Genomic DNA, 144,179 nt, shown 5'->3' with positions numbered 1-144,179 from the left:
CCAAAAGCCAAGCAGTAGTCAAATGGCGGCAGAGGGTAAAATATAACCTATGACATCCCAAATCCTGTTAAGAGAAGAATAAGAAAAACAGGAGGAGGAAAGAAAATTTTAACAGTGTTGGAAAAGATAGGGTGCCACCAGTGAATCAGTGGACCAGAAATGCTCAGTAATTCTTAAGTGATACAAAGCAGAGAAAACAGATCCTCATATATAAACAAATAACAACCAAAAGAGGAAATCAGTGCTCAGAATATGTCCGGAAGGAGCCTTCTGCAGGCAAAGAAGCAGTTGTAAGAGCCTATGAGGCCAGAACTAATTGTCACAAGAAGCCGAAGAAGAATGTGAGTTGTGCAACAGGGTGCTCGCTTTTGCAGTTACATATGAGCGATTTTCCTGCCTCCTCTATACTAATCAGAAAGTAGCAGTGATAAAAGTGTCAGGGACAGAAAAACAGCAAAGTGCCCCAAAACACAGTAGCCCTAGAAGACACAGGAAACTCCTGTTTCCTAAACACAAGCCACCAGTCCCCCTCCTCCCCATCAGTAGAAGTTGTTCACCATAAACAGAAACAGCATTCTTAGAAAAATACAACTCAGGGACACCCATGAACATACAATCAGTCATTCCCAAACATTTTCAGAAAACAAGTACAAGACAGGCAACAAACTCAACCCATGCAACTATCATCCGAGAAAATGGATTTAGGTGAGAAAACAGAAGACTCAAATATTTAGAAAATTTTCTGTTACTCATGTATTTGGAAGAGTCAGGAAGCTACTACATCCATGCTAATAATCAAATACAGTTCTTGGAAATTAATATTTAGCTCATAAATATTTGTGTAATCACTAAAAATTGGAGAAACAACAAAAGGCATGAAGCTGATGTGAAAAAAATTATATGTGAGATCAAGCAAGTGATTAAGAATAAAAGATTTAAAAATGAAAGTATTATTAAAAAATTAAGAAACACGGAACATAAATCTAGAAGTTCTAGTGTCTAATTTAATTTTAGTCTAAAGAATGAGAAAGCAAAGAAAACTTATTTAAATATTGTTAACATTTATTATTTTTACTAATTTAAGAAATGACACAGCAACACTACTGAGATATATGGAGATTTTTTATGATATTCTCTCCTCTTTTTTATGTTTGAAAATATCTATATTTAAATTAAGAAAAAAGACAACTAAGTCCTTGAGTAAAAATTTTTAAATGCCTACAATTATAGCTATCAGAGTGAAACTTCAGAACACAGAAGATGAAGGAGAAATGTTCCTGCCAAGGAAGAGAATCAAGCAGACACAGGTTTCTTATGCCAGATGATTGGGGTGTAAAAATGAGGCATAACAAGACGAGGCAATTTTAGATAGCATAAAAGAAAGCCATGCAACTTTGGGCAAATAAAGTTTTAAAATTCTAAACAAATTACTCATTTCTTGGAAACATGTAATATACAAAAACTGGCTAAAGAAAGCATTTGACTAAATAGATCAATACTATTTATGAAATTTAAAAGTTTTCAAAGACATATTCCTAAATAACCCTCCAAATTCAAATCATTTTATTAGCAAGTTCTGCCACATTTTCAAGGAAACAATAATTCCTATGTTACATAAATGCTTACTGCATATTTTGAAAAAATGAAGTTCCCCTGACTCCTTCTACAAACTTAGAATTGTCCTGACATCAGAGTAGAACATCAATAGGGCACATGCTGAAAAAGACAGTGAATCAAGATAATATATAAACACAGATGCAAAAATTACAGGGAAAATATTGGTATTAAATTCAGCATGAGAATAACAATACATAATGACTTGTCAGGCTTTGTCCGAAGAAAGAAAGTATTAGCCAACTTCAAGAAATATAAGAATAAAATTCATTACCTTAATAGATCAAAAGATAAATATCATCTAATTTTATCATCCACTCAGCAATATTTATTGAATGACTACTAGGTTCCAGGCACTGTTTAAGAGATTGGAGGCTGGGCATGGTGGCTCATGCTTGTAATCCCAGCACTTTGGGAGGCCGAGGTGGGCGGATCACAAGGTCAATAGATTGAGACCATCCTGGCCAACATGGTGACACCCCATCTCTACTAAAAATATAAAATATTAGCTGGGCTTGGTGGCACATGCCTGTAGTCCCAGCTGCTAGGGAGGCTGAGGAAGGAGGATCGCTTGAACCTGTGAAGCAGAGGTTGTAGTGAGCTGAGATTGCACTACTGTACCACTCCAGCCTGGTGACAGAGCAAGATTCCATCTCAAAAAAAGGGAGAGAGAGACTGGAGATACATCAGTACATCAGTTAACAAAGTACTAAAGATCCTGAATGTCCTATTCCAGCAGACCAAAAAAGCTATAGATTAGGTAGATACATAGATAACAACCAAGTAAACTGTACAGTGTGTTAGAAGGTGATAAGGATCTTGGAGAAAAAACAGAACAGAATAGGAGCGATTGGAATTATCAGGGGGAGAACTTTGCAATTTGAAATAGGATGATTAATAGAGATCTACCAAAACTGACTCAAGAAAAAATAGAAAATAAGAGTAGACCTACAACAGGTAAAGAGATTGAATCAACAACGTAAAAAACAAAATGCTCGTAAAGAAAACTCCAGGCCCAGATGGCTTCACTGGTGAATTCTGCCAAACATTTACAGAAAAATTAATCAAATTCTCCACAAACATTTCCAAAAAATTGAAGTGGAAAAAACACTTTCCAGCTCACTCTAAGAAGTCAATATTATGCTAATACTAAAGCCAGACAAAGACATTACAAGAAAATAAAACTGCAGATCAATATCCCTATGAATATAAATACAAAAATTCTCAACAAACCAAATCCAATAATATAAAAAAAAATTATTGTACACCATGACCACGTCCCCTTCCTAGGAACAGGCATGCAAGGTTGGTCTAACATCTAAATATCAATCAATGTATTGCATAATGTAATACAATATGCAATGTATTGTATTGCATATCAATACAATAAAAGCAAAAAACACATGTTGAAAGATGCAAAAAAAATCATTTTATAAAATCCAATGTCCTTTTATGTAATAATACCTAACTCACTAGAAATAGGTGGAAGCTTCCTCAACCAGATAAAGGCTATCTACGAAAAAAACAACAGCTAGTGTTATACCTCATGGTGAAACACTGGATGCCTTCCCCCTAAAATCAGAAGAAGACAAGGAATTCCTCTCTCACCATTTCTATTCAACATTGTACTGGAGGTTCTAGTCAGGGCAGCTGTGCAAGAAAATGAAATAAAAGCATCCAAACTGGAAAAAGGAAGTAAACTTTCTATATGCAGACAACATGTTCTTATAATAGAAAATCCTAAGAAATCAACTGACCTAATAGCTTCAGAAAGGTTGTAGGATACAAGTTTATTATACAAAAATCAACTGCATTTCTACATACTTGCAATTAACATACCAAAAATGAAATTAAGAAAGCAATTTCACTGAAAATAACATCAAAAAGAACAAAATATTTAGAAATATATTTAACAAAAGAAGTATAAATTTTATGTTTTAAAAACTACAAAACATTATTGAAAGAAATTTCAAGATCTATATAAAAAAAAAGTGTGTGTTCATAAATTGCAGACTTAATATTATTAGAATGACAGTACTCCCCAAAGTGATCTACAGGTTTAATGCAATTCCTTTCAGAATTTCAGCTGATATCTTTGCAGAAATTGACAAGGTCATTCTAATTTTATATGGAAACTCAAAGGATCCAGAGCAGTCAAAACAATCTTGAAAAAGATGGGCAAATTTGGAGAACTCACAATTCCAATTTTTAAAACAAAGCAATCACAATCAAGACATCATAGACCAGCATAAGAATGGACATATAAATCAATGGAGTAAAAGAGAAACTCTGGAAATAAACTCATATCTGTGGTCAATTGATTTTTTTTTTTTTTTTTTGAGATGGAGTCTCACTCTGTTGCCCAGGGTGGAGTGCAGCGGCACAATCTCAGCTCACTGCAACCTCCGCCTCATGGGTTTGTGTGATTTTTCTGCCCCGGTCTCCTGAGTAGCTGGGATTACAGGCACACACCACCATGCCCGGCTAATTTTTGTATTTTTAGTAGAGACAGGGTTTCATCATGTTGGCCAGGCTGGTCTCAAACTGCTGACCTCAAGTGATCAGCCTGTCTCAGCCTCCCAAAGTGCTGGGATTACAGGCGTGAGCCACCACACCTGGCAGTCAATTGATTTTTGACAAGAGCACAAGACATTCAATGGAGAATGAATATTACCTTCAACAAAAGGTGCTAGAACATATTAAGATGCAAAATAATAAAGTTGAACCTCTTCCTCACAGTATACACAAAAGGTACCAAATAGATCTAAAACTAAATATGAGAACTAAAACTATAAAACTCACAGAAACAAACTGCTTTGGTCTGAATATGTCCCTCAAATTGATGTGTTGCAAGTTTAATCCCCAATGCAATAATATTGTATAAGGGGTGCCTAATGGGAGGCATTCAGATCATGGAGGCTCCACTCTCATGAATGGGTTAATGCTTTTGTAAAAAGGGCTTGCAGGAGTGGGTCTGCTCTCTTTCACTCTTTCCCATATGAGGACACCATGCTTGTCCCCGCGTGCTCTTCTTCCTTCTGCCATGTGAAATCGCAGCAAGAAGTACTTTGCCAGATCAAATGCTGATACCTTGATTTCAGACTACCCAGCCTCCAGAACTGTGAGAAAATGTGTTTCTCTTCTTTACAAATCACTCCATCTGTGGCATTCTGTTACAGCAGCACAAAATGTAATAAGACACAAACATATAGATAAATCTTTGTGACCTTGAATTTGGCAATGGTCTTTTCAATATGACATTAAACACAAGAAATAAAAAAATAGATAAATCGGACTTCATCAAAATTAAAAATGTCTATGCTTTAAAGGACACTATCAAGAAAGTAAAAAGACAACCTACAGAATGGGAGATATTTGCAAACCATATAACTAATAAGCAACTTGTACCTAGAATATAGAAAGAACTCTTGCAACTCAATAATAAAAAGACAACCCAATTGAAAAATGGACAATAGATTTGACTAGACATTTCTCCAGAGAAGATATGCAAATGGCCAATCAGCACATGAAAACATGCTCGATATCATTCATCATTAGAGAATTGCAAATCAAAACCATAGGAAACACTACTTCACATTCACTAGGACGGCTGCAATCAAAAAGTCTGCTAATAACAAATGTTAGTGAGATTTTGGAGAAATTGGAAACTTCATACGCTGTTGGTAGGAGTGTATGAAAATGCTGTAGCCATTTTGGCAAACAGCCTGATAGTCTTCAAAACATTAAACATAACCAAGTGACTTTGCTCCTACATCCAAGAGAAATGAACACATATGTCTACATGAAAACTTATGTTCATGGCAACATTATTCATGGTAGTCAAAAGGTAGAAACCACTCAAATGTTTGTCCAAGGATGAATGAATACACAAAATATGGTATATTTAGACAATGGAATAGTATTCAGTCACAAAAAGTAATGAAGTACTGATGCATGCTACAACATGGATAAACCTTAAAATATTATATTAAGTGAAAGTAGCCAGTCACAAAGGACCACATGATATATAATTCCACTACATGAAATGTCCAGAATAGACAAATCAATGGAGAGAGAAAGAAGTGGTTGCCTAGGGAAGGGGGAGAATTGGGGGGGGGGGGGTAATAGGTAAGGGATGTAGGGCTTCTTTTTGAGGCAATAAAAATGTTCTGAAATTGATTGTGATGATTGTTGCACAATTCTGTGACTATATAGAAAGCCACTGAATTGTGCATTTTAAATAGGTAAATAGCATGGTATGTGAATAGTTCTCAATAAAGCTGTCACCAAAAAAAAAAATCTTAATGAACTAGGAGAAAATATCTTAATCTGATAAAAGATAACCATCAGAGAACAATAAATATCAAATTAAGTTCCCATTAAAAGAATAAAATTGGAATGCTAGCTTCTGCTGCTCCATGTATAGCCAAGTCAATGCATTGAGAAGAAAAAACAGAGATGTAAATATTGAAGAAAAAGGAGAAAACACTCACAATATTTTCAAATGGTAATATTATCTATCTAGCACATTTAAGAGATTCAGCCAAAAACTATTAGACCAGCATAAGGGTTCAGTAAAGTAGATTGATATATCAACAAGCAAAAATTTTTCTATACATCATTAACTTTTCAGAAAATGTTTAAGAAAAACATTCCAATAACAATAACTACAGGAAACATAAAACACCTAAATTAATGGATAAGATATGTATGCTTTAACCTAAACAATGGGAGAAAATTTTTGCAATCTATCCATCTGACAAAGGTCTAATATCCAGAACCTACAAGGAACTTAAACACATTTACAAGAAAAAACAAACAACCCCATCAAAAAGTGGCCAAAGGATATCAACAGGCACTTCTCAAAAGAAGACATTTATGCGGCCAACAAACACATGAAAAAAAGCTCATCATCACTGGTAATTAGAGAAATGCAAATCAAAACCACAACGAGATACCATCTCACTCCAGTTGCAATGGCGATCAGTAAAAAGTCAGGAAACAACAGATGCTGGAGAGGATGTGGAGAAATAGAAATGTTTTTACACTGTTGGTGGGAGTGTAAATTAGTTCAGCCATTGTGGAAGGCAGTGTGGGGATTCCTCAAGGATCTAGAACCAGAAATACCATTTGACCCAGCAATCTCATTACGGGTATATACCCAAAGGATTATAAATCATTCTACTATAAAGACACATGCACATGTATGTTTATTGCAGCACTATTTCCAATAGTAAAGACTTGGAACCAACCCAAATGCCCATCAATGATAGACTGGATAAAGAAAATGTGGCACATATACACTATGGAATACTATGCAACCACAAAAAGGATGCGTTCATGTCTTTTGCAGGGACATGGATGAAGCTGGAAACCACCATCCCCAGCAAACTAACACAGGAACAGAAAACCAAACGCTGTATGTTCTCACTCAAAAGTGGGAGTTGAACAATGAGAACACATGGCACAGGGAGGGGAACATCACACACTGGGGCCTGTCAGACAGTGGGGGGAAAGAAAAGGGAGAGTATTAGGACAAATACCTAATGCATGTGGGGCTTAAAACCTACACGATGGGTTGATAGGTACAGCAAACCACCGTGGCACATGTATACCTATGTAACAAACCTGCACGTTCAGCACATGTATCCCAGAACTTAAAGTAAAATTTTAAAAAAGAAAAAATAATCTGTATGTATAAAACTATAAAATAATACCAAAGAACATAAAAGAAGAATTAAATAAGTGGAGAGGTATTTCATTTATTGGACAAAAATCTTCATGTTGTGCTGATTTTAAATTCTGCCCAAATTAACCTACAAACTCAAATAATTCTCATCTGAATCACTGTAGAATTGTATGGAGTATAACAAGCTAATTTTAAGGTTCATGAAGAAGAGACAATGTATAAGAATAGCCAAGAAAAATGTCAATAAAACAGAACAATGAGAGGCAACATGCCCTGTCCTCTGTGAGCATCACAGTTTGCTGACTTGCTGTTCTGTTTGAATGCTTAGATCTTGTTTGGATCGTTTAGAAAGAGAATGTGTGGATGCATTCCTTGTAATACATATTGCCACCTTTCTTCTTTCCCACAATATTTGTCAGGAATTATTTGGAACTAATATCAAGACATATGAATGTCTGAGCTGCATTTTATAGACAACACATTACAAATCATTTGGGGTAGGGAAAAAGTAAAAGATAAAAGAGCACCATACTATCTTTATGAACAAGAGACATGAGCCAGAGGCAAAATGAAGTAGGACTTTTTTTTTTTTTTTTTTGAGATGGAGTCTCTGTCGCCAGGCTGGAGTGCAGTGGCGTGATCTTGGCTCATTGCAACCCCCCGCATCCTGGGTTCAAGCGATTTTCCTGCCTCAGCCTCCGGAGTAGCTGGGACTACAGCCGCGCGCCACCATGCCGAGCTAATTTTTGTATTTTTAGTAGAGATGGGGTTTCACCATGTTGGCCAGGATGGTTTCGATCTCTTGACCCCGTGATCAGCCCTCCTTGGCCTCCCAAAGTGCTGGGATTACAGGCATGAGCCACTGCGCCCAGCCGAAGTAGGACTCTTTAAGAAAACCAGTGTGTGAATTTTTCTGTGGGTCATTATCTCCACTAAAATCCAAAAGACAAGTCACCTTAGAGTTGGTTGGAATGGCCTGTCTTATCAATACCATAGAACAATATCACCTCACATAATGGTCAATGTCATTTGTTTCATCGCTGTAAAAAGGTTGAGGTCCTGCCTTTTTAAAACCAGATGCTTTTGGCCAAAACTCTTATCCCATTTCCCTGACTCAGCAGGTGCTGGACACTAAGCGGACTTTTACTAAGGAGGCTAAGCCTTCCATTTTATTTGAAACAGATGCACAAAAGGAACTTACGAGGAGACTAGATTTCATATTTTATGAAAGAATTACTTTTTGTGTACACATTCACAAGGCACTACGTATAAATAAACGGTAAATGTAAGTGGTAAATGTTCCCAGGGCATTCTGTTAAGACCCCTGTTATCACACTTGTCTGCAATTATTTTAATGATTTGTTTACATGTCCCAACTTAGTGCTTGTCAAATCACAGACGCTCAGTAAATATTTGTTGAAGAGATGGAAAAAGAAAGAGGAAGAAAGAAATTCCCACCATCTCAAGACAACAGGGCTATATTATCTAATCACTGCGTTTGTAGTTATTTTCAATCTATGACTTGAAGATGGGTTTCTGTTTCAAATCATCAGTAGTCAGTTGGGACCCCTCACACACGGATACTTGGGTACCCTACCCTCGTCACCCTGGCTTGATTGACAAAATCCAGAGGGTTTGTTATCTTCAAAACTTCCTGTTCCTTCAACTGACACAGTGATTTTGTCTCTCAGGAGCACAAGCATCTCTGTTCAGGGATAATCACCTAAAGCTCAAAGCTGTCCACACACTACCTGATGGTGAAATCTCTTTTCTCATGGCCTTCTTTCAGCAACCTCATCAAAATATGTGCGGTAATGTTCTGATTCCTCTTAAACCTAGTTACAGTCTCATTTCCTTAACTGGGCTCCAGATATCCCATTACTGTCAAAATTAACCTTCAGTCCATATTGATCCTTACTCCAAAATTATGGTCTTTTCTGCCAGGCTTATTTAAACTAATTTTCCCCTGTCTCAGCGGCTTCATGCTCTATACTCTTTAACTGCCAACTGCATCATGGATACTAATAGGCCTTCTTCAGTTCACATTCCAGGGACAAATTTCTTTAGAACTAGACTTCTGCCTTCCAGTTTAAAATTGCTTCCATTTTCCCATTAAAATACCTTTTAAAACAGGGGAAAGACAGGAAACTCACAGTACTGTAAGCTAAAATTGACAAGTGTAGAATATAAGGGTCTAAGACGAATCTCTATTGACTAATGAGGCTGGTGGTGAGGTCTGTCTAGAAAATTCCACTCACAGGGTACTCCTTCAAAGTATCTCCCCTCTCCGGTTTCCTGGCAACTCACCAGGAAAAGTGTTTCTAAGCCACTATTCACCTTTAAAAGATGCAGAATTGATTCTTTATATATTCAACGAAAAAAGACAAATGACGAAAAACCTATTTGTTTAGCAAAATGTTCACAAATTATTGTTATTATTTTACAAATGACATATTTTTCAACTGCAGGTGAACATTGGAGTTGTTCTTTTTATTTATTTTTATTTTTTGTCATCATCATCAATATTATGATTAGAGACAGAGTCTCGCTCTGTTGCCCAGGCTGGAGTGGAATGGTGCAAATCATGGCTCACTGCAGCCTGGAAGTCCTGAGCTCCAGTGATGCTCCTGCATCAGCCTCCTTAGTATTTGGGATCACAGGCGTGTGCCACCATGCCCCACCCGGTTAATTTTTAAATTACTTGTAGAGACAGAGGTCTCACTATGTTGCCCAATCTGGTCTCTAACTCCTGAGCTCAAGTGATCTACCCGCCTCAGCCTCCCAAGGTGCTGGGATTACAGATGTGAGCCACCGTGGCCCAGCCAGAGTTGTTTTTAAATATAGGAGTACTTCTAAGTCTCAGCAACCTTTTAAGTCTTAAGAGCCTTCCATGGGGAAAAAGACTTCCTGGTCTGCCCCAGACATGGAAAGAAAGAGGAAAGGACCAAGTATGAAGATCAGAAGACTGGACATCATTTCCCTACTCAAATCCCTTCCGTGGGTCCCGATATACTGAACAGAAATTTCAAAGCCTCTGCTCTGGTGTGACAAGACCACACATGATTAGACCCTGCTCCTCCCAAGCCTCTCTCTATTCTCTGGGACCTCCCTTCCCACCGCTTTCCCTGCTGCTTCTGCCCTAGCCACACCGGCCCCCTTCCTGTCCCTCCCACATGAGGCCTTTGCTGCCCCAGGCCGTTTGCACTTACGACCACCTCTGCCACAAACACTTGTTTTGCCGGCCAGCCAGTTCCTACTTCATCAGCCCCACTCTCACTACTCTTTCACACTGCTTCACTCTATCCCTTACCCACCTTATCGCTCGCTCTCTCTCTTTTTTTTTTGAGATGGAGTCTCGCTCTTGTCACCCAATCTGGATGAAGTGGCACGATCTTGGCTCACTACAACCTCTGCCTCCCAGGTTCAAGTAATTCTCCTGCCTCAGCCTCCTGAGTAGCTGGAACTACAGGCGCCCGCCACCATGCCAGCTAAATTTTGTACTTTTAGTAGAGATGGGGTTTCGCCACGTTGCCCAGGCTGGTCTTGAACTCCTGACCTCAGATGATCTGCCTGCTTTGGCCTCCCAAAGTGCTATGATTGCAGGTGTGAGCCGCCGTGCCTGGCCCTTAATTCTCCTTATAGCACCTTCTCACCACATGACCATATGTGTGCATGTATGTAAGTATGTATGCATACATTTCCTGTCTGCCCTTGCTAGATTGTTGTTCAAAGTGAGCAAAGACTACAGAGTTTTCACTGCTATATCCCTTTGCCTGGAACAGGGCCTGCCATTCAGTAAATATCTGTTAAATTCATAATACATCAGTAATGGGAGAGGGAGAAAGGATTTGTTGAAAACAGAGAAAATGGGGATCCTCCAATGACTGCTTTATCCAAATCGCAAACCGATGAAATTGATAACCCCTTCCCAGCACAACCGTCAGTCTATTTCTACATACACTAGTGAATAATGTATTTTATAAATATCAAATTGATGTATGTGGAAAATTAGCTGGGTATAACAGGGATCAATACCATAGAATGAGCTGTAAGTACGAACAACGGCGGAACTCATGGCATTGGAAAAGATGGGAAGAGAAAACTCCACGCCATCAATCAGGGATTCAATTCAAAAAGGTAAAGAGTAAGAAGATTTTCTGAAAGCAACTTTGGCAGCTCCAAATCACAGATGGCAAGCCTACAGGGCCAGGCAGGGGACATAAACCAGTGAAGCCGCCTGAGATGGAGCGGGGAGGGGCAGAACTGTGGAGAACTGGACAGCAGATGCAAAGGAAGCAAGTAATTGCGAGTCAGCTCTATTTGTTGTTAACCTTGGAAAAGAACCAGCTTTGCCAGATCTTCCAATGTTTCAAGAGATAACAAAAATCTGATTTGTGTGTGAAACTACGTAGCAACCAACTTCTTTTTTTTTTTTTTTTTTTTTTTTTTGAGATGGAGTTTCACACTCTGTCACTAGGCTGGAGTGCAGTGGCCGATCTCGGCTCACTGCAACCTCCACCTCCCGGGTTCAAGTGATTCTCCTGGCTCAGTCTCCTGAGTAGCTGGGATTACAGGCACAGGCCACCACGCCCAGCTAATTTTTGTATTTTTAGTAGAGACGGGGTTTCACCATGTTGGCCAGGATGGTCTCGATCTCCTGACCTCATGATCTGCCCACCTCAGCCTCCCAAAGTATTGGGATTACAGGTGTGAGCCACTGTGCCGTGGCAAACAACTTCTAAAAATTAAAGCACTTAGTTGGGGCAACCCTGAGGAAACAAAATGCACCTTCTAGAGTGTGGAATCCATGGGTCCCGAGCTTGCAACCTCTGCTCTTTAAGAATAATTAAGAGGATACACAACCCAGCCTGAGGATCGGCACTTGGGTTTATGTATAATTGGAAGATAGTTTGAGTCCTTTTGCTCAGCTATTGAACAGGAATAATATCTGCATCAAGAAGTTGTGTCAAGGCTTTGATGAGATGACCTAGAATACCTAGCACACGAACATAGTACCATTAGTTTTTCTATTAAATGGTAACTTTGCTCAATAATTGTACCCTCCTGCTAAAGTATTGTATGCATACGGACTGTGCATATGCCATAATGCATTTCATTTGTTTTCACAAGCTGAACACCCTCATGTAATAAGCACCAGATTGAGAAGTAGAAATTACTCCAAATCTTCCCAGCGAGGATATCCCCCCTTCTTCTTCTTCTTTTTTTTTCTTTTTCTTTTCTTTTGAGATGGAGTTTCACTCTTGTTGCCCAGACTGGAGTGCAATGGCCCCATCCCGGCTCACCGCAACCTCTGCTTCCCTGGTTCAAGCAATTCTCCTGCCTCAGCCTCCCGAGTAGCTGGGATTACAGGCATGTGCCACCACACCCAGCTAGTTTTGTTTTTTTTAGTAGAGATGGGGTTTCTCCGTGTTGGTCAGGCTGGTCTCGAACTCCTGACCTCAGGTGATCCACCTCCCTTGGCCTCCCAAAGTGCTGGAATTATTGGTGTGAACCACTGTGCCTGGCCTTTCCCCATTCTTAAGAACAACTTCTAGCATGACTTCTTTTACCTATGTTAGTTTTGCCTATATTGTATTTTATATAAATGGAATCATGCAGAATAGATATGTTTACACACATACAGAGTTTTGTGTCTAGCTTATTTCACTAACATTACATTTGTGAGACTTGTTCACACTTGTAGATTGCCCAATCTAATTGCTCTACGGTATTCTGCTGTGTGAATATTCCACAATTTCTGTATCCATTCCATTATAGATGGACATTGGTTTTTCCAGATTTTGACTGTTACAAATAATGTTGCTGCAAACATTCTAGTATAATCTTTTGGTGAGCCTGTTGGGTATATTCCTAGGAATCAAATTGCTAAGCCATAGAGTGTTGGTGGGGAGGCAAAACTTTACCTCTCCCCTCTTAGGGTCTCCAGCTGGGCCTGAGAATGAAATTGACTTAAGACTGATTAACATATGAAAAGAAGACAGATCTTTTTTTTTTAGATGTACATAGGACCCCATAGGAAAATTAAAACCCAAAGAATTGGCAACACTTAAGTGCTTATCTACTGGGTTGAACAGACAGATAACTGTGGAAAAGTAACTAAAATATAGGAGGCGACCAAAAGAAGATAAGAGTCATTTCAACAAAGTCTGCCCCTTACAGATTTCTCAGCGCCGGCTCCTTGCCTCTGGGGATAAGAATGTTCCTCTCCTTCCTCCTGGTAAAGAGAGGACATCTTTCTTTTCTTTTCTTTTCTTTTTTAATAGGATTGTTTGTTTGTTTATTTTTGAGATGGAGTCTCACTCTGTCACCCAGGCTGGAGTGCAGTGGCACAATCTCGGCTCACTGCAACCTTTGCCTCCTGGGTTCAAGCGATTCTCCTGTCTCAGCCACCCGAGTAGCTGGGATTACAGGCGCACGCCACCAGGCCCAGCTAATGTTTGTGTTTTTGGTAGAGATGGGGTTTTGCCATGTTGGCCAGGCTGGTCTCAAACTCCTGACCTCAAGTGATTCACCGGCCTCGGCCTCCCAAAGTGCTGGGATTACAGGCGAGAGCCACCACGCCCTGCCTGAGAGGGCATCTTTCACTTGGGAGTTCAATCTCCTGTTTTCAGGAAGAAAAAGGGAGGTCAGAGCGCCCCTCCTGCACCTGCTGGTCTTCAAGTGCCTGTAGAGCAGAGTAACCCTTGTGTCAAAGTGGCATCTTTGGAGGTGGCATATTCTGCCACCCTTCAGTATGCATGTGATTATCTTTAGTTAATACTATGAAACATTGTACAAAGCATTGTACTCCAACTATCAGTGTTGCTTCTTCACACTGTCACCAACACTTAGTATTGTCAATCCTTTAATTTTAGCAGTATTGGTGGGGGTGGTGTCATAGTGGTCGATTTGCATTTTCCTTTTCACTAATGAAGTTGAGCCCTTTTTCTCATAATTAGTGGCCACTTGGATATTCCCTTTTACACAGTGTCTGATCAAGTCTTTTGCCCATTTTTCCATTGGGTTCTCTGCCCTTTTCTTAATGATTTGTAGAACTTCTTTTTATTTTTCTGGTGAATAGATTTTTGTGGAGTGGACAGAGAGAGAAAGGGAGAAAAAGAGAGAGTGGTTGAGAGAATTTCTTCTTCTATTGGCTACTTTTTCACCATTTGTATAGTCTCTTTTTAAAAAGTTCTTACTTTTTAAATAGTTCCATTTATCTTTTTTCCTTTAGGATTAACATCTTTTGTACCCTGGTTTAAAAAAAAAAAAATCCTTTTCCTTCTCTGAGGTCGTAAAGGTGTTCTCTTGAGTTGTTACCTAAAAGCTTTATTGTTTTAGCTTTTACATTTTACATTTAAATCTGGAACTGATTTTGTGTATGTGTGAGTTAGAGGTCAAGATTGTCTTCTTTTTCCATATGGTTACCCAATGACCCAGCACCTCATTTTGAAAGACCACTCTCTCCCCACCATTATTTTTTTTTAATTTTTATACTGCTGACTCATGTTGGATTTGTGGTCAACCAAACAGTACAGGTGCTTTTCATATGGACTGCATTACACCAGCTCTCCTATCCTGCACATATTGCACAAGTAGTTTACGTGTTTGTTGGTTGGTTTTACCTAAACATGGGACTTAATACTTATTCTTGATAAATTTTATCCTACTTTTTTCAACCTATTATTTCCATTGGTCAAGAAATTTACAAAATTTTATGTTACATCCCAGTACATTTGTCATATCCAACAGGTTTAATAAGCATGTCTTTTCTCTTTTCACGCAAAGTATTTAAAATATGGAAGAGGACCAAGCCTTATATATATAGTCCCTGTGTCAAGCCACTAAGGAATGTCCTCTAGGTAAGCACTGATCAACTCATCAATCATTGAGTGACAGTGATCAGTCAATTATCTGCGTATCATGCAGCCATGTTTCCTTCTCCACCTGTCTTTCATACCTCTGTGGTCATTCATTTTTAGATCTACTTTAGGTCACCAATATATTAATACTTCCCCCAAATCAGTGCCCAAATTCAAAACAACGCCCAAATAGCACTTCAACAGCACAGTAAAATCTTTCTCACATCCAGAAAGCAAATCTTCCCAATGGTTTAAAAACATGCCAGGTCCCCTAGAAAGAAGAGAACCCAACAAACTCCTAGCCAACCACAATACATGGGATCCCTACCCCTAAGTCACCACCCCTAATACATACCATAACAACACTTGTCAAGCATGTGCTCATCCTCATCCCCTTCTTGTGGCAGGCCAGTGTTCTTTGGGGGAATTTTGTGGGGAAACAGTTACCACTCTCGTCCATGTGTTCTGGGAGAAGCTGACTTCATCTCATCCTTTCCCATTCTCCAAGGGTAGAGTACATGACTTAGACCAGGGCCAGTTGGCAAACTCTTTTGTATAAAGAGCCAGGAAGTAAATATTTTAGGCTTTGTGAGCCACACAGTCTCTGATGTAACTATTTAAGTCTGCCATTGTAGCACAAACCAGCTGTAGACTATATGTCAACAAATGAGCATGGCTGTGTTCCAATAAAACTTTATTTGCAAAAATGGCATAGTTCACCAACTGCAGATCTAGACTAAGCTAGTCAGTCATTTCATACCATTTGGCCATTTTGATTGGCTCAAGCCAGTCCAATTAGGGCAAATAAGCCTCCATTCTGGGACTCTGAAACATGGGGGAAGCAGGTTTTCTCTCTCCTGGACCAGACAATGCTGAAAATGCAAGGCTGAAGCTGCAGAGGGACCCCACAAGGTGCCCAGAATGGAGCCTTCACAGAGGAAGTAGGGAAGAAGGGCAGATTTTGATTACATTCTTCAAACTGTAGATCTAGACAGACAAAAGCTCTTATGCAACACACACACAACAAAATCCTGGTTTTTTTTCCCCTCAGTCTGATTTGATTTGTGCTTTCTAGTCCTTGCAACTAAAAGAGACTTATTAGACACCCACAATGATTCTCAATCCAGGTCTCCCACATGCTGCTTACCAAGCAGGACCCTAGCTACAATGTAAGTTCCCACATCTATCCCCATCGAATTGCACCAGCACACTCTATCTTTACTCAGCTGGGTTACGTCTCACCTACTCTATAAGGTCTGGGTGACCACATTGAAATGAGCAAAATCTCATTTATCACCTATATTTTATAAAGGTGTTATGAAAAATATATCTATAATTTAAGAAATATGTAATAACAATTATCAAAATGATGATTTCTTTGCAATGCTAACATAAAGTGTTAGGCAAAAATGGATTTTAGTGACAGGACCTTGGAGAAAGTAAGGTAGCATTTTTCAAAAAGATCTCTCCCTGTAACAAGTGTGGCAGACATTGTTCTTGGCCAGTCTCTACCCACCAAACTGCCACCTCTACCCTCCTTCTCTGTTGTCAAACACCTGGTTTTGTTCAGGATGTGGGGAAAGGGTTCTGTTCTCAAGGAAGAGGCCTCCTCTGCCAGGCCTGGGATGAACCAATCATGGCAATCCCTCTCCCTATTGGAGAGGGATCTGCCTCTCCTGCTCACCTCCACAGCTTCTCCTGTTGCAGGTGCTCATCTCATGAAACACATTTCTGAAAAATAAGACCTGGAGGGGAAGTCTGGTGCATGTGCTTCTGAAAGAACTTTCTATCTAGATTAGGGAGACAAAGCCTTAGCCTCTGCCCCTTCTTTTCTGCTTGGGTTGCCACCCTCTGGACCAATGACTAGTGTAGCTGCAGCCATCTTGTGACCATGAGGAAGAGAAGACAGCACCCAGAGAAGCTGACCCAGCTCACTACCATCATTGCTATGCTATGTCAACCTTGGTTCCACCACCAGCTAGTTCTTCAATGAGATGATTAAACATCTCCACTGATGAAGCCACTGCTCTTGCAGTTGTTCTACTACTTGCCACTGAAAGTATTCCTGACACATCAGAAATTTTAAAATATGCTTAACTCATCACTGCACAAGAATAACAGAAATCTGGGGGCCTCAAAATAGATACAGAAAGATTGTTTAGAAATAATGTCATCAGGCACAGACCTTTGAACTCACCCAAAATGGTCACTTGGTGATACCCTACACCTGTTATTCCTACAGTTTGGGGTGCCACCCATAGACTTTCCATGTTTCCAATCAGCCAGCCCTGCTATTAAATATGCCAATTAGGCAAGGTCAAAAAAAGATCCACACAACAACTTTTTTTGTGTGGGCCAAGGGTTTCAAATTCAAAAGACAACAAAGGCTGTCATCCAACATGTATGCAGTAGAAACAAGACATTGTGGAATGGTGAGAACTGTGGAGAAAGACAGGGCACAAGTCCTGCCTATTTACATTCACATTCAGTTTTGTTTAAAACACTAAGCTGACCAAGGAATTTCATGCAAGTCAGATTCAGCCTACAGGCTTCTGTTCTAGGTCATCACTAACTAAAGTGATTGTGTAATTTATTGTCCAAACCAGAAAACTTTGGAGAGTAAGAAGGGGTGTCAATAATTGTTCCTCCAGGACAACAGAGGTAAACTGTAAGTGTCCCAGCTAAACTGATACATAGCAGTAACAATATTCCCATGCAGAAGGCAAGGGCAGATTTATCTTTAAAGGAGCTACTATTGGAGGCCAAGGTAAAGAGTTCAACCACCTCTGGCTCTTCTTCATAATCAAGGTCCCCCCTCAGGATCCACAAAACCCAGCTGGAAAACTATTTATGCAGTGCAAGGCATACTGCAGTCATTTATCTGGCATGGTCTAAGAGACAAACCTACTGACTTGTCAACTTGGTGCTCCTCTTACTCTACTAGGTCTCTCTGAGGTCTTTAGAGAGGCATTTCTAGGAAGATAGAGCTGCTTTTCCTGAGCTCTGGATGTTCTCAGGTCCTTACATGAACATGGCAGCAACATGTTGTGCAAACAAGCAGACTGTGGTCTCGGAGGGTTTGGAAAGCCAGCCATATGCACTGCAGTCCTTGGTCCCAACTTCATGAAGGCTCCTTCTCAAAAACTGGGACTTTGTTCTGCCACAGACATCAGATGGAGCCCTTGTGGACAGACCTATGCAGGTGCACACATGGCAAGCCCTGGCAGAGCCCGAGACATCCTCAATTTATTGTGAGATGAGACTACACAACCCACCTAGAGCGCCACCTCCGGCCCACTCGTGCAGTCCTTCAAGGACTCTGGAACTGGAAAGATCAATCCACTTGGTGCTACACCCCAGCTATTTCTATTTACCTCATCTCTTCTCCATAACTACTTCGGCTTCTGCAAGGGATGAGAACTGTTTCCCATAAGAGGAAAATAAACATGTGTGCTGAAAACAGAGAACCAGGGAGGCTGAGGATCTTTAATATCAAAGAGGAAAATGAAATCGCTTTACCCCTTTACTTGCACAATCATCGTAGCTAAAAACGATTGCTTCTTTTTGGAATAAAGGAAAAAGCCAAGTTCCTTAAAAGCGGAAATTACACCTTAACCATGCATCATGAAGCACCTATCATTTATCACAGAGGCTGATACACACTGGGTGCTCTATATGTCTCTTGGCTAATCTCAGGAAAAAACCTTAGAAATAAAAATTGTAAAGGGTTGAGCAACATACACTTTCTTTTCTTTCTGCTTCCATATAAGGAGATTATAGGTTCTATAATTTTTTGTTTTACTTTTTTAGGAACCCACTGGCAAGGGGAATTGTCATGAACACTTGTACTATGCAACACTTATCTTACACTCAACTGACAACATCTTTAGCTTTGACTTTTTGAAATGGACTCATCAAAACTGCACTCAACCCAAAGCGAGTGGTCAGCCAGGGAAGGCAGCAGAAAGGTGGAGGGAGTGAGGCTTCCCAGAAATACATCATTCCAAGTTTTCCAACAAAGCGTTCTGTGGCTAGCATATTTGCATTTCAATGGAGCAGAAAGCGTCATTCTTCTGTGTTTTCCCAGACTCTCAGGAGCTCCTTCTTGCAGTTTGATTAATCATTTCAAGCTTAACGTCTTTTAAAATATTCCTTGTACTGAGGAGAAGGTGGTGAAAGAGGGCTGGGGTGTGAGGATGGAGGGAAGAGCACAACAATGAACCGCCCCGCAGAAAGGGCCATTGCCGGGTTTCCTGCAGTGGTTACTCTGACCAGCAAGGGCCAGAGTGTGGCCGCTGGGCAGCTGGCAGGAAACCCAAGCCCATACCTGACATGGAATAAAGTCCTACTTGACCTACTCTTTCTCCCGGAGAAGAGCAGCAACTGAGAGATTGTTGTTTCATCATTCAACATCGAGGAATTTCCAAATTTATAATAAATTATATCTGGGGGAGAAATGAGGCATGAGGGTGCAGTTAATGCTAACATTCAACTAACAGCAAAAGAATTATACTGTGGCCTGTATCCTCAACCCTTTATATTCACGTAGGACATTGAGAAGAATCAAACAGACACTGAGACCAGGGCTGCTCCCAAATATCTCTAGTGCTAGGCCCATTGTCACCTTTTTCTCTAACTTCATGTGGCAATAGGCGAGGAGGGACCTCCATCTTTTTGTTTCTAATTAAGGTGAAATTCAGCTAACATCAAATTAACAATTTTAAAGCATATGATTCAGTGGCATTTAGGACATTCACAATGTTGGGCAAACATCACTTCCATCTAGTCCCAAAACATTTTTATCACCCAAAAGGAAATCCCATACTCATTAAGCAGTCACTCCTCCTCCTCCACACTCCCATCCCGCAGCCCCTGGCAACCCTGGACCTACCTTCTGTCTCTCTGCAGATACCCATGGTGGACATTGCATATAAATGGAATCATATAACATGGGGCCTTTGTATCTGGTTTCCTTCATTAGCATAATGTTTTCAAGGTTCGTCCCCACTGTGGCATGAAAAAGTGCTTCACTCCTTCTTATTTATTTATTTACTTATTTTTATTTTACTTTAAGTTCTGGGATACAGGTGCAGAACGTGCAGGTTTGTTACACAGGTGTACATGTGCCATGGGTTTTGCTGCACCTATCAACCCATCATCTAGGTTTTAAGCCCTGCATGCATTAGGTGTCTGTACTAATGCTCTCTGTCCCCTCACCCCCCACTGCTCAACAGGCCCTGGTGTGTGATGTTCCCTTCCCTGTGTCCATGTGTTCTCATTGTTCAACTCCCACTTATAAGTGAGAATGTGCGGTGTTTGGTTTTCTATTTCTGTGTTAGTTTGCTGAGGATGGTGGTTTCCAGCTTCATCCATGTCCCTGCAAAGGACATGAACTCATCCTCTTTTATGGCTGCATAGTATTCCATGGTGTATATATGATACATTTTCATTATTCAGTCTATCATTGATGGGCATTTGGGTTGGTTCCAAGTCTTCGCTATTGTAAACAGTGCTGTAATAAACATACATGTGCATGTGTCTTTATAGTAGAATGATTTATAATCCTTTGGGTATATACCCAGTAATGGGATGGCTGGGTCAAATGGTATTTCTGGTTCTAGATCCTTGAGAATCACCACACTGTCTTCCACAATGGTTGAACTAATTTACACTCTCACCAACAGTGTAAAAGCGTTCCTATTTCTCCCCATCCTCTCCAGCATCTGTTGTTTCCTGACTTTTTGCTGATGGCCATTGTAACTGGAGTGAGACGGTATCTCATTGTGGTTTTGACTTGCATTTCTCTGATGACCAGTGATGAGCTCTTTTTCATATGTTTGTTGGCCACATAAATGTCTTCTTTTGAGAAGTGTCTGTTCATAACCTTTGGCCACTTTTTGTTGGGGTTGTTTTTTTCTTGGAAATTTGTTTAAGATCCTTCTAGACTCTGGATATTAGCCCTTTGTCAGATGGATAGATTGCAAAAATTTTCTCCCATTCTGTAGGCTTCCTGTTCACTCTGATGATAGTTTCTTTTGCTGTGCAGAAGCTAGATCCCATGTGTCGATTTGGCTTTTGTTTTAATCGCTTAGGTGTTTTAGGCATGAAGTCTTTGCCCTTGCCTATATCCTGAATGGTATTGCTTAGGTTTTCTTCTAGAGTTTTTATGGTTTTGGGTTTTACATTTAAGTCTTTAATCCATCTTGCTTCACTCCTTCTTACGGCTGAATAATATTCCAATGTATGGATAGATTCAATTTTGTTGATCCATTCATCTGTTGATGGACATTTGGGTTGTTTCCACCTTTGGCTATTATGAATAGTGGTGCTCTGAGCATTTGAATAAAAGTATTTTTTTGAACACTTATTTTCAATTTTTTTTTTCTATATACCTACGAGTGGGACTGCTGGGTCATATGGTGATTTTTTGTTTTACTTTTTTAGGAGACCACTGGCAAGGTTTTTTACACTTTAATAAGGGGAATTGTCATGAACACTTGTACTATGCAACACTTATCTTCTATTTTTTATTTTTTCTTATTTTTTTCAGACACCAAACCAGATCCAGGATTATGCAACACTTTCTAATAAAGGTAACTGTGATTCGAAAAAGTAAGAGGCTGCTTTCCTGCCCTCTGAGACCAGCAATGTCACTGGAGAAAAAGGACAAAGAAAAGAAAAAAAAGGGGGGGAAATAAGAGAACAAGGCTGGACATTTTAAGCAATTGTCAAGCAACAGGAAACAATTTCTCTAAAGATCTCCAGGAGAGAAACACCCTAGGCTGGACACCCACTAAAGTGTCTCATCTCTTCTAAAGCTAAAGAAAGTCCAGGGAAACAAGACTGGGGACTTGGACCTTAGAAATATCTGTTTTGCCAGGAGAAATAGCATAAGCAAAACATAGAGGATAGTGGCAGGATATGGACCACAAACTGCCCCCTCTGGCTGGAAGGATGGTTTGTGTCAAGGATCCTGGTTGTGGGGAGTTAGATTAGATCCAGACTATGGGGACCCTGGGGGCTGAGCAACAGCATCTATGAAATGAAAAGTCACTGAAGATGTTTCACCAAAGGCATGAAGCCAAGGAGGAGGATCCCGTATTGGGTGGAATTTCAGAAGAGAATGGAACAAAGGAGGCAAATGAGATAATTGTTAAAATAGCCTGGGCATGATGTAATGAGAACCTCATGGACAATTACCAGGAAATAGGAGGCAAGACGTACAAGAAAACAAAGAAAGAGTTTGAATAAAGAATCCATGAGACTTGGTGATGCATCCGGGGATGCGGTCACGTATCAGAGGTCAGAGGGAGAGGAAGAGGAACAACTCCAAGGCTTTGAGCCTCAAATACTGGGATAAGGCAAGACTAGGGGCAACCATGAAATACCAAGATAATGTGACTATCATAAAAGAAGCAATTTTCAGTCAGTCAAGTGACTTAGCCCTCCATCAGGTTATTAAATTATTGACTGTTTTCCCAATGTCATTAAAGACTTGAGCTGGATCTCAGAAAGCAAATGGTATCAAGTTAGACATTCTGAATAAGGTAAGAGCTGTTCTTGTTTGTGTCCTATGAGATCACTGTCATTAAAGTCGAGGAATCTGGGTATTCACTAAAGTGTCTCATCACTTCTGAAGCCAAGGAAGCTTCAGGGAAAGCAACTTGGGGAACTTTGACCTTAGAAATACCTGACACCAGCATTCTGACTAAAAATAAACAAACAAAAATGCCTACACACCTGCTAAGAATCCAATGCAGTTCTTAGAGGAACATGTGTTCCTTTCATTCAGAGCAAAACAGTGCCCATTCAGACCTTACTCTAAACTATGATTTTCAACAGTGCCATGTGAGGCCACAAAAAATGAGAGCCTGCCACAGCATTCACGCCTAAAACAAGCAAGGCTGCTGAAGACAGAGGCCTCATAGCAGACTGACACATTTGCCTGCAGAAAATTCTAAAGAAGCTCTTCACTGCAGGACACCATTAATTATATTAAAGCACAGGCACTGAACAGGGAAGAATATTTTCAACATATTTAATAACATTCTTATATATCAAAATAAGAATTGTTATCAATTATATTTTTATCAATAAGAATATATATCAATATAAGAATTGTTGAAGAATTTTTTTTCAACAAATGTAATAACATTCTTATATATCAATAAGAAAAAGAAAGATATCTGCAATAGACTGAATGTCTTTCTCCCCCCACCGAAAAAAATTCATATGTTGAAATCCTAACTCCCAATGTGATGATTTTAGGAGGTGGCGCATTTAGGAAGTAATTACATCATAAGGGTAAGGTCCTCATGAATGAGATTAATGCCCTTATAAAAGGGACCCCAGTGAGCTCTCTCACCTTCTTTCTGCTGTGTGAGGACATGAGAAGTTGGCTGTCTGCAACCTGGAATAGGACCCTCATCAGAAACCGACCATCCTGGCACCTTGATGTTGGACTACCCAGCCTCCAGAACTGTGAGAAATAAATGTTAGTTGTTTAAACCACCTATAGCTATTTGTCATAGCAGCCCAAAATGACTAAGACTGTACCAATCTTGAAAAAGAAGTGAGTGGCAAATAATCCAGCAACCACACTCCTTGGTATTTGCACAAATGAGTTGAAAACTTACATCTACACAAAAAAAGCCTGCACATGAATGTTTATAGCAGCTTTATTCATAATTGCCAAAACTTGGAAGCAACCAAGATATCCTTCAGTAGGTGAATGGATGAATAAACTATGGTACAACTACATACATGGAATATTCAGTGCTAAAAAGAACCAACACAATAGAATATTCAGTGCTAAAAAGAAATGAGCTATCAAGATATGACAAGACATGGAAGAAACTTGTATGTATATTACTAAGTGAATGAGCCAATCTAAAAAAGTCACATACTGTATGATTTCAACGACATGATATTCAGGAAAAAGGAAAACTATGGCGACAGTAAAAAATCAGTTGTTGCCAGGGGTTGTGGGGAAGGAAGAATGAATAAGTAGGACCCGGATGACTTTTTTTTGCACAATGAGGCTGTTCTGTATGATGCTGCAGTGGTGGATACATGTCATTATACATTTGTTGTGACCCATAGAATATACAACACCAAGTGTGAACTGGGATGTAAATGATGGACTCTGAGTGATGATGATGTGCCAATGTAAGTTCACTGACTGTAGCAAATGTACCAGTGTGGTGGGGAATGTTGGTAATGGGGGAGGCCCTCTGTGGGTGATGTAACGTGGGAACTCTGCACTTTTCACTGAATTTTCCTGTGTGCCTAAAACCATTCTAAAAAATATAGTCTTTTTTTAAACAATGGAAATGAGCTAAGGCTATAAATAATTCACAGAAGGAAAAATGCAAATGGCCAATGAATATTGAAAAGTGTTTAACCTTATTTGTAACCAAAGACATTTAATAAAGTGGTACCATTTTTGTCTATTAAATTAACCATACTTTAAAAAGTATAAGGATTCTTAATTACAGATAAACATACATGTTTATATATAGTCAATAGAAAAGTAAATTGCAATAGCTTTTCTAGATATACTTTGGCAAGATGTTCAGAAGGACTTGAAAAATGTGCATGCACTTTGCCCCCATTCTGCACTGAGAAATGTATGCTAAGGAAATAACCATGAATATTCATCAGACACAGCTGACATCAATAGAAAAATAGCAAACGGCCTAAATGTTAAAACACAGAGGATGGTTATTAAAAGCTACAATATACCTATATGATAGAACACTATGCAGCCATTAAAAATTGTGCTGCTGAATGGCAACAAAAGCCAAAATTGACAAATGGGATCTAATTAAACTAAAGAGCTTCTGCACAGCAAAAGAAGCTATCATCAGTATGAACAGGCAACCTACAGAATGGGAGAAAATTTTTGCAATCTATCCATCTGACAAAGGACTAACATCCAGAATCTAGAAGGAACTTAAACAAATTTACAAGAAAAAAACAAACAACCCCATCAATAAGTGGCTGAAGGATATGAACAGACACTTCTCAAAAGAAGACATTTATGTGGCCAACAAACATATGAAAAAAAGCTCATCTTCACTGGTCATTAGAGAAATGCAAATCAAAACCACAGTGAGATACCATCTCACTCCAGTTACAACGGTGATCATTAACAAGTCAGGAAACAACAGATGCTGGCAAGGCTGTGGAGAAATAGGAACGCTTCTACACTGTTGGTGGGAGTGTAAATTAGTTCAACCATTGTGGAAGACAGTGTGGCGATTCCTCAAGGATCTAGAACCAGAAATACCATTTGACCCAGCCATCCCATTACTGGGTATATACCCAAAGGATTATAAATCATTCTACTGTAAAGACACATGCTCACGTATGTTTATTACAGCACTATTTACAATAGTGAAGACTTGGAACCAACCCAAATGCCCATCAATGATAGACTGAATAAAGAAAATGTGGCATATATACACCATGGAATACTATGCAGCCATAAAAAAGGATGAGTTCATGTCCTTTGCAGGGACATGGATGAAGCTGGAAACCACCATCCTCAGCAAACTAACACAGGAACAGAAAACCAAACACCACAAGTTCTCACTCATAAGTGGGAGCTGAACAATGAGAACACATGGACACAGGCAGGGAGACATCACACTCCAGGGCCTGTTGGGGGACAGGGGGCTAGGGGAGGGATAGCATTAGGAGAAACACCTAATGTAGATGATGGGTTGATGGGTGCAGCAAACCACCATGGCACATGTATACCTATGTAACAAACCTGCACTTTCTGCACATGTATCCCAGAACTTAAAGTATAATAAATAAAAAAAATTGTGCTGCTGAAGTTTATATCGACATACTTAGATGCATGTAAAATAGAGTGATACTTTTGTAAAGGAAGTTAAAGAAAAGTGTCTTGCAATCCCGTTTATACTAAAATATAAATATTTATCACATATAAATATACACATTCTTCTTGGGTTTATGGAAAGGAAAAATGCATGGAAGACTATCTACTAAAGTGTAAATAGTAGTTATCTGTAGATGGGGGAGTTGTGAATTCTTTTCAAGAAATAGACTCTATGATAAATGTAATAATGAAAACAAACACAAAAAAGCGAGACAAAATCTTAATTCCGCTTCTGCAATATGTCCACGACAACCATTTTGGGCCTTGAAGGCCAAGTTTGGTCTCACCCCATGACTGAGCAATGAACTATGTAAGCAGTTCTTAGACCGGAATGTAACCATTATCATGCCTTTTTCAGACAAACTTGCTCCAGCTCACCATTCACCTCTCCCTCCCTGCCTTCTCCTCTAAACAAATATTGACACTAAGGGAGGGTGGAGTCCCCACTAACGTTCCATACTAATGAGTTGTGTTATTGTGAGGGCAGCTGCAGGCCAGACTGCAGCCTCCACATCTGCGCTGCTTGGAAATTGCTTCCCAGGAAGTGAGAAAGACCTCACAGTAGCCATAACTCCTCAGGAAAGAAGAATGAGAACTGCAAATGCAGGGTTTAGCTTTGTGGGTTTGGAAGGTTTATTATAACAGTCCAACTAGTATGCACACCTGGGAATTTGATGTGTTACCACAGGAGTTTTGAAAAGATCTGGAAATAAAGTCAACCTGTGCAAGGCGGGGAGAGGAAACCCCAAAAGCTGCCAGGTGCCAGGAGCTGTGAGTGTCCTGTAAAACAGGACAGGCACACATAAGTGAACACTGAGGGATGGGAAAGAGTCCCTTCATCTTGAATGTGGACCTTTTCTGAGATCATGTTCGGATTCTTCACCCAAAGACACTGCCCACAATCCTAAGGCACCTCTGAGAGGCACCATTCTGCCACGTGGGAACTTGTGGTCTTAGGGTGCAGAAAGGCATTTCAGCAAAGCATCTCCAAACCTGGCCCTAAGAACAATGGAGGAAATCGGTACGGATGCTGTGATGTGGGTTCCCCAGCCCATCCCCATCCTGGCCTCTTAGCCATGCCCTTGGTGAGACGGGTCCCTACTAGCTCTCTGACAAGCCTGGGGAGCTACTTCTTTGGGGTACCACCTGTTTTCTTTTAGCATCCTATCCCATGTTCTGTTGCTGTGGGAGGTTCCCAAGGATTTCTGGGAATCCTAGGTATCACATATCCTGAAATAATTCATAACATTAGACTCTACAATATCAGAGCTGGGAGGAATGGGAGGGAAGCTCTGACTCCCATGTACAGAGCTAGGGAGAGACTGGAGGCTGGAAGGGGAAGGGAGCTGCCTGCAGACCACCATGGAGTTAGTGGCAGATCTAGCCCTGGAACCCAGGTCTCCTGGTTTCAAGCTATTTCGTCCATGGCCTTGCTATTCACACGTGGTTTGTGGCCTAGAGGCGTTGGCACCACCTGGGAGTCAGTGAGAGAAACATAATCTTTTCTAAGCCTCACCCCAGACGCTCAGAATCAGAATCTGAGTTTTAATAAAAGCACCGAGTGCACATTCAGGTTTGTGAAGTTCTTCTCTGAGGCAGTGGTGCTCAACCCTTAGTAAACATCAGAATTCCCTGAACCGCATGATCACACATCACTAAGCCCCACCCCTTAGAGTTCCTGATTCAGGAATTCTGGGGTGGAGTTTCAGACTGCGTTTTTAACAAGTTTCCAGGTGCTATAATCTGAATGTATGTGTACCCAGGAATTCATAAGTTGAACTCTAACCCCCACGGTGGCAGTATTAAGAGGTAGGGCCTTTGGGTGTGATTAGGTCAAAATTCTGCCTTCGTGAATGAGATTAGTGCCCCTATAGAAAGGGTTTGACTTGGTGAAGCCCCTTTGCCCATCCTTTATGTGAGGACACAGGAGGTGCCATCTGTGAGGAACAGACCCTCACCAGGCACTGAATCTGCTGGTGTCTTATCTTGAACTTCCCAGCTTCCAGGACTGTAAGCAACAAATCTCTTGTTTGTAAAGTACCCAGTCTAAGGTAATGTGTTATAGCAGCCCAAACAGACTAAGACACAGGTGACACTGACTCGTCTGATCTGAGCACACACTTTGAGAACTGTACCTTCTCTACAGCATGCTATTAGCAATCCACTCCACCTGAGGAAGGAGGACAGCCTGTCAAGCAGGCAGCCCAGGGCTTCTCTGAGGCAGGCCATAGGCCTGTGCCCCTGATAGGCCAGGGCCAGAACAGCAAGAATGGAGCTCAGGAGCTTCCCCCAATCACCCTGGAGTCCATGCTGAGCCTGCTTTGCAGCAGCCTACTTCTGCTGTCCTAACCCATAGTCCAGGGTGGAGTAAAGACTGCACTCCACTGCCACAATCTCCATTTCCATGATGTAGGCATCACCAGGAAAATGCCTCACATTTAAGTCAACCTTTTGACTCTTCACTTATTGCATCCTTTGATCCTCTCTGTGCATGTGGGAAGTGAGCAGGTCATGTATGATTGACCCCCTTCACAAATGAGAAAAACCACCAGCAGAGAAAGTGAAAAGGGCAGTCACCTAATTGCTGACAAAGCTAGAATGAAAAACCATTTCTCAACTTTTACTTCGTTAATTTTCCCCCACAATAATTCATTGCCCTTTTGGGTTCTATAGGAGTGTGTATAACTGAAGTGTTTCTGATCATATTCCAGATGGGGCAAGTACATTGCTATTCCAGATGAGCGGGAAAGAACCATTCCACTCATTTTACACAGAAAAAAGACACACACACACACACAAATGTACATACACTCAAAGCCATAGTGCTAAAAACATATTGAACTCAGCATCAATGCTGGAAAGATCAAAGGCTTTCACGGGAGAGACCATCTCCAACAAGAGAAAATCTGTTACTAATTTAACTCTGTGTTTTGCCATTCACAAAAGTATAGGCAGTGCCAAAACTTTAAGAGTGCTTTGTTCCAAAAGTCAGTTTTAAGCCAGTTTCTTAAAGTGCTAAATGTCTACAGGGCATGTAGTTCATAGTGGGTGTTTGAAAATTAATGCATTTCTTTGAAAATTACAATGATAAATGATAGGGAGCTTTCCTGGGCTAGTCCATAAAATTCTGTTTTGGCCACAAGATACCTGAGGTGCCATTTACCTCTCTGGCAGCATCTCTGGAGGAAAATTCCAGTCAAACTTCTAATTCCAAGCATATAACACAGGTCTTTCCTTATAATTGTCTCACGCTGTGTCTTAATTGGTTTGTTACTGATATGGTTTGGATTTGTGTCCCCACCTCAAATCTCGTGTTGAGTTGTAATCCCATTGTTGGAAGAGGGGCCTGGTGGAAGGTGATTGAACCATGGGGGTGATTTCTTATGGTCTTACATCATCCGCCTTGCTGTTCTCGTGATAGTGAGTTCTCACGAGATCTGGTTGTTTAAAAGTATGTAGCACCTCCCCCTTCTCTCTCTTCCTCCTGCTCTAATCATGTAAGACGTGCCTGCTTCCTCTTTGCCCCCCATCATGATTGTAAGTTTCCTGAGGCCTCCCCAGCTATGCTTCCTGTGCAGCCTGTGGAACCGTGAGCCAATTAAACCTTTTTTTCTTTATAAATTACCCAGTAACAGGTGTTTACTTATAGCAGTGCAAGAACAAACTAACACAGTTACTCATCTGTTTTTCTCCCCTTGAAGATAAAAAAGTAGAAGCCGTTTCTGTCTTATTCATTATCACACCCCTAGTACAATGCCTGGTATCAAAGATTAATGAATGAATAAATAAATGCTGTTTCCTGTACCTGCAATGCTCTTTCCCTAACCCACCTGCTTTGACTGGCTGATTCCTACACAAAGTCATGAAACTAAGCCTTCCTTATGTCTCCACCTAAGTCCGAAACTCATTCATCTTTCCATGACACCTTGTGCTGTCCTGTCACAGCAATGACCACACTGTATTTTAAATGCCTTCTCATTTATCTCAGGTATCTTTTTCCCAAATGACACTCACGTGCTTAGAGTTTTAAATTGGCTTCTTTAGTCCTTCATTCTTAACATAGAGCAGATAAAAGGCAAATGTTTAAGACTGAAACTATAAAAACAACTACAAACAACGTGCAGGAAGAAGACACCTTCATAAAGAAAGTATTAGCGTCCTCAGAGAAGGATGTTAAAAAGATTGCTTCTATGAGCTATGTAAGAACAGGGAAACAGAATCCTATATTTAAAGAAAGGAATATTCAAAGAATAAAAGAGGGTTCTTGGGAATTAAAAATATGATATTAGAAATTATAAACTTTGTTTTTCTTTTTTTGGAGATGGAGTCTCACTCTTGTTGCCCAGGCTGGAGTACAATGGCACGATCTTGGCTCACTGCAGCCTCCTCCTCCCGGGTTCAAGTGATTCTCCTGCCTCAGCCTCTGAGCACCTGGGATTACAGGGGCCCACTACCACACCCAGCTAATTTTTTTGTTTTTTAGTAGAGATGGGGTTTTGCCATGTTGGCCAGGCTGGTCTAGAACTCCTGGCCTCAGGTGATCTGCCCTTCTCGGCCTCCCAACATGCTGGGATTACAGGCATGAGCCACCATGCCTGGGCAAAAATTATAAATTAATAGAATGGTTGGAAGATAAAGCTGTAGACATTTTTTGAAAAACAGACAAAGAAAGGGAAAACAGAAAAGAAAATAATGCTAGATGAAGCAAAGAATAACTGAGGTGGTCTCAAGATTATAACTCCAAGTCCCACCAACAGTACACAAGATAGTAGCACAAAGCACACCTGAGACAAGAGGATTCCTTCAGAGCAGAGGGAAAGGGATTATTGATGTGAGCTTGGGACTTCTCCACATGCAAACTGCAACTGGACATCCTCTCTGCAGACCGGAGAGCTTGGGACCAACACTGGCAGACTTCCTCTGTACTTCTGGGTTCAAAGGATCACAGTGTCACACAGTGTTTCCTCATTAAGAGTCACATGCATGTTACCTACACAACTTTTATGATACCTGGGACCTCCTATATTAAAATTTACTTAATAATTTTGTTTAAATCAGATTGTCTTTTAATACTTAAATACATTTATCTAAAGGTAATTTTATGACTTGGCTGTCAAGAGAAAAACAGTATTATGTTCTGTGGTAGCTAGCCTCCAAAATTGCCCCATTGTGACTTATCCTGTGCCCTCTTTTAGATCACTTACTCAAGAGCAGCCAGCTGATGCACGGTGAGCAGATTTAAGCAGCCCATGGCGAGGCCCACGTGGTGAGGAGCAAAGCCAAGAGCCATGTGTGTGTGCCATTTTGGAAGCAAATCCTCTGGCCCCAGGCAAGCCTTCAGATGAAGCAGCCCCCTCTGATATTGTGACTGCAACCTCACTAGAGACCCTGGGCCAGAAATATTCAGCCAGGACATTCCTGAACTCCTCACCCACAGAAACTGTGTGAGATAACAAGTGCATTTGGTTGTTTCAGGTCACTAAGATTTGGGATATTTTGTTATCTTAGTGTAAATAACGAATACATTTCCCACAAATAGAAACTGAAAACAAGCAAACGCTGTTAAATTCTATTTGTGGACTGTTTCCTGATGAAGATTCTGAGCCTAAGATTTGTTGCCTGTTGTTTAAAGGGAAAGATAGGAGAACATTAGGATTAAAAACTAACTTTAAACAAACACTTATTCTCCTTAATGTAATCAGGAAGAGAAAAAGAGAATTGGAAATAGATGTCTCTCTATGTGGTTCAGTCATTTAATCAAGTATATATATATTTTTTTTTCTTTTTTTTTTTTTTGAGATGGAGTTTTGCTTTTGTTGCCCATGCTGAAGTACAGTGGCGCGATCTTGGCTCACTGCAACCTCTGCCTCCTGGGTTCAAGTGATTCTCCTCCCTCAGCCTCCTGAGTAGCTGGGATTATAGGCACACATCACCACGCCCAGCTACTTTTTTTATATCTTTAATAGAGATGGGTTTCACCATGTTGGCCAGGCTGGTCTCGAACTCCTTATCTCAGGTGACTCACCCGCCTTGGTCTCCCAAAGGGCTGGGATTACAGGCGTGAGCCACCATGCCTTGCTTAATCCAGTATCTTGCACCATCTAAAATGATTCCAGGAACCAGCAATGGCGTGTGTCACACAATTGGGAAAGGCCAGTAATGGGAAGGTAAGGAGACAGTGGCAGAGTTTCTAGGTCCAGTTTTGACCATCCCTAGTGTGTGCTTTTGGCACATGACTTCAGCCCTATAAACCTCAGTCTCCTCTTCCGTCAAAATAAGAGTTGAACAAGATGATGCTTGAAGTCCATTCTAGTTTGCATAATCTACAATTTCCACTGAGACCAAAGTCATGAATAACACTACTATTCATCAGAATATCAGAGGACAAATGTGTCAATTCACAGAAAGCAGTTTGTAAAACTTCTCTTTATGCATACATAGCTCAAACTATTTTTAATGTGGTTTCGTGTCAGATTTGTTCATTCACCATTTAAAAAATAAATTGAGTTACATGCTCTAATTAAACAAATAAACAACATTCCTGATTTCCACATTAAGAGCAGGTCTGATCTTTGCTAAAAATAAAGCCTTTAGCCTGAGTCACATCCAAAGTCATAATAATTAAATACCAAGGAGCAGAAGCTTGGAAAGGGTGAGGTCTGATTTCATTCCAGATGTGCATTTTTCACTAAGTATCAAAGTCACAGAGTTTCTGCGTGAGAGCCAAGGGGGCTCCGTGCCAATCTGAGCATTTTCTTTGACTTACAGAAAGCCAGCCTGCCAGACCTGAAATTCCGCGAGAGCTGAGCTAATTTTCTACACTAGCCTAATGTTTTAATGACCGTAACTGACTCTCATCTACCTACAAACATATGTGTAATCACAGTGACATTTTAGCCTAGTATTATTTTCATAATACATCCATTTTACTGCATCTCACATCCAAGACGAAGGCAATGAGGTATTTCCTGCAGAGTAGCCTTGTCTTCCACCAGCCAAACACCTCCTGCTTGTGTTCATTTCAGAGGTTAGCATGGCCGCAAGGTCATTTCCTCGACTGGCTAGTTTCAATGCAAAGAGGAGGAAACTTTTCACCTGTGAGGTCCACTGAGAAAACTATATTTGAGGATTATGTACCAGTTTCCTAGCAATTTCAAATTTTGGTTTGACTGTTTTTTCTCTGTTTAGATAGATATGAAAAAAGGTTTAACTTGGCTAAATTTAAGGTCGGAGCTTATCCAACTTAATTTGTTAAATTGAAATAATAAATATTAAGGGAAGGCAAAATAAGGAAAAAAAGAGGAAAGAAACAAGAAAGCCAAAGAGAAGAAGTGGGGAGTGAGAACAAGACTAAAAGTGAGAAAGAGAAATTATGAACTGATAGAATAATACAGAGGGAAATAAAAGAGGCCAGGTGCAGTGGCTCATGCCTGTAATCCTAGCACTTTCACCGATCAAGGAGGGTGCATCCCTTAAGTCCAGGAGTTCAAGGTCAACCTGGGCAACCTAGTGAGATCTCACCTCTAGAAAAAATTTTAAAAAAATTAGATGGGCATGGTGGTGCACATCTGTGGTGCCAGCTACTCAGGAGACTGAGGCGGGAGGATCACTTGAGCCCAGGAGGTTGAGGCTGCAGTGAGCTGCAATCACATCACTGCACTCCAGCTTGGGCAACAGAGCTGTATCAAAAAATAAAAATAAAAAAAATGATTTAAAGAGCACAAAAAGAAACAGGAAAAGCAAAGATTTTACTTGTCTTACCTTTTCCAATGCTCCCAATCTTCTCTTTAACACAAAATAACTTCCATATAACCACATATGCATGGATGGATAGCAGTGGTGAAATGTCCTAAGAAAGCATTCAATTCTGGCCCCACCTGCTCTTCACGAAGGAGTCTGCCCAAGAATAGTGGCTCCTCAATGGCAGATACAAACTGTATGCTCTCCTGGTCTCCATGACCTCATAGGAACCCAGCTCTTGTTGAGTTGTTGAAGGAGCCCCAGATGGTTCTTCAGACAGTTACACAATTGTCCTGACCAATCTGGAGAAGGGGAAAAAATGACATACGATGTTAGTAAGCTTGTTGAAGGCCAGACAAAATTTCATCAAGGATTGTGTTTTCCCACCCTTTTAGAGGAGCCACAAACCATTTATAAAGCTCTTCACACTCTGTGTAAGGAGGCCAGGGCAACTCAGAAGATCCCAAGCTGCTCATTTGTCTCAAGAAAGCACAAGGTCTCCCTCCACCAATCCTTGAGGAAAATTTGGAGTATGGGTGTAAAGGTAGCAGGTGATGCATTGAAATATTAATTTGCTTTCGCTTTCCCTGTGTCTTTTCCCCTTTCATTTCTAGTTGATAACCAACGTTTCTTTCCTTGCAGTGGGGATTTTAAAAAGAGGGATCATCTAGAGTGGCAGTTCGTTCTGTCTTTTCTAATGCTCAACTTATGGAAGAGGTTCAGTGTCCAGATAGAGGAAGACAGAAAGGGGGGTGTCTTTGAGGACAGCGAGACATAAGAAACAAGTGCATGGGTTCTGCCCTGGAGAGGACGAGGTATGCAGCTCCTCCAGGGGCCTGGACATGAATCTATTGAAGAAGCCAGAACTCAGAGGAACTTCAGTATGCTACACAGAACTCCAGCCGTGTCAGAGATTTCTGGGCCTCATAGGACCCAAAGGAAACTTGTGGTTGGAACACTGTGCAGTTCAGTGGCATCAACAATAGTTGATGAGTGTGGGACCTCTCTACAGTCTTGTGCCACTTCAGATCTGGTAGCCAGGGCTATTGTGCACAGCTGTGTGGACTGCACCCTGTACAAGAATGCCTGGCCACAGGGGCAAGTAGTATCTGAAATCCAGCCTACACTCAGCTTGCCAAGCTATGATGTAGGTGTGCACCCACCAGGTGGAAGGGGTTTCCAACACATACAGTGGTGCTACAGGGGCTGGCAGTGGCCTCACTGATACTTATCATCTTAGTGTTTTTCCCATCCCCGGGAGAGAGAGTGGTATAGTTTGAACATATGTTTTCACCAAATCTCATGTTGAATTGTAATTCCCAGTGTTGGAGGTGGGGCTTTGTGGGAGGTGTTTCGATCTTGAGGGTGGATCCCTCATGAATGGCTTGAGCCATCCCTTTGGTGATGAGCGAGCTGTCACTCAGTTCACAGGAGATCTGGTGGTTTAAAGGTGTGTAGTTCCTCCCCCACCTCTCTCTCTCTCTCCCGCCCTCCTGCTTTTGCCATGTGAGGTGCCTGTTCCCCCTTCACCTTCTGCCAGGATTGTGAGCTTCCTGAGGTCCCCCTAGAAGCCAGAGCAGATGCCAGCACCATGCTTCCTATAAAGCCTATAGAACTGTGAGCAAATTAAACCTCTTTTCTTTGTAAATTACCCAGTCTCAGATATTTCTTTTCTTTTCTTTTTTTTTTTTTTTTTGAGATGGAGTCTTGCTCTGTCACCAGGCTGGAGTGCAGTGGGGTGATGTCGGCTCACTGCAACCTCCGCCTCCTGGGTTCAAGCGATTCTCCTGCCTCAGCCTCCTGAGTAGCTGGGACTACAGGCGTGCGCCACCATGCCCGGCTAATTTTTTGTATTTTAGTAGAGACGGGGTTTCACCATGTTGGTCAGACTGGTCTCAAACTCCCGACCTCGGGTGATCTGCCCGCCTCGGACTCCCAAAGTGCTGGGATTACTGGTGTGAGCCATCGCGTCCGGCCTCCAGTCTCAGATATTTCTTTATAGCAATGCGTCTCTAATGACTACAGATGAATTGCACACCAGTACTGGTAGACAAAAATCCATACTCTCTGTGGTAAAACATTTAAAGCAGTGGTCAGCTGTTCTTACAACCAAAACATGGAATGGTGAATGCCCTCATGGGAGCTTCTCTGACTCTCAGAAGCCCATCTTACAAAGATAGTACCCTTGACGAACACACGACAGCAGGGGATAGAGGCATCATTAGTTCTCACTCCTAGAGAAGGACAGCAATGGAGACTTATTAGATGTGAGTCCACTTGGGTAAGTTTGAGGCCATCAGATCCACCACGGAGAGTCCCCAGCTGGGATAAAGGTGGAAGGGCGTCTCCCGTGAAAGCTGTTCTTTGTCAGGGAGACGCCACTTTCCATTGTCCTGAGGCACACATGGGCCACTGTTCATCCAGGGATCCCATAACGGATGTCGTCCTGCTTTAACAGCAGCAAGACCTCTGGTCCTTGACCCATGCAAATCTCAATTAGCCAAAATTATTCAGCTGTGTCCAAGCTCTGTCTTCCTTCAAACACCTAATTGTGTGAAAGCCACATTCCTTTGAGCCAGGACTCCCACCTCCATGATCTGACCCTCCCATCCCCCAGCTTCTCCCCAAGGGTATCTCCAGTTTTGTTTCTTCTCTTAATGAACTGTGCCAATCATTAAGGAAATTCCGCTGAAATGTTATTTCTCTTGGCGATCCTTCACTCATTAGCCAGTGAGCCAAGCAAATGTCCCCATTTATAGCTGCTTCCAACTCCCAAGTCCAGCCAGGCACTTCAAGATCCCATCAGCCTTTCCAACCACCCTGCTGAGAAAACACAGTCAGGCAAATGCTTAAGAAACATAAAGGGATGTTAATATTGTACCAAATAACAGTGAGCAAACCTGTAAGCCAATTATTATACATCCGTTTCCTCACTCTGGGTCTCTTTTCCCTAACCTCTGTGGAATAAGTAATTAGAGAGAGAGCCACATAATCTAGAGATTCATTTGAATTCCTCATTGGTGAACTCTTCAAAACATGCACATGCTGTTTTTGTTGATGCAATTAAATATTCTTTTTTAGTTGTGTCTCAGTTTTGGCAGGAGGTTGGGCATGATATAAAACCTAACTGGGATCTTATTGCTGCGATTCGCTTGTCCTAATAAGACTTCATCCTTGAAGTTGCATGCAGTGACCCCATTGACAACATCAAGGCAAAGATCCAGGATGTTACAGGCATCCCCCCTACAGGAAGCAGAAGCTAGATACACCCCCACTGACTACACCATCCAGAAATAATTTACTCTGAACTGATCCAGGTTAAATCATGTCCAAATTCTCACAATTCATCCCAGGTTTTTGAGGGAGGATAATTGCATTTAAAAATCCTAATAACCTTCACTATAAACAAATCAAACTAAGTTACTAAGAACAAGCTAGTTTTTCCTTTTGTTCCTTACCCACTTCTCCTGCTTCTTATAAAACCACATCAGACAAATGAAATCCCCACTGAATAAGCAAAAGTGGAATTACATTAGGCAAATGAAAACAGCAAATGCTAATTCTGAAAATTCACATTAGGTCACTTTGGCTTCATGTGCTGTCCCTTTATGTTAAGCAAACAGACTCTTTCTTTTGTTTCCTTTATTCTCTGATTCAATGCTGCTAGTTTACTGTGTTCAAAGAAACCGAGAGGTAATCCACCTAAGTTTTGAATGTTGGGATTTAAACTACTATAACAAAGAGAGTCAACCGGTTCCTTCTATCCATTTATCCAGTTGATTCCCTACTGGGAATGGTCTAGAGCAAGACCAACAGGAAAAGCAGGAAGCAAAGTGGCAGATGAGAGAGGTGCTGTGGATGCTGCAGACTGTTCTACAAATGGTGCCTGGTCCTAAGGTGCCCAGGGTGTAGGGAACAGCCCATCGTTCATTCCCAGGACAACATGTTACTGTGGTAGGTCCTTAGGGAGCCCCTCTCCTCTTAGACCAGCCCTTAGCAAGAAGTATTTCAGGAAATGCTGCACCTCAGAGAAACCAACCCAAGTCAGCCAAAGCCTGCAGGAGAACACAGGATGAGAAGAAAACAGGTACAAGAGTTAGGGCTGGGGCTGGGCATGGTGGCTTATGCCTGTAATCCCAGTACTTTGGGAGGCCGAGGCGGGCAGATCACCTGAGGTCAAGAGTTCGAGATCAGCCTGGCCAACATGGTGAACCCCACCTCTACTAAAAATACAAAACTTAGCCGAGCATGGTGGTAGGTGCCTGTAGCCCCAGCTACTTGAGAGGCTGAGGCAGGAGAATCGTTTGAACTCGGGAGGCAGAGGTTGCAGTGAGCCGAGATCGCGCTGCTGCACTCCAGCCTGGAGCGACAGAGTGAGACTTCGTCTCCAAAAAAAAAGAAGAGTTAGGGCTGGAAGATGCCTCTAAGTGAAATGCCTTTCCCGCTTAGGCTTTTCTGAGTATTCAAACCTCCTTCCAGAACCATGTGGGCCAGTAGCCTCTGCATCATTCAGGAGTTTGCTGGAAATGCAGAATCTCAGGCCCCAACTCAGACCTATAAATCTGAATCTGCATTTTTCTAATCTGATTCTTATGCATCTTAAAGATTAAGAAACATTTGTTTAGAACACAGCTGAATAAAAACAAACACTTGCCCCGGGCCTGTAGGGAAATAAAAGATATAGAAAGAAAGAAATGATGGGCAAAATATAGAAAGAAAGAAATGATGGGCAAAATATGCCCGTATAGCACATATTTAAAAAAACAGGGAGAGAAGAGAGCCAGATCTACCCAGTGGGACATCGGTTGCCATTTCAAATCTGATGCTTCCCTTTGTTTCCCTACTTGCAGATCCGGCATACACCCACCCAAATTCAAACACCTCTCACTTATCATCCCTCATCAGGATCTACGGAAACCTTCAGGCTGGCCCCCTGCCAATAGTCACTTCCCTCCCTAACGTCTCTAACAAGCCACCTGCAGATCAGTCTTCTCAACACATTTCTGACTTTCATCATCTCACAGTTCTGTTCACAGGTCTACAGTGGCTGCCTGCTAAACATGGCAGATTGAACTCACATGTTTATCTACCCTCTCTGAAAATCTCATTTAATGGAAGGAAAGAAATTAAAAAAAAAAAAGCATAAGCCTACAAGAACAAAATAAGCAGGGAAGAACACTTCAGTGTAAAAAAAAGATCCTGTAAGTTTTGGAAGACAGAAAAGAATGGGAGGGCAATTGACTTAACAGGTCAGTGGGAACTTCATTCTATTGTCTTCAGAGGAGGATGGCAACTCAAAAAGGGCTGATTCGCCCAATGGAACAAAAATGTACTGGAGGAGCTTCTCCATGAAAATGAGCACATACATCAAGAAAAGGGGGTGACTGGGAGTTCAGGAAAAAGGCTCTAACACAGGAGAGCTGCACAAGGAAATCCCAGAGTGGTCGCAAAGGAAAATACCAAGACAGCCCCAGGCAGGAGAGCTCAGAACACACCGTGCAGACTGGAGCAGAGAGTGGAGGACCGCAAGGGAAAAACAGGAGTGATGGGATTAGCTGATACATGTCACACACATTTTTAGAAGGCTTACTAATTTCCAGGAAAGCAAAAAGTTTTAAAAGGAAAAGCTGGGGTGAGGGACAGGCTAGAAATGCTTGACTGATCATCTGTTCATGGAGTGATTAGATCACACATCCCTACCCCCACTCCATGCAACCCAGCAAGTATACCCACGTAACCCTATGGGATACCAGTGGCTGTCCTCAGAGAAACTGAACCATTAAGTTTCCTGAAACAAGTATACAGGATCCAGGCAGAGTACAGGGCAGAGATGAGGAGCAGGCCTGAGAACAAGGGAATTAAGTTGAATTTACAGGGGGGCCTTCAACTCCTTGTTTCCAAAGAACTGAGCCTTTACCATCAGAAAAGAGGACAGAGGATTTTTCCCTAGAGAAGCTGAACAGCCTCAAGGAAAAAAATCTCCATTTGCCCAACCAGGAAGCAGGATCACCAGCCTACGGCCCCATGAGGAAGTCCACCAGTGAAATCCACAAAGAGGTCTCCTGTTCATTTTTTAATGCTTTGCTCTTAAGTTGAAACAGATAAGCCAAGATCACTCCAGGTTTGAGGAAGGCTACCAGTAATAAAGATAAAGGCCAAAACAAGAATTCTTTTCCTTTTAGAAAACAAAGCACAAACTTAGAGAAAACAGAGACAACACAGGAAGCAAAAGAAAACTGACTAGAAAACCTGTAATGAATACGCTTGCAGATATAAGATTGCCACCATGAAAGAAGAATAAGAGGATATACAAAAGAAACAAAAAAAGCAACTTGTGCCAGGTTCAGTGGCTCATGCCTGTCATCCCAGCACTTTGGGAGGCTGAGGTGGGTGGATCACAAAGTAAGAGGTTCAAGACCAGCCTGGACAACATGATGAAACCCCATCTCTTCTAAATATACAAAAAATTAGCTGGGTGTGTGGCACGTGCCTGTAATCCCAGCTACTTGGGAGTCTGAGGCAGGAGAATCTCTTGAAACTGGGAGGCAGAGGTTGCAGTGAGCTGAGATCACACCATTGCACTCCAGCCTGGGCAACAGGGCAAGACTCTGTCAAAAAAAAAAGAAGAAGAAGAAGAAGAAGCAACTAGAGAATAAGAAAATATGAAAGTTTAAAATCTAAGAGTCAAATATTTTTTCGATTCAAAGAAGAAATGGCTAAGTTGAGAAACACTCCCTTAGAGTAGAACCAAAAACAAATAGCCAATAGGAAGGAAAAGCTGGAAAAAAAAAAAAACAAAACTAGAGGTTCAATTCAGGAAGCCAATATCCTATAAGGAGATCAAGAAAAAATAAACCTAGGAAGCAGTCAGGGTATAATTATCAAAAAATATACATATTCAAAAAATTTCCCACAACTGTAGAACACAAATCCTCTGATCAACAGAATCTACAAAGCAACCAGCACAATGAGTGGAGAAAGACACAAACCAAGAGACAAAATAATGAGAAAACCTTAAAAGCTTACCGGGAGTCAAGGGTAGTAGAGAAAAACAGAGCAGTGCCTTCAAAATTCTAAGAGAAAATTATTTCCAACCTAAAATTCTATACTTAGTCAAACCATCAGTCAAGTGTGAAAGGATAAAGACAATTTCCTGACATGGAAAGAATCCAGAAATATACCTGCCATGTGTCGTTTTTCAAGGAAGCTACTGGAGGATGTTCTCCATGAAAGTGAGTGCATACCTCAAGAAAAGGGGGTGACTGGGGGTACACGAGAAAGGCTCTAACACAGGAGAGCAGCACAAGGAAATCCCAGAGTGGTCACAGAGGAAAATATCAAGACAACCCCAGGCAGGAGAGCCACAGAGCGCACCGGGCTGACTGGAGCAGAGAGCGGAGGACCACAAGGAAAAAACAGGAGCGATGGGATTAGGTGATACACGTCAAACAAATTTTATTTATTTATTTTTTTTGAGACAGAGTCTCACTCTGTTGCCCAGGCTGGAGTGCAATGGCACGATCTCGGCTCACTGCAGCCTACGACCCCTAGGTTCAAGCAATTCTCCTGCCTCGGCCTCCCGAGTAGCTGGGATTATGGGCATGTGCCACCATGCCTGGCTAATTTTTGTATTTGTAGTAGAGACAAGGTTTCCCCATGTTGGCCATGCTGGTCTCAAACTCCTGACCTCACATAATTCACCCAACTCGGGCTCCCAAAGTGCTGGGATAAACAAATTTTCTAAAGGCTTACTAACTTCCAGGAAAGCAAAAGTTTTAAAAGGAAAAAATGTATACTACCAGGAAAGTACAATATTTAGCTCAGTAGTAGCAATATTTACATGGCCACGGAATTGTGAATAATGATTTCACTAAAAGGTGTAATAAGGTTTTGTTAGGAAGAGAATGGGCATGTATGTAGGTTGGGGTGTGGTGAAGGGCAAGAGTAGATGGGTGTGAAAGATCTCAATTATCAGAGCCACTGTAATATTGTCTCAGTAGATAACTTCTAAATTAGCAAGTCAAGGAAAGGCAATGTAAGCATATATTTATTTTAGAAATATAGAGGATGAACAATTAAAAGACTGGAAATATTTTGTTTCTGGGGAGTAGGGGAAAGGGTAGGTGAAGGAACTGCTATTTTTCTTAAAAAGACTTCAAGCTCTACCTGACTTTTTAATATGTGAAAATCAATAGCTTTTATAGAATGAATATTAGCTTAAAGATGGAGAAGGAGGAGGAACAGAAGGAGGAGAAAAAGAGGAATAAGAGGAGGAGAAAGAGGAGAAAGAAGAGAAGGAGAAGATGAAAAAGAAGGGAAAGAAGAGGAAGAAGAGGAGAGAGAGAAGAAGAATCTACAGAAATATCTCTGTTCTAAAGAATGAAGTCTAGGTCTCCTGGGCACGATGACAAAATGACCATGAACTTTCACCTATGTCCCTCAGAGTCCCATGGAAATGCCTCGAAAACATAAACACACAGTGAAAACACTGTGGCTTCCCAGGGTCGGGCACTGGAAAGATGACCATGTCCAAATGCAAGGAATTTCTGCTGGACAAAGTGCAAGCAGAATAGGAGAGAAGGTTTGCCACCTTCTGTAGCTGGCTTCTAGGTCCCAACCGTTTGAAAGAGCAATGCTTAAGGAGAAAAAGAGGGGCACCATGAAAGAACCCCATCCTACCCCATTCACCCAGTCGCCAACGTGGCTTCTGTAGCCCCTGCTGACTAAACCCCCAGCCAGCACTCTGGGGTGGTATGGAGGTGTGGTCAAGCTGTCCTTTGCTTCCTGAGATTCTCTGATCTTGTCAGATCCTGTGTTGGGGAAATTCCTCAATGTTTTTAGCATGTGGATGGCCTTGCAGCATGAGCATGGATTTTCCCCAGTTGCAATATTCCTTTGGTTATTTCTTTTGCAATTTAGGAGCCATTCTTGAGGTCAGGAGCATGTGAAGCACTGGGAAGTCTCACGGTGACTCTCGCAGTTCCCCTCATGGGTGACTTCCCCTTCGTGGATAACCACGTGGACTGTAGAATTAGACCAAAATGTGTTGGAATACCAATTCCATCACCAGGTGGCATTGGGAAGTTGCCTCATCTCAGCACCTCAGTTTCCTCATCTGCAAAATGGAAGACACAGTAATATCACCCTTGAAAGGTTGTAGTCAGGACTAAAAGCTAATGCTCATAAAGCATACAAAATATTTTTAAAAACCTATAACCAAGGCTGGGCATGGTGGCTCACACCTGTAATCCCAGCACTTTGGAAGGCCAAGGCAGGCAGGTCACATGAGGTCGGGAGTTCAAGACCAGCCTGACCAACATGGAGAAACCCCGTCTCTACTAAAAATACAAAATTAGCTGGGCATGGTGGTGCATGCCTAGAACCCCAGCTACTTGGGTGGCTGAGGCAGGAGAACCGCTTGAACCTGGGAGGCAGAGGTTGTGATGAGCTGAGATCGCGCCAGTGCACTCCAGCCTGGGCAAGAAGAGCAAAACTGCATCTCAAAATAAATTAAAAAAATAATAATAAAAATAAAAAAATAAAAAGTATAACCAAAAAGGAATGGCATTTCAAGAAAAAGAGAAAGCATGTGTCAAGAATTTAATGCCCACTGGAATGAGAAACAGTACCATGGGCCCAGTTTTCTCTGACACAGTTACCACATCTCCGTTTGAGCAGATATCCCCAACCAGCTTTTATTTCTAGGCTCCTCTGAAAATCTGCCCTTGGAAATGAGCCCCACCCTTTGTGGTTTGAGTTTTTCCCAGCCTGCAAGATCTATCTTCACAGTGTTGGTCTAACCTTCAGTGTTCAAAGGTGATTAAGGCAGGGTTAGAAATAACCCCACTCTAGAATAAAATAATCAGCCTCAGGGGCTACTCCAGCCCACACTTAAAAAGAGTTTTCCAATGGTGGGGAGACAAACAGGAAGGCCAGGGAGTGGCCAAGAAGAGAGAAGCAAGAGAGATCTTATGCCATGCTCCTGCAGAAAAAGGATCCAACAAACGCCTAACCAAAGGATGACATTAATAATAGTAACAAGGCTTTTATGTAGCACATTACCATTTCAAAACACTCCCTCATCTCATTCACTGCTCACAAATACTTTGAGAAGTAATTTAGGCAGGAGTTATACATCCATTTTGCACATGAGAAACTAAGGCTGAGGAGGATTCAATGACTCACTTAAGGTCCTATGGCCAGTAAAGAACAGCACAGAGACTAAAAACAAGAGGTCTGGGTGCAAATCCCAGCACCCTTTTGTGCTCCCCTAAAGGCAGATGAGTGTAGTCTCTATGCAAAGTACCATGAAGCAACAATGATGGGAAACTCAGCTCCAGGATTCTGTTCAGCTTTGCCATCAATTGAGAAAAAAAAAAATGCTCCTTCCTGCTTGGCTGGGGCAGCTTCCTCTCATGACAAGGGATATTGGAGGGAACAACACTGTACAGAGGGCACCTAGGCGGTTGTCCCTGGAGGACACTTAGAGGTCAAAAGACACCTGCCCAACTGGCATAGCACAAGTTCGAACTCCTCTAAAAATAACAGAGTGGACAGAGTCACCCCATGCCATATGGAACTCATTATCCTAGGAGCCTATACAAATCAAGTATTAATAGGCCAAAGAAGGCTTTGAATAATGATTTGGTCAATTGATCCAAATTGGATTATTAAGAAGGGAGCTGGGCTATTAGTGTTCCCCCTTGTGTTTGCAGAAAATGCTAAGACAGAGATGTATTCAGCGGACTTGATAGGAGCAGATCCAGAGCAGAGTTTTCTGTGCTCTTGTGTGGACAATTTCTGTGGTTTTGATAAACAGTGCCCTAGAGAACTATTGAAACTCCTTGGCATTGTGACAGGGCTAATGTCAATGAGAGAATCCAAATCATAGGCTTTATTTTCTTCCATTTCTAATTTTGAGTCTTACAAACTTTGGAATTGATTCATTTCTGACTATCTAGATAAAAAAACACACAAAAATATTGGTTTAATATGTCATGTTTTCTAGTGAGCTGTGCTAACCCCTATAGTCTTATGGTCTGGATCCTATTGAAGGTCTTTTTCACCTTCAACAAGGACAGTTTTGGGGTTTTTTGGTGATGATCTATTTATAAATTTCCTTGCACCAGGGACTCTTCCAGGTTGAGTTTTTGGGGGGAGGAGGGGATCAAAGGACAATGAGGAAGAAAAAAGTGAAGAAAAGTCTTTATAAGTTTATAGGAACTGAGCAAATAGAAAAGGTAAGAGAACATGCAAGGCACAACGTGAGGTAAATAAAAATGGTGGCGGTTCCACGAAGAGCCTCACTCACCGTGTACTACTTCAGCAAATAAATGGGAACAGAAGACAAAAAATTCCAGAAAAGAAGGAAGTGGAACAGAGAACTAGAAGAACAGAAAAAAGGAGGGAAAGAATAAGAACCTTGAAAAAGAAAAGGATGCAACCTGAAGTTAAAGATGAACCATTCAAGGCAGCAACACTGAGACCTGAAGAACAAGACTCCAAAAGTAAATAAGGGCTGTGAGAAGATTAAGGGAAGGGGGGCTGTAGAAGTGGAGATGTATCCAAGAAGTCCCCAGGAGCTCTTCCCTAGATAACAAAGTATGTAGCAATCAAACCTGGGAACGACTCTACCCCCCCGCTCTCCATCTCCCCCAGAACCATCTCACACATTCTTTGTCCTAAATTATCTCTCTATTAAGTATGTCTGACACACACCAAGCCGGCTGCCCGGATGGCCACAGTCTAAAATAAACAACGACGAGGAAGGCGTCCATGATAACATAGGGCTCTAATCACCCAAGATTCTTATGGTCCCTGTTGCTATCAGCAGCCACTGAGCTGGGAGTCATGCCTGGTCCAGTTAATCCCTCCCATGACATGAGGACGGTTTCCCAAGGAAAAGCTGTAAATCTTTGTCATTCCTCCTCCAGACTTCCAGCTCATTAGAGCAGTTAGAGACGCACTGAGCACGTAATAACAGATCATTAGACGCATATTGGACAGCAGGATCCAGTTGCTATCTAACCACACCACTTGGGGAGTGGTGCTTCTGGGGATTCCAAGACCTAGAGACATTCAGTAGATGCTCAGGGTCATGTAGCTCTAACAAGATGAGGGATGGATGGAGCTCTGCTGATGCAGGGACGTTCTTGAGGGCTTGATAGTGCAATCACCCTTCTTCCTGCTGGAGAGGGGCTGAGAACCAGACATCTTTCCCCAACAAGGAGGAGGGAAGAGGTCCTGGAGACTGTTTCAAATCCCATAGTGAGAGAAGATGAAACCTCTTGTAATCTGTTGGTAACTCTCTAGAGCTGCCTGTTTCACACTGTATTCCTAGTCACCCAGTATGGAAAGCTCAGAGTCCCCTCTTAATATCCTTGTGGCTCCCTCTCCTTTACCAATGCTTGCAAACTCTTATCCAGTGGCATTTGCCACTCTGTCTATCACCCGCATCACAGCCTCAGTTCAGCCGCATTATCTCCAAGGGAACCACTGCCAGTGCTCTCCAGCTGGTCTCTCTCCCCATTAGCCATTCCAAGACCCACTCGCCCCTCATGCTAATGTCTTCCTAAGACAGAGCTTTCTTCCCTCTTCACATAACCTGTGGTGGCTCCTCTTTACCTGTTACTAAAATCTCAACACTTTATTGAGGCTGTCCGTTATCCAGCCCCACCTGCCTTTCCACTCCAGGCTGACCATCCTTCTCCAAGTCCTGCACCTGCACCTAGCCTCCCTGTCACTTGGTCTCTGCCCTGCCCTGCTCTCTATCTACAGCTTTGCTGTCCAATGTGGTAGCCACGAGTTACATGGAGCTACTGAGCATTTGAAGTGCGTCTAGTCCAAATTGAGATGTGCTGTTAAGGGAAAATACACACAAGATTCCAAAGATGTATTAGAAAAGAAACAATCAAAATAGCTCATTGATAACTTTTTTCTATTGAGAACGTGCTAAACTGAGAAGTGCTCTACCATCTTGAAGATTTGGTGCAAAAGGTACGTGAAAATGCCTCATTAACAATTTTATGTGGATTACACGTTGAAATGGTAGTGTTTTAGATATGTTGGGCTAGGTAAAGCATATTATTAATTTGATTTTGCCTGTTTCCTTTTTAATTCAGCCACCAGAAATTTTAAAATTCTATATGTGGCTCTAATGTGTGGCTCACACTCTATTTCTACTTCACAGTACAGATCTACGATGACATCCTTTCTAGCTCCAAGTATCCAAGTCCTTCCTATCCATTCTTCAAAGCCCAGATTGAAACTATTATCCATTAAGCTCTGCACCATCCACAGAAGCTAAACTGATCTTTCTCTCCTGTTAAATTTCATAAAACTTATCTTTTACCTTATCAATCTCTGCCCTGAAAATTGCAATTATTTCTGTCTATACTTCTCTGTAATACACCACAAGCCCTTCAAAGGCAAGAGCCATTTCTGATTCATCTTCCAGTTTTAGAGTTGCATGATGATAAAAGCATATGCTTGTGCATTGGACAGACTCGGTCTGGAGCACAAACTCCATGATTTGCCAGCTGTGTGATATTGGCTACGTTACTTAACCTCTCTGAAACTTGGTTTTCATATTATATAGTAAGTACAGAAACAATGCCTATTCATAAGGTTGTCGTAATGATTAAATGAAATAATAAGTTAAAGCATTAAGCATATGCCTATAGGTGTGTATATGTAGTACATATTTATAGAGAGAGAGATTTTAAGGAATTGGTTCACAAAATTTACACAATTATGGGGAGTAGCAATTCTGAAATCCACAGGGCAGGCCAACAGGCTGGAAATTCAGGTATGAATTGTTATAGTCTTGAGTCTGAAATCTGCAGGACAGCAAGCTGGAAACTCAGGCAGGATTTTTTTTTTTTTTTTTTTTTTTTTTTTGAAGTGGAGTCTCACTCTGTCACCCAGGCTGGAGTGCAATGGTGCTATCCCGGCTCACTGCAAGCTCCGTCAGGCAGGATTTTTATGCTGCCATCTTGAGGAGAATTCCTTCTTCTTCAGGAAACCTCAATCTTTGCTCTTAAAGCAAATTGATTGCATGAGGCCCACCCACATTTTGAAGGGCTATCTCAAAGTCTACTAATTCAAATGTTAATCACATGTAAATGATACCTTCACAGCAACAGTTAGACCGGTGTTTAACTAAACAACTGGGCACCATACCCTCACCAATTTGACATATAATGTTAATCATCACACTTCTAAGAGAATGTGCAATGCATTTTTTGAAGACATTAATGACAGTTTGTTATTCTTGTATCTCACATCCTTAACTCAGAATTAAGTTGATTAACTGCTCTTTCTCAGTCCTCAGAAAATCTATGCAGTGGGTCAGTGGATCAGCAAATACTGCATTTACCAAGCACCTATGACACATTGCCAACTGTTCAATGTGATGGAGACAAGGGGGGAATAAGGCAGATCCCTGGAGCTCAGGGAGCTTACATTCTAGCATGGGAAAGTAGAGAACATAAACAAGCAACTAAGATACTTTCAGGCACTGATAGCCACTGGAAGGGAGTTAATGGGGTGGAGCTGGAAGATGATTCAAGAGGTGATCGCTTTACTTGTCCAGAGGCCTGACCAAGGTAGGCCTCTCTGAAGAGGTCATCTGTATTGAGGCCTGCAATGTAAAAGTCAAGGAGGCAATGCGACATTGGAACTCAGAGCTCTGCAAAGCACAGGGATGTGCTGAAGTGCTTTGCTCCTGGGAAAGATGTGTCGTGGCATCCCAGGAGACCAACAGAGCTCGGGACACTCCTGCCAGCCTAAGATGCTTCCCAGTGCCCAATGCTGATGTCACAAATGCTTCCAGAACTGCAGGCAAGCTCTGACTGAACCCCACCCCCCACACAAAAATACACACTCTCCTCCTCTCTGCTTGTCCTCCCATATTTACTTCTCAGTATAAACAATTCCTTCACAGAGAATGAGCCAGAAGTCAACACAGCAGATACTACCCCAGGGAGAGGCAGGCTGTCTTCTGGAGATGCAACGAAAGTTCTTGCAGTTTGTTTCTTTCCAGGCACTAAGCTCAGTCTTTCCACACAATGAGGGAGACTGCAGAAAAGACCTTGATAAACTCCCCACCCAGTTCCCCACTCCCCACCCTAGATACTTTTCAGTAAGGCAGGAATTGCCGGCTGTCACTACACTGTCTACGTATTTGAGTCTGGAACATGAAGGACACTGGTGCATCCATGAGCATGCATGGGTAAATATGCATAAATGTATGTGGATGCATGAGCATGTGTGTGTGAATATGCATGAATGCATGTACATACGTGTGTGTGTGTGTGTGTGTGTGTGTGGACTTGTGTGTTGGGCCAGAGGAAATAGTAGGCAAAGGACACCCAACCATTTTAGGTGTACAGCTAAGCTGCCCTAATCTGCAAACTAATCTATATTTTCCTAATCTTTAATCCTCAACAAGAAACAAGCAGGATGGTACTTTAGCATATGTACATTGATACGTATTGATACTGGTATGTATTGATCCAGAAGGGAAACTGTTAACCAAGGCAAAGAAAAGCCAGCATCCACAACAGGATGTCTGTCCAACCAGACTGTGCTTATACCCATGAAAAGCCTTTGATTTCCTTTACATGCCAAAGAGGGCCAGAGAAATTCTGCTTAAAACACATGGGTGGCCAGGCATGGGGGCTCACGCCTGTAATCCCAGCACTTTGGGAGGCTGAGGCGGGTGGATCATCTGAGGTCAGGAGTTCAAGATCAGCCTGCCAACATGGTGAAACTCAGTCTCTACTAAAAATACAAAAATTAGCCGGGCATGGTGGCACATGCCTGTAGTCCCAGCTACCCGGGAGGCTGAGGCAGGAGAATTGGTTGAACCTGGAAGGCGGAGGTTGAAGTGAGCTGAGATCGCACCACTGCACTCCAGCCTGGATGACAAAGCGAGACTCCGTCTCAAAAAAAAAAAAAAAAAAAACCAAAAAACCAAAAAAACCAAAAAACCATGGTTGAGTTAGCCTGTAGGGAAAAAACATGTGTGAGTTACAAGCAGATCAGGGGCAGACAAGCACAGCTGCGTGGCCAGCATGCACCACCAAATAACGGCCCACCTTGCTCTGCTAGAGGGTTTCTGCTGTATTCTTCTGTGGGTCACGTCTCATAGAACTTGCCAGAATCCATATATGGTTCCACTTTTCTCTGAAACAGTGTGTAGAATTGATGTATGTGTGCTGTTTGGAGCTGGGCTTACCCATTCAACATCCTGACATGCACTGAGCCGCTTTTCATCTCAACATCAAGTTCCCATCCCAAAGTTTAATGTACAGAGCTCCTGGGAATACTTCGTATCCTGGATTTCTGACTTTTAGCTTTCTCCTTAGTTGGTCTCAGTAGACCACCATGTTTTAGGACACTCTTTCCTGATGTAAAAGAAAAAAAAAAACCCATGTGGAAAAGGAAGCTAACAACCAATGAGTTCTAACTATGCAAAAGGCATTTCCAATTGCATTCCCCTTTCATCCCAGCAGCATGTGACACTAAGGGAGGCAGAGTAACTCTGCTAATGTAGACTTTTTAAATTGAAAGTAATAGAAATTCAAAAAAAAAAAAAAAAAAGAAAGTAACAGAAATTCAAGCTAGCTGAAACCTAAAAATGAATGTATGGCCTCAATAACTGAAAAGTCCAAATATGGAACTGACAGGTCATGCAAGGCTGATGTGGGCTTTCAAAGGATGTCTCCAGGAACTCTTGAATTTCTTCCTCTTGACTCCGCTTCCCTCTGTGTTGGCTACATCTTCAGGCAGTGTCTCCAAAAAAAGGGATCAGAAAAGTCCATTGGCACTCCTAGGCTTGCAGTGTCCAAACCACAGGCAATCCAAACAAAAAAAGAAATGTCTCTTTTTTCAAATAGTTCTCACAAAATCCGCATAGCTGATTTTCATCAGCCCAGACCAGGTCACATAACCATTCTCGAGCCAGAGGGTGAGATCAGCCTCCTCAGGACCACATGGCCTGAGAATGGGAGAGGATGTTTTCCCCAAACAGATTTTGATAGATTTATTTTTTAAATGTGCCTATCATCCTCAAGTCAAGAAGGCAGACAGACTGGGAGATAAGTCCCTTACCGGAAACTGCGAAAAGGCCAATATTTTAAGATATTTCACTATACACATTTTTTAACCTTAAATTCTTCCATTCTGGTCTCTATGTTGGACACATAGTCTACTGATTTTCTATTCCCCTCCTACCTGCACACATCCTCATTCTGAAAATTACCCATAGTAATCAAAGTATTTTAAGGGCTGGCTTCTTAGGAGTAGCTGAGAGGAGGGCACAGGGGCGAGAAGAAGTTGCCTCTTTGTAGGACATAAACTAGGGCACCCAACTTCAAAATCCTTTTATACCACTTCTAAATGTTTGTTCTGCAAAACTTTTTTCCCTTTAGAGGCAAGATGAAGAAAGTTTCCATGATCAAATAAGGCTTGAAGACATCATGCAGTACATCCTCCTTCTTGGAGAGTCACAATATGCATTAGCACATTAAAAGCTCCAAGTTCTTAGTAGAGAAAGTAGTTTAACTCTTTTTGATGCAGTGTTTATCAAACTACCCTATCTTCAAAATTTGTTGTAGGGCTGACCATATACTAAGTTCTCCAGAACCCAGTAATACATGTTGTGAAGTGCTGGTCTGAAGATTTCCAAAAACTTTAGACTTCTATCTTTCACAACTGTCTATCAAATTTAAAGACAGAGTAAAGCCCTTTCATAGATTCAAGGTCTCAGAAACTTACCTCCCATGGACCCTTTCTCAGGAAGCTATTGGCGAATATGCATCACTAAAATGAGGGGATAAACTTGAGAAAGAGGAAGACATGGCTACAGAAAGCAGAGGATTAAAATCAGAAAAGGGAAAGTAGAACTCTTCAGGATAACGGAGAATTCTTACGGATATGGACCTCAGGATGACAGCCACATGTCAGTGTGAAAGGCAACCAGTCCAGACTGGAGCAGATCTGAAACATCCTGGAGAGATTTGTTCAGGAAGATGAAATTGCTAGAATCTTTGATGCAATGTCTAACATCTTAGAAGTAAAGTTGGAATATATATATATATATATATATATATATATATATATATATATATTTTTTTTTTTTTGAGACGGAATCTCGCTCTGTTGTCCAGGTTGGAGTGCAGTGGTACAATCTCGGCTCACTGCAAGCTCCTCCTCCCGTGTTCACAGCATTCTCCTGCCTCAGCCTCCCGAGTAGCTGGGACTACAGGTGCCCACCACCACACTCGGCTAATTTTTTGTGTTTTTAGTAGAGATGGGGTTTCACCATGTTAGCCAGGATGGTCTTGATCTTCTGACCCTGTGATCTGCCCACCTCGGCCTCCCAACAAAGTTGGAATATCTTAAAAGTTAGAAATTGAACTAAGTCATTAAAAAGTTATAAAGAAACACTCCAGAAAAAAAACAAAATGTAGAGAAAGAGAAAATATCAATCCAACCAAAACTAGGATATAGGGTTGTTGTACGTAGTAGGTACAGAGAGGGAGAGCTGCAATGATGGTTCCAATTCTTCACCTCTTTCTTTACCCATGCCTTTTGCCCTGTAACTTCACAGTTGCTATGTAACCCCACCACGGGTAGGATGGCATAACCTGCCTCTTGATCTTGAGATCATGTCCCTTGCTTTGGCCAATGAGATGTTAGCAGAGGCTTCAAATAGACATTCCTTCTTGTGCCTCTTTCATTTCCGTGGGAACGTATCATGGGTAACTTAGTGCGAGATCAGTGACCAAAGAGGCAGAACCAAATTACCCCTGTTGCCAAGTCACACCAGCTGCCTCCAGTCTAGAGTAGCCAATGCCAGTCAACTCCCAGATACATGAGAAAGCTTAGTCTACGCCAGTAGAGTTGCTGGACATAAATCATCTAAACCCTGCAACTGAGAGAGAAATACAAGGTTTTTGTTTTATGCCACTGGATGTTTTGTGGTTGGTTGTTATGTAGAATTTTGTGGCAACAGATAAATAATACAGGGGAGATGGGGATGGAAAGGGTGTGATAGTTGGTGGAGGTGAAGGGAAGACAGAGAGCTAAGAAACTTATCTTCTACATTAAAAAGTCAACTGCTTAAAACTTTAAAAAAGAGGAAGAAAGGGCTGGGCGCGGTGGCTCATGCCTGTAATCCCAGCTCTTTGGGAGGCCGAGGCGGGCAGATCACGAGGTCAGGAGATCAAGACCATCCTGGCTAACACGGCAAAACCCTGTCTCTACTAAAAATACAAAAAAAATTAGCCGGGCGTGGTGGCAGGCACCTGTAGTCCCAGCTACCCAGGAGGCTGAGGCAGGAGAATGGCGTGAACCCGGGAGGTGGAGCTTGCAGTGAGCCGAGATTGTACCACTGCACTCCAGCCTGGGCAACAGAGCGAGACTCCGTCTCAAAAAAAAAAAAAAAAAAAAAAAAAAAAAAAAAAAAAAAAAAAAGAGGAGGAGGTAGAGGAGAAGGAGGAGAAAGAGAGACAAAAATGAAGAGTAGAAAGAGAAGGAATGTGAGCAAATTATTTAAAAGCAGAAAACTGAAGTAATGGTCCTGGCAGAGAAGTAATAAGGGAAATGAAGAAGAAGAACTATCTAGCTTTCTTAGCAAGCAGTAACTCTTTCATTTATATGGACATATAATGTTATCAAAAATTTCCATAACAATAGATTTAAAAAATAAGAATCAAAGTTAAAACCCCTAAAGAAAATTTGCTAACAAAGTCAAATGAATTTAAAAAAAAAAGATTGACAAACTGAGAATAAAAAATATTAGAGAAAAGATTAGACCTTGGGGAGCCATCCCTGAAGCCCAATAACTGGTTAATAATTTTTTTTTTTTTTTTGAGACACAGTCTCGCTCTGTGGTCCAGGCTGGAGTGTAGTGGTGCGATCTGGGCTCACTGCAAGCTCCGCCTCCCGGGTTCACGCCTTTCTCCTGCCTCAGCCTCCCGAGTAACTGGGACTACAGGCGCCTGCCACCACGCCTGGCTAATTTTTTTGTTTTTCTTTTAGTAGAGACGGGGTTTCACCATGTTAACCAGGATGGTCTCTATCTCCTGACCTCGTGATCCGCCCGCCTCGGCCTCCCAAAGTTCTGGGGTTACAGGCGTGAGCCACTGTGACTGGCCAATAAAATTTTTTTTTAAGTTTTTTTAAAGAGCAGAAGAACTGAGGTTATCAAAGAAGTAATGTAAGTATGTTTCTCAGAGCTGAATGCCACAATAATCAAGGTTGGAAAGGGCCCTACATTTTTATTAAAGCCACACCTCCTGCTTCATTATTTTAAAAGACTAAGGGTAAAAATTCAAAAGCCTGAAAGGGAATAAAACACTTCCCCACCAAGAATTAGAAACAAACTAAAAATCAAACTGTTCATCAGTTTGATGAACACCAATAGGGGTCAGAAAATAATTATGAGATTACATAATTAAGTTAGAAAACAATTATGAGATATCCTCAAACTTTTTTAAAGAAACATGATTTTCAACTAAGCCAAATCAGTGAGCAAATGTAAACAGTAAATGTAATCACGTTCCAACATACAGGACTCAGAAAGCTTATGTCCCACAAACCACGTCTTTAGGAATTTTACTTGAGGTTATTCTACAGGAAAACGAGAGAAAATGCCAAGAAACAGAGAATGAGAAGTAGAATCCAGTGGAATCAATCCAAGAAAGCAGTGATAGGAAGTTCCAGACCACCTAGGAAACAAGCAGTTCAGATAATGTACAAGAACAGAGCCCCCTGGAGAAAGATCTGAGGGGGAAAAACATCAGTGCAGTGTGTGATTGGGTGAAGTGGGCAGAGTAAGAGAAATAAGAAAGGCAAGTGGTACAAAGAAAAGTAAGACGCCATTTGAAACCCAGGAAAAACAAAAAGTAATACAAAAAGTAAGTGTTATTATAGCACCTGGTTTCAGAGTGAATAATGTTTACGCAGTTACAATAATGTAAACCCTGTTTTTCAACTTTCTTCTTTTTCTATAGATAAAATGCAAACAACTCAGTTGTGTTTCCAGAATAGAATATAAGTGAAATCAGCTTTAGCTGTGTAAAGCTTTTTTTTTTTTTTTTTTTTTTTTTCCTGAGACAGAGTCTCACTCTGTTGCCCAGCCTGGAGTGCAGTAGCACTATCTTGGCTCACTGCAACCTCTGCCTTCCGGGTTCAAGCAATTCTCCTGCCTCAGCCTCCCGAGTAGCTGGGATTACAGGTGTGCACCACCACGCCTGGCTAATTTTTGTTGTATTTTTAGTAGAGACAGGGTTTCACCATGTTGGCCAGGCTGGTCTTGAACTCCTGACCTCGTGATCCTCCCGCCTCAGCCTCCCAAAGTGCTGGGATTACAAGCGTGAGCCACCGCACCTGGCAGTAAAGCTTTTAGATAAAGGTGGCAGAAGCTAGGAGGCAGAGAGGGAAAGGAGAGTTGAGGGATACTGTCTATAATTGATGGAACAATAAACAAATATGTAATATTGGATAAGTGTAAAGAATAGAGGCCAAAAAAAAAAAAAAAAACTAATGTTGAAATTGAAGAAAAGAGGATAAGAAGGTAAGGGTTGGAACGAAATTATGAATGAGATAAATCCTCACCTGTCAGAGTCCAAAGTCAAAATATAATGTCTACAACTGAAACAAATCTATATATTGCAGCATAGGCATATTATTTACAGCTACCAGTAGAAATAGCTTAAAGAGTTCAAAGTCATTGCCTCTGAGTAAAAGAATTTAGCAATAGAAAAGATAAAACATAGTTTTTTACATTTATAAGCCCTTCAAATATTTTAATTTTTTAATCATGTGCATCTATTACTCCAATAAAGAAATTTATTTTAAATAAATTCTGTTTAATTCAACAAATCATGACTACCCTCCTCTCTGTTTCTACTTCTTATCTCTACAGTTCTGGAACTGGGGAGGGGAATATCCTTAACCCAAGTCCCTGACTGCCCCCACCCTTTAACCCCATCTGAGGTCTGGTTAGAACTGAGGTTCCTAGAGGGAATCAGGAGAGAATTCTGCAGGTAAAGTACTTATTCTACTAGTTTATGATAAGCCAAGATGGCGTAAATGAAGAAGAAAATCACGGCAGGTGACAAAATGCATTGACATGAGACACCATCACAACGTGCCATGCAAATAAAAAATGTGTTTTTAAACAGCAAAAGACTGAGCCACTCTAACACCTACTTTATGACACTCCTGACTACTTAGTGGACCTTTATATTTAAAAATGCACCATATTCACCAAAAAGGGGTCACAGTAAAAGGAAAAACAAAAAATAAATAAAAGAAAAATGCACCATAAACTCTGTAACTGATGTAAAAAGATGTCAGTGATACATTTTCAACGTGGTTTTATTTTTCAATTTTCTTTTTAGTTTGTAAATGTGCCATGTGATCTTAAAATGAATGTGCAATCACCATGCAATACTATGCAGCCATAAAAAAGGATGAGTTCATGTCCTTTGTAGGGACATGGATGAAGCTGGAAACCATCATTCTCAGCAAACTATCGCAAGGACAGAAAACCAAACACCGCATGTTCTCACTCATAGGTGGGAATCGAACAATGAGAACACTTGGACACAGGGTGGGGAACATCACACACCGGGGCCTGTCGTGGGGTGGAGGGAGGGAGGAGGGATAGTATTAGGAGATACACCTAATGTAAATGACAAGTTAACGGGTGCAGCACACCAACATGGCACATGTATACATATGTAACAAACCTGCACGTTGTGCACAAGTACCCTAGAACTTAAAGTATAATAAAAAAAAAAAAAAAGAAAAAAAATGAATGTGCAATCAGTGGTTCTTAGATGAAATTTCCCATAAATGTCAATTAGGTCATCCTTATTAATCATGGTTTTTTCATCTTTTTTGTCATGATTGGGCCACCGAGATGATGTGAGACTGAGGGCGAGATTATTTCTGGTTCATCTTTACTCCTGAAGGGCAGTCATTGAGGGTCCCAACCCAACTCCAGGTGATTCATCAATGTTTCTACTGTTAGCAAGTCCTAGACTCCAATTCTTATTCCTCTAGCTCAGCAAAGCTGTCTGAAGTCTGACTTACCTCTCATCTTCCAGCAATGCGTAGAATCAGCAGTGCTTCCAGGAGAAAACTGCCCTGCCTGGCGATCTCACTTCTGAATTTCTGTCTTCCCCATGGACCTTGGCCTGGTAATTCTTCACTGTCTCGTTAATTCTGCAATGGTTTCATAAGGATTTTTTTTTTCATATTTGCTTTTGTTCTGTAGATGTTCACAGACAGAGAATTGATCCAAATGACCTCATCCGTCATTGCTGGAAGTAATAGCCCTTGATGAGCGATGATTATTACTTGCTTTTTTACTGTGTTTCATGTTGTCTAAATCTTTTACGATGACAACGTATTGCTTTTTTATTTCTTTATAATTAGAAAAAAGGCCTTGTTTCATTAACTAAGAATACTTTAGTAAAAAAGAGTCCACAAAATCCCTAAATTCTGGCATTCTATTCTGTACCTATTCCATGCTATATGTTTAGTCCACATTGAAAGCCCAGTCAGGATTTCAATGTGATTAGCTGTTGCTTGTATGATGGAAAGGCCCTTGTAGTAAAACTATAGCCTTTTACAACTTTTTAAATAAAAAATTGCTTAATTGGGAAAGAAAGAAAGGACGATTTTAGTTCTAATAATTTTCCATTTGTAACCTTGTAGAGTCCACTTTCTCTTGAAACCTCATTCAGTCATCTTTCTCCTTCTTTCTTTTCTTCTTTCTTTCTCTCTCTTTTCTTTTTCTCTTTCTTTCCTCTCTTTCTTTCTCTCTCTCTCTTTCTGCCCCCCTCCCTTTCTCCCTTCTTTCTTACTTTCTTTCTTTCTTTCTTTCTCTCTCTCTCCTTCCTTCCTTCCTTCCTTCCTTCCTTCCTTCCTTCCTTCCTTCCTTCCCTCTCTTTCTTTCTGTTTTTTGAGACAGGGTTTTGCTCTGTTGCCAAAGCTGGAGTGCAGTGCTGTGAGCCTGGGCTCAACTGATCCTTCCACCTCAATCTCCCAAGCAGCTGGGACTATAGGCATGTGCCACCATGCCCAGTTAAGTTTTGTAATTTATATAGATGTGAGGTCTCACTGTGTTGCCAAGGATGGTCTTGAACTCTTAGGCTCAAGTGATCTGCCCTCCTCAGTCTCCCAAAGTGCTGGGATTACAGACATGAGCCACCTGTCCTGCCTCTTTTCTTTTCATGCTAAGAAAGGATATTCATTATGAGGCAGTGAAAAAGATAGCAGTTGGGGACACCCTCCAATTCTCCATCACCTGGACACTGCATACACATCAAATTCCAGGCCAAGGACAGCCTCATCATACAGCCTTCCCTCTGCCTATGCTCAACACTAATTTCTTTTCTCTCTAAAATAGACTCATAACATGATCCATGCCTCACTCACTTAGTTGTTTTAGAGATCAAATGAGGAGCCTTGGCAAAGCAATTTATAAACTTTAAAGCATCACATAGCTGGAAGTTACATATCTAACCTTTAAAGATCAGCATGCCCATTAATTTTGTCTTCCTAACTCTTTGGCAAAAACCGTATTTTTAGCTTCTTTTGTATTTCCCCCAAAGATTTTATTTAAGTGCTGAGCACATAGTAGGAACTTAACATAATTGGTTGAATGGCTGAAAGGAAAAACAAAACTTCAGTATTTGCAGTGAAATCTGATTACTTTCTATTCTGCCAAGTTCCTATTGAAAGTAAACTGACAAATACCAGGCTAGAGCAAAGTCTTTTAAATTATTACAGTAAAGATCTGGCTAGGCTACCAGTTTAAGACGGCAAACTAAGTACATATCTCTGCTTCTCATCTCTCTTAAAACCTAATAGTAATGCAGTTATTTCTTTTTGAATCACAAGCACATAATGGAGAAAGAAACAGGATAAGGAACATCGGTAGTGGAAAGAGTTGAACCTATTTCTAAACAGTGGAAAGTAAATGGAACCTGAAGTACATATGGCAAAATGTTAACATGTGTTAAATCTGGGTGGTGGGTACCCGGTTGTCCTAATAATTTTTGTCTATTTAAATCATTTCATAATCATAAAAAATTAAAATTAGATTAAAAGCAGATGGAGGTGTATTGACGGATGAAACAGAGCAGATGATTCCACGCCCACAATACAAACAGAGGAGGCTGCAGCTGAGCAGCTAGCCAGGGTGGGTGGTAGAACCAGAAGGCTCTGGAAAACACAAAAGAGGGAAGAAGTGAGGAATGGGCCTCCATAAGGGTATTAATTAAAGGCCTATACACCACTTTCTCTATGTCCCTGAAAAATAACAAAAACTCAAGCATTTTCTTCCAAGCTAAAAATGTCAAGATTTTTCTCTAAAAATTAAGCTAGTCCCTGGGGAAGATAAGGACAGTTTAAGCAAATATTGGCTATCCAGAGTATAACTTTTTCTAACATCTGCAAAACCCGAGATTCTCACCCACTTATACTAAGTTGCAGCCTGATTATGTAGTAGGCTCATCATGCTCACAAAACTCTCAGGCAGACCTCTTTGTCCCCAGTTCTTACATAGGATCAGACACAAAGATCTACCAGGCAATTGGGGAACACACAGTATGATAGCAGATAATAGACACATCAACAGAAAACTGACTCAGAAGGAAATAATGATAATTTTTTTTTAATTGAAGAAAGCTTAAAAATGAAACAAAATCTTATAATGAATACAATTAGAGAAATTGAGGCCGGATTGCATTCTTCAAACAAAAATAGAATACTATTCCAGGCGCAGTGGCTCACGCCTGTAATCCAAGCACTTTGGGAGGCTGAGACTTGTGGATCACCTGAGGTCAGGAGTTCGAGACCAGCCTGACTAACATGGAGAAACCACGTCTCTACTAAAAATACAAAATTAGCCAGGCATTGGGGCTGGGCGCGGTGGCTCACACCTGTAATCCCAGCACTTTGGGAGGCCAAGGTGGGCGGATGACCTGAGGTCAGGAGTTCAAGATCAGCCTCAACATGGAGAAACCCTGTCTTTACTAAAAATTCAAAATTAGCCAGGCTTGGTGGTGCATGCCTATAATCCCAGCTACTCGGGAGGCTGACGCAGGAGAATTGCTTGAACCTGGGAGGCGGAGGTTGTGGTGAGCCGAGATTGGACCATGGCACTCCAGCCTGGGCAACAAGAGCTGAAAAAAAAAAAAAAAAGAATACTATAAGAATGAAGGAATCAGAGAAAAAGAAAGAGCTTTTGCAAAGCACAAATGTGAAAGTGAATGTTTTAAAATTTGATAGGGGATATTTGCACATATTTGAGGAAGCCTCAAAATATAGAGAGAAAAAGAGAAGAAAGCAAGAAAAGAAAGAGAAAAAAGGAAAAGAGTCAAAGAAGATGAATTTAAGCGGTCCAGCACCCAGAAGAAAGAGAACAGAAAACTGATATGAGGAAGTTACCAAAGAATTATCATATTAAAACAAAATCCCTCAAAGTTGAACGAAAAAACTGAGTCTTCAAACAGAAAGGGTTAACAGAAGTCTGGGCTGAGCCTGCTGTGGTTGAAATGCCCTGAACTCAGGGAGGTCATTCTGATACCAAGTTTGAATTACTGAGATTTTACCTGGTGAACATGAAGCATTTCGGCACTTCTCTCCCATCTTCTGACCTGGGAGATTTTTCTTTTAGCAGAGTAAATCACAGCCCTGATTGGCCTCACACTAGCCTGCAGGGGGAAAGCAAACCTGCTTATTTTCTTTCATGAACTAAGCCAGTCTCATCAAAACCTAATGATGAGAAATCTTTTTACATGAGCACCAAATTGCCAAGCGAAGGCTGAAGCTCCGGAGATGTGGAATCGTGCTGGAGGTGATGCTAGCAAAATGGAAGGAAGAAACCAGAGAAAATGGATTTCTGCTGACTGCTGAACAATCTCTTTCCTCTCAGTCTCCTGCTGAATTCCTGTGAGGCAGACCAAAGCCAAAAGACAGGAGGAAGTGGAACTCCATCTTCCTTTTTCTTCCAAAAAAAGAAAATATAATCCTAGATCAGCCTGAATATTCACCTCAAGAACCACTTCACCCGAATGTAGCATTTTCCCCCAAATTGCAAAGGCTTATAGTTTCACTCATAAAGTGTCAAACTAATCTCCATATCGATGGGGCCCATAATTAAAACCAGAACCCAAACTGTGTTTAAGCTGTGATGAAAATATTTCCCACTATACAGGATTCTTGAAACTAATAATATTTCCGGAAACCAAATATGTGCGTGAAGATGAATGTACTGTACCAGAATATCATTGCCTCATTACTTACAACGAAGAAAAACTGGAGGCCTCCCAAGCGTTCAGCAATATGGAAATGGTTAAACAAATTATGGCATGTTTATATCATATATTATAGTCATTTAAAATTATTGATCCTGAGGAATGTTTCATGGCATGCAAAAATGTTCACAGGGTAATAATAAATGGAGAAAGCAGTATAAAAATATACACAGCACCATTCCCATTTGGTAAGAAACGCAATAAATGTATACGTGTGTGTAAGGGTGTCTGCCTATGCGTATACGCTTATAGATGACTATTAGAAAATACTCTTAAAATGTTAACCATTATTATGTCTCAGTCCTGGGATTGTAGATACCATTTATTTATTTATTTATTTATTTATCTACATATTTCCTAATTTTCTGCCATGAATATGTATTACTAGATTTCTTTCTTTTTTTTTTTTTTTTTTTTAGACAGAATTTTGCTTTTGTTGCCCAGGCTAGAGTGCATTGGCGTGATCTCGGCTCACTGCAACCTCCACCTCCCTGATTCAAGTGACTCTCCTGCCTCAGCCACCCGAGTAGCTGGGATTACAGGCGTGTGTCGCCATGCCCGGCTAATTTTTTATTTTTAGTAGAGACGGGGTTTCTCCATGTTGGTCAGGCTGGTCTCCAACTCCTGACCTTAGGTGATCTGCCCACTTTGGCCTCCCGAAGTGCTGGGATTACAGGCATGAGCCACCATGCCCGGCTCGTATTATTAGATTTTTATGGTTAGAGAAAGAAACATAAAAGATATAAAAAGCCTGCCCTGTCAAGGATCAGACTTTCTTTTCAACATCCAGCACTAAAAATAACAGGTCTCCATTTGAAGGTCAAGTTTCTCTCAAATACTCCCTTCATGCTCCCTCTCTGCTGCTCACTGACGGGTAAACCTAAATGAAGAAGCTGCAGAAGGACCAACTAGGGCTCCCCCGCCAGGTGCTGATGGCAGTCACAATGGTGCTACGGCTATCTGTGCCTCAGCCGTGGCTCATCTTGATGGTACAGAGGGCGAACAGGAGCTCTATACCAATTTCACCGGCATTGTAAGTTTCACACAAGGGCACCTGTCCACTCACTTACCTGGATGGCCAAGATGTCGTATTCATGTTCTCCTCCCGTGGAACCCACCTGGCACAAACCACCTAGCTAGCCATTACCTGAGTGTAACAAAGGATCCTGAGAGAAACGACCGTGCTGAAGAGGCTTGGCAGTGAGACGAGTTTCACTCACATCCTTGGGAAGGAAGGAGCTTGCCCTGGACTCTCCAAGGCCCGTGATCCTCAGGAGTGCTGACTTAGATTCTGCTCACCTCAAAACTCTTTTGAACCTTCCTAGCTGCACCCCAAAATCACATGCCAAAGCCTGGCAAACACCTGTACCCAAGGAACGATCTACTGGCCACCCACATTGGCTTGACTTGTCATTTTGATTGATTCCAACTGGCTACTTGGAAAGAAGGCAGGGGCTGTCCCATAGCTGAGTTGTGCCCACTGCCCACACCTCATTCATTTTAGTTGCCATGAAGGAGGATTTGATACTGGAGGCTGACAGCTGCCTTCATGGTAACAGAGAATACAGATTCAAACACCACTGGAACTGATGCATTACCTGAGATGGACAAGTGCGTATCAACTGCATGACTGGAACAAAGTCTCAGCCTGCGCTAAATGTGAAAGGGCTGTTTCACTTCTCCATTGATGCCCTTGTCTAATGCAGTAGTGAGAATGTGTTGGCTGCATCTGCCTAGGTCCAAGGTTAATGTGTTATGGCCCATACATGCCTTTCCACCTACCACTTCCTTCACTCATGGGCTCATGTATTCATCAAGCATTCCAGGAACACCATATTTGTGTCAAATACGTTTCACTTAGCCATAGAGTTGCTGTTTAAGCAACAAACCAAGAAGTCACTCTCTTTCTGCTTACGCAATGCCCTTGCCTCAGAAGTTATCCTCCTATCTGCAAATCTAAGTCCTGCCCTTCCTCAGGATGCATCTCCTACCTGCACCTCCTCCATCAAGCTTGCATTCCCGCACCGCTTCAGCCTTCGGCTGGACTTCCTTCTTCTGGCTGCCATTCTAATGACAGCAATAAAGGGTCGGCCTCCTGAGATCTGCAGGCAGGGAGACCCAAATTTCAGCCCTTGAACCAATATTCATTAGCTATGGGACACCAAGCAAGTTACATAACTTTTCTAAACCCGAATTCCCTCGTCTCTCAGGTAGGGATAATAAGACTACCATTTTTGACAACATGGATGAATCTGGAGGACATTATGTTAAGTGAAATATTCCAGACAGAGGATGAAAAATATGACATGATCTCACTCATAGGTGGAATCTAGAAGAGTCAAACTCATAGAAGCAAAGAGGTGTGGGAAAGCGGTTGGTCAAAGGGTACAAAGTCTCGATTATGCAGGACGAATATGTTCTGTAGATCTAAAGTACAGCAGATTGACTATAGTTAACAATATCATATTATGTATTTGAAATTTGTGAAAATAGTAGATCTTAAATGTTCTCAACACAATTAAAAATGGTAACTGTGAGGTGATGAACATGTTAACTACCTTGACTGTGGTAGTCATTTCACAATATATATATATCAAAACATCAAGTTGTATACCTTACATATGTACAATTTCTATTTGTCAACTATACCTCAATAAAGTTGATAAAAAAGTTCTTCTTCATGATGTTAACATTATCAAACAAATAATTCATTCAAAGCACCCAGCATGATTCCTGGCACATAATCAATAGTCAATAAGTGCTAGTTAATAATGACAACAACTTAAATAGGAAAAAATCTGGAAATCAATCCGTAAACTTACCCCTTAGCAGAAAGCGTTAAGGTAACTCTCTTATTTTCAGAGCCAGAGCTAAAACTCAAGTCTCCTGACACCCAGTTTAGGGTTCTAGGATTGTTTATAATACTTATCTGCTGCTTAGCATATATGGTGTAATTTAGGTTTTTGTGTGTTTCCTGAAGCACAATATTCTCCAAATACATGGCTTTCAGTAAATGTGTATTAATAATAATAACCTATAAAGAAATGAGTTTATTTTCTGATACATATTTCAACAGCCAAGTTTACATAAATCTGTAGAGGAAGCAATTCTGGCTTCAGCACAGGGTGAAGAACATCTCTTCCCAAGCTTGACTGCATGTTGTGCTGGGAAATTATTAAGGACTGCATTTGTTGGATCCTTCCTATACTTACTTCTTTTCTTTTTATTTTATTTTATTTTATTTTATATTATTTTATTTTATTTTATTTTATTTTATTTTATTTTTGAGACAGAGTCTCTCTTTGTCACCCAGGCTGGAGTGCAATGGCGTGAGCTCAGCTCACTGCAACCTCTGCCTCCCAGATTCAAGCCATTCTCCTGCCTCAGCCTCCCAAGAAGCTGGGTCTACAGGTGCGTGCCACCATGCCCAGCTAATTTTTTTGTATTTTTAATAGAGACAGGGTTTCACTATGTTGGCTGTGCTGGTCTCGATCTCCTGACCTCGTGATCTACCTGCCTTGGCCTCCCAAAGTGCTGGGATTACAGGCATGAGCCACTGCGCCTGGCCTACTTATTTTCTTCCTTAGGGCTATTCACCCAGCCCTCACTATACCAGGATCAGTATTACCATATCAGCATTCCCTACGCACAGTCAACATCACTGGATTAAAAGAGTAAAGGACTTGTCCAAAGTCAAATGGCATCACCCTGCAGGGGACACTGAGTGGAACATCTTGCCAGAGACATCCTAAGAGCTTACCACAGCTGCCAAAGTAAGAGTCGGGAACATCATCTTAGTAGTTTTAAAAATATAAAATAGACCATCAGACTACATTTATACTTGTGGATTTCTTTTTTAAATAATTTTTTATTTCTGTTCATCTGCAGAATGACACATGAAAAAGAAAATCCCACAGTTAAAAAGAACATCTTTTATATTTAGCATGTATATACACATATACATAATACATTACATATATTATATGTGATACACATAATACTATATATGTATTCCTTCACTCATGTGCTCATTCATTCATTAAGCATTTAAGGAGCACCATGTTTGTGTCAAACACACTTCACTTAGCCACAGTTACTGTTTAAACAACAAACTGAGATGTCACTCTCTTTCTGCTTATGCAATGCCCTTGCCTCAGAGGTTCTAACGGATCTAATGTAGTTCTTCCAAATTCCTCTAGCAGAAGCCTGGGAAAGGCATGGTCCCAGCCTGGAGCAGATACAGAAAGTATTATACTCTGTCCCTCTGTGATCCAGTCTCTGATCCACAGGCTCTGGTTCCTTTTTTTTTTTTTTTAGATACAGGTTCTCTCTTGGACACCCAGGCTGGAGTGAAGTGGCACCATCAGAGCTCACTGCAGCGTTCTTGTAGGGATCATACAATACATATAATATTATATGTTATATAATATAGGGATCTAATATATGTTATATGTTATGGGCTATATAAGTAATATGTGTAATGTTATATGTTATATAATACATGTGATATGTATATGGATATAAATGTATGTAGTATATATTATGTAATAAATGTATGTAGTATATAATTGTATGTATGTATGTATGTAGTATATAAATGTAGTAGTATATAAATGTATATACGAATGTATGTAAATGTATATATAAATGTATATAAATGTATATATGTAGTATATAAATGTATGTAGTATATAAATGTATGTAGTATATATTAGGTAATAAAATATATAATATGTAACATGTTATATTATGTATGTTATTATCTGTATATATGTTATTATATATGTATACATGTGTTATGTATGTAACATGTATATTTATATAATGTATATTATATATTAATATAAATGTACAAATAAATAATATAAATCATAAATATATAATCATAATATATAATACATAATATAATATATAATATATTATGCATTATATGTTATAGTAATGTATAATAATATGTATATATTATATAAAATATACAGTATACACTTACATATATAGATTACATATATTATATGATATATATACATAGACATATATAACATATAAAATATATACCCTATGTTATAATATATACCATATACATATACACATACTTAATATATTACATGTGTTATATATATTGTAACATATGTATGATATATGCTATATACATAGAACATATAAATATATACATATGTTATATATGCTAAATATATCATATTTTATATAATATAATATAATATATAATGAGTATGTTATATAATATATACTAAATACATTGCATATTTTATATCTCTTAGAGTTTCTAGAGAGTGAGAAAAGAGAAAGGCCAGAAGATATTGTAATAACAAGATTTTTTTGACATCCAAGAGATTTCAAAATAACATTAAGAGAAAAAGAACACAAAATTGTAGGAACCACATAAATGTTAAATGTACACAGGTAGATAAAGACTAAAAGTGAAAAAATGTTTATCTGCTATCTGCTGTGCTCACCACTACCATCTCCAGTGGTAGGGATTATGGATGATTTTTATATTTTCTAATTAAAACATTATTGACCAAATATAAGTGGAGTCTAAACTACTTAAAAGAAAGTGGCAAGGGGACTTCTATAATGCAGTAAGTGTGAATTGCAGCAAGTTAAAGACAAGAAGTTTGAAGGAAAAGACAGAATGTAATACAGTCAAGACAACAGTATACAGATCAGAACTCCTCTTGCCCCGCTCTCCCGACTAAGGTGGAAGGATGTTCACTTGTTGAAGCAACATGGGGAGAAGAAAGGAGAAACCTTGTAGAAAGAGAGATGAGCAACTTGAAGTTGAAAATAGGTTTGTCCTAAGGGCTCAGATGGAAAGGCTGGGTTTAGAAAATGTAAGCAATTTCTGTGATCCCTGCAAAAAGAGAAGGCAGTTGTAGGAAATGGAAATGTACTGGGGTAAATGTGGACATAAGTGAAGGATCCAGTGCCCAAACCCCTGCCTTTTATATGAAGTAAAAAGCAAAGACTCTAAAGGTGTGAGAAGAGTGACTTCAGAGAACTTGTTATAGGGCTTTCAAAAGGAACCAAGAGGGCTGGGCGCCGTGGCTCACGCCTGTAATTCCAGCACTTCGGGAGGCCGAGGCAGGTGGATCACAAGGTCAGGAGATGGAGACCATCCTGGCCAACACGGTAAAACCCCATCTCTACTAAAAATACAAAAATTAGCCAGGCGTGGTGGTGCGCTCCTGTAGTCCCAGCTACTCGGGAGGCTAAGGCAGGAGAATCCCTTGAACCAAGGAGGCAGAGGCTACAGAGAGCTGAGATCATGCCACTGCACTCCAGCCTGGTGACAGAGTGAGACTCTGTCTCAAAAACAAACAAACAAACAAACAAACACCAAAAAAACAGAGCCAAGAAAAATGGACTTGGTCAAGTTGAAAGAGTTGAAGGATTAGTGTCATCCATGACCAGAACCCCTATATGGAGCCAGGCCTAATGTAGTTCTTCAGAAGTTCTCTAGCCAAAGCCTGTGGAAGGCGCGGTCCCAGCCTGGGACAGACACAGAGGGTATTATATTCTGTCCCTCTATGATCCAGTCTCTGATCCACAAGCTCTGGTTACATTTTTTTTTTAAGATGCAGGGTCTCTCTTGTCACCAAAGCTAGAGTGCAGTGGCATGATAGAGCTCACTGTAGCCTCAAACTCTTGGGCTCAAGCAATCCTCCCACCTCAGCCTCCCAAGTAGCTAGGACTACAAACACACAGCACTGTGCACAACTCTTTTATTTTATTTTTTGTAGATAAGTCGTCTTGCTATGTTGCCCAGGCTGGTGCAAGCTCTGGTTTCTAAGCGGACTTTGAGGTCTTCTCTTAGGAATCATATCTTCTCTGATCTTCCTCATTTTGGCCTGTTCTTCATCCCTTCTATCTTGCTCTCCTATCCTTTATTCTGGAGTAATATAGGTGTGTGTGGCAGGAGGAGACACTCTGTCTCTCCCCACCTTCAGCCTTGGAAACTTCAGGGACAATGTTTCCAGAATAACAATGTATCTCCATGATGCTATAAGAAGAGATCAATATCAGCAAGAGAAATTCATTTGCCTGCGGGTGCTACAGAGTAAATAACAGGGAATGTGGAATAAAATGGGACTTCTCAAGACATTCGAGGTTCAGCAGCTTAGAAAAGAGAGACAAGAGCAGAAAACAAGAAGAGGAAGTGAGGGGGAGGGAAAGGGCTCCACCAGGGCCCCTGTGGGCCAGCCTGGGCATAGACTGAAAGGAACAATAAAGAAATGTCAAACCACCTGGACCCTGAGCATTTTCACAGAAGTAAATATCACATTTTTTGGAAACTATAAAGCACCTTTCTTCTCATATCATTTCATATGCCAGACTTTTAAATTTTAACATAAATTCAATTGATGCTTGCAAATGAATGTGTACCTCCCAGCTTTTATCTGGAGGCGGTGGGCATCACTCTTGGGGGAGGGGAAGCATTTTAATGGCATGCTTGAGTTCTGTCTGCAGTTCAGCACAGGCATCGTTCAGTTCCTCCTGGGTATTCGTCCCTGGGGATGTTCACGCCACTTCTTCTCTCCCGGCTCAGCTCCACACTTGTTTTGAAGTGTGCCTCAGCTGCCAACACCCTGCCCCCTAACAGAGCAAACTCAAACACACTAGAAACACACAGGAACTAACACAGGAAACCAAGCTCAGAGCACACGTGGTACAGGAAGGTGTGGGATGCCCCGGTGCTTTCTCGAGCACAAAATCAAACCTCAACGTCACTTAGCAAGAAAAAAGGCACGATGATGACAAAACACCGTGGGCCCTCCGTGCATGTACCACTTTCAAAGGGAAACTTAGTCCAGAGACTATGGGTCTCAATATATCCAGCTAGGAACCTTAACACTGGCACAATGGACAATTTTTTTCTGCAGAGAACGAGAAACTGAGAAACTTAGGCTACCGTATGTGCCAGGGAGCCTCTTGCAGAACCAATGGAAACACTGAGTTTCAAAAAAGATCTGATTCAAGCCCAAACCCCTTGGTTAAAAATAGCCTAGAAATCCTGGCATAGCTAAAGCTATCTCACATTCTGACTCTCCGTGAAAGTCAAAACCTGCTCATTGGCAGGGAGAATATTTCACCAAGAAGCGGCCCCAGGGAGCAGAACCAAGGCCTGGAAGCTGAAAATAGAAGAAATTTTAAGAAGAACCATTTAATAATTAGAACTGGCCTAAAATTGTGCTGTGTGAAGAGGATAAGCTTCCTGTCCCCAGCAGTGATGGAAGCAGAGGCTGGAGGTTAGAGATGATTCTTCTGAGCAAGGTGTGGGTGGAGACAAAGTTGGTCTGGAATGATTTACAAGGTCACCTCATTACAGTGACCCCCATCCCTTTCATTTCTCATCCTAAATTTGGGGCAGTGGAGCATAGCGAAGGGAGATTTAGAGTCAGGTAAATCTGACTTTAAATCCCAATCCTATTTTTGACTGAGCATGTAAACTTACGCACTTCCTCTCTTCTCCTCCAGATTTCCTTATGTGAATGGTGGGATAATCCCCCTACACTGCAAGGTGTCATGATGAATAGATAAACCTTGCATGAGTGAACACTCCAGAAATATACTGGTAGCTATTGTCATTAGGCAAACCAGGCCCACATATGAGGACTCAGGCTGGACAGGACCCTGGAAATGATCCAGTTGGTCTTCTTCACTTTACAGTTCAGGAACTAAAACCTAAGGAGTATACATCATCTTCCCAAAATCTGACAATAAGTTAGTGGTGGAGTCAATATTATTAGCCAGTTCCATTTCTACCTCCCAATACCATGTCTTCAGTCTACCACTCAGCTTAGTTTCTGCCAGGAAACTCCATTCCAACAAGACCACTTCTGAAGCTCTGGGTATGACTTTTATCGAGGGCCACTCTGTATACAGCTCAATGTGCCAGACACAAGGGAGACAATGATGAAAGGTGAGAGTCACACTCAGGAGGAGCTCATGATCCATTTACCTGGGAGCCAAACATGGTCATTTCAGCCCCTAAAGATGGAGAAGTGGCATACGGGAAAGAGAGCCTGAACCCCACAATCTCCAGAGATTACCACAGAGAATGCTGAAGTGGGCAGCCGTCTGGGACTTAGGTGGTGTTAACTTGAAGCCTGGACATTGCTTTTGCTTCTAGCCCAGGGTCTCATGAGACATGCTTACAACACCGGCCACAGCCCTGGAACATCCTAATTGACAGAATCCTCCTACATTCCAGGAGGTATCCATAGGACGACAGCATTAGTTGTAAAATTGGACATGCAGGCATGTGTACATCTGGTTTTGATGCTGTTGTTGTTATTTTTTCAACCAACGTTCTGCCTTGCCTGCTCTTTTTGGGTCCCAGCATAGGGTACCAAAGCTGCATTCCTTCATGTCATCCACTTGCATCATTTCCATGATCCTTCCATGACCCTTTAAATAATCTTCCAACAACTTCCTGTCCCCAAAAAGGAACTTGCTCCACCAACCAAATGTTAAGGAGGCATCATAATCAGAGCACTGGGAGCATGCACTTAGCCACTCATCTATATCGAGGGGGTGTTGTCATCCTTGGATCTGTTTTTGTACAGGTGATGGCGCTTGGCCAAGACATTTTTATTCGGTGTGCTTCAGTTTCCTCATTTGTAAGCAAGGAGAATAAGACTAAGTCCTAAGTTGTGAAAAAATGCACCAAAGAGTCCCAGCATTCCACACGGTGCTTCAGATACCTGCTCAGAGGCTGGAAGGTACCAGAAATGGGGTTCGTTGTACCCAATTCTCCTGTTTCCACCTCATCAGTCTCACTTCTGCCCTCATCTTTTAAATACTGGTTTTCTATATAGGATTCTAACTGAAGAAAGTGTTCCAGTGCTTTAAAAAGTTTCAAAACCTCTAAACCCAGTGTTCCCTAAGGACTCTTCAATCTGAAATGTCTGACTTTGATATTCCATTCTTCACAGAGGACATGAACTCATGCTGGCGGCCACCCTGATCTAAGCCCAGCATAAGAAGGCTTTTTATTTGTGAAGTCAAAGTTAAAAGATTGATTTGTGTATGTGTGTGTGTGTGTGTGTGTTTGACAATACTTGAAGTGAATCAAAGCTTTCAAATGTTAGCATTCTTGTTACCAGATTGTAATGGTTGCCTCCCCTTTTTATTTTTATTTTTATTTTATTTTATTTTATTTTTTATTTTTTGAGACGGGAGTTTTGCTCTGTCGCCCAGGCTGGAGTGCAGTGGCACAATCTCGGCTCACTGCAAGCTCCGCCTCCCGGGTTCACGCCATTCTCCTGCCTCAGCCTCCTCAGTAGCTGGGACTACAGGTGCCCGCCACCACGCCCGGCTAATTTTTTATATTTTTAGTAGAGACAGGGTTTCACCATGTTAGCCAGGGTGGTCTCGATCTCCTGACCTCATGATCCTGCCTCGGCCTCCCAAAAAGCTGGGATTACAGGCATGAGCCACTGCGCCCGGGCACCTCCCCTTTTTAAAGGAAAGAGTGGAGAGGGTTCTTCAAATCAAAAACTTTTATTTACCCAACAGTAACAATGCCACCTTTTATAGAGTTACCAGCAGAATGCCTTATAAGAAATCCTTTTATCTGATTCTATCACCTGATAGCACCTTCTCTGATCTTTCAGAGTTCTCCCATTTTATTTTCCTTGTCCATTTTTGGTCCTCATTTACTTCAAGAGTATAAACTTGCAACACTTCATTGTTTCCATTCAGAGAGACAGATTTCAAATGGAAAGTATTGCATCCGATTTCAGATAGTGTGTGTGTTTGGCCGTTCTTTATGAAAAGAGCCTAAGGCCAGGCACGGTGGCTTACGCCTGTAATCCCAGCACTTTGGGAGGCTGAGGCGGGTGGATCATTTGAGGTCATGAGTTTTGAGACCAACCTTGCCAACATAGTGAAACCCCATCTCTACTAAAATAGAAAAATTAGCCAGGCATGGTGGTGCAGGCCTGTAGTCCCAGCTACTCAGGAGGCTGAGGCAGTAGAATCGCTTGAAATGGGGAGGCAGAGGTTGCCAGTGAGCTGAGATTGTGCCATTGGACTCCAACCTGGGTGACAGAGCAAGACTCCATCTCAAAAAAAAAAAAAAAAAAAAAAAAAGGAGCTTAAAATTCCTCTAAAACTCTTACAACTCATTCCTCCTCCTTATTTGGAATGTGATTTGAACAAGGTCTTGTTGGATTTTTTATTTCCCCTTAGGTTAGGAAAAATGACAATACAGCCATGTGCAAAATTTTAGTGGAAAAGGAAGAAATGATGGAGTTTTGGGAGGTGGAAAGCATTTGCAGAGGTAATGCAAATGATGAGAAGGGAAATGCAAATGATGAGATAGGGAATGCAAATGATGAGACAGGAAATGCAAATGATGAGACAGGAAATGCAAAGGATGAGACAGGAAATGCAAAGGATGAGACAGGAAAGGTAAATGATGAGACAGGAAAATTCAAGTAGAGCTTTGAAAACCAGGACAACATCCTATTCATCTTTCTATTTGTGTCCCACAAGATACTTAGAAAACAGTCTCAGTGCGACTGAACATCATACTTGTAAAGCAAAGATTTGTTAAACTTTCTCCTGCATAACCCTCTACTTATCTACTTCATCCCTATAACTAATAGGAGGTATAGACATCTCCCAAGGATAACAAACCAATACGAAATTTAACTGCATAAATTTGAAGGAAGCTCTTGATTTTTTGTATGTGTGCGCAGTGCAAACACTTGCTATCACACCTATGATTCTCTCCTCTTTCTCTCCTGTAAACTCAGTGTTCTCTCTCATTTGGAATTGATACTTACTCAAGTACTCAAAAACTGTCTCTTTATAGACATAAATTGACCTGAGTTTGGATCCTACCTATTTCCTAGCTTTTGAATATGAGTATATTGCAGAGATTATACCTACAAAGACATAAGTTGGTTAATTGGTTATTTAGATTATAAATTGGTGGGGGTGAGGGGTTTGCAAGATTTATATTTTGAAAAGTACACTAGCTATAGTGTAAACAAGTTAGAAGGAAGTCAAAGACGCAGGATGAAGTTAGGAATTTATTGCAGTGGTCCAGGTAAGAAATTATGATAGTTTGGATTAGCGAGGTGGCAGTGATGAAAGAATAAGATAGATGGGATTGGGGTATATTTAGGAAGTGAAAAATAGTGTGATTTGATGATGAATCACACATGAAAAATGAAGAAGAAGGTGGTATCAAGGCTGACTCTCTGATTTCAGTCTTGTGCAATTAACTGTATGCATAATGTTGTCATTCTCTAAGATCTTTAGAGTGGACTGAGTTTAGAGGAAAGGGGAGAAGATAGAAGATCAGGAGGTTAGAGGAAACAGAAGAAGATCAGGAGTTTTGTCACAGGTGGGGGAGGGTCCTACTGACATCTAATGGGTAGAAGTCAGGGATGATGCTTAACACCCTACATTGCCCAGGACAGCCTCCACAGCAGAGAATTACATGGACTCAAATGTCAATAGTGCTGGTCGGGTGTGGTGGCCTGTAATCCCAGCACTTTGGGAGGCCGAGGCAGGCGGATCATGGGGTCAGGGATTCGAGACCAACCTGACCAACATAGTGAAACCCCATCTCTACTAAAAATACAAAAACTAGCTGGGCATGGTGGCATGTGCCTGTAATCTCAGCTACTCAGGAGGCTGACACAAGAGAATGGCTTGAACCCCGGGTGGCAGAGATGGCAATGAGCTGAGATCGTGCTACGGCACTCCAGCCTGAGTGACAGAGCAAGACTCCGTCACCAAAAAAAAAAAAAAAAAAAAAGTCAATAGTGCCACACGATTGGAAAACCTTTCCACAAAGGAATACAAAGCACTGGAATTAGTGACTATTAATGCAGTAGAATTTTTGTAATATCTCTCCATTTATTTTTATTTTCTTTTAGTTATTTGATTTGATTGCCAAAGTTATATGTATTTATTATATACAACGTGTTGCTTTGAAACTTGTACATACTGTGGAATGGCTACATTAAGCTGAGTAACATATGCATTACCTCACATACTAATCATTTTTGTTGTGAGAACACTTAAAATCTACTCTCTTGGCAATTTCCAAGAATGCAATACATTGTCATTAACTATAGTTCCCGTGTTAAACAATAGCTCTCTTGAACTTATTCCTCCTGAAATGTTGTGTCCTTTGACCAACATCTTCCCAACCCTCCAACCCCTTGAGACCCTGGTAACCACCATTCTACTTCCTGCTTCTGAGTTCTTTTTCACACTCCACATGTAAGTCAGATCATGTAGTATTTTTCTTTCCACGTCTGCTTTATTTCATTTTCCATAATGTCCTCTAGTTTCATCCATGTTGTCCCAAATGACAGGATTTCCTCCTTTTTTTTTGAAAGCTGAATATAATTTGTTTAATGTTTACAATTTGAAGCAATTGATGAGGTTGAAAAGAGATTGGATATTCAAGAGATACAGAACCACCTAAATTATAAGATTCCTGCGAAGGAGAAAGGAGATGGGGTCTAAAGCACATGTAAGGAATTGATCTCTTTCAGAAAGAAAAACAGCTCCTCTATGGAATAGGCAGGAAGGAGGACCAGATAGGTACAGATGCTGTTATGTTAGTGAGTTTGGTAGCAGGATTTGGGGATGTGGAGTGGGGGGAGTGGCCTTATGTGACAGTGTCTATTATCTCTGTGAAATATGCAATAATGGCATCCGTTGATGGGTAGGAAAGTTGGGCATTTAAGGAAGCTAGAGAAGATCTGGAATGGTCATTGTGGATTGCTGGACTATAGATTGAGATATCTGAAGGATTCTGGCACTGTGGTGCCCATTCAGAATGGATGCTTATGAATATATGATGGTACAATCTGCTCTGTTGTGTTTTTCTCCAGCTGCTTAAATACAAGAAGAGAGACAGCACACAGTGTGGGTTGCTCTGGGAATGGTCTTCAGCCAGATGGGGTCTGACAAAAGCCCAAAGGGGCAAGGGAGTTTAGGATTTTGGCAGTACTATCGCTGAAACAATGGACCCTGAAATCTAACCTGGACAGGTAGAAAACTAAGGAAAGGGGACGGCTGAAGGATGGGGCAAATTGAAGATAAAGAAGCTAGAGGTCACAGTGAAATCAAGATCTATTTCAATGGTTGCAATTAAAAAGCCAAGAACGTGGCCAGGCTCAGTGGCTCATGTCTGTAATCCCAGCACTTTGGGAGGCTAAGGCAGGCAGGTCATCTGAGGTCAGGAGTTCAAGACCAGCCTGGCCAACATGGCAAAACCCTGTCTCTACTAAAAATACTAAAATTAGCCAGGCATGGTGGCAGGTGCCTGTAACCCTCGCTATTCAGGAGGCTGAGGCTGGAGAATTGCTTGAACCTGAGAGGTGGAGGTTTCAGTGAGCTGAGATCATGCCACTGCACTCTAACCTGGGCCAACAGAGGGAGGCTCTGTCTCAAAAATAAAGAAATAAATAAAAATAAAGCCAAGAAGGAAAAGAAGGAAGCTGTGGTCAGAAATGGGGTGCCTTGCATTAATGATACTGGAGGTGATGCTATGATACAGAGTGGATGAAGAGTCACAGCAATCTCTGGAGATAAGAAGATTAAAGACCAAAAACTTCAGTGTGTTACACAAAGTATGATTGTTACATGGAATTTATTTTCTTTGCTTTTTTTTTTTTTTTTTTTTTTAGTAATTTAGAAAGGATACATCCTGTTTGTATTTCCAGTTATCTTTATCAAGAGTTAAATAATATCCCTCTTGGGAACAATGAGGAAATAAGTGTTTTCTCCTACCGTTCTATCGCCTTCATTTCCATTTTTGTACGGCAAAACATTAGGTTCAAATTATTATAATTAGGCCATTTTTATACTATAAATATCCTCCTCCAAGGGTTGCGTTTTACACTTTTATTCTGTTTTATAATTATATGTAAAACAATCATCTAGACTTAATTTTCTTTATACTTGTTTCAGTGGTCACTGATGTGACTCTCACATCCCACAGCTCTGTATTTAGATTCATTCACTGTCAGTTAAATCAGGTCTTTGAGGGCTTTGTTTAGAAGGTTATAACAGTGAGTTGCACATCTAAGAACATTTCTTCCATTACCCTTTCACTTGAACAACTTCCTAAATATAGGTTTCTTAGAATGCAGTCTTTTTCCCTTGAAGCTCTGTTGGTACCACTTTATTTCTCCTGCCATTAGACATTGCAGAGGAGAATTTTGAATGCAGTTTGATTTTTGTTCCTGTGGAGTCAACATGCTTTTCTGTCCAAATGCCTCTTGGAATTTTTTTCTCGATCTTCAGTTCACGAAGATAGGTCTAATAAGCGTTGGTCTCTTTCAATAAATTTGCTTGATTCTTTGTGAGCCTTTTAGATGTTCAGACTTAGGTTCTTGTCTGTCCAGAAAAAGTTCCTGTAATAATTTCTAAATGTCTACAATAGATAATAATAATCATAGATCATAATAAAAATATTCATATTAACAATAACAATCACAACAATTAAAATAGTTCTCTAAATTTGGTTTTCCCCCACCCCATGTCATCCTAAAAGCAGGATTACAAAGGCTTAAGTGTAATCAGTATATTTGGCATATGATTTCACAAGCAGGGAAAGAGACAGGCAGAAAGGATAAATGCCTACACAGTGCATGATATTAGCTCATTACCCTTGTGGGTAGCTCAAATCAATCCTGACAGAGACCATCTGAGAAACCCTCTAGAATGCACCTCCAATGGGAAGACATGAGGTGGGGCATTTATGTACAACTACAGTACTCCCCCATTTCCTATCTGCATCTAGGCACAAGGTGATAAAATTCTTGATGCTTTGGACATGGCCCTGCAGGCTCTTGAGGTGGAATCGGGGATCAGGGAGGCCATGGATGTTCTTTAGAACTGTCCTCCAGAGCTGCAGTTAAACTCAGAGGGGAGAAGGGGACTGTAGAGCTAGACACCAATAGCATCTGATACTACAGCCAACCTTTCCTCAGCTCTTCTGATGTGCTAGGCAGTGGTCAAAGCACTGTGCATGAATTAACTCCTTTATTCCTCATGATAACCCAATGAGGCAGGTGGAAAACAATTTGTTTTTAAGTTGTCTTTATACAAACTCTTCTGACTTATTATTCCTTTTTCAAAAGAGGTCCTAGAGCCCCTAGACCCCTAGGACAGTTTTTGTTACTTCCCAATCCTGCCTAGATTACATTATTGATCATCTGAAACATTCTTTCTTCATCACCTACAGCTTCATGTACCACTGTTCTTTCACTAAACCCACGCAGCAAGACTATAATCCCACAATCTGCCTCCTCAGCTCCATTACTGAGCTGCTAAACATTATGAAAAAAATATCAATGAACAATTGTCATTTCCAGACTCCAAGTTCAACTGGACATTCAGGATGATCCAATATACCATTTACTTTTCCTCACGCAGCTTTGCTCCTTTTCCATTAGCAATCTACAAAATGTTTACACCTAACTCATGCCCTCCACCAAAACTTAACTTTCCACTTTAAAAACTTTGCCTCCTACTTCACCAAGAAAACTGAGACCATTGACCTCAACTGTTAGATTTATAGCAAATCTACACATTCAACCCCCAGATTAAGTGAATGATCTGACTCTTCTCTATCAAAGTCAACTTCCCCTCTCCTCCATATTCGTGATTGTCTCCTCTCTGTTCTAGCTGATCTCCTACATCAATTATCTATTCTTATCTTATATCATCGCCTTCTCCCTATATCCTCCTATTTTTTCAATATGCTCAATTTTCTCTTATGCTTATAAAATCCCTTTCTTGACACTGAGTCTACCTTCTATATCATCCTAACTCTCTTCTCCTTTCAGCCGGATTTTTGGAAGAATAATCTATATTTAAACATCATTCAGATCTGACCATTGATCTGTGCATTCCACTGAAACTGCTCTCAATGAATATCTCTATATTGCCAGATATCGAAATGCAAATTTCTCTTGGCTTCAATGACACAAACCTCTCCTGGTTTTCTTTCTACATCACTGATTATTCCTCCTTCTCAGGATCCCTTCCTGGTTCCTTCCTTGTCCAACTTCTAAATATTGGAGGGCCTTAGGACTTGATTCTCAGGTGAGGGGTATGTTCCAAATTCTAAGCATTGATACAACTATAGCAGTATTAATACAGTTAACCCTTGAACAATCTGGGGGCTAGAGGTCCCAACCACCCACACGCAGCCAAAAATCCATGTATAACTTGACTCCCCCAAAACTTAACTACTAATAACCTACTGTTGACCAGAAGCCTTTCCGATGACATAAACAGTCAATTAACACATGTTTTGTATGTTACATGTGTACTATATTCTTACAATAAAATAGGCTAGAGAAAAAAAATATTATCAAGAAAATCCTAAGGAAGATAAAATATATTTACTGTTTATTAAGTGGAAGTGGATTATCATGAAAATCTTCATCGTTGCTATCTTCATGTTAAGTAGGCTGAGGAGGAGGAGGCGGTGGCATTGGTCTTGCTGTCTCAGGAGTAGCAGAGGCAGAAGAAAATTCACATATAAGTGGACCTGTGCTGTCCAAACCTGTATTGTTCAAGGGTTGACTACACTGACTTTTTACTACAAACACACCAGAATTCATTTTTCTATATGAATGTTTTCACCATTTTACACACTTGCTAATCTTCCAATTAGTAAAGTATTAAGAATCACCTTCAGAAATACCCACAAAGCACACAAGAAAAACATTGCCTTCTGTAACAGCACATTTTCTTAAGAACAAAAATTGTATTATCTACTTTATTTACTAGACTTAGCTTGAAATGATTTTGTCAGCTTTCAAAACTCAAACCCACCCTTAAAAGATTAAAATCTCCCATCATCAACATTATTCCATAGAATGGACCATAGCCTCTGAAGTCCACAAAGAGTTTCACTAATTTTCTGGACAAGTAAATGATTTTAAAATATGTGAATAATAATTGGAGGACAGTTCTATCAGATATTTTAATATATTGACTTTTAAAGTCTCCATGAAAAACATCTTAAAAATATGTCACATCTGGTGGTATCACAACCTACAACTAATATAGTGCCAGAGCCCAGAAAGTGATCAATAAATCTGTGTTACATAAGGTCATTGTATTAATTTTGAATCCTTCCTTGTATAGAATTTGTGGGAGACACTGGGTTGGGAGAACAGATTTTTTTTAAAGGTATGTTAAATTAAATTAAATATAACCTAAAGCAAACTGCAACCTAAGTATGCAAACAGGTTGTAACCTAACTTAAGAGCATATTCTTGTAACAAGTTGCTGAGTCTCAGCCAATCACAGACTGCCAACTGATCAGCTCATATTTACATAAGGCAAATACTTTATCACACCATGTCGAAATAAGGTATAGCATAAGCTGTAACAAAGCAATCAAGCTGTTTCTGTATGACACTTCCTTTTTCTCTCTACAAATATTGCCTGCTCACTGGTAGGCTGTACTGCCAGGTGGAGCTCTCTGAACCTCTACTGGTTCTGAGTGCTGCCCAATTCATACATTGTTCTTTGCTTGAATAAACTGTCTTGAATTTAATTTGTCTACAGTTTTTCCTTTAACAGTTGGTCATTAGAAGTGGGACTGGAAGTAGACCTCCAGCAAACTCCAGGAGCATGGAGTGACCAAGCAAAGGTGTTCACAGGGCCCATTGTGACCACTGATCTCTCTCAGCAACTGGGGTCATGGAAGAGTTGTCTGTCTCTCCAGTTGGAGTTCCACAAACCTAGGCTTTGACCTCTTTCAAAAGAATTTATTTGAGCATTTTAAGTGTAGACTATGTTTGAAAGTTGCCGTAGAAACAGAACCAGGTTCTGTAGCAAGGCCTCAGGTTTCCAACTAGGTGAGAGAGAAACTGAATTGGGTTCATTAGGTAAGCAATGTTACTTAAAGATAGGGAATCATGGGTTGGTCTGTATAAAAGGGGCCAGAACTTCTCTATCTGGAATTCCAGCTAATTTCATGTATAAGAACTATGGGCCCAGAACCTGGAGAAATGTGTGAGCTTTACCAAAAGTAACTTAAGAGTTACAGTGGCCACAGTGGGGAATAATACTTACAAAAGACAAGCAGGCACATACCTTTACAGTTATAACAGCTACAGGGACCAAGGGGACCTCCTCATACATATTTTAAGCCCAAACAGAGAAATAGAGAAATCCTATACTAAAGAACCCTATGCCCCAAGATGTTTGTCCTTATTGTAAATAACCAGGCCATTGAAAAGTCAATTGTCCACCTTTATACCAGTTATATGATGTACCTATTCCCTTTGCCCTGGACTATTTCCCCACTAGAGGTATTCCCTCAAGGACTTCACTCCTGGGACAATGATCAACCAATATCTCAGAGAGAAAAAATAATATTCCTGTGGAGAGGTTTTTCAAATCAAGTTCAAAAGATCCCTCTTTCAATGGGACACTTGGATCATTAAAATGTATACATGAACTAGTCCTCTGTCTTTTCTCATTTTGATTCTGCTTCTTCAATAGAAACCTCTGAATCAACTGAAGCCCCTCCTCTTAAATACCTGCTGACCATACGCTTTGCCAAATCTGTCTACCTCTTTCCCATTGTCATTATCTTTGCTGTGCTCTAAAATGCTTTACTGAAGAAAAATACACAACTAATTGGTCCATCAGTCAATCTTGAAAACAAACAAACAAACATAGAAAGGATGAACCAATCTCTGACCATAAAACAAGATTAGAAGTATCCATGCTTTACTACCTATTGAGTACAACGTTTACTATTCAGATGATGGGTACTCTAGAAGTCCAGACTTCCTCACTATACAATATATGCATTTAAGTAAGAAAACTGTACTTGTACCCCCTATATGAGAGAAAGAAAGAAGAAAGAAAGAACAAAAGAAAGAAAAAGAAGAAATAAAAGAAAGAAAGAAGACAAAAGAAAGAAAGAGAAAGAAAGAAAGAGACAAAAGACAGAAAGAGAAAGAAAGAAAGAAGAAAAAAAGAGAGAGAGAAAGAAAGAAAGGGAGGGAGGAGGGAGAGAGGGAAGGAGGGAGGGAGGCAGAGAAAAAGAAAGAAAGAAGGAAGGAAAGAAAAGAAGAAAGAAAGAGAAAGAAAGAAAGAAAGAAAGAAAGAAAGAAAGAAAGAAAGAAAAGAAAGAAGAAAAAAAGAGAGAGAGGGAGGGAGGAAGGAAGGGAAGGAAGGGAAGGAAAGGGAGAAAAGGAAAGAAAGGGAGGGAGAGATGGAGGGGGGAAGGGAAGGAGGGAAGGAAGGAGGGAAGGAAGGAAGGAAGGAAGCTGAGTCCAGGCATTCAAAGTGCTTGTTTTTTTGTACTGGCACATGGCTAAAATTTTAGAATGAAAACTATAAGATCTGTTTCTGTTTATATATTTGTCTGTATGTATAATATATATGTGATATTTTTCTATCTCCTTATTATATCATCAAAATTAAATTGTAAAAGAGCCCTATTTATTTGGCTTAAAGAAAATTAAGTGCTTATATAAATTAAGTATTCTCTTGGAAAAATAAGAACTAGCCCAGATGCTTTCAAGTTCATTCGACTTGGGTAATTTTTGGTAAATAAGAATACTGTTAGTTTTATTATAACAGGCTTATCTTCAGAGTCATCACCATTAAATACAACACAAACACACAACTTTTTAATTAGGTTTGCTGGAAATAAGCTTCTGTTATCTCTATATTACACTTTTTAAAAAATGTTTTGTGTTAAATTCTTCTCAATTTCCTTTTATTAGCCTACAGTGGTAATTATCAAATGAATATACTGTGGTATTGTTAGCTATTCCCTCATTGATGTTTATCACTTTATCATGAGTACTACTGCAATGAACATTTCTGTTTTGTTGTTGTTGTTCTTGCTGTTGTTTTTGTTTTTGTTTTTTGAGACGGAGTCTCGCTTTGTCGCCCAGGCTGGAGTGCAGTGGCTCGATCTCGGCTCACTGCAAACTCCGCCTCCCAGGTTCACGCCATTCCTCTCCCTCAGCCTCCAGAGTAGCTGGGACTACAGGCGCCCGCGACCATGTCCAGCTAATTTTTTGTATTTTTAGTAGAGACGGGGTTTCACCATGTTAGCCAGGATGGTCTCGATCTCCTGACCTCGTGATCCACCCGTCTCGGCCTCCCAAAGTGCTGGGATTACAGGCGTGAGCCACCGCGCCCGGCCTTCTATATTACAACATTTATCAGCAAGAAAAAAAACATAAGATGATGTCTAGCTGTTTAATGTCTCATATTTATGAGAAATCCAAGCATAATTATTAAAAAGAAACAACAAGCGAGTTAAATAGATGTAAGTAAGATACACTTCCCAGGTGAAAGAGGTTCTCCCTACATTAAAAGGTTCTAACATTCTTATCAAGAATGGAAAGTTGACACTGAGGAAAGTCCATACAAACAACAGTTTAATTCTCAGGCCTAGAAAAAAAAACTAAGAGGATAGAGACAGAATTTTGCCTCCTCTACAAAAAATTTCTTATTGCAGAGAGACTAAAACTATCTGAGACTGTTAGTAAACATGTTCTATGCCACACTAACAAATTGTACTGTGAGAAAGCACATGCGGGCCTGGTGCGGTGGCTCACGCCTGTAATCCCAGCACTTTGGGAGGCCGAGGCAGGAGGATCATCTGAGGTCAGGAGTTTGAGACCTGCCTGGCCAACGTGGGGAAACCCTGTCTCTACTAAAAAAAATACAAAAATTAGCCACGCATGGTAGTGGGCGCCTGTAATCCCAGCTACTCAGGAGGCTGAGGCAGGAGAATCACTTGAACCTGGGAGGGGGAGGTTGCAGCCGAGATCATGCCACTGCACTCTAGCCTGGACGACAGAGCAAGATTCCGTCTCAAAAAGAAAGAAAAGAAAACAAAAAAGAAAAAGGACATGCTCCTAGATATCTTCTAGATATTATGGTTCAGAATTGCTGGTGTGACAGATAGTTCACAATTATTTGCACCATGGTGTTCACTGGAACTTAAGGTCATAGGGGTAAAACATTCTAATTAATATATGTAAATAAAATCACTAGTAATAATAAGAGAAACAACTCTATATGCAAGTATACAAAGAAGGTAATATATGCTTTTCATAATAAAAACTATAAGTTATGAGGATGTTCTGTTTTGTTAAGGGAAAAAGAGAGTAATTTTTATCCTAAATTAGAATGACTGGTTATTTCAAAATGAGAAAGAAGAAAAGCATAGGACAAAAAAGTGAAGGGTAAGAAAATTGTAGAAGGTTTATGGAAGATGAATCTTTTGAAAGAAATTTTATGTGTGGTCAAACTGGCTAATCAAATAAGTAGAAGGGAATTATTTATTAGTTTTTCTTAAACTTGAGCATTAATATCAAAAGTACACTAACATAAAACTAGAATTTCATCCTTTCTGTTAAAAAAAAACAAGGTTTTCTTGGAGTATTGGTTTGCTCTTAATAGCAAAATGTGAAAGGATTTCTTAATCTTTTAGGTAATTGGCCTAGGAGAGAAGATTCTGTGTCTTACTATGATATTTCCTCCACTTCATGATGTATTTATTAGGATTTGGATCGTGTAAGAAAACTGAGTCCTCTCTATTAAAAGAGCTAAGGTTTTTCTATGGCTACGTAATTTTCTGTTTTTGCCTTTGACGTCTTTACTTATCACTCTGGTTAAGTGAATGCCTATTGTTTCAAGTGACTTGTCATCCTATTTTGATGAAGTGTTTTAAGTCCTTGATATTTTTGACAAATGTCCTAAAATCAAATTCTAAATTAAATCTTTCTCTTGACCTTAAGTTAATTTTAAGAATTTTCAGATGGCCCTTGGAACATCTTAAAATAATATCTTTCCTTACATTAAGAGAGATATTAAACAAATTTGGCTTATTTGATATATGAAATTGTATAGAAAGCATTATCAAGTAATAAGTAATGCTAAACCTTACTTAAGTTATATTGGTATGGATTATTAACATGCATTCCAGAAATTGTATGAAATCTCTAGAAATCTGATCATACCACTGAATTGGGTAAGAATTCACAGAACTCTAATGAAAAAAATGGATCGGTTTCATAGAACTGTTAAACCAGCATCAAGCACGACAAGAATTAATTGAATACCAAGGAAATGACTTGGCAGATTTTCATGCTGTGTCAGGCAGTACTGGAATTGTTAACATATGTGATTTGAATCAACTCCATCAAATTGATCCAAGTCAAATTACCTATGATAACCTATTTAATAAACAGTGGTATGCACCTGAATTGGAGAAACAAAACTGGAATGTAAGAGGATGTAAATTCAGTGTTAAGCATGGACTCATGGGGAGCCTGGACAGCCACCTGTTCCTTCCTGAGTCCTTAAAACTTCCATTATTAAAAGCACTCTAGGCCGGGCGCAGTGGCTCACGCCTGTAATCCCAGCACTTTGGGAGGCCGAGGCGGGCGGATCACGAGGTCAGGAAATCAAGAACTTCCTGGCTAACACGGTGAAACCCCATCTCTACTAAAAATACAAAAAATTAGCTCGGCTTGGTGGCGAGCGCCTGTAATCCCAGCTACTCTGGAGGCTGAGGCAAGAGAATGGCGTGAACCCGGGAGGCAGAGCTTGCAGTGAGCCGAGATTGCGCCAGTGCACTCCAGCCTGGGCGACAGAGCAAGACTCTGTCTCAAAAAAAAAAAAAAAAAAAAAAAAAAAGGACTCTATGACTCATCGTGAAGCGGCAAAATAAAAAAAATTAAAAGTTGGTGGGATGATCATTCTAAAATGGTTTATAACCCATGTTTGATTTGTCAAACCTGTAATTCTGATAAGACAACAACAACTTTCAGGTGATGCATTTCCAGTACCTGCTCAATAATTTGAACACTTACAGATGGATTTCCTTCAATTGCTACTTTTAATACATGTCTTCTGGTTGTACAGAAGTTTTTTCATTCAGAAAGATGATGCTACATTAGTAGCTAAAAGGTTATTCAAAAATGTGTTTTACTTATAAGGCATTCCTGAAGAAATCTAATAATAAAGGTATTTATTTCAATGGACAAGTTATACAGCATTTAAATAAGGTACTACAAGTACAATGGCATCAAGCAAAGCTAACTGAATTGATGAGATTGCCTTGGTTAAAGGTATTAGTGATTGATGGCAATCAGATCTACCCCCAGTGGAAAACACAGATAGGCCCCTTATGAAAGTTACTAGAAGGCCAATGCCTCTAATGATAGAACCCCACGTGTCTCCTTCTCATAAACTCTGCCATGACTCAATATTGCAAGGTTTTAATGCATTATGCCAAAGTATATTTTCACCAGGTAAAAGAAGCCTTTTGTGATCCACCAACTGATGCCAACCAGACCTGTCAGAATCCGGAAGATTAGGTCTTTTTAAAAAGACACCGGAAAAAGACCGTCCTTGAATTCCACTGGAAGGGACCATACCAAGTACTTCTCTACAGAAAAACTTCAGGGCCTCACATCTTGGATCCACATCTCTCAACCCAAGAGGACCCCTCAAAACTCTTGGAACTGTATACCCAATGGGGGTCTCAAGGTAAAACTGACTAGGGAGGTTTCTTCTCAGAAGCAAATGGCATCCCAGGTGTGGACAGCTTTTTCAAGATCACAAATCAAGACTTCTCTTCTCCGTCACCATGAAACGTTTGTTCCTGTTACTGTTTTTTTTCTGTTTATACATGACAAAATCATATAATATTGGAGATTTCATAATAAACAGTTTCTGTAAGAAACTTAATATCAGATATATCATATGAAACCTAAATTTGTACATGATCTTATAGATTCTCTGGTTCAGCTTGTAACAAATTGCACTAATATTCCAAGTTTGACTATTTGTTCAAATTGTACCCTTTCTAGAGGGTTAGGTTTTTCGATTCATGCATTCAAATCCTTTATCTAAATCTAAGAGTAGATAATACCTGAGAATTTTGAAATTTGCAGCTAAATTATAGCATAAGAATGCCAAGAGAAAGATAATCTAACAGTTTGTAGACCAATGTATAACTCTTATCCCTTAAGTGTTGGTACCCTCCAACCATGAAATGATTCAACAATGGAGCTTCAGAAAAATATTACTAGTGCTTCCTTTTTGGTGACCCCTAATGCACAAGATGTCCCACAGAAACTGTCTTTTGTATCCCTTTAGAACATATTTTTATCTGTGGAAGATTTTAATAACCAACTATATGTGTGGGCAACTCTATGTCTCAATAGTGGAAAATAAGGGGCCAATGTGGATTAAGTATTTTAACAGTATCACTGTCACTCCATAGCCTGCTGGAAACAGAACACTGGTCTACACCTCTGAGTTTACACTGTGGAATAAAGACAAATTTGCCAGCCCTCATAAATCTCTCTAAGTGGACATCATTTGGTAGAATGCTCCTTCCCTGGCTTGGTATAAATGTCAATAAAGCTATGATGAGAAATCTGTCTCCAACATTAGCTACTATAGCTGTTCTACTACACAGGCTACAGTTGGCCAGCAAGCTTCTTTAAATTCTCTTGCTAAATTTGTTTTAGATGACATGATTGCTTCAGACTAGGAGTGCATGCAACTGATAGAAACTCAGTTGAAAGAACTCAGCAAACAAACTACTTAGTTAAAATTACTCATCTGGGTCAGTTTTGATATATTTGATTTTGATTGGTTTGATTTGTGGGGGGTCCTCTTAAGGAATATATTTCAGTCTCCCAGTACTGTTCTCAAAATAGCCAGAATAATAGTTTCTTTCTTGCCTCATAACCTCTGAAGAGAGTCTTAAATGCTTGTATGCAGCATAAACTTGTCTCACTACGGTTAAAATAATGAAGACACAAGAACATAAGGAATCATGCAACTGACTTGATGTCATAAATTGTGAATTTGTACTGAGACCAAACAAGTCCATAATGATGACACAGTGGCATCAATGCCCAAAGTTGGGTCAATCTCTCAAAATTGAGATGCTTATCAAAAGGGGAAATTTTCAATTTAATTATATTTGGCCTAAAGCTGCCTCCATATATAGCAAACTGCAACCTGACTGATATGGTTTGACTCTGTGTCTCCACCCAAATCTCATCTTGTACCTCCCATAATTCCAGTGTGTTGTGGCAGGGACCAAGTGGGAGATGATTGAATTTTGGGGGCAGGTCTTTCCCATGCTGTTGTCATGGTAGTGAATGGGTCTTACAAGATTTGATGATGGTTTTAAAAATGGGAGTTGCCCTGCACAAGCTCTCTTTTTTGCCTGCTGCCATCCTCGTAAGATGTGACTTGCTTCTCCTTGCTTTCCTCCATGATTGTGAGGCCTCCCCAGTCATGTTGAACTGTAAGCCCAATAAACCTCTTTCTTTTGTAAATTGCCCAGTCTCGGGTATGTCTTTATGAGCAGCATGAAAACAGACAAATACACTGACTTAGTAGGCAAGCACGTTGCCACCTAACAAGAGTATATTCTTGTAGAAAGTTGCTGAGTCTTAGCCAATCACAGCAGCCAACTTCAGCCAGTCTTAGGCTGCCAACTGATTGGTCCACAACCATAACCATAACCATGCCTCATCACGCCATGCCCACATCAGGTCAACACAGAGCTGTAGCCAGTCAAGCTGTTTCTGTATGTCACTTCCTTTAGTTCTCTATAAATACTACCTGCCCATGTTGCTGAGTGGAGTTCCCTGAACCTTTCCTGGTTTGTTCATGACAATTCAGGCCCAATGCATGAATTGTCTTTTGTTCAAATAAATATAAAGTCAACTGAATTTAATTTGTCTGACCTAAATTTTAGAAATGAATTTTTCTACTTTTCATTTGCAAGATGACTTTTGTATTAAATTCTAAAATTGAAGATCAGAAAATGACTAAGTGGGCTTGTCTCACCTATCATCCATGCAGCTCTGAGCAAGTTAATATCTCTGGGTCTCAATTCTGTTATCAGAAAGTAAGAAATAAATTGCAGTACTTTTGCAGTTTCAAATGAGATAATGGGTAAATGTAAAAAAGTGTTAATATTTCTCGGCATCCACAACATTGACTCAGCAGCTCCGTGGACAAAGCTTTCAGGGACAACCATCACCATCACACTCTGATTATCTCCAGGGCTCATGACTCTGGCCATTGTCTCTTGGTTATTGCTGATTTCTCCTCTCTCCCTTCAACATACATGGCACACCAGCCTCAATGACCATCCTCACCTACACATCAACACATGCAACCCTGCTGGAAACTCCTAGCAGCCTCAGCCCCTGCTGACATAGGGAGGCTGGAGCAATTGCTATCTGTGTATGATGCTAATTCACTACCAGAGAGGCTGAAGACTCAGACCACAGCTGCCTGTGCTGGCTTTCTTTACCTAATCTTTGAAAATGCCAACATCCTCTTTCTCCAACAAGCCATCATTGAGCCAAGACCTCAACAAGATGGGGAGGTCCTCTCCTTATGCATATAATAACTTCTCAGGCGTGGGGAAAACAAACAGGAGATCTAGGGATTACCAAATCCAATTAATGTCAAATCAAGCCCAAGCTCAGCCTCTGCAGCTCAATAGAGCTGCCTTGTTTTTTGATTACTATCAAAATGGTAGTCATGAATTCATCAACTCCCCAGCAACAGCCTGTTAAGAGGCATTTCCAAAAATAACCTAAGTAAGCAAAGCATTTAGAAAACGGTAGGCCCCTTGCCCTCTGGCCTTCCCAGAAGACATTCCCAAATGCCTCTACTGTTGCCTTATGCCCCCCATGGGTAGGGCTATTTATTGTCCTCCACACTCAAATAGAGGTTCAATTAAAAATTAGGATTTGGCAGCAACAACCTGTTTTCTTGTCAGACACATTGTAAATTGTATGAAATCTATTTTGGTGCAATTTACAACTTTGGAAATAAAAACACCCTCATACAGCAATTTGTCTGCTGTAGCATTAGGAAGTCTGGATGCCTGGGCTCCTGGTCAGAGGCTGGAAAATGGCCAATAAAGGGAATGTGTTTGAGGGTGGAATGCATACAGTAGTGACCACCAACAGCTAGGTGTGGATACAGAAACACACTCCACCTCCTCTGAGTGCTGTATAAAGATTAAATGGATAATAAATTTAAAATACTTTGCACAGTGCCTGGCACATTGTATTTTAATAAAAGCAGGGGGATGGGGATGACGATAGTAGCAGTAATAATAGCAGTCATCATCATGGTAGTAATAAGAGTGGCAAGTGCTAAACTGGAGCCAGGAAAACCTAGGTTCTCATCATAGCTCTATTACTAATAAGCTCTCCAATCCTTCTTTCCTGAGTCCAGGAAAAATCAATAAAAACACTGGAAAAGCAGATCAAAACCAGGGTAAAGTACTGTGCTCAAGGATAGCTCATTATTAGTAACTCAGTAATTACTTGAAACAGGCAGAGGTAGGCAGAGCCAAAGAGAAAAATTAGCTCTCACAACTTGAGAATGGAGCAAGAAACTAGTCAAACTGTCTCGTTATTAGGCCCCTCCAAAAGCTTCTCTCAGGACAAAAATAGGCAGGAAAGTTCTGAAAGAGAAGATGTTGAGTTTTCCAGATATTAAATACATATATGTTATAGAAATTGAAATTTAAGTGAAGTGATACCAGGACAGAAATAGATAGACAGATAAATAGAATCAAATGGAAAGACCAGAAATAAACTCAAGCATATGATAAAAGTGGCACTTTAAATCAATAGAGGAAAAAAGGTAGATTACAAATAAATGGTATTGGAAAAAATGGATAGCCCTCTGGAAAAATAAATAGATACATTTAGTTCTCTAACTCATATAATAAAAGTAAATTACAAATAAAAAATGTGAAATATGTAAAATGAATCCGTAAAAGAACTAAAATAAAATATGAGCCTTTTTTCTTAGAATGGGTAATACCTCCCTTAAAATATTATATAAAACTCAAAAGCCATTAAAATCTTAACTATCACAAAATTGAAAAAGAAATTCCGCATGACAAAACATAAAAACAAAACAATAAAAACATAGAAAGCAACAATAAAAATGTCAAATTAGGAAGAAAAAAATATGTACCTCATATCACAAAGGGCTAATTTCCCCAACATATAGAAAGTTCTGGCAAATCAATTAAAAAGGGCAAATATATAAACAGACTGTTTACAGAATACAAAATAGAGATGCTCTGAAATCTATCAAAAAAAGCTTAATCTTGCTTGTAACAACAAAACCAGAATTACAAGATATCACTTCTTCCCTCCTCAGATTTGCCATTAAAAGGAATAGAAAGACCTTGAGGTAATGTGGTTAAGTAATAAAATAAAAAGTATATACTTAAGTAATAAAAGTAATAATGGTATATAGAATATTACTATTTGTAGGGAAACATACAAACATTTATATATTTTCATATGAAACTTGTGCCTATAGTTGTCTTGGGAGCAAAAATGGATGGCTAATTGCAAAAACGTGGAATTAGCTTAAATGCCTATCAACCAACAAGTAGATAAAGGAAATGTGAGAGAGAGAGAGAGAGAGATGTTTGTATATATATGGTATATATATGTATATATGGTATATATAAGTATATATGGTATATATACGTATATATGGTATATATATGTGTATATATGGTATATATACGTATATATGGTATATATATGTGTATATATGGTGTATATATGTGTATATATGGTATATATATGTGCATATATGGTGTATTTTATATGTATACACACACCATGAAATACGACTCAGCCATAAAAAGGAACAAAATAATGGCATTTGCAGCAATTTGGATGGAGCTGGAGACCATTATCCTAAGTAAAGTAACTCAGAAATGGAAAACCAAATACTGTATGTTCTCACTTATAAGTGGGAGCTAAGCTATGAGGACACAAAGGCATAAGAATGATATAATGGACTTTGGGATCCACTGTACACATTTGGGTACAGTGTATGCTGCTTGGGTGACGGATGCACCAAAATCTCAGAAATCACCACTAAATAACTTATTCATGTAACCAAAACTCACCTGTTCCCCAAAGACTATTAAAATAAAATTTTAAAAAGTTTTTAAGGCTGGGCACGGTGGCTCACGCATGTAATCCCAGCACTCTGGGAAGCCGAGGCGGGCGGATCACGAGGTCAGGAGATGGAGACCATCCTGGCTAACACGATGAAACCCCGTCTTGACTAAAAATACAAAAGAAAAAAAAAATTAGCTGGGCGTGGTGGCGGGCGCCTGTAGTCCCAGCTACTTGGGAGGCTGAGGCAGGAGAATGGCATGAACCCGGGATGCGGAGCTTGCGGTGAGCCGAGATCACGCCACTGCACTCCAGCCTGGGTGACAGAGCAACACTCCATCTCAAAAAAAAAAAAAAAAGAAAAAAGTTTTTAAAGTTTTTATGCCTCTGTACCTGCTCCTGAGTACCTTATAATTGCATGCACTTTGTCCAGCCCTCTTACTAATTTAATAGATGGGAAAAGTGCCATATACAAGCCTAAGCTCTTATAGCTATTTAGTGGCAGATCATGAATTACCAGCCTTCCTCTCTTCCCACTGTCCTAATTTGGTTGCCTGCTTATTGTTTAACTGGTAGCCAGGCACTAAGAGTCTTTGTCCCCCATTACCAGCATGGTATACTAAGTGTACCTCGGAACTTGTGCCCAACTCCCTTTCCTGTTTATCCATGCCTTTTTCTTCCTTCAAAACGTAGCTCAAAACTTCCCAGCTCCCCACCTGCCCATTCCTCACAGGCTTATGGACAACAATTGCATGTCATTATTGTGCTCTTTGTTGTTCAACTTTCAAAGCAGTGTTGCACAAGTAAGAAGAGTCCTTGGCCTGAGTTGCCAGGTCTCCTAATTATAGGTCCTAGCTTTCATTCTTGCTAGCTGGGCAATCCATAAGACCTCTCCAAGCCCCAGGTTCCTTGTTTGAGATATGGAACCACAGTGCCTGCCCCACCTATCTCACGACTATTAAGAGAATCAAATATGTGAAAATGTTTTATACATTTCAGGAGCTATTCTTTATTATAAGCATTTCAACCTTAAAGAAAGCCCACCATTATTGAGGGAAAAGACGGGTTAACCCTCCCATCTGAGTGATTACATGGAGCATTTTCTTCTTTAGACCAGTCTTTTTCTAAAAGCAGAAAGACACTCTGAAAGCAGGCATTGGGGTGAAACATATCCACTGTGCTTTCTGGGGAGGTGGTTCCAAATAAGAAAAACTGCACTCAGGAGGCTAAGGCAGGAGAATCGCTTGAACCGGGGAGGTGGAGGTTGCCATGGGCCAAGATCACACCACAGCACTCCAGCCTGGGTGACAGAGTGAGACTCCGTCTCAAAAGAAAAAAAAAAAAAGAAAGAGAGAAAGAAAAACTGCAGATTTTTTTTTCTTTTCTTCTTAAAATTATTTTCTGGCATCATATCAAAAGCTGAAAGCTGTTTGATGCAATTGAAACTGAAGATGCAACAGGACCACAGAGTCAGAAGGCTGTTTGTTGACTGAGTTATCTTTAGAGCTTCCCCACAATAGAGCAAAGTTTGTGACTGGGTTAATTTGGGTGCTATGTGAAGAAAGAATGACACTTTAAAAAATAAAAAAGCTAGTTTCCTATGTTCCAGGGATAAGAGCCCTGTGGTGGACGCCAGCAGAAGAGATTCTTCTATTTTCTGCTCTACTACTAACTAGCTATGTGATCTTTGGTAAGTCACTCACCGTCTCTGAATCTCAGTATTCTAGTTCAAAGGGATGCTATGAAGATCAAATGAGATAATAGATATACAAGCGCCTTGACCGTAACTACCTGTGAGTGTGAATTATTATTCTCTAAACTGGCATTTTCCAAAATGATGCTTTGCAGAGCTCTGTTAATAAGAGGGCAATGAGAAAAGTGTCTGCACTTACATGAGTTGGGGAACTTAGCTTCCTCACTGCAGGTCTTCACAAAGCCTTTAACAAGCTAATATGCATTATGAGTGTCAAAACCAAAATAAGGAATAGATTTTGAAATGTTTCCCAGTATGTTCCAAAGAAAGTCACTTTAGGAAACATTGCTCTCAAATCAATTCCATTTTGAAGGCAAGATCCTCATCTTGTTTCATTTCCTGGGTATGGAAACTCGACAGAGAGCCAAATGTTACTAGTCTTTCAGTCATGATGTTGGTTATTCTTAGTGCCCTACCAGCACTGCCTCAATACCACCCACCCTCATCCATTCTCCACCCTTTTGCCTTCTGGCTTCCAATTGGGTCCAGTCAATGAAAGACACTGCAGGAAATCAAACAGTAAAAGAGGAGAGAGATTGCAGTACTTCTTCCTCTGATGCTTCCCTGTATGGGTGTCATGTTTCTGGAAGGGGCTATATCCTTGTATTCATCTGTTTTCTCACTGCTATAAAGAACTGCCTGAGACTGAGTAATTTATGAAGAAAAAAGGTTTAATTGACTTGCTGTTCTGCACGGCTGGGGAGGCCCCAGGAAAATTACCATCATGGCAGAAGGCGAAGGGGAAGCAAGTCACATTTTCACAAGGTGGCAAGAGAAAGAGAGACAGCAAGGTGGGGGGATCTGCCAAACACTATTAAACCATCAGATCTCATGAGACCTCACTCACTATCATGAGAACAGCATGGGGAAACCACCCCCAAAATCCAATCACCTCCCACCAGGTCCCTCCCTCAACACGTGGGGATTACAATTTGAGATGAGGTTTAGGTGGGGACATAGACCCAAACCATATCATTCCACCCTGGCCCCTCCCAAATCTCATGTCCTTTTTACATTTCAAGACACAATCATGCCTTCCCAACAGTCCCCCAAAGTCTTAACTCATTCCAGCATTAACTCAAAAGTCCAGGTCCAGAGTTTCATCTGAGACAAGCCAAGTCCCTTCTGCCTATGAGCCTGTAAAACCAAAAGCAAATTAGTTACTTCCAAGATACAATGGGGGTACAAGCATTGGGTTAATGTTCCTATTCCATAACTTGGCCAAAACAAAGGGGCCAAAGGCCCCATGCAAGTCCAAAACCTGGCAGGGCACTCACTTAATTTTAAAGCTCCAAAATAATCTCCTTTGACACCATGTCACATCCAGGATAAGTTGATGCAAAGGATGGTCTCTGCAGGGTACCCAGCCCCTTTGGCTGTTTTCACAGGCTGGCATTGAGTGCTTGCAGCTTTTGCAGGCATACAGTACAAGTTGTTAGTGGATCTACAATTCTGGGGTCTGAAGGGTGGTGGCCTTCTTCTCACAGCTCCACTAGGCAGTGCCCCAGTAGTGACTCTGTGTGGTGGCTCCAACCCCACATTTCCTCTCTACATTGTCCTAGTAGAGATTTTCCATGGGAGCTCTGCCCCTGCAGCAGACCTCTGCCTGGACGTCCAGGCATTTCCATACATCCTCTGAAATCTAGGCTGGGGTTCCCAAACCTCAGCTCTCATCTTCTGCACATCTGCAGGTCCAACACCACTTGCAAGCCACCAAGGCTTGGGGCCTGCACCCTCTGAAGCAGCAGCCTGAGCTGTATGTTGGCCCCTTTCACCATGGCTGCAGCAGCTAGGAGGCAAGGTGCCATGTCCCAGCCTGCACAGAGCAACAGGGCCCTGGGCCCAGAACATGAAATTATTTTTCCCCCAGGCCTGTGATGGAAGGGGCTGCTGCAAAGATCTCTGACATGCCCTGAAGACATTTTCCCCATTGTCTTGGCTATTAACACCAAGCTACTTATGCAAATTTCTAAAGCCCGCTTGAATTCCTTCCCAGAAAATGAGTTTTTCTTTTCTACCACATGGTCAGGCTGTAAATTTTTCAAGCCTTTATGCTCTGCTTTCCTTTCAAACATAAGTTACATAAGTTACAATTTCAAACCATCTTTTTGTGAACACATATGACTGTACGCTTTTAGAAAAAGCCAGGTAACCTCTTAAATGCTTTGCTGCTTAGAAATTTCTTCTGCCAAGTATCCTAAATCATCTCTCTCAAGTTCAAATTTCCACAGATCTCTTGGGCAGGGGCAAAATGCCACGAGTCTCTTTGCTAAAGCGTAGCAAGAGTGACCTTTGCTCCAGTTCCCAATAAGTTCCTCATCTCCATCTGTGACCACCTCAGCCTGAACTTCATTGTCAGCATTTTGGTCAAAACTATTCAACAAGTCTCTAGGAAGTTCCAAACTTTCCCACATCTTCCTGGCTTCCTCTGAGCCCTCCAGTCTGTTTCAACCTCTACCCGTTACTCAGTTCCAAAGTTGCTTCCACATTTTCAGGTTATCTTTACAGCAGTACCCACTTGCGGTAACAATTTTTTGTATTCATCCATTTTCACACCACTATAAAGAACTGCCTGAGACTAGGTAATTTATGAAGAAAAAAGGTTTAATTGACTCACGGTTCTGCATGGATGAGGAGGCCTCAGGAAACTTACAATCATGGCAGAAGGCAAAGGGAAAGGAAGGCTCAACTTTACAAGGTGGCAGAACAGAGAGCAAGCAAGGGGAGAACTGCCAAACACTTTTAAACCATCAGAGCTCATGAGAATTCACTATCCTGAGAAGAGCATTGGAGAAACCGCCCCCGTGATCCAATCGCCTCCCACCAGGCCCCTCTCTCGACATGTGGGGATTACAATTAGAGATGAGATTTGAGTGGAGACACAGAGCCAAACAATATCAATCATTCTGTGACAGTTTCTTAATCTACAAACCATGAACACCTCCCCCTAAAAATGGAGATAAATAGAATTTTGAGGCTCTCTGATCTTGGAAGGGGGGCAAAATGCACCATTTTTCCATTAACTTTTAACTGAAATTTAGTATTTTTTTCCATTATGAATACAGGCAACACATTCATATCTATGATCTGTCACCAACCAAAATTAAAAGTATGTTTATAGTTTGTTATAGTTGTTGCAGATATCTCCAGATATTATCAATATTCATCACTATCATCAGATTATGGCATTATGAAATCTGCCTCTTAGGCTTGGCTCAGTGGCTCATGCCTGTAATCCCAGCACTTTGGGAGGCCAAGGCTGGTGGATCACCTGAGGTCTGGAGTTTGAGACTGGCCTGGCCAACATGGTGAAGCCCCATCTCTACTAAAAATACAACAATTATCTGGATGTGGTGGCGGGTGCCTGTAATCCCAGCTGAGAGGCTGAGGTAGGAGAATCGCTTGAACCTGGAAGGCAGAGGTTGCAATGAGCCGAGATCGTGCCATTGAACTCCAGCCTGGGCGACAAGAGTGAAACTCAGTCTCAAAACAAAATAAAGGAAAAGAAATCTACCTCTTAGTTTTGTTTATTTAAGATGCTAATAGGGAGGTTCATAAAATACCGTATCACAAATTTGCTTTTTAAAATATCTTTAATAGCATAGTTCAATATAGTTAGTATTCTTTGTGGTTCTATTCGTTCAAAAAAGGGATCCGTAAATTTCACCAGGCTTCCTAAGGGGTACGTGGCACACACACAAAAATTAAGACGTCCTACTTAAATGATCTGAACGGACATTTCTCCAAAGAATATACACAAATGGCCAATAAGCATAAACACAGACACACACACATGCACACACACACACACCCATGAACATCATTATTCATTAAATAATTGCAAATTAAAACTACAGTGAGATACCACTTTATGCTCAGTAGGATGACTATAATCAAAAAGTCAGATAAGGCCAGACATGTTGGCTCATGTCTATAATCCCAGCACTTTGGGAGGCCAAGGCTGGTGGATCACCTGAGGTCTGGAGTTTGAGACTGGCCTGGCCAACATGGTGAAGCCCCATCTCTACTAAAAATACAACAATTATCTGGATGTGGTGGCGGGTGCCTGTAATCCCAGCTGAGAGGCTGAGGTAGGAGAATCGCTTGAACCTGGAAGGCAGAGGTTGCAATGAGCCGAGATCGTGCCATTGAACTCCAGCCTGGGCGACAAGAGTGAAACTCAGTCTCAAAACAAAATAAAGGAAAAGAAATCTACCTCTTAGTTTTGTTTATTTAAGATGCTAATAGGGAGGTTCATAAAATACCGTATCACAAATTTGCTTTTTAAAATATCTTTAATAGCATAGTTCAATATAGTTAGTATTCTTTGTGGTTCTATTCGTTCAAAAAAGGGATCCGTAAATTTCACCAGGCTTCCTAAGGGGTACGTGGCACACACACAAAAATTAAGACGTCCTACTTAAATGATCTGAACGGACATTTCTCCAAAGAATATACACAAATGGCCAATAAGCATAAACACAGACACACACACATGCACACACACACACACCCATGAACATCATTATTCATTAAATAATTGCAAATTAAAACTACAGTGAGATACCACTTTATGCTCAGTAGGATGACTATAATCAAAAAGTCAGATAAGGCCAGACATGTTGGCTCATGTCTATAATCCCAGCACTTTGGGAAACTGAGGGGGCTGATCCCTTGAGGTCAAGAGTTCAAGACCAGCCTGGCCAACGCGGTAAAACCTCGTCACTGCAAAAGACACAGGTCTTACCAGGAAACTGAGGACCTTCATGACCAGGGAGCCCAGCAGGGAAGCCATGGGGCTCCAGCATACAAAATGCACTTTTCCGTTTTCTTCAAACAGCTTTACTTCATGTTTTTTTCTCCTTCTTAATTAAGTTAAAATGCTATAGCTTACAATTCCATAGCTGTGCATAGAGGTCCTTGTTGGTTTACGTTCCAGGTTCTGAATCTGATCATTTCCCTGTTTTACTAGACAACATATTGTTTCAAATGACTCTGCTTTTTAAATGAAGGCTTACATAATCTGACATTAAGTTGATTTTATAAAAATAATATTGCATTCTGGGGATCTATTTTTAATTCAAACCTTTAACTCATGTGAAGACATTAGCTTTTACAGATGATCTACCTTGAATCTAAAGCTTAAGCTACGCGGTAAATTTCTCCACAACTGTATTTGGTGACTGTCCTATTTGTTCTTTGGTAAAACCTAATCACCTAGGCTGGGTGCGGTAGGTCCCGCCTGTAATCCCAGTACTTTGGGAGGCTGAGGCGGGCGGATCACCCTGAGGTTTGAGACCAGCCTGACCAACATGGAGAAACCCCATCTCTACTAAAAATACAAAATTAGCCAGGTGTGGTGGCACATGTCTGTAATCCCAGCTACTCGGGAGGCTGAGGCAGGAGAATCACTTGAACCCGGGAGGCAGAGGTTGCAGTGAGCCAAGACTGCGCCATTGCACTCCAGCCTGGGCAATAAAAGTGAAACTCCGTCTCAAAACAAACAAACAAACAAAACAAAAGAAAAAAATCATCTTGCAAACAGGTGTGAGGGTAGAAGTCATCTTCTCTGCCTACCTACCCACACACAAAAGCATGCACCAGAGAGAGAAACGGAGACAGAAAGACAGACAAAAATGAGAAAGAAGGAGAAAGAAGCAAAAAAAAAAGGACAAAATTTGCCTATTATAAAGTCCTGGGCAGCGACTGAGGGTCACTACCATAGGCAACTTGTGCTCAGATTCAAATACCAATATTTCCTTTTAAAATAACTAAAATCAGAATTCAACGAGATATTTGTATTACCACGTTCCTAGAAGGATTTTTCACAATAGCCAAAAGGTGGAAGTAACCCAGATATCCATTAACAGTGAATGGATAAACAAAATGTGGTATATCCATACAATGAAATATTATTCAACCCTTAAAATGAAGAAAATTTGGACACATGATACAACATGGATAAACTAGGAGGCCATTATGCTGAGCAAAATAAGCCAATCACAAAGGGAGAGATAGTGTATGATGCCATTTGTATGAGGTATCAAGAATAGTTAAATTCATAAAGACAGAAAGTAGGAAGGTGGCTTCCAGAATTGTGGGGAGTTGTTGTTTGACAAGTATAGAGTTTCAGTTTTACAAGATAAAAAGAATTCTGGAGATGCATGGTGGGGTGGTTGCACAATAATGCAAATGTACTTAACACCACTGAATTGCCCTCTTAAAAATGAGATGATACATTTTATGATGTGGGTATTTTACCATGATTTAAATAATTTTTAAAAATAATAAAAAACCAAAATCAGCTTCCCAAAATAGAGCCTGACACCTTAATCAAAGCTATCTATCTGGATTTTGTGTCTGGGTTAGTCCAATATTTTCTGCCAGTCTTCATTTTTACCCTTGGGGGAAAGAGAGGAAATAAAAACAAATAAAAATAGTATGCCTGAGGCTGGAGAATCGCTTGAACCTGGGAGGCAGAGGTTGCAGTGAGCCGAGATCGTGCCACTGCACTCCAGCCTGGTGATAGAGCGAAATTCCATCTCAAAAAAAAAAAGAAAAAAAATAGTATGCCTGTTTCCTCTCCTGCCCTTCTTTATTAAATACAATATTCCTGGAATTCTCTGTTTTAGGGGTCTTTAGAATTATTCTCCCAGTGGTTCTGAAGGCAATACCTTTCAATATTATAGTTCAACAGTATTCTGTAGCATGGAAAAAGGTTTAAAGATTTAATTCTAAGACCTGAAGCAAAAGTTGTAAAATACACTTCAAGTTTCATTCACAATTATTGAGAATGCAACTGTAACACATAAAAGATGAGTTGCTTGGGGCTTAGTTTTCATCTGGTCTTAAAAGACACACACACACACACACACACACACACACACACACAGCCAGAGGTAATCTTGGCAAAGCAGTGTTGAGCCAGTGCTAAGAGAGTCACTAATAATAGAGTAACACCTTAGTAAAATCACTTTCCTTTTATTATACCTTAAAGCATGCTAATTTATAGACCCTGAGTCATCCACAACATGAATGATTTTATATTTCTGGGTATGGTAGTAGTCATTCATTTAACAAATATTTATAGAGTGCATGCTACATGACAAGTCCAGTCTTCGCAAAGCTCACAACGCAGACACTTGCTCTCAGCTGAACAAGTCAGTTGGAACATGCAACAACCACGCAACAACCACTTTCCTCCCTCCCCCAGCCGTGGTCACTTCTAAGCTGGGATCCTACTGTCTTTTTTCAGAAATAGATGAGGGCAGAGGTGGCAATTTAGAAAGTCAGCAAATAAAACTTCATAGATTGGATCCTTATCAATTAGAAAACTCAGCCCTAGCTTCTTTCTCTAGCCAATCACAAAAGGACAAATACTGTATGATGCCACTTATATGAGGTACCTGGAATAAATTCCTAGAGACAGAAAGTTGATCTAACCAGCTTAACTATTCTTCAACCATCTCAGTTCAAAGGAGAGACACACCGCTAAGCTGCCTCTGTGGGACTATACTAATTGTTTCATCTACAAAATTATTATTGTTATTGCTAGTGCTATTATTATTATTAACACTTGCATAGTGCTTACTATGTAATATTACATATATATGTGTTTGTATACACATGCGCGTGCACACACACACACACACACACCCCGACATACACATTTAATAGTAGTAAGGACTAGCATTATTCTCCATTAATAATGAGGAAACTGAGCCACAAAAAAGTTAGATAGGGCCAGGTGCAGTGGTTCATGCCTGTAATCCCAGCACTTTGGGAGGCAGAGGCGGGCCGATCACGAGGTCAAGAGATTGAGACCACCCTGGCCAACATGGTGAAAGCCCGTCTCTGCTAAAAATACAAAAAATTAGCTGGGCATGGTGGCACACACCTGTAGTCCCAGCTACTCAGGAGTCTGAGGCAGGAGAATCTCTTGAACCCGGGAGGTGGAGGTTGCAGTGAGCTCACTGCACTCCAGCCTGGCGACAGAGTGAGACTCCATCTCAAAAAAAAAAAAAAAAAAGAAGTTAGATAACTTACCCCAAGTCACCCCATTAATAAGTGGCAGAAGTAGGATTTGAACCCAGGCAGTTTGGCTCCAGAATCATGCTCTAAACCAGTCTTGCATAAAGTAGCTAGACTTGAAACTTTTTTATGCTGGTCTGTGAGATGATAAGGAGATTACACCAGATTGTAAATCTATGCACTGCTTCCTTCATTAAGAAAGTCTTGTTATGAAAAAATATCAACTGAGCTAAATAGTGTGCTTTTTTGGAGCTGGTTTACATTCTGGTGCAAGCTTCTTATCTCCTTGGGAACCAGTAACAAACAGTTGTAGAGCGGCATTAGTCAGCAGGCTATACTTTGGGTAGAACTGCTAAGCCGTTATGCCTTCCTGTCTCCTAAACTACCTCCCATAGAAGACACAGCATCCACATTTCTTGGGCAGGACTATGACTGTTAACCAGAGGTGTTTGGAGAAGTCAGTAACGGTCAAACTCTATCAAAGGGTACCCCAATTCCAAAGAAAATCTTAAAGGGATGAAAGGATTTCCAAGTCCCAGCCCACCCATCCCAAGCAGCATTTAATATCTGTAAGGTATAGAAACCTCCATGGGAACAAATCCTTTCCAGACGAATGTACAGAAAGGCATCTTCTAGAGTGACAGCTGGAGCCCTTTGTAATTTAGCTTGGCTTTGAACCCACTCTAGTTGGATGCAAAATAAGCCAAATTATGGTTACTCTCTCGGAAAGAGATAAGACTTCAAGATTTGTCTTTTCTTTTATATGGATGACCTGAAGCTATAGCCAGAGGAGGGTGCTCGATTACAAAGCATGCCTGAAATAGAATCCTGTTTCAATCAGTCAATTAGTATGGCATTTGGACGGGATAAATGCAATTTCATGTGCCAAATGTGAAAAGGTAAAGAATAGCAAACACATGCAAGTCTTTGAAGTAACTGAAATTTTGGAACTAAAGTTCCCAGGGGCTTATAATGTCAGAAACTAAAACAATTTTTCTAGGGAAGCATCAGAAAAATGCAGCAACTCATAATAAAATCTTGCAAAGAACTGGGCATATATTCTGAAGATGCAACTCCGCACTGAATAGATGCTGAGACACGGTATAGTTCAGTGGTCAAATGTGGGCTCTGGGTGAATTCCTGGCTCTGCTGCTTATAGACCTGTGACCATGAGTGTTAATACCCACATCTACTATTTCTTTATTTGCAATGGCATCTGCCTAGCAGAGATCTTATGAGAATAAACTAAAATGCTAAGCATAGTTTTTGGCACAGAGGAAGCCGCACTCCATATGGGTTAACCTTGATTATCAATGAATGCATAGATCACCCCAATTTTAGCTTTTACTTTTTAAGTTTGGGAAACTGTGCTTCTTTCCAAAGCCTCAGTTTCACCACCACCTACATCATCACCATCACCTCCATCATTACTGCTTCCAGCACCACCACCATCATCACCTCCACCATCACCACCACCTCCATCATTGCAACAACTATCGCACTCACTACTACCATCGCTACCACCTGCAACATCATTACTACTATCGTCAGCAACATCACTCCACCATCACCACCACTACCACTATCATCACTAATACCACCATCACCACTATTACTATTACAGCCACCTCCACCACCATCACGCCCACTATCACCACCAACTCTACCACCATCACTGTCATAACCACCACCACTACCACCGTTATCCCTAGCACACAATTACACAATTCTCATTTTGTTATTATTGCAAAACCAAATATCTGTAATTGGACAGCTACTATTCCCATAACAGCAAAAACCACTTCTACTTTTCTCTACTCCTTTTCAGACTCACCTTTCTCCAGAATATTTGAGAACATGAGATTTTTGTCACACTTGCATTGTGATGTTGATCGCGATTGCCCCAGCTTTTCCACTGGTACCTATTGATCTATGCTGCACTCAACATGCTACATGTCACAGCCAGAAACCCAAGCAATTCTACATGTTCCTCAATGCTATAGTAATAGGCCTATACTTGTGTCCACTTTTCACTGCGAATGTCACTAACTGTCATCTAGTTTCCTAGCACAGCCCAATACACTAGAATACATGGCCTCAAAGTCAGGCCTAGATTCAAATCCTGACCTTGCCTCTAGCTTTATGACCTTAGGCAAATAAACTTACTTTTCTGACTCTTGGGTTTGTTTATCATGAAATGGCATTTACAATATTCATTTCATGGGAATTAGGAGGAATCATAAATGAGGTTATGTCTCTCAAATACTTAGGACTCTATTTAGCATAAAGCAGGAGCTGAATAGGAGAAAGTTTCCTTCCTTTCTTTCCTTTTTCTGTAACACTTCTTCAGTCGGTCCATAAAGCTGTGATTCCCAAGCTTTGAGCAATATCAGGATCACCTTAAGATCTTGCTAAAATCTGGACTTCGGAGTCCCACTCCCAGAGTTTCTGATTGAATAGGTTTTAAATGAATCCTAAGAAGGTGTATTTCTAACAAGTATCCTCACCCATTCACCCACCCGTGATACTTGTTCTTCTGGTCCAGGGACAACATGTTGAAAACCACCTCTGTATACAAACAGCAAAAAGAAAAAACAAAATGATCACTAAAATCTGAAGATAAAAGCCTAATACACATCAAAAAATTTTGTTTTAAAAAACCGTAAGAGGCCAGGTGCCGTGGCTCAAGCCTGTAATCCCAGCACTTTGGGAGGCCGAGGTGGGTGGATCATGAGGTCAAGAGATCCAGACCATCCTGGCCAACATGGTGAAACCCCGTCTCTGCTAAAGATACAAAAATTAGCAGGGCATGGTGGCGCGCGCCTCTAGTCCCAGCTACTCCGGAGGCTGAGGCAGGAGAATCGCTGGAACCTGGGAGGTGGAGGTTGCAGTGAGCCAAGATCATGCCACTGCACTCCAGCCTGGTGACAGAGTGAGACTCCATCTCAAAAAAAAAACCCATAAGAAATATTTAACCCACCTTTTTAAGGAAAATAATAATAAAGCATCTCAATAAGTGATTCAATGACAGAGTGTACAAGTGTCATTTTCACACTGTAGTGAATGTTGTTAATGCTCCTTCATGCCCTTTTTCGCTCTTGTTCACAGCAGCTCCCTGTGCACTTTCACTCCCAATTTCCAGCACTTGAATTTTTATTGTCAGCTTTGCCTAGAAGCCCTGATAGCTGAAAGTGCCTGGGGTTTACATGTTTCTGGGTTAAGCCTTTGACTAATGACTGGTGTATACAGGTAAACAAACACTATAGCTCCTTGCCCCAGCTAGGGATGACTTTCAGGTGTGACCTGCCCTGTCTCCTGTGAGAACAAAGCCAACATTACCCTTCACGGGACTTTGACTGATATCGCTCTGTTTCTTGGTCCTTCTTTTCCAGCTCTCATCTCTTTAGTTCTCTACAACTTTTACTTGGGACCACTTCTTTTTGTATATTTTTATTTATAATTAACACATAATAATTGTGCATACTTATGGGGTGCAATGCAATGTTTACATAAATGTGTAATAATCAAATCAGGATAACTAGCATATCTATCACCTTAAACATGTATTATTTCTTCATGATGAGAACATTCAAAAACATCTCTTCTAGCTTTTTTGAAATATATAACACATTATTACTAACTCTAACCATCCTACTATGTAATAGGATACTAGAACTTGTTTCTCTTATCTAAATGTAGCTTTGTACTCATTGACCCATCCCTCACTATCCCTCCCTCCTCCATCCTATCCCCATTCTCTGACAACCACTATTCTACTTTCTACTTTTATGAGAACAACTTTTTAGTTTCCACATATAAGTGAGGTCATGCAGCATTTGTGTTTCTGTGCCTGGCTTATTTTACTTAACGTAATTTCCTCCAGGTTCATCCATGTTGCCACAAATGACAGGATTTCATTGTTTTCTATGGTCAAATAGTATTTCACTGTGTATATATACCACATTTTCTTTATCCATTCATCTGTTGATGGACATTTAGGTTGGTTCCCTATCTTGGCTAAAGTGAATAGTGCTGCAATAAACACATGAACACAGGTTATCTCTTCAACATACTGACTTCACTTCCTTTGCATATGAAATCCCACTACCTAGTAATGGGATTTCTGGATCATATGGTAGTTCTGTTTTCAATTTTTCCTCTTTTCCATAATAGCTGTACTAACTTACATTTCTACCCACAGCGTATAAGGGTTCCCTTTTCTCGTATTCTCTCCAGTATGTGTTTTTGGTTTCTGTTTTTTTATAGTAGCCATTCTGATTGGAGCAAGGTGATATCTCATTGCAGTTTTAATTTGCACATCTCTTGGTCATCTGTATGTCTTCCTTTAAGAAATGTCTATTTTTTTGCCCATTTTTTGAGTTTTTTGACCATTTTTTGAGTTTTTTTGTTGTTGAGTTGCTTCAGTACCTTATCTATTTTGATTATTAATCCTTTAGCGGATATACAGTTCACAAGTATATTCTCTCATTCTGTAAGTTATTTCTTTGCTTTGATTATTTTCTTTCCTGTGCAGAAGCTTTTTTGTTTGACATAGTCCCATTTGTCTATATTTACTTTTATTGCCGATGCTTTTGAGGTTTTATCCAAATAATCTTCATCTAGACCAATGTCGTTGAGATTTTCCTCTATGTTTTCCCTTAGCAGTTTTGTAATTGTAGGTTTTAAATTTAAGTCTTTAATCCATTTTGAGTTAATTTTTGTATCTAGTGGGAGATAAAGGTATAGTTTCATTCTTCTGTATGTGGCTATCCAGTTTTCCCAGCACCACTTCTTTTGAAGAAGCTGTCCCTTCCCTATTGTGTATACTTAACATCTTTGTCAAAAATCAGTTTGCTATAGATGTGTGGGTTTATTTCTGGGCTTTCTAGTTTGTTTCATTGGTCTCTGTGTCTGCTTTTATACCGGTACTGTGCTGTTGTGGTTTTTTTGTTTGTTTGTTTGTTTGTTTGTCTGGGAAAGTCTTTATCTCTCCCTTGTTTATGAAGAACAGCTTTTCTGGGTACAGTATTCTTGATTGGCCAGTGTTTGTTTCTTCAGCACTCTGAATATATCATCAGCCTCCCTCCTGGCCTGTAAGGTTTCCACTGAGAAGTCTACTGCCAGGTGAGTTGTAACTCCCTTATGTGTTATTTGCTTCTTTTCTCCCACTGCTTTCAGCATCCTTTCTTTGTCTTTTACATCTGAGTGCTTAATTATAATATGTCTTGGGGTGTACTTATTTGGGTGGAATCTGACTGGTGACCTTTTACTTTCCAGTATTTGGATATCTGTATCTTTATCTAGGTTTGGGAAATTTTCTTTTATTAGCCCTTTGACATTCTCAAGTCCCTACTGAATCTCAATAACCTGAATATTTGCTCTTTTGATGCTGCCCCATAGTTCCTACAGGCTTTCTTCATTCCTTTTCATTTTTTCCTCCTCTGACCATGTATTTTCAAATAGCCTGTCTTCAAGCCCACTATTTTGAAATATGTAACATATTATTATTAACTCTAACCATCTTCTTTCCTTTGCTTCTTAACCAGTTCTTTCCTTTGCTTTATCAATTCTGCTGTTGATGCCCTCTATTGCATTGTTCATTTGGTTCATTGTATTTTTCAGCTTTAAGATTTCTGTTTGATTTTTGATTATTATTTCAGTCTGTTAAGTTTCTCTGATAAATTACTGAATTGTTTCTCTATATTATATTGAAGTTCACTGAGTTTCCTTAAAGCAGCTATTTTGAATTCTCTGAGAGACCATGCTACTTTAGGGTGTCTTATTGGGTTCATTTGGTGAGGTCATGGGTTCCCCAAATGTTCCTGAGGCTTATGGGTATGTGATAATGCACAGACATTGAAGATTTAGATATTTATTTCAATTGTCACAGTCTGGCTTTTTCGGTGCCTATCCTTTCAGAGAATCTGTTGTTTAACCATAGAGGCTAGCATTGTGCCAAGAGCAAAACTGTTACTCAAAAATTAGTTTGTTAAATTGATGAAAGAATGAATTATCGTTCTGCCACTTACAAACTATGTGACGTTGGGTAAGTTTTCTTATCCATTAATGTTGGATAAAAATACCTAGCCTGAAGGTTCTGCTGTGAGAATTAAATTTTTTTAAAGATCTATAGAAGCATCTAGAATATGGTACCTGTGACTTGATAGATCCTCAATAAATTTTGGTCACTTGTTCTGTCAATTTCTCTACCCTCATGTTTTAAGCACGGGGCATGGGATAGCCCACGGGCACTTGGGAAATACTGTAAGAGAACCCTGGAATCCATGTCAAATAAAGTGAAATGGAAGAAATCAAACACCTCACCGTAGTTGTGCAATAACAATAAACCAACCAACCGATTTGTGTGGAAAGCCCACTCACACACCGCTTTCCAGAAGTACCACTTTATCCACACCCCCACATGTAGAGAAACCTGGCTTGCTTTTCCCAGACAACATGCAGTTTTTCCAAGGACTGCTAGTCAAAGGCAAGGTGAAAATCACTGTTATTAAATATTTTTAAAATACTTGACACTGAGAAAAAAAGGAGAAAAAGAAAAAAATACTTGAACTGAGATTCTTGCAAGGGAAAACAATATTAACATGTTCCCTGAAATGTTTCCATGCTATTAAAAAAGGAAGGAACTCTACATTACCATACTTATTACCAAAGCAACCTCCTTTTAATCTATTGTTTTGTTCATCTCTGATTTTCAGCAATTCACATCTCCCTGATGAAGACTAATTTCCATAAATTCTTTACAGAATTCAAAAAGGACAGATCTTTGGATCATTCTAATATTATTAATAAATGCTAAGAGGGTGTAACAAAATTAATGAGGAAATTTAATAATTCTCCTGTTGGAATTTCCTTTCCCTGTCATTCCCAGGGGGAACATGTTAGTGAGCACTTTCTGTAGACAATATTGTTTAATGGAAACTTTGCAAAAATTAGAATTAGGCCTTTGGTGAACAGGGATCTTTAATTTAATTTGTTTTTACTGCCAGAACACAGGGAGTTACTCACAGCGGATTGCACCAGCAGGCAGCCTGTTAGAATTAAGTTTTGTTGTGATCACCAGGGTAATGACTTCTCCAAGGCCTGGTGTTTGGAGAACAGTGTGGTTTAGTTATTACGGGAATCGTAAATGGCATTAATAAAGTCCTGGAGGAGCAATCGCATTGCAGAGCAGCCTTATAAACACGGGAGGCCAGTCACTCGTCACATACTTGAGAGGAGAGAAGGGGATGGCTGTAATGCGTTGGGAGAGGGGGAGAGGCAGAGAAGTCAGAGAGGAATGAGAAGGAAAAGAGAAAAAGAGGGGAAAATGAGATCCCTTGCTTTTACTTGGATTTTTTCCCTTAACGTGTGTCTCCAGTTTAAAACACAAAATTAAAACCCTTTGTTACTAACATCCAGTTTTCTTTCCTGTTATTGATGCTGTTACTTCCAGCTCATAATATAGAGCCAGCCTCTCTAGAGATATATTGAAAAGGTAAGGCTTAAATGCAAAACTGCCACTGCTCAGTATCTACCCAAAGGAATGGAAAGCAGGGACTCAAACAGATATTTGTACACTCCTAGGCAGAGCAGCACTATTCACAACTGCCAAAAGGTGGAAATAATCCAAGTGTCCATCAACAGGTAAATGGGTAGAGCAAATGTGGTGTGTACACACAATGGAACATTACGCAGCCTTAAAAAGGAATGAAGTTCTGACACATGTTACAACATGGATGAACCTTGAAGACACTATGCTAAATGTAGTAAGCCGGTCACAAAAAGACAAATAGTGGATGATTCTTCTTCTCTGAGGCACTTAGAGTAGTCAAATTCATAGAGACAGACAGTAGACTAGACACTACCAGAGGGCAGGGGGAGGGAGATTAGGGAGTCATTGCTTAAGGGTTACAAAGTATCTGTTGAGGTAATGAAAAGTTTGGGAAATAGTGGTAATGGTTACACAGCATTGTGACTGTAAACAACGCTACTGAATTGTACACTTAAAAATGGTTAAAATGGCCCAGCGCAGTGGCTCACACCTGTAATCCCAGCACTTTGGGAGGCCGAGGCGGGTGGATCACCTGAGGTCAGGAGTTCGAGGCTAGCCTGGCCAACATGGTGAAATCCTGTCTCTACTAAAAATACAAAAATTAGCCAGGCATGGTGGCGCAATCCTGTAATCCCAGCTACTCGGGAGGCTGAGGCAGGAAAATCACTGGAACCCGGGATGCAGAGGTTGCAGTGAGCTGAGATCGTGCCATTGCACTCCAGCCTTGGCTACAAGAGCGAAACTCTGTCTCAAAAAAAAAAAAAGTTAAAATGGTAAATCTTATATTGTATATTATGTTAGATATTTTATCACAATAAAAAAGGATGGGGAAGGAGACCCAGGCTTTGGAAATCTCTCTTCCTCTTTTCCCCCTCTTCCTTCTATCCCCACCTCTCATATGCAAATCTCAGTTTCCCATGCCTTGATTATATAAGGTGAAATGAGCAGAAGTGCATGGCTCATAGTAGATGCTCAATAAAATAGGCATCCTGCCTCTCCCTTAGATTGTCTGTCAATGAAATTATGTGGATACCAGTTCAGTATCTTTCTCCTTTTCTTTATCTTGTCGAGTTTATGTTTTTCTTTTCTTTCTTTCTTTTTTTTTTTTTAAAAAAAAAGGTGTTTAAAATTATTTCTATTGAAAGAGAGCCTGGTTCTTTCAGAAAACATTTTTTTGGCTTTCACTGAGTTGTGTGAATTTCAGGCACAGGGTTGGGAGCAGGCTTTTAAAATGACCACTTGTTCGGAGAATGATTTCACTTGGAATTCAGTTCATAAAAAATAGCAGCAGAAAGCCAACAGAGAATCAACTCATTTGACCCTATTCCCAAAGACAGGGCAGCTTCTGATTGGCAGTTGCCACCACAAAGGCCGTGGGATGAAATTGAACGCTGGCATGTTTCGGGATTTCTTGAAGTCAACTCAGAGCTAATATGAAACATTACCAAGGAAAACTAGGTTTTTCCGTCTCGTCTGCAAAAAGCATCATCAGGTAAACTCTTATTCCTAGGAGAGAAAGTGAAGGCCCAGGTACTTTAATAATTTCGATTTAGAGATTTAGAGCTGTGGAAAAGCTTTCTCCCCAAATTAAAGAAGACTCTAATAAAATTTGTGCCCATAGTTAGGATTACAAAGGGACCAAATTGTACCTACATGCTTTTTTGATAGCTTACTCTCAATTATCTTATCTTACAGGAAATAAATAAGCCCAAAATATAGATTTAATTTGATTTGTTTTTCCCACTCCTTCCCAAAGAAAATTTAAAGTGGATAATAACATTATTTGGCTGGAGAGGCTCTGGGGATTTTTCTTTTCTTTTATTTATTTTCCAAATTTGGTGCGGGTATTTTCTTTCATAACAAAAAAGCATTACTATAGTATATAATGTGTTATTTAACATTGCTGAGATTAGCAGTTTTGATAAAGAGTTCTATTTGCATTTGCAGCTTTTCACTGAAAAAACCAGCTCTGGTCTGTATCTCAGATCATCATGCAATGCTTGCTATTTAACCACATGGCTCTATCTTACACCTGGTGGTGGATTGTGACCAAATTTTAAAGAAATTAACCAAGAGTTTCTTTGGTAATGTGTTTAGGAGGATGGGCCTATAAAATAACGACAACAAACACGCATACCACTGTCTTTCCAGGACTGGATTAAGATCTTTAGAGAGCCGAACCTCTTAAAAAGATTATGCTGTTCCCATCCCTCTGTGATCCAAAATGCAATAAAAACAAGAGTAAACTATCCTCATTGGTATTGCTATTGAAGTGTACTGTTTGCTTTGCCTGGGCTTTGCCCAGGGTTAAATGGCACACGTTGGAAGTCCAAGTCACGCTTCCGCCACCCAGGTGCTAAAATGAGACATGAGGCATGAAGACGTTGCTGGGCACTCCCACAGCTAAGCCTGCACTGAATGAAAACACGAAACCAAAGCAATTGATCCTGTATTTTCAATCATCTCACGTGACCTAATTGGATCGACCATTTTAATGGAACTGTCTCATCAATTCAAGCAGCCAGTCAATTAAATCTAACAATCCATTTAACTGTTCTCCTCCTGCCCCCCACAACACTAGCAACGATTTGAACGGATGGAATTCACAGGTTGTTTTCACATCATGTACACACGGCCTTAATGACGAAATTGGACCCGTGCCACTGCTGAGCTCATCGATTATACAGAAATCACTCCCTAATATGTGATCTCCCCACCTTCTTTCAAAATAAAATAAAGTAAGAATCAAGTGGTCTGGTGGCCGAAGAGTGCCTTGGCCTGAGGCTGTGAGGATCACAGGACCCAGCCTTTAAATGTCTTAGTATGCCTAAGTCTTATGTCTTATTATGTTAATGTCTTGGTATGGCCGGGTGCGGTGGCTCATGCCTGTAATCCCAGCACTTTGGGAGGATGAGGCAGGTGGATCACGTGGTCAGGAGTTCAAGACCAGCCTGGCCAACACTGGTGAAACCCCGTCTCTATGCAAAATACAAAAATTAGCTGGGCGTGGTGGCACACACCTGTAATCCCAGCTACTTGGGAGGCTGAGGCAGGAGAATGACTTGAACCAGAGAGGCACAGGTTGTAGTGAGCCAAGATAGTGCCACTGCATTCCAGCCTGGGCAAGAGAGCGAGATTCCATCAAAAAAAAAAAAGTCTTAGTACGACTCCTGCCAAAATGGACTTGAGGCAGCAGACATCCACTCAGTACATTACAGGTCTCTGCATGCATTTCCATGCGTATCTGAGCCTGTCAATGTGACCACAGGTTCCAGAAAATTCACAGCACTCTCCAGTATAAATATTCTGTCCTGTTTTCCCCATAAGTGTACCTCCCTGGGTCCTCATTTTTTTTATTTCAAAACTATGGTCACTGCAGCATTCAGACCTTTAACAGTCCCCTTCTGGCCGCCTACAAGGTCTCGAGTGCCCATTAAAACATGGTTATAGGGCTCTCTCATAAATTGCCAGAGTGTGTAAATTGATACACTTCTATAGTAGGCAATTTGGCAAAAATCTATCAAAATCACAAACACATATATCCTTTGTCCAGAAAGTCCACTTCTCAGAATTTGTCTCACAGAGAAACATATTCTCAGACTTACGGAATAACCTAAATATAGGATTAGTCGTTACAGCTTTGGCTGTAATAGCAGAAGATTGCATGCTATGTCAATGTTCATCAGTCAGTCACTGGTAAAATACAGTATCATAAATCCATACCACGAAATAATATACAGCCATCAAACGAGGAAACTCTATGCATTGATATGGATCAACCCTCCAGACAGAATATAAAATGTCTAAAATTTAAGATGAAAACAATATGTATAGCAAGCTTCTATTTATTTATTTTTTAAAGGAAACACTTATTGATGCATTTGCTTTTTTATGCGTAATGTAGCTCTGGAAAAATGCACAGGAAATAGTGAATGCCTTAAGGGAGATCGCTGGTAGGCCAGGGGTTGGAGACTTACAGGAGTGGGAGGAAGACATTTGATCATAGTCTTCTTTTTTGCTTTGAATCTAGAAGCACAAAAAGCTTTAAATATTTAAAATTTTGTATTTTTTTTTCAGTGGTTTGGTAAGCCTCCCAGGCCCCCAACATCCACTTAGACCCCAAGTCTCCCATCTTTGTCTAAAAGCTATCTACCTATCTATCTATCTATCATCTATCTATCTGTCTCTCAGGTCTGGGTCTCTAGCTATACTTTTTTTTTCCTCTCTGGAGTCCTCCTTTGTCCCAGGACCTTTTGTGTCCATGACTAGGGGACAACTTGCCTGTCTGAAACACTTGAGCAGCTCTCACTCACCTCACTCAACTAAGGTGCTTATGACCCCTCTGTGTCCAAGGCCTGATAGGGACAGTGAGGGGACCCCAGAGCCAGGCTTGACCTATCACAGACCCTTAGGTGTTGGAAAGAACAGGCAGCTCCTCAGCTGTGTGTAGTAGACAAAGGGGAGGTTCAGTGTCTTCAGCTGTGCATGGCAGCCCCATTACTCCAGGCCTGTGTTCTCTTTTTTCCTTTTTTTTTTGATAGAGTTTCGCTCTTGTTGCCCAGGCTGGACTGCAATGGCGCGATCTCAGCTCTCCACAACCTCCGCCTCCCGGGTTCAAGTGATTCTCCTTCCTCAGCCTCCAGAGTAGTTGGGATTACAGGCGCATGCCACCAAGCCCAGCTAATTTTGTATTTTTAGTAGAGATGGGGTTTCTCCATGTTGGTCAGGCTGGTCTTGAACTCCCAACCTCAAGTGATCCACCCGCCTCGGCCTCCCAAAGTGCTAGGATTAAAGGCATGAGCCACAGTGCCCGGCTGTGTTCTCCTCTTTCTGACTTCCGGGATGGTCTCAGATCTGAAGCCCAGGACAAGAGCATTACAGGGTTTTATTGAGGAAGGTGTGGGGTAAGGCCTGAGGATCTTCCCACCTCCTCTTTCTTGTAGCTCAAAAAACTAATTTTCTTTCTTACTAAAAATATACTTAGTGATAGGATACATTCTTGCTGAGTGATAACCCCACTCTGTCTCATTCAATTAAAATAATAATGTGTTTTATTCATTCGGTTTTTCATTTATTTAGGCAAAACATCATGCAACAGCTAGTTATTTGGCAGAAAAAAACTGAAACTGACTCCCTCAAGTCTGGCAGCTGTGTAGACAATCATAGGAACAATAGGTGGCCGAGGTAACTTTGGGAATATGTCTCTGGCATTTGACAAAATTCGCTGTACCTTTCCATCTGCTATTCCAAATGTCAGTGATAAAGCCTAGTACCCTTCACAGAGCCTTCCTTTAAGAACACACATATCGGCCAGGCATGGTGGCTCACGCCTGTAATCTCAACACTTTGGGAGGCCAAGGCAGGTGGATCATTTGAGGTCAGGAGTTCAGGACCAGCCTGACCAACATGGTGAAACCATGTCTCTACTAAAAATACAAAAAATTAGCCGGGTGTGGTGGCACACGCTTGTGGTCCCAGCTACTCGGGAGGCTGAGGCAGGAGAATCGCTTGAATTCGGGAGGTGGAGGTTGCAGTGAACAGAGATTGCGCCACTGCACTCCAGCCTGGGCACTCCAGCATGGGCAACAGAGGGAGACTCATGTCAAAAAAAAAAAAAAAAAAAAAGAATTCACATATCTGCTTTATCACAAATACATAATATCTAAAAGCATCCCATTCATTCATTCAACAAATATTTATTGAAATGCCATCGGCGCCAAGTGCTGCAGAAACAACAGCAAACAACAAAGGGCCCTGCTGTCATGGGGAGAAAGCCATAAATGCATAAATCATAATCACATGGAGAAAAATCTATGAAGAAAAATAAAACACATGCTTCTGGGTGATGAGTACCCAGCATTTTCTCCTTTTTGCCTTAGAAAGTACAAAAGGGAGAGAAAGAAACTAAGCCGTTGGCCATTCAACGACATCTAAATAAACCACACTGAACCAAATGCCTGGTAAATTCCTGGGTGTGAAAGTTTCAGTTTCCAGCAACACAGACTATTTCCGTGAAATGACAGGTTAATTCTGCTAACAATCGAGTTTGAAATGGACAATGGCTGTCAGTGGTCCAGGACAGACCTTTAGAGATTAATAAAATAAACAAAAGTCCCTACAAGTCTGAAGATAAATATTCTTCCAGATTTAAAAATATGCTAAACCTAGACAGCCAGGAATAAGGCAAGAAGGATAACAGGAATGAATGGAAGCCCTTCGCACAGAAACGGAAACCTGGGGAGTTGAGAAGGAGTGGTGTTATTAAAGCAAGCCTCCAAAGTCATTGCTGGTAAAAATAAACAAATAAATAAATAGCATGGTTTACAAAGAGAAGCAAAAAGTTGATGTTGTGTCCAGTGATCTATCCTGAGGTTAGGTAGAAGGTGCAGAATATAAAAAGGTGACCGTTTATCCCATACTACACACAGCAGTATCAGAATAGCAATATCACACTCTAACACTTGGTGTAATTTATGAGAGTTGTTTAAAAAATGCTTTCATGCCGGGCACAGTGGCTCACACCTGTAATCCCAGCACTTTGGGAGGCCAAGGTGGGAGGATCACTTGGGGCCAGGAGTTTGAGACCTGCCTAGGCAACATAGCAACAACATCCAGTCTCTCCAAAAAAAAAAAAGTTAGCCCAGCATGGTGGCGTGCACCTGTAGTCCCAGCTATTTGGGAGGCTGAGTTAGGAGGATTGCTTAAGCCCAGGAGTTCAAGGTTACAGTGAGTTATGAATCCACCATTGCATTCCAGCCTGAGCAACAGGTTGTCTCAAAAACAAACAAAAAAATGTTTTCATATGTTTTCCCATTTCCCCTGATTTTTGTGGTCATCCCATATCTGCATTGTCAGATCGTATAACCATCATATGCACTGTCCTGCCTCCGGTTTAGCCCTCATTTAATCTCAGCTCTAGAGTAACTATCAACCCCAGCCCTGTGTCACTGTCCTCTAGCCATTTTGCTTGTCTACAGCTAGTTCTTTCCAAGAGTCTGTAGGAAGGGGCTGTCTGAAAGATGTTACTCCATTTTTTTCTAGCATAAAACATCGTTGTCAAAAATCTGATGATAATCGAATTCACTTTCGGGGTCAGGTTCTTGCCCAAAGGATTTCTTTTCCTTTTTGTAAGCCCCCAAATTTTGCTAGAATATGTCTCAGTGTTGATCATTCTGGGTCAATATTCTCAGGAATATGGTAATTTTCAAAATGTAGTTGTTGTATTTCAGGAAAACTGTCTTGAGTTAGAGTTCTTAGTTCTATGCCATTGCTTTGTTTCTTGGGGGGAGACCACTATTGTGTTAGCTACCATCCACGTAGACCCTGCGTCTTGGACTTCCCAGCACAGTCCCCACCCTCTCTCGCTCTTCCAGGCACTTACGTAGCACTTACTGACTGGACTGTGGCACTCACTCCTCCATTTTTTTCTCTCATTCCCTGCTTTTTCTTTACTTCATGCACTTTTTTCTCTTCTCCCTAAAAAAGACCACAAATCCTTAAGAGCCAGTACACTGCCTTATTCATCTTTTCCATATATCCAAAACTGTTCTCACCCACCACAGCTCTGAGTTCCTTGTAGATACTCATCAGATTTCTTGTAATTGAATCAAATAACCTCTGTGCCCTGAGACTCCCCCTGAGTGGCTCCCAGGGGACTGTAATAATCTGCCTCTTGCAGGAAAGTCCAGGATGTGATAGGGATCTGAAAGCAGAAAGCTCCTTTAAATTTTCAGTAGGTGCTTGGGAGCCCGATCACCGGCTGTACCGTCCCTGTAGGCCTTACCTAATCCGCTGTCATAATCCTGGATGAAATGCATAGGCTTATTCTGCTAAATCTGATTGCTCGGTTTAAAAAGTAATGCATAGCTTCATATATCACAATAACAAGGAGGAAAGGCCGTTAAAATATTTACTTATACTTGCTGGGCATGTGGTCATTTGGGTGTGATCCACTTTGCCTGCCTTACACACTTGTTTTGTTTAGTAACATTTTTCTTAAAACAGAACTATTCCTGATTCTGTTTTTCACAAAGGAAATAATTTTCATGTACTATGATGAAGGCAGTCTCTTATTTTGTGTTTGACTGATATTCCATTGACGTATTCCAGACAATTAAAGTGATCTCCAAGGTAGTGGAGTAGCTTTTTACCTACTAGGTTTAAATAATTTTTAATCTTTTCTCATTTCTAATAAAATCAGATTTAGCATAATCATTCTCTTCCAAAATCATTTGTAGACTAGAAGAGAGTTTTCAAATGTTCTTACTTGCAAAGCCCCCAAAAATATTTTCAAAAAAACATTTTTCAAAAAACTTTTATCATAGGTTTATATTATCACAAAAAAAATCACTTCTAGTGCTTTCTATTTTATTACTATTTTTTAGGTAAAAGTGTTATATTATTTTTTAAAGGTTTTTTCGTCAACAGGCCAATCTAATAAATACTTAGCCATCTGTTGAGAGATAAGGAATCTTAGGATAGGCTTATGAAGCCCCAAAGAGTCTGGAATTGGACTGCCTGAATTCAAATCCTGCTCCTTCACTTCCCAGTTCTGTGATTTTAAGAAATTATATAACCCTTCTCTCTTCTGTTTCTGCACTTGTTAAAATAGCACTAATAAGAAGCACCTCATAGCATTTTTGTAAAATGGGATGAACTGACACACTCAATAAACGTGTGCCTGGCACAGAGCAAGTCATGGGTGGAAGTCAGAAGCACCTGCTACAGGTCCTCCCTCTTCTACACAGGCAGCCTTCGACATCTATACGGCATCCTCTGCAATCCTTTGAGTGTTCAATTTTTTTAGACTTTCTTGATAGTCTAAATTAATTTTAATAAAGAATTGGAATGCTGGGCAGGCATGGTGGCTCATACCTGTAATCCCAGCACTTTGGTAGGCCTAGGTGGGTGGATCACCTGAGGTCAGGAGTTTGAGACCAGCCTGACCAACATAGTGAAACTCCGTCTATACTATAAATACAAAAAAATTAGCCAGGCGTGATGGCGGGCACCTGTAATCCCAGCTATTAGGGAGGCTGAGGGAGAAGAATCGCTTGAACCTGGGAGACAGAGGTTGCAGTGAGCCGAGATCACGCCATTGCACTCCAGCCTGGGCAACAAGAGCGAAACTCCATCTCAAAAAACAAAAGAACTGGAATGCCACTGACACAATGCTTTAGGTTGTGGTGCTTATACCACCCTCAAATTTCTACCAAGACAAAGTCAACTCTGCAACATACTATCAGAAAAAGAACAGTTGTTCCAAACTGGCCATGGCAATGAGGAGTCCTTCGGTTTTAGAGGAAGGGTAAAGACAATAAACTGTCAGTGATTCTAAAACCCTCGTGGTCCAGGATATTGTGCTTCTTGCCATGAAATGGCAAGAAAATACATGCCTGAAAGTCTGGTTTTGTTCTTCTTTACATAGATAGACATTCACTGACAACCTCATTAATAGTGATGCTGTGGCATTTCTTCTAAAAACTCATTTAGACAAATTATCCCTTTCAAGAGCAATAACAATGTTTATACATCCCCTTTCCCGACCAAATTTACTCAGGAATGTGAAAATCCTGATGTTATCCATTTGAAACACACTAATCGAACCATCCTGGTGCTGGCTCATAAAAGCAGGCTGTTACAATCAGTGGGCCAATTATGCTAAGTAAAATAAGCCAGTCACAAAAAGAGAAATATTGGGTGATTCCACTTGTATGAGGTACCTAGAGTAGAGTCAAAAACTGGAATAGAAATTACCAGGGGCTGGGAGGTGTTTAATGGGTATATAGCTTCAGTTTTGCAAGATGAAAAAGTTTTGGAGATGGATGGTGGTAATAGTTACACAACAATGTGAATGTACTTAACACAACTGAACTGTACACTTAAAGTGGCTGAGATGATAAATTCCATGTTATATGTGTTTCATCACAATCAAAAATAATATTAATAAAAACATTAGAGGGCCATAATCAACTCTACCCTCTTTCTACAAGTTTGATACTCAACCAAATTGGTCAAGTCAGAAAATGTTAGAGGAAGTTGGTGCAGGTTTAGCTTTCTTCAAGTTAGATGAGTTTCTTTCTTCCATGCACCAAGTTTATTACTCAGCCAGACCCAAGGTCTTACAGTAAGCTGAAAAGTGAGGCCCTGGCATGTGGGGAAGAGAATCTGAAGTTACAACTGCTGGAAATTGTAGTTGTCTGTGTCTTTCATCGGATTGGATGGTCAGAAACCCAAACTTCGGGAGTAGGAGACGATGACGTTTCAGCAACACAGAATAAATAAGTGCCCTCCTGCAAGGCTGATCTGGGAAATGGGGCCCAACAGCTCTGCCCTTTCCTGTAGATCAAGGTGTGTGTGTTAGAGGTGTGGGGTATCACTCGATTGCACAGGAAATGGGCCATGGGCACACACCATTTGAACAGGTCCTCCCTCCTTAGGGAACGCACAGAGATAAATGCTCCATCACAGGAACAAGAACAAGCTGGTGCACATCAGAGGGCAAAAAATAGCACCTGGACCCAGGCCCTCTACGGTCCTATGGGAGAGTAGGTTGAGACAACATTTTGGAGGACAATTAGACAACATCCATATTTATTCTAAAACATAAAGATTCCATGATCTACAGGATACTACTTCTAAAAACTTATAGTATGGAAGAAAATAGTAATAAATATCTAATAATTTAGTTATAAGAATGGTGGGTGTGGCCAGGCACGGTGGTGCATGCCTGTAATCCCAGCACTTTGGGAGGCTGAGGTGGGTGGATCAGTTTGAGCTCAAAAGTTCAAGGCCACCCTGGCCAACATGGTGAAACCCCATCTCTACTAAAAATACAAAAATTTGCCAGGTATGGTGGTGCAGGTCTATAATCCCAGCTACTCAGGAAGCTGAGGCATGAGAATTGCCTGAACCCGGGAGGCGGAGGCTACAGTGAGCCTACATCGTGCCACTGTACTTCTCCAGTCTGGATGGCAGAGTAGGACCTCGTCTCTAAAAAAATAAAATAAAAAAATAAAAAATGGTGGGTGAAAGGGCCAGGCATAGCGGCTCATGCAGTAATTCCAGCACTTTGAGAGGCTAAAGCAGGTGGATTGCTTGAGGCCAGGAGTTTGAGACCAGCCTGGGCAACATGGCAAAACTTCGTCTCTACAAAAAATACAAAAATTAGCTGGGGACGATGGCATGCACCTGTAGTCCCAGCTACTTGGGAAGCTGAGATGGGAGGATCACATAAGCCTAGGGAAGCTGAGGATGCAATAAGCTGAGATTGTGCCAGTGTACTCCAGCCTGGGTGACAAAGAGACCCTGTCTCAAATTAAAAAAAAGAAAAAAGAAAAAAGAATGATACATGCAGAATTTTTATAACAAGTAACTCCTGGCTTTGGTTAAAATAAATTTTGAGACCAGGTGTAGTGGCTCATGCCTGTAATCCCAGCACTTTGGGAGGCCAAGGTGGGCGGATCACAAGGTCAGGAGTTCGAGACCAGCCTGGCCAATATGGTGAAACCCCTTCTCTACTAAAAATACAAAAAAAAAAAAAAAAATAGCCGGGTGTGGTGGCACATGCCTATAATCCCAGCTACTCGGGAGGCTGAGGGAGGAGAATTGCTTGAACCTGGGAGGCAAAGGCTGCAGTGAGCCAAGATCGCTCCATTGCACTCCAGCCTGGGCAACAGAGTGAGTCTTCATCTCAAAAAAATAAATACAAAAATAAATTTTGATATAGCCATATGATTCAATATAAAGCCTTTTCTTAAAAAGTATCTTTATGATAATGTTAATAGCATGGAAGATATTTATCCCATATCATTATACAAACAAAGCAGGTTACATAATAATTTGTTTAATAGGATTTTATTTTTAAAAGGTAAATACGTAGATAAATAGATATAGGTAGTTATCTGGAAACACAGGTAGCAAATTATTAAATATAGCTATTTCGCCAGGCACAGTGGCTCACGCCTGTAATCCCAGCACTTTGGGAGGCCGAGGCAGGCAGATCACGAGGTCAGGAGATCGAGACCATCCTGGCTAACACGGTGAAACCCCGTCTCTACTAAAAATACAAAAAATTAGCCGGGCGTGGTGGTGGACGCCTGTAGTCCCAGCTACTCGGGAGGCTGAGGCAGGAGAATGGCATGAACCCGGGAGGCGGAGCTTGCAGTGAGCTGAGATGGCGCCACTGCACTCCAGCCTGGGAGACAGAGTGAGACTCTGTCTCAAAACAAACAAATAAATAAATAAATATAGCTATTTCATGGATGATGAGATTACTGCTGATTTTTATTGTCATATGTTTGCTTCAGTGAATTTTCACTTATAGATCTATGTTATTTTCGAATAGCGAAAATAAGTTTTCTTAACAAATAAGATACATACTGTACATATGTGTTTAGTATGTGTATGAATTTTCAGCCAAGCAGCATTGTATTTACACAGTGGTTCTCAAATGACAGCTCACAGCCTCTGGCCATCCCCAAGACAACTTGCAGGAAGTCTGTGAAATCCAAACTATTCTCAAAATAGTTTTTTCCTACCCCTGTAGATATCATTATTACTTAAAAAACTACAAATTATCATGATTAGGACTTGAGTAAGTGTTAGACACATTCTTGAAAATGAACAAAGTGAGGCTGTCACTTCAAGGAAAACAATTGGCAGCATTTGTTGCCAAAGATAAAATACATGCTTTCAAATAAAAATCAGAATTGTGTCAGCCACCATGAACTTAACAGCTTGCAATACTTTGAAGATTTTTCTGATGATGTGAGGGGCAATATTAATGAATGTGATTGTTTTATATTCTATTAAAGATGGACTGTTGGAAAAGCTACATAACTCAGTGAACCAGTCTTTTTCAAATGGCCCATACAAACTGAAGAATCATGCGTGGGTTAAAGATTTATTCAATGTGCAAGGCAGACCAATGAATTTTAAAGTAACAGGTCACAAAAGTTCATTAATATGGTTTCAGATTCCACACTGCAACTAACTTTTAAGTAATTACTACTTAAAGGTATGGCAATTACTCAAAAAACTAAAAATAAAATTACCACACAATCTTAGCAATTCTGCTTCTGGGTGTATAACCAAAAGAAGTAAAAGCAGGGACTCAATCAGGCATTTGTGCAACTATCTTCATAGCAGCAATATTCACAATAACCAAAAAGTGGATGCAACCCAAATGTCTTTGAAGGAAGGAATGAATGAATGAATGAATGAACAAAATGTGGTATATATATGTAATTGGGATATTATTCAGCCTTAAAAAGGAAGGAAATTTGGACATATTCTACAACATGGATGAACCTTGAAGACATTAGGCTAAGTGGAATAAACAAGTCACAAAAAGATAAATACTGTATGATTCCACTCGTATGAAGTACATAGAACAGTCAAGTTCATAGAAACAGAAAGTAGAGTGGAAATTGCCAGGAACTGGGGGAAGTCAGGAATGGAGAATTGTTGTTTAATGGATACAGTGTTTCAGTTTAGCAAGACAAAAAGAGTTCTGGAGATGATGGTGACGATTGACAGCGATGTGAATGTTCACTTAAAAATGGTGAAGAAGGCCAGGCGCGGTGGCTCACACCTGTAATCCCAGCACTTTGGGAGGCCGAGGTGGGGGAATCACAAGGTCAGGAGATGAAGACCATCCTGGCCAACATGATGAAACCCCGTCTCTACTAAAATCCAAAAAAAAAATTAGCCGGGCAAGGTGGCGCATGCCTGTAGTCCCAGCTACTGGACTACAGGCTGAGTCAGGGAATCGCTTGAACCCGGGAGGTGGCGGTTGCAGTGAGCTGAGATCACTGCACTCCATCCAGCCTGGTGACAGAGCGAGACTATGTCTCAAAAAAAAAAAAAAGTGAAGAAGAAAAGAAGAAGAAGGAGGAGGAGGAGAATGGAGGGAGAGAGGAAGGAGGGAGGAAGGGAAGGAGGGAGGAAAGAAAAGAAAGATCAAACAAACGATTTGTCAAGTTTGGGTATCACATCAAAGAAAAATACATACAATTATCTGAAAGGCTATTAAAATACTCTTCGTCTTTCCAACCATATATTTGTGTGTGGCCAGATTCTCTTCATGTACTTCTACCAAACAACATATTACAACAAATTACATGCAGAATCAGATATAAAAATTCGGCTGTCTTCCATCTAACAAGCCAGACACAAAAGAGATTTGCAAAAAGGTAAAGCAATGACACTCTTCCTGCTATATATTCTTTTGTTTGAGAAAATATAATTATTTTCCATAATATGTTGTTATGTTAATATATAGTGGTTTTATTATTTTTAAATGGATTAATAATAATTTTTAACATGATTCTCAGTTCTAACTTCTAAAATATGATTAATGTCAGTAGATATAGCCCACATAAACAACAGTACTTGGTGGGTTTCAGTACCTTTCAAGAGTATAAAGTGTCCTGAGACCAAAAGAATCTCTGATTTAGCACGTAGTAAACCCTCAATAAACATTTGTTAAATGATGCTCCTCTTCCCCCTTCCTCGTTGGGAGTGTACCCTACAGGATAAGAAGTCAGAACTTCTCAGTCTCCATGCTTATCAATACATTACATTTCTCAAAAAATCTGCAGGAGATTTGTCTCACGCCCTGGGTCCCCTCCCAGCAGCATGTGCTGGGAATCTTGCTCTGTCCTGTTTGTCAAAAACACAGATCCTACTCTCTTAATAACCATTTGCCAAAAGTGTTGTCAAACAACTAACTGCACATAATTGAGCTTCTGAAAGAACATGCCCTCTGGTGAGTTTAAAAGAAATGTTACAAATTAAGATAATAGATGATTATGTGAAACATACATCAAAATTGTCAGAAGGCTGCTATCTCAAAAATTATGAACTTGGCAAATGGATATATGTGGTTCCATGACTGTCCATTGAGCTTTCCCTCTTGATTACTTTATCCAGGCATTTTCTGCCTCAGAAGTTGTTCTAATTCATATTGCTTTTCATTATAAGCCTGGACTTGTACAAAGGAGTGATTAATTAAAAAAAAATTCTCATTACTTGAGATACATTCCTGAAGTTTATAACAAAAACAACCAAACAGATGGAAGGGCTGGAGACCCAGCTGCCAGAGGAAGTGTGTTCCTGTCTCTTTTGATCCATGAAATTGATGGGATGATCATTAGTGGGGGAGTAAATAATGAGGACTCTCCTGGCTGAATCTTCGATATCTCTGTGAGCGCAATGCTGAGCTTTCCTAGCAATGGAGCACACCGACTCACCTTTTGCAGCACACATTCTTGATGCTCTGCACATGGGCCAGAATAGCTTCTGCCAATCTGCACCCTGGCTCTTTTCCTTTGGGTTCTGTCTGACCACTGGAGGCCACACAGGCAAAGTGAGGACAAGCCTGGGAGGTAATGCCTCTTGGGAAAATCCCTCCACCAATAGCTTGCAACAGCTGAGAGATGAATGATTCAGCTCCCTCCCTTTTCCCTTGGATGGCATAATTCTGGAATTTACTCTACACTGTCTCTGGGGGTTCCCCAGAGATACTGAGCCTAGTTGGTCACAGGGGCCATCTGCTCAATAACGCATATTTTATTGGCTTCCTTCGACATTTCAATTTTCCACTTCCCTTCTGGTGTTTCCCAGGATCGCCTCCCAAATAAACTGTTGCACTAAAATCTTTGTCTCAGGGACTGCTTCTGGGAAACCCAAGCTATGACTGGATTTTACATGTCAAAAGTTGAACCTTCAATCACCCTTTTTAAAAATTTTTTGTTGGCTGCATTAGAGCAGTGAGTGCGTTCTTACAAACTGAGGATCCTGCTCCCAGCACCGTGCACCTTCTCTTTGGGGGAACCCAACTCTTCCTAAAACATAGTATAGTCTGACGAGAAGCAATAAAGCTCTTTTTTTCTCTCAGAATAATATCAGGGCACGTTTTCATTGTCCCCCCACTACCTGCCAGCTGTATTCCATTTTCAGCACCTACAGGGTCCTCAGGCAGAACCGAAGGAAGACTGGTTCTCACCAGGGTGAAAGAGGAGAAAATGCAGCTGGGCTGGGCTGAGCAGGCAGCTGCCTCCACGCCAGCAGCCCCTCACCCAGCTGGGTGGTCACATTCCTGCCCTGCTTCTCCACACGGCCACTCTCCTGGTCACCGAGTATTTGCATGGGCTTTGCCCCCAGTTATCTCTGTCCCTTGATCTCGGTTTGCTTTTCTGGCCTCTGACCCCTCTGTTGGCCAAAACTTCAACTGTTATCACGCTCTTTTGTCCTAGTCACTGCTCTGTCCTGGCCGTCTCAACTGGCTGTCAACAGTACAGGCACAGAATGGGAGGGGATGAGGGGGAGAATTTCATTTGGTCAATTGAGTGGTTAAAAGAAAAAAGGTTGCTTTTTTTATTTTTTTTTCTTTTTAAGCAAGTAACTTGTTTAGCTTGCATTGACCAACCAACCATTTGACCTAATCGACTCGTCAGTTCCAAAGGTCAGGCTGATAGAAGTAGGTAAATAAATGAGAAACAGCCCAACAGTTCAAGGCCTCCTGGCTTTTCCTCCTACTTCCGATCTGAAAGTAAGAGAATCTGCAGTGAAAAAACCAAGTTTCTAAGCTTGGAAGGGAGGGCGGCCTGGCACTGTTTATTTCATGAGAGAGTCGTGGTTGAGAAAACAGAAATTCTCATGCCGAACTTACCTTCTTTGAAGTTTTAAAAACGTTCTGTAGAAAACAAAAACATTCTAACATTTTTGTTTAGAAAACAAAAATAAATTCCTCCCTAAGGCATCCATGCTTTGGTTCGTATATTAGGCCTTCACAAATTATCTCATCAAGAATATAAACATGTCATTCTGAATGAAATGAAGCCAATTCAAATTCCTGGTTAAAAAGAACATCAGCTAGGCATGATGGCTTATGCTGGTAGTCCCAGCTACTTGGGAGAGTGAGGCAGGAAATCCTGAGCCCAGCAGTTCGAGGCTGTAGCAAACTATGATGGTGCCTATGACCGGCACTCCATAGACAGTGGCAACATAGAGAGATCTCATCCCTAAAATATAAAGTAAAATAATAACAAAGAAAAGCCTACCTACACTAAGAGTGAAAGGCAAAAAATGGAGGACATGGCTAGCATTTCATTGTTCCCCCGATACACATGCACACATATATGTACACATATTTACATGCTTCCCATGTATACTCATAAACAAGGTTCATATTGTCAGTGATCTATAAAAAAATGAAGAACTTGCCAAAAAGAAAAGAACCAGAAAATACTTGACAATTATATTTTGGCTGGACGCGGTGGCTCATGCCTGTAATCCCAGCACTTTGGGAGGCTGAGGTGGGCGGATCACCTGAGGTCAGGAGTTCGAGACCAGCCTGGCCAACATAGTGAAACCCTGTCTCTACTAAAAATACAAAAATTAGCTGGGCATGATGGCAATCCCCACTACTCGGGAGGCTGAGGCAGGAGAATCGCTTGAGCCCGGGAGGCAGAGGTTGCAGTGAGCAGAGATTGAGCCACTGTACTCCAGCCTGGGCAACAGAACGAGACTCTGTCTCAAAAAAAAAAAAGAAAAAAAAAAGAGAAGAAAAGAAAAAGAAAAAAAAAGGAGGACATGGCTAGCATTTCATTGATCCCCCAACACAAATACACACATATATGTACGTACTTCCTTCCCATATATAGTCACAAACAAGGTTCACATGTCAGTGACCAAAAATAATAATAATAATGAAAATCAAGGACTTGTCAAAAAGAAAAGAAACAAATTATTTGAAAATTATAATATCTTGGCTGGGTGCGGTGGCTCACGCCTGTAATCCCAACACTTTGGGAAGCTGAGGCGGGTGGATCACCTGAGGTCAGGAGTTTGAGACCAGCCTAGCCAACATGGAGAGACCCTATCTCTACTAAAAATTATACAAAAATTAGCTGGGTATGGTGGTGCGTGCCTGTAATCCCAGCTGTCAGGAGGCTGAGGCAGGAGAATCACTTGAACCCGGGAGGCAGAGATTGCAGTGAGTCAAGATCATGCTACTGCATTCCAGCCTGGGCGACAGAGCAAAACTCTGTCTCAAAAAACAAGAAAAAAGAAAAAGAAAATTATAGCATCCTTTAGTTACATCTATGTAAAAACATTGGCATTCTATCTGATGGGATAGGGCTCAGGCAATATTTTTCATTCTCTCTTTTCCCAATAATGAAAATAAAAGCATCTAAAAACCCTGAATATGAAACCAGATTGATTGTTTTAACAAAAAGATTAATCGGCCAGGTGCGGTGGCTCATCCCTGTAATCCCAGCACTTTGGGAGGCTGAGGCGGACAGATCACGAGGTCAGAAGATCAAGACCATCCTGGCTAACATGGTGAAATCCCGTCTCTACTAAAAATACAAAAAATTTAGCCAGGCATGTTGACAGGAGCCTGTAGTCCCAGCTACTCGGGAGGCTGAGGCAGAAGAATGGCAGGAACCTGGGAGGTGGAGCTTGCAGTGAGCCAAGATTGCGCCACTGCACTCTAGCCTGGGTGACAGAGTGAGACTCCGTCTCAAAAAAACAAACCAAAAAGATTAATCAATAGAACCCAAGTGTTTGAGTAATTTTAAAAAAAAATTGGTATCACTATTTCATTTTTTCTGAAAAGTAATTTGATAACACATATTAAAAGCCTTAAAAATTTTATTCTGTTTGACCTAGAAATTGGAATTTTATAAATCTATACTAAAAAATTTTCCAAAATTCAGACCCAGGTTTATGCTCAAATTATCCACTAAAGTACTGATCATAATAACGTGAACCTGGAAGCAACTTACATTCTAATTATAGAATTGGACATAAAAGCAAATTATGGTACATTCATGCTGTAGAATACACCACATTCTATATTTGCTCATCAAAAGTATCCTAAAAATGGTAATGCTTTAAAAATAATATCAACTAAAAATAAGGTATAAACCTGTATGTTTGGTGTAATTTTGACTATGAGAAGTGTATATATATATATATATATATGTATATATATGCATGTATTTATACACAAATGCATATATGTTTCTAACATTTACAGGAGGTGTGTGTGTGTGTGTGTGTGTGTGTGTATGCTTTTGCAAGAGACAGATTATTATTCTTACATTTAGTAAACACATATTATTTCCAAATGCATCCATGCATAAACCACTCCATCATACCTGCTCAATCAGTTCAATTAGAACAAACTATTCACACTCTCAGGCTGCCAGGACCTCCAAAAGTTTCCAGAATGAGATTGTCACCTGGTACTCTATATTCTTGGATAATCAGGATGAGCACAAACATTTATAGGAATTAGTCACAACACCAAATTTTCCAGTTTTCTTACAGCATACAATTAAATACTCTGTGAACCATACAAATTAAGATTCCATTTATTTGGAATTAGAAATAATCTCATTCTGCAGACTAGGTCAGACTCCCCCTAATGCACACATGCAGGACATCTCCCGTATGGCATTTATCACAACATGACTCTCACATCCACTTCTTTGTTTAGAGCCTGTCTTCCCTCATGCATGAGAGCAGAAGCGGTATCTGTTTTGTGCCTCCCTCTATCCCTAGCATCAGCACCACATGGGATAGCAGATGTCAGCAATTCCCAGCTCTGTGTCATCATGCCCCACCTTTGGGTTCACCTGCCGGGAAGGAGGACAGGTCCCAGCAAACCAATGGCCTCCTACCTCAAGTCTCTGCTTCTTTCTATTTAGGAATTTGCTGGAGATATGCAGACACATTAATGTCTCCAGGGGTTCATCTCAACCAATGAGGGGCAGGAAGTAATGCCCCACCCCACCCCCATCCTCTTCATGGACTATTCTCCAGACACTCCACATGTTTTCTCAGAGTGTCCACAGCAGGACGGAGCCCTCCTCCTTAACACGACCTTCGTGGGCTCTCTGTCCTTCCTTGTCTCACTTTTCTCCTCCCTCATTCGTGCATCCTGGGGTGACCTCACAAAGAAACTACCTGAACCCCCATTCCTTTCCTCAGGTTCTGCTTAGAGGGAAGCCCAACTGAGACCTGTGGTTCCTAGTAGGTTTTCGTTTTTTTGTTTTTTTTTTTGAGACAGAGTCTTGCTCTGTTGCCCAGGCTAGAGTGCGATGGCGTGATCCCAGCTCACTGCAACCTCCGCCTCCCAGGTTCAAGTGATCTCCTGTCTCAGCCTCCTAAGTAGCTGGAATTACAGGCACCCACCACCGCACCCGGCTAATTTTTGTATTTTTAGTAGAGACAGGTTTTTGCCATGTTGGTCAGGTTGGTCTCGAACTCCCAACCTCAGGTGATCCACCTGCCTCGGGCTCCCAAAGTGCTGGTATTACAGGCGTGAGCCATCACGCCCGGCCAGTTCCTAGTAGGTTTTTGATCAGTACCCTTTGAACAGGTGGATGAGTGACTAAATTCTCACTGTGCCTCATCTGGGGCTAATAGTATGTAGTGAACCCTTTTCTCATAAATAGTTTGAAAGTATTACAATAAACAAGCCTATGAGAGGAATCAATAAAACCAAATTTGATGGCAAATTTGCGTCTTCTGATTTTTATAATACAATTATGTGCTGTTAATAAGTTGTTTGCATGGCTAAATAAAGCAGGTCTCTGAGAATCTATGCCTTTGTATCACGGCCATATTTTTCAGGTAAAGGAAACCCTCATTGCATCCAGGAAGAAAGCTACCATTTTGAAGGGGTCCAGTAGTCACGAACTCCCTCATTTCTGAGCAAATAAAGGTCATGGATTAAACTAAATTTAGGGTAGAAACCAAATAGTTCATTTTTTGCTAGTTACACATCATTAGGAAAATATTCTCAGCTTCACTGTTCATCAGCCTCCTCGATTTTCCTGATGGCTCCTTTCAACATCTGGGAACAGCTGGACGGGCTCGCTGTGCTGCCGTCGGTCCTTGTATGGCCCAGAGTAAACAATCATCAGGACACTGATTAATTTCTCAAGACTTTAAAATAATTAAGGTAACAATCATCCCTCACCCACACACTCCCCCATTTTTACAACCATTTAGGAGGGAGGTGGCAGAGGGCAGCCGTAACATTCAGCCCAGAGTTCCCATTACTGCCCTGTAGCTTGTAGTAACGTGCACTCTTGACAGTCATCAGGGGAAAAGGTCCTCTGGCCTCCTGCACCTCTAAGGGAGGAATAAAACCCTTAGCCCCATGTAAACCCTGGAGAGTTGTTCACCCCAATCAGTGTAAGGCACTTCTGCCTCTACTTTGTGAATTAAGAGAGATCAGTACGACTGTGAGTTTCTCCTTAAGGGGAGAATTTACCAGTGTGAACCCATACAAAAGAATATTTAAGAGTGTACACCCAAAAGAACTGAAAGCAAGGTCTTAGATGATTACATGCCCATGTTTATAGCAGCAATATGCACAGTAGCTAAAGGTGGAAGCACTGCAAATGTCCATCAGTGAATGAACGAATAAACAAAACATGGCATATGCATGGAGGGAATGTTTATCAGCTTTACAAAGGAAAAAGACCAGGGGCAGGGGCTCATGCCTGGAATCCCAGCACTTTGGGAGGCTGAGGCGGAAGGATAGCTTAAGCCCAGGAATTCAGACCAGCCTGGGCAACATAGTGAGACCCCGTATCTACAAAAAAATACAAATACAAATACAAATAAATAGCTGGACATGGTGGTTCACAACTGTAGTCCCAGCTACTCAAGAGGCTGAGGTGAGAGGATTGCTTGAGCCCAGGAGGTTGATGCTGCAGTGAGCCATGATCATACCACTGCACCCCAGCCTGGGTGACAAAGTGAGACACCGTCTCAAAATAAATAAATAAATAAATAAATAAGGTGTTCGAGGTTTCTGGGACAGAATGCAGGTCCAGGGCCTATAGAAAGCAATGATGGATCCCTGAGCATCAGGAATGCATTCACTTTTTCCTCGGTTCTTTGAAACCCTCCCTGAAATCCTCCCACCAGTTATACCCTGGTTTCTTGTTTCTCCCCTGGATTCAATTCCACTTTGCAAGCATAGCCTTCCTGACCTCTCCAAGCCATCTGCTGGCTCCTAGTCATAGTAGAGTGCTAACTCCTCCACTGCTTGGCCCTCATCCTTTGGGCCTCTTGCTTGGCTCTTGATTACGTATGCACTGTGGACTTGCTCCCACTGTTGTACTGAGTATTAATTTCTGGCATTATGACTGTATTGTAGTGGAAGGGTGATATGGTTAGGCTTTGAGTCCCCACCCGAATCTCATCTTGAATTGTAATCACCTTAATCCCCATGTGTCAAGGGAGAGGCCAAGTGGAGGTAATTGAATCCTGGGGGTGGTTCCCCCATGCTGTTTTCATGATAATGCGTGAGTTCTCACAAGATCTGATGGTTTTACATGGGGCTCTTCCCCCTTCACTTGGCAATTATCCTTCCTGCTGCTTTGTGAAGAAGGTGCATTGCTTCCTCTTCACCTTCTGCCATGATTGTAAGTTTCCTGAGGCCTCCCCAGCCATGCTGAACTCTGAATCAATTCAACCTCTTTCCTTTATAAATTACTCAGTCTCTGGCAATTCTCATAGCAGTATGAAAAGGGACTAATACAAAGGGTCTCTAGACAAAGAATCAAGAGACCTGTGTTTCAGCAGCTCTGACTTCATGTCCTCTCCACCACCCTTCTTCCCACATCTCTGGACCTCGGTTCCTCCATCTGCAAAGTCGAGGAGGAGGCTCTGGGATCTCCAAGGGCTTTTCAAGTTCTAACATCTTATCCTCTTGCCCTGTTCCTCCAAAGAGTACACAAATACGTGAGTGGATGACCAGGAGCATGTGCCACTGTATAACCCCCCGGAGATTCCCATATGGTTGGCACCAACTAGTTGATGGGCTAAAGTTTACTTACAGAGCTGATGAAAGCACATTCGAGGACTTTCAAATGAAGGTAATGTTACAGGTCTGACTTATGAAAGGGCAGCACTTGGGTTGTGGCTACACAGTGCTCCAGCTCAGCCCATTCAAACTCCCCAGTTCAGGAAAAAATCTAACGTTCTTATTTAATTCCAAAGAAATTCCATCAATCAATACTGTGGTTTCGTTTAGTGAATTCACAGGGGCTGTGGGGGATGGGGAATTAGTGAACGAGTCATTTGATGCAATAGAGATCAAGTAGCTGGTTGGTTTGATGCAATTGTCTTCTCTTATTGCAGATATTCATAATGGCATCATGAATATTCCAAACCCAGTTAATTTTAGAATGCATTAAGTTATAACTGAAAACACGAAGGGATTATTGACTTGACAAATGAAGACCAGTTGTTTTTGGCAGTAGAGCTTTGAAGTAAATCTGGAAAATAAGCTACTATGGTTTGAATATTTATCTCCTCCAAAACTCATGTTGAAATTAAATTCCCAATGTGACAATATTGAGAGGTGGAGCCTTTCAGACATGGTTGGGTAACGAGGACTCTACTCCCATAAATGGATTAATTCATTCATGGGTTTATGGATTAATAGGCTAATGGATTGATGGGTTATCATGGTAGTGGGACTGTGGGCTTTACAAGAAGAGGAAGAGGGACCTGAGCTGGCGCGCTTAGCCCAGTCGCCATGTGATGCCCTGCACCTCCTTGGAACTCCGCAGAGTCCCCACCAACAAGAAGACCCTAGCCTGATGCAGCCCTCGATCTTGGATGTCTCAGCCTCCATAATTATGATAAATAAATTCATTTTCTTTATAAAATACCCAGTTTCAGGTATTCCATTATAAGCAACATGGGCCAAAATTTCTACCCTTTCCAATGCACTCAGCAGGTTTGCATTTGTATTGTAAGCTCATTGGAGGAAAATAAACCAGGTGGTGAGGGGCCTCCTTTGGATGGGGTGGTCAAGAAGGGCGTCTTGGAGACCTAAAGAATGAGAATGTATTACTTCAGGCAGAATACAAAGGAGAAACAAAATCCTGGAGACAGAAAAGGACTTAACCTGCTCAAGAATCAAGAAGACATACCTGTCAAGAGATTAGGAGCAAAGGGGGAGGCATGCAAAATGAGGCTGAAGAGGCTGAGGGATCTAAGACATAGGGCCGTCAAGGTGACCACACAAGGTTCAGATTTGACTCTAAGTGTAACGGGAATGCATTGAAGTCAAAGAGTGACATGATCCTATTTCTATTTCAAAAATATTGCTGTGGCTATATTGTGGCAATTGCACACATATTAGCAGACCTGCTTAGCGCTACTAAGTTCAGTGTTTTCTAAACAAGTTTGATCCTGGAACCGTTTTTCTTCCCAGAGAGCATGTTGAAGTTTTATGATTCCATTCAGATAGGACACAGCATAGAGCATAGTATAGGGTAGATCGTTTGTTTCCCAAAGAACTTTTTTTTTTTTTTTGGGGGGACAGAGTCTCACTCTGTCACCCAGGCTGGAGTGCAATGGCACGGTCTTGACTCACTGCAACCTCCGCCTCCCGGGTTCAAGCCATTCTCCTGCCTCAGCCTCCCAAGTAGCTGGGACTACAGGTGCATGTCACCACACCTGGCTAATTTTTTCAGTTTTAGTAGTAGAGATGGGGTTTCACAATGGATATGCCTATATATAAGAATCCTTAGTGTTTAAACATTTAAATGTCTAGCAAAGTGAAAGATAATCTGTTCCTCGGAGGCAATCACTAGAATATATCATTCCAATATTTTTATGTGTTTTAAATCATTGAGATAACAATAAAAATTTAATTTTGTATCTTACTTTTTTCACTTGCTGCTAGAGAAGAACCACTTTTCTCCATGTAACTATTGCTTGCAAAGAGAGAAAACAGTGACTTGAAGTCTTCATAAAGATCACAACCTTTGAATCTGTATCCATTCTACTGATTCTATTTATATCTAGACTAAAAAAAAATTCCGGCTGGGTGCAGTGGCTCGCACCTGTAATCCCAGCACTTTGGGAGGCCAAGGCAGGTGGATCACAAGGTCAGGAGTTCAAGACCGGCCTGACCAATATGGTGAAACCCCGTCTCTACTAAAAATACAAAAATTAGCCGAGCGTGGTGGCGGGCACCTGTAATCCCAGCTACTCGGGAGGCTGAGGCAGAAGAATTGCTTGAACCCAGGAGACAGAGGTTGCAGTGAGCCAAGAGCGTGCCATTGCATTCCAGCCTGGGTGACACAGCTAGACTCCGTCTCAAAAAAAAAAAATTCCAAAATAGAAAAGTATGCATACATTTTCATTAAAACATGATTTAAAGTAGTAAAAAATTGGAAACATCCAGAATTTCAAATAGAGGAAGGGCCAAACAAATTATGATAAATCCATAAGATGAACTATCTTGAAGTCATTAAAAATTCTGTTTTCTTGGCTGTGAAATGAGTTGAAAGAAAATAAAATTAAAAAAATTATGTTTTCTGCAAATGTTTATTGGTAAAGGGTAATAATTTACACTGTAATGTTAAATAAATAAAACAATAGGCTGGGCGCAGTGGCTCATGCTTGTAATCCCAGCCCTTTGGGAGGTCTAGGTGGGTGGATCACAAGGTCAGGAGTTCGAGACCAGCCTGGCCAATATGATGAAACTCTGTCTCTACTAAAAATACAAAAAATAGCAGGGCATAGTGGCAGGTGCCTGTAGTCCCAGCTACTTGAGAGTCTGAGGCAGGAGAGTTGCTTGCACCCGGGAGGCAGAGGTTGCAGTGAGCCGAGATCACGCCGCTGCGCTCCAGCGTGGGCGACAGAGTGAGACTCTGTCTCAAAAAAAAAAAATAAAAAAATTTTAAAAAAAGCAAGACACAAACTATGTCTTCTTATCCAGTTTTATTATATACACATATAAATGCACATACAATTATACACAGAAAAAAAATTTAAAATATTACCCTAAAAGTGTTCATCATGATTATTTCCAGGTGGTAGGATTCCAGTGATTTTTACGTTCTCAGCATATTTCTCTATAATTTCAAAATGTCCTATAATAAGTAGGCGTTAATTATTTTTGTCGAGAAGAGGAAAGATATGATTTTTAGAAAGCCTCTTGATTGAGTTAATGCATAAAAATCATTAGAAATTTTTTAAAACTTAGATAATTCTACTCTACATATGAATGATAGCTGTAAATAAATTATAATTGTGTGACAGTCCTTAATTAGGTGGAAATAGCAGTACTTGAAAAAAGTTTCTTGGGTAAAGTTTTAAAGCTTTGGATTCATAAATTCCAAGCTAAGTGCCAGAGCTGTCAGGCCCTTCATCAGTCACTGCGTATCCAGGCCAATTTCTGGATGACATTTTGAAATGTTTTTCCACCAACTTTGGGTTTGGCAATGATCAAGAAGATAAGGAATTGGATTTTACAAACTCTTCAGTTCAGAATTTATTTTTTTCAGAGACTTAAAATATTTCTATTCTCTAAAACAACACAGTCCAGCCCATTCACAGAACAGCAAGCAAAAAAATAAATAAAAATTAAAAAGATGTTAATGGTGCACAAAGAGCTTGAATAGATGTCATAATCTGCAGTATAACTCTCAAGTAACAGCCCAGCCCACAAGGCCATGGGAGAGAGGAGAGGAGAGAAGAGAGAAGACGGGAGGGGAGGGGAGGGGAAGGGAGGGGAGGGGAGCATGGATGTCCAATCTTTTGGCTTCCCTGGGCCACACTGGAAGAAGAATTGTCTTGGGCCACACATAAAATACACTAACAATAACAATAGCTGATGAGCTTAAAAAAAAAAAAAAAACTGCAAAAAAATCTCATAATGTTTTAAGAAAGTTTACGAATTTGTGTTGAGCTGTATTCAAAGCTGTCCTGGGCCACATACGGCCCATGTGCTGCAGTTTGGATAAGCTTGGAAATAGAGGAACAGGATGGGGGTGAGCTGCCCATGAAAAATAAAGCAGCTCCAAGAGAAGACAACTGGCCCCAGGGATCCACTATTCTTGTCCATATTTGTTTTACCAGTTAAGGCAGAGTATTGTACTGGAAAAAACGTAGACTTCAGAGCGAGACGGGAGTCTAAGCCCTGGTTCAGCTCCCTGGAAATTGTATAACTACTTTAGATATTTACCTCTGTGAGACTTCAGTCTATGCATAATATGCTGATAAGAATTCTTACCCTGGTGGGCCAAACTGAACACATCTATCGGTGGGGCTGTGGGAGCAAGTGTGTTGCTCGGAGTAAGAACCTGGCTGGACACTTAGTCACTGCTTTGACTCCTGCCTTCTCAACTGTGCAACCTTGGACAAACGACTTAGCTGTCCTGGGCTGTACCATCTGCCTCTGTAGAACCACAGTTGATGTTAATATCATTGCTGTTGTGGAAACTCTGCAGGGAGAAATTGATGAAGCCCTCACCCAGACGGAAATGACTGAGGAATGCCTCAAAGAGCCAGAAAATGTTTGTCAAGTAAACATTCATATTTTCAACACATATTTTGAGTGCCTACTATATTCTAGTCACTGTGTAGGTTCTGGGGACCCAGGATTGAACAAAAAAGCAACCTTTCTCTCAGGCTGGTTACATTCAGTTTGAGGAAGATGAACTTTAAACAATATGCTTAATGGCTGAAAAACACTATGAAGAAGAATAAATCAAAGGAAAACCTCAAATGTCCATTAACAGTGATGTGGATCAATCAAATATGGTTTATTGATGGAATGCAAAGCTCTACAGGAGAGAATAGGAAAGAACAACAGCTGCATACTCAACAAGCAGATGGCTGAGTGAAGGAGGCAGATACAAAAGAATATGATTGCAGCCTGGGCAACTTGGAGAGATCACGTCTCTACAAAAGTAAAAATTAGCCCAGCATGGAGGTGCATACCTGTAGTCCCAGCTACTCCAGAGGCCAAAGTGGGAGGATTGCTTAAGCCCAAGAATTTGAGGCTGCAGTGAGCCATGATCATGCCACTGCACTACAGTCTGAGTGTCAGAGCAAGATCTAGTCTCTTAAAAAAAGTATATATATATATATATGTGTGTGTGTGTGTGTATATATATGTGTGTATATATGAGTGAGATATATATATGTATATATATGTGTGTGAGGTATATATCTCTCACACACATATGTATATACATTTTTAGAAAGAACATGATTGCAGTCATACAAAGTTGAAAAGCAGGCAAAACTAATCAGTGTTTAGGGATCCATATTCGAATGGACAAAACTCAATAAAGTCATAAAATAATGATCACAATTGTTAGGATAATGGTAACCACTAGTGAGGTAGGGAGGGGAGACATCAGAGAAGAGCAAGCAGCAGGCTTCTGGGTGTTGATGATGAGCTATTTCCTCACCTGGGTCGACATAAATTAGTTGTTAAACTGTCTCCAAATGCTTTATGCATTTGTCTGCATGTATATTTCACAAATTTTAAAATGTGGAAAAAGGAAAAACGAAATGAACAGACAATAAAAGTTCATGGGGGAAAGAATTTCAGAAAGAGGAAATGGTTTATGCAAAGGCAAGGAGTTGTGAAGGCACACACTGTAGTCTGAGAATCAAAAGATATTTACTGTAGACTAGTTCCTGCAAGTGGTGGGACCCACAGAAGAATATTTTTGACAGCAAATTAGAAATATCCCAACTTGCACTCTGTGACAAGGTAGGATCGGGGACAGCGAGGCAGGGAGACCAAGGTGATAGGAAGTGAATCTTTGCAGGGAGAGACCCAAGGAAGACTGTGAGATCCCTCAGCGGATGAAATTGTCTGAGAGAATAGACTAATGGATAGGATTAGAGAACAGGCAATAGTACTGCATCACTGTGATGGTTGATATTATGTGTCAACCTGACCAGGCTGAGGGATGCCCAGATAGCTGGTGAACATTATTTCTGGGTGTGTCTGTGAGGGTGTTTCTGGAAGAGATTGGCATTTGAATCCACCAACTGCATAAAGAAGATTCACCCTCACCATGGCCGGGTGCGGTGGCTCACACTTGCAACCCCAGCACTTTGGGAGGCCGAGGTGGGCGGATAACCTGAGGTTGGGAGTTCGAGACTAGCCTGACCAACATGGAGAAACCCCATCTCTACTAAAAGTACAAAATTAACTGGACATAGCGGTGCATGCCTGTAATCCCAGCTACTCCAGAGGCTGAGGCAGGAGAACCCTGCTTGAACCCTGAACCTGGAAGGCAGAGGTTGCCCGGGAGGCAGAGGTTGCCCAGGAGGCGGAGGTTGCGATGAGCACTCCAGCCTGGGCAACAAGAGCGAAACTCTGTCTCAGAAAAAAATAAAATAATAAAAAAAAAAGATTCACCCTCACCAATATGGGTGGGCATCATTCAACCCATTGAGGATGAAACAGAACAAAAAGGCAGAGGAAGGGCGAATTTGCTCTGTGTTTGAGCTGGGACATCCATCTTCTCCTGCTCTCAGATGTCAATCCTCCTAGTTTTTGAGCCTTTGGACTCAGACTCGGACCTATACTACTGGCTCCCCTGGCTCTCAGGCCTTCAGGTTTGGACTGGAACCACACCACTGGCTTTCCCAGGTCTCCAGCTTGCAGAGGATAGACCGTGGGGCTTCTCAGCCTGCATATTCACGTGATTTACAGAGCCAATCCCTCATAATAAATCTCTTTCTGTGTATCTATGTACATTCTATAGGCTCTGTTTCTCTGTAGAGCTCTGAGTAACACAATTGTAAAATGCTAAAGAGTGTATGATAGGGAAAATAGGCAATCGATGTTCAGAACAAGGAGATGACAACATGTGGACTTCAGTCTCCAAAAATGAATTCGAAAAGGAAACAGAATTTGACCTGGGCTGCAAAAGGAGGGAGGGACGTGGAGAAAGGGGAGGAAGGCTTGGGGCTTCAGCCAGAGGCTGGTGAAGGAAACAAAACTGCATGTAAGGGAGGCAGCCAGGGAGGAGCTAACTGTAAGTGTGTCCCTTTGCAGGGTAAAGCAGAGTCCATTGCTTGGGAGAGATCAGACTGCCTCATATTAGTCACTGGCTCCTAGTTCTTCCTCTGTGACCTCAGATTTAACAACTATGCTTCCTCTTTCACAGGCACAGATTGAGTCCCAACGTGCATCATCTCTTCACACCTGGGTGACTGTGTGACCTTCTTGCCCACAACATCCCCACCGTCCTCTCAGTGGTGGGAGGGGAGTGTAGAAGTGAGAGATGCTGAGGGTGCAAGGGGTGCATAGGCTGGGGAAACCCACCTGGCCGAGAGCTGGCCTCTTGGTGCAGCTTGGGGCAGTGCCTCACCAACGCTCATGGGGGTTTAATCCTCAAGAGGGGCTCTGAATGGAGAACAGATGGCTCAGAATGCACAAAGCTGACAGGCAGCAGGATGAGGATTGCAAAGTACCAACTGTCTGTTCAGAGCTGGGCTCAAATCCATGTCTGTGGAGGAACAGAGATCACAGTGGGTATAAGAGCTGCCCAGGGCCTCAGGGACCCAAACAGATTGAAGTCCGGGGAGTCTCTAATTCCAGAGGAAACAGGAAATCCTAAAGCAGGTAAACTGAGGCAAAATCTCATTCAGATGGTAAGCCAATGGCACAAGGGCAGAAGGGACTTCCACAGCTCTGAGCCTACTGAGGTTTGAAGGACTTACCCTGGACCATCAAACACCAGGTTTATAAAAATGGGACTGCTTTTAGATACTACCAAAAATGAACCCTAGGCTTTTAATATTCATTCCACCCTGATCAAAATTAACTCCAGAGGAGTGAATGAAGGAAAGCAATGTCTATCAAATATTAACTATGTGCCAGATGGTATGGGAAGTGTTTTGCAGATGAAATCTCGTTTAATCTTTTTATACTTGTTAGGCCTGTATTATGGACTCCAAGCTACTGTTAAGGAATCTTGGATTCAGAGAGCTTCAGTAATTTTCCCAAGGCAATGGAACTAATAAATGACGGTGCAGAGCTTCAAATCTGGAGTGGAATGGACTGAGTCTGTGGGTAGAAGGTATAAGAATCTCAGGCCCAGCGCGGTAGCTCATGCCTGTAATACCAGCACTTTGGGAGGCCGAGGCAGGCAGATCATGAGGTCAAGAGTTCAAGACCAGCCTGGCCAACACCGTGAAATCCCATCTCTACTAAAAAAAAAAATACAAAAAAAATTAGCTGAGCATGGTGGTGCGTGCCTATAATCCCAGCTACTTGGGAGGCTGAGGCAGAAGAATCGCTTGAACCCAGGAGGTGGAGGTTGCAGTGAGCCGAGAATGCGCCACTGCACTCCAGCCTGGCAACAGTGCGAGACTTGGTCTCAAAAAAAAAAAAAAGAATCTCAAGTTGGGGGAACTGAAGCAACAACAGTCCCCTACTCTTAGACTGTGCGTAGATCCCATCCTTACTGGATTCCCTTTCTCCTATTTTCTCACAGAACCAACTTTCAGACCCCAACATGACATAAGTAGAGGGTCATTTGAACCGAAGACAAAGACTCATATGGACATCCACATTAAGATCTTTAAAATGGCACTTGCAGGCCTCCAATAGAGCTCATTACTCATACAAAAATACAGATACAAAAGATAGTCCGTCTTATTGAAAGAGCTTGACAGATTTTAATGAGTATCAACTAGATGCCTTAAAATCACCATGTTATAAAGAGGGGTAAATTAAAGTTGAACCGCACTATACCGTGTCAGCAATCACCAGTTCAAATCACTTGACACCCATGATAATTAATGTTATGTGTAAGTTTGACCAAGCTAAAGGATGCCCAGATAGCTGGGACAACATTATTTCTGGTGTGTCTGTGACCACCTTTCTGGAAGAGATTATCCCCTAAATCAGTAGGCTGAGTAAAGAGGATCTGCCCTCACCAATATAAGTGGGCATCAACCAATCCACTGACAGCCTAATAGAACCAAAAATTGGAGGAAGGGTGAATTTTCTCTCCCTTCTTGAGCTGGGACATCCAGCTTCTTGTGCCCTTAAACATTGGAGATATGGATTCTTTGGCCTCAGACTTGGACTTAATTATACCAGCAGCTCTCCTGGTTCTCCAGTTTACAGGCAGTAGATGGTGACTTTATGGCCACCATAATCATGTCAGACAATCCCTATAATACACGTGTGTGTGTGTGTGTGTGTGTGTATGTATAAAAATATACCCTGTTGTTTCTGTTTTTCTGGAGAACTCTGCCTAATACAAAACCTCATGTAATATGTTGCTTTGATGTTGTACAAATGCCAGGATTTGTAGGAGTCCAAGAATCACTGAAGAATAGACACTTGAAGTGGGAATGTTCTGCAACTATTGAGCATGTTATCAATGTTTATATATTTTCTGGTCCATGGATCATTAACGGGAAAAAGCTAAACTGATGCAACATCAGAGTAAAATTTTATAACAAAATAAATGATTATTTTTTAAACAATAAAATAATACAATTTTTTCCCCAGAGTCCTCAGTTCAGCCAAGATTTTCTCTGACTTCTAAAGGTTCAACCTGATTTTCTGGGTTCCCAGACACTTAAGGACCTCATGCAATCTAACAGTGGCCGTGTTAGAACATTGGGAAAGCAAACCAACTGGAAAAGCAGGGGTTAGTCAGCATGTCGGAACCTTTTCCAGCTACCATCCTGTGTAGGCCCTCATTTTTTTTTTTTTTTTTTTGAGATGGAGTCTTGCTCTGTCACCCAGGCTGGAGTGCAATGGTGCGGTCTCAGCTCACTGCAACCTCTGCTTCCTGGGCGCAAGTGATTCTCTTGCGTCAGCCTCCCGAGTAGCTGTGACTACAGGCATGTGCCACCACACCCAGCTATTTTTTTTGTTTTTTTTTTAATAGAGACAGGGTTTCACTATGTTGGCCAGGCTGATCTCGAACTCCTGACCTCATGATCCCCCCGCGTCGGCCTCCCAAAGTGCTGGGATTACAGGCATGAGCCACCGCGCCCGGCCAGCCCTCATTCTTAAGTGAGTAATGTTGCAGTCTACATTACTGCAACAATGTGTTCCCCCTTGTTAGTTTCCCATCAAAGCTTTAGCATTAATATTCACCCAAGTGTTGAACCTATAAGCCTGTTTGTCCTCCTTCCTGCCTCCTTACCCCCTAAATTCCTTCAGTTTGCTCTATATGGTTCCCAAACTCATTGACTTCCCTCCATCCTCAACACATTACCATAGTCCTGGCCACCATCATTGCCCATCCGGGTCCCTGCAGCTGTGCCGCCAAGGGACCCCTTTGTCTCTACTCCTAATTCTTCCAATCTATTCTCCCCAGAGGCCAACATCATCTTTTAAAAGTGCTAATCTGATAGTAACTTGGGTTTTTCCTAAATTCCACAGCCTTCAGCGTTCATGCTTTTCTTTCATAAACAAATAAAATAACTAGAGCGGAACCGCAGGAAGCCCTTGCTTATCTTTCACTTCTGAGGCTCCCATTTCCTGGGGTTCCATTGTGATGGATCCCTTCCCTCTCTTACACGATTCCCAAATCTTCTCTTCATTTCCCAAGAGCAGAGCCAAGGTCTCCAATATTCCACTGTCAAGGTTCACAAAGCCTGTAGGGATTAAGACAGACTTTGGGGTGGCATACCAGAGTGGAATGAGAACACGTCCCAATAACAACTTAACTTAGGTGTCAGGCTGTTATGGGTTGAACTGTAACCCCTAGAAAGATACAATGAAGTGCTAACCCCTAGTACCTGTGAATGTGGGCTTATTTAGAAATAGGATCTTTGCAGAGGTAATCAAGTTAAAATGAGGTCATTAGGTGTCCAATATGATTGGTGTCCTTCTAAGAAGAGGGGGATTTGGACACAGCCCCTGGGAGGAGAATGCCATGTGAAGACACAGACACAGAGGGAAGACAGCCCTGTGACCACAGAGGCAGAGGCTGGAGTTTTGCTGCCAAAAGCCAAGGAGTGCCTGGGGCTACCAGAAGCTGCCTCCCTAAATGCCTATCACCAGAGTTCATCACAAGAAAATGAGAATCCCTTAGTTTACTTGTCTTCTGCCCAAGGAAGTCACATTTCACATTATTTCTAGTACACTTTTAACCTCTCTCTGTCTTATCCTTTCTCACCCAAACTATGTCCAAAGTCTTCTCATTTCAGACCCCAATGATCTTATTGTTTCTAAACCATGAGAAAAGCTCTCTTAGAAGCATTGTGCCCTCATTAAAAGCTAGCTTTCCAAATATCATTTTTTTCCTTCCATGTAAAACTATCTTGTCACTCATCTGTTTAAAACTCTTATCCTTCCCCCCCCCCCCCCAGGATATAATCTAAATGCCTTATTCTTTCATTCAACAGATAATTAAGCAGCTCTTAGGTGCTGTTGAAAATACCTTGCTGGCTAATAAGAAGCCATGATCTCTTCCGTCATGGAAATTGCAGACTAGTGCTAAAGAAAGACAATAAGAAAACACACAAATACATACATAACCACAAAAGTGACAATTGGTCTGAAGAAAGGGGATTGGATTTTCTGAGCTAAAAAAAAGAGCAGAAGTTAATTTGACTGGGGATTGTTCCAATTATCTATTATTTGAATTTCAAACCACCCCAAAATTTGGTGGCTTAAAAGAAAAATCAGTTATGATGTCTCTTGATTTTGTTGGTTGCCTGGGCTCAGCTGGGTGGTTCTTTTGTTCCATATGATGGAACCACAGTCAACTGGGTGCTTAACAAGGCTAGGACACCCAAGAGGGATGATTAATATGGTGGCAGTTGATGCTAGCTGCCAGCTGGGAGCTCAAATGAGACTATTGACCAAAATGCCTATACGTGGTCTCTCTATGTGGTTTGGGCTTCTCAAAGCATAGAAGCAGGCTTCCAAAAGGGAGCATCAGAAGAGAGGAAGCAGAAGTGGGCAGGCCAATTAATGGCTTGTCCAGGAGTGGGCTCAGGAGTGTTTCTGTTGTCTTCTGTCACAAGCCCAGCAACTAGATCAGTGTTGGAGAGGGTTACCCAAGGGTGTGAATGCCGGGAGGCAGGGTTCATTGGGGTAGCAGTCTACCATAGGGAGTTAAAGACGTCCACACTAAGAAAGTCATGGGCAGGGGTGGGGAGGTGTCAAGATTGGAAAGCAGAGTATAAGTTAGCCAGGCAAGGAGTTGGAAGAAATGCATCCAACATGGGAACGTGGCTCCTTCTAGGAGCTGAAAGAAATGATGTGGCTGGAGCAGGGGGACCAAGGAGGCATAAGTATACAACAACGAGCCTGAGTCGAGCCTTCCCAGACACATTAAGGAGTTGACATTTATTTGAAACATAATGGGAGGCTATTTAAGGGCTGATAGCAGGAGGAATACACAGTCCAATTGGAGTTTTAAAAGATCCCTCCAGCTGCTGTGAGTAAACTTGGTTGGAGGAAGTAGGAGGAGGACATCATGGGAGACTGGGGTAAGCTACTGCAGTGGCTCAGCATATAGGACCATAGCTTATACAGAGCGATAGTGTCAGGGGAGATAGAAAGAAGTGGATGGATTTGGGAAATTTTCTGGAAGTTGTCTCGACAGCACTTAGTGATGGATTGGATGTAAAGAATGTGGGAGAAAAAGATGTCAAAAATGACTCCAAGTTTTCTAGCTTGAGCACTCCCAGAAGGAGAGATTAGTGGAGATTTAGGGACGAGAGCTGAGAGTTCAGTTCAGGGCATGTTTATATTTCAGATGCTTAAGGAGACATCCAAATAGAGATGTCAGGTGGGCAACTGGAGAAAGGAGTTGGGAGCTCAAAAGCAGCTGGATTGCTCTTAATTTGCTGCAATATGATTTTTTGAGTTTTGTTTATTTGTTTTTGT

At 40.9% G+C, this 144,179-nt stretch overlaps 1 long non-coding RNA gene across 1 annotated transcript; it reads right to left on the bottom strand.

The window, feature by feature from the left end:
* Positions 1 to 59,580: 59,580 nt before the first annotated feature.
* LOC129527922 (uncharacterized) lies at positions 59,581 to 124,216 on the bottom strand. The gene is made up of 5 exons (XR_008673024.2): positions 123,751 to 124,216; positions 115,878 to 115,972; positions 63,153 to 63,263; positions 60,457 to 60,558; positions 59,581 to 60,027 (listed from the first exon to the last, which is right to left on the bottom strand). It is a non-coding gene; the product is annotated as an uncharacterized lncRNA (long non-coding RNA).
* Between the last annotated feature and the right edge of the window lie 19,963 nt (positions 124,217 to 144,179).

Source organism: Gorilla gorilla, chromosome 19, assembly GCF_029281585.2.
Source record: "Gorilla gorilla gorilla isolate KB3781 chromosome 19, NHGRI_mGorGor1-v2.1_pri, whole genome shotgun sequence".
NCBI lineage: Eukaryota > Metazoa > Chordata > Mammalia > Primates > Hominidae > Gorilla > Gorilla gorilla.
The sequence above is the reverse complement of the archived record's forward strand: the minus strand, read 5'-3'. Positions and strand labels throughout refer to the sequence as shown.